The 141,916-nt window shown below is 36.1% G+C and overlaps 12 protein-coding genes, 2 long non-coding RNA genes and 2 other non-coding genes across 34 annotated transcripts in view; 7 read left to right on the forward strand and 9 right to left on the reverse strand.

The window, feature by feature from the left end:
• The first annotated feature begins 18,660 nt into the window (after positions 1-18,660).
• Positions 18,661-22,953, forward strand: LOC102617968 (beta-carotene isomerase D27, chloroplastic). The gene is made up of 7 exons (XM_015530714.3): positions 18,661-19,093; positions 19,220-19,359; positions 19,867-19,959; positions 21,296-21,357; positions 21,639-21,745; positions 22,548-22,640; positions 22,810-22,953. Exons 1-7 carry the CDS (start codon positions 18,832-18,834, stop codon positions 22,848-22,850), a joined length of 798 nt encoding a protein of 265 aa, XP_015386200.1. The 5' UTR covers positions 18,661-18,831; the 3' UTR covers positions 22,851-22,953.
• Positions 20,867-24,558, reverse strand: LOC107177216 (uncharacterized). Of its 3 annotated transcripts, XR_008053706.1 has the most exons (5): positions 24,382-24,557; positions 22,512-23,002; positions 22,050-22,121; positions 21,439-21,550; positions 20,867-21,288 (listed from the first exon to the last, which is right to left on the reverse strand). It is a non-coding gene; the product is annotated as an uncharacterized LOC107177216 (long non-coding RNA). The 3 variants fall into 3 exon arrangements; XR_001508368.3 differs by lacking the exon at positions 20,867-21,288 and having other exon boundaries at positions 21,339-21,550; positions 24,354-24,558; XR_003065205.2 differs by lacking the exon at positions 20,867-21,288 and having other exon boundaries at positions 21,339-21,550; positions 24,382-24,556.
• A 3,007-nt stretch (positions 24,559-27,565) lies between these two features.
• On the reverse strand, positions 27,566-31,622 carry LOC102612778 (protein LONGIFOLIA 1). Its single transcript, XM_006479556.4, has 4 exons — positions 31,151-31,622; positions 29,597-31,072; positions 29,306-29,492; positions 27,566-28,363 (listed from the first exon to the last, which is right to left on the reverse strand). Exons 1-4 carry the CDS (start codon positions 31,298-31,300, stop codon positions 27,783-27,785), a joined length of 2,394 nt encoding a protein of 797 aa, XP_006479619.2. The 5' UTR covers positions 31,301-31,622; the 3' UTR covers positions 27,566-27,782.
• A 14,311-nt stretch (positions 31,623-45,933) lies between these two features.
• On the forward strand, positions 45,934-48,853 carry LOC102613084 (uncharacterized). Of its 5 annotated transcripts, XM_025098736.2 has the most exons (4): positions 45,934-46,100; positions 46,741-47,162; positions 47,767-48,155; positions 48,318-48,853. In XM_025098736.2, exons 1-4 carry the CDS (start codon positions 46,043-46,045, stop codon positions 48,544-48,546), a joined length of 1,098 nt encoding a protein of 365 aa, XP_024954504.2. In that variant the 5' UTR covers positions 45,934-46,042; the 3' UTR covers positions 48,547-48,853. The 5 variants fall into 5 exon arrangements, with proteins under 5 accessions (XP_024954504.2, XP_006479620.2, XP_006479623.2 ...); XM_006479557.3 differs by having other exon boundaries at positions 45,935-46,100; positions 47,767-48,853; XM_006479560.4 differs by lacking the exon at positions 45,934-46,100 and adding an exon at positions 46,112-46,236 and having other exon boundaries at positions 47,767-48,853.
• A 336-nt stretch (positions 48,854-49,189) lies between these two features.
• LOC112498271 (guanine nucleotide-binding protein subunit gamma 1) lies at positions 49,190-52,354 on the reverse strand. The gene is made up of 4 exons (XM_025098738.2): positions 51,910-52,354; positions 50,051-50,103; positions 49,734-49,778; positions 49,190-49,641 (listed from the first exon to the last, which is right to left on the reverse strand). The coding sequence occupies exons 1-4, from the start codon at positions 52,048-52,050 to the stop codon at positions 49,557-49,559; spliced, it is 324 nt and encodes a 107-aa protein (XP_024954506.1). The 5' UTR covers positions 52,051-52,354; the 3' UTR covers positions 49,190-49,556.
• On the reverse strand, positions 52,321-55,841 carry LOC102619563 (ammonium transporter 2 member 5-like). Its single transcript, XM_052437485.1, has 3 exons — positions 54,613-55,841; positions 54,185-54,470; positions 52,321-53,935 (listed from the first exon to the last, which is right to left on the reverse strand). Exons 1-3 carry the CDS (start codon positions 55,213-55,215, stop codon positions 53,388-53,390), a joined length of 1,437 nt encoding a protein of 478 aa, XP_052293445.1. The 5' UTR covers positions 55,216-55,841; the 3' UTR covers positions 52,321-53,387.
• Positions 55,842-58,729: 2,888 nt separating this feature from the next.
• On the forward strand, positions 58,730-61,706 carry LOC102614553 (2-methyl-6-phytyl-1,4-hydroquinone methyltransferase, chloroplastic). Its single transcript, XM_006479563.3, has 3 exons — positions 58,730-59,574; positions 59,911-60,217; positions 61,418-61,706. Exons 1-3 carry the CDS (start codon positions 59,024-59,026, stop codon positions 61,571-61,573), a joined length of 1,014 nt encoding a protein of 337 aa, XP_006479626.1. The 5' UTR covers positions 58,730-59,023; the 3' UTR covers positions 61,574-61,706.
• Positions 61,707-62,463: 757 nt separating this feature from the next.
• Positions 62,464-68,252, reverse strand: LOC102614842 (peptidyl-prolyl cis-trans isomerase CYP63). Of its 4 annotated transcripts, none has more exons than XM_015530851.3 (14): positions 68,085-68,252; positions 67,324-67,451; positions 67,147-67,201; positions 66,118-66,206; positions 65,843-65,867; positions 65,684-65,722; positions 65,484-65,601; positions 65,167-65,321; positions 64,731-65,049; positions 64,539-64,606; positions 64,134-64,353; positions 63,667-64,026; positions 63,353-63,433; positions 62,464-63,109 (listed from the first exon to the last, which is right to left on the reverse strand). In XM_015530851.3, exons 2-14 carry the CDS (start codon positions 67,399-67,401, stop codon positions 62,761-62,763), a joined length of 1,956 nt encoding a protein of 651 aa, XP_015386337.2. In that variant the 5' UTR covers positions 67,402-67,451; positions 68,085-68,252; the 3' UTR covers positions 62,464-62,760. The 4 variants fall into 4 exon arrangements, with proteins under 4 accessions (XP_015386337.2, XP_015386335.2, XP_006479627.2 ...); XM_015530849.3 differs by having other exon boundaries at positions 64,710-65,049; XM_006479564.4 differs by having other exon boundaries at positions 63,667-64,002; positions 64,710-65,049; positions 68,085-68,251.
• Positions 68,253-72,158: 3,906 nt separating this feature from the next.
• On the forward strand, positions 72,159-73,512 carry LOC102615508 (calmodulin). Of its 3 annotated transcripts, none has more exons than XM_015530763.3 (4): positions 72,159-72,606; positions 72,785-72,915; positions 73,014-73,091; positions 73,241-73,512. In XM_015530763.3, the coding sequence occupies exons 1-4, from the start codon at positions 72,531-72,533 to the stop codon at positions 73,373-73,375; spliced, it is 420 nt and encodes a 139-aa protein (XP_015386249.1). In that variant the 5' UTR covers positions 72,159-72,530; the 3' UTR covers positions 73,376-73,512. The 3 variants fall into 3 exon arrangements, with proteins under 3 accessions (XP_015386249.1, XP_006479630.1, XP_015386250.1); XM_006479567.4 differs by having other exon boundaries at positions 72,194-72,606; positions 72,755-72,915; XM_015530764.3 differs by having other exon boundaries at positions 72,468-72,623; positions 72,755-72,915.
• Positions 73,513-76,975: 3,463 nt separating this feature from the next.
• Positions 76,976-78,748, forward strand: LOC102615815 (hypothetical protein). 6 transcript variants are annotated; one of them, XR_370843.4, is made up of 3 exons: positions 76,976-77,670; positions 78,130-78,201; positions 78,319-78,748. XR_370843.4 is itself a non-coding variant. In XM_006479569.4 (2 exons), the coding sequence occupies exon 1, from the start codon at positions 77,050-77,052 to the stop codon at positions 77,656-77,658; it is 609 nt and encodes a 202-aa protein (XP_006479632.2). In that variant the 5' UTR covers positions 76,976-77,049; the 3' UTR covers positions 77,659-77,670; positions 78,130-78,748. The 6 variants fall into 6 exon arrangements, 4 of the variants coding, with proteins under 4 accessions (XP_006479632.2, XP_006479631.2, XP_006479633.2 ...); XR_370842.4 differs by having other exon boundaries at positions 76,977-77,670; positions 78,077-78,201; XM_006479569.4 differs by having other exon boundaries at positions 78,130-78,748.
• Positions 78,749-91,317: 12,569 nt separating this feature from the next.
• Positions 91,318-95,194, forward strand: LOC102616894 (calcium-transporting ATPase 12, plasma membrane-type). Its single transcript, XM_006479572.4, has one exon. The coding sequence runs from the start codon at positions 91,590-91,592 to the stop codon at positions 94,722-94,724; it is 3,135 nt and encodes a 1,044-aa protein (XP_006479635.2). The 5' UTR covers positions 91,318-91,589; the 3' UTR covers positions 94,725-95,194.
• An 8,356-nt stretch (positions 95,195-103,550) lies between these two features.
• Positions 103,551-106,192, forward strand: LOC102617390 (uncharacterized). The gene is made up of 3 exons (XR_370844.4): positions 103,551-103,903; positions 103,998-104,139; positions 105,925-106,192. It is a non-coding gene; the product is annotated as an uncharacterized LOC102617390 (long non-coding RNA).
• A 6,446-nt stretch (positions 106,193-112,638) lies between these two features.
• Positions 112,639-112,725, reverse strand: MIR167D (microRNA MIR167d). The gene has a single exon (NR_161501.1). It is a non-coding gene; the product is annotated as a microRNA MIR167d (primary transcript).
• A 3,185-nt stretch (positions 112,726-115,910) lies between these two features.
• Positions 115,911-116,077, reverse strand: MIR167E (microRNA MIR167e). The gene has a single exon (NR_161502.1). It is a non-coding gene; the product is annotated as a microRNA MIR167e (primary transcript).
• A 4,565-nt stretch (positions 116,078-120,642) lies between these two features.
• Positions 120,643-124,968, reverse strand: LOC102617775 (pentatricopeptide repeat-containing protein At3g63370, chloroplastic). Its single transcript, XM_006479574.4, has one exon. It carries the CDS (start codon positions 124,253-124,255, stop codon positions 121,274-121,276), a length of 2,982 nt encoding a protein of 993 aa, XP_006479637.2. The 5' UTR covers positions 124,256-124,968; the 3' UTR covers positions 120,643-121,273.
• Positions 124,969-125,950: 982 nt separating this feature from the next.
• The window catches only part of LOC102618053 (protein SPIRRIG), a 19,704-nt gene continuing 3,738 nt past the window's right edge, over positions 125,951-141,916 (reverse strand). For 2 of the 3 annotated variants that reach the window (XM_006479575.4, XM_006479576.4), the window contains exons 6-19: positions 141,510-141,686; positions 140,130-140,321; positions 139,927-139,992; positions 138,566-138,680; positions 137,194-138,371; positions 136,235-136,937; positions 136,045-136,147; positions 134,823-135,937; positions 133,040-134,690; positions 129,863-132,916; positions 129,012-129,320; positions 128,514-128,820; positions 128,237-128,383; positions 125,951-127,692 (exon numbers count right to left, since the gene is read on the reverse strand). In XM_006479575.4, coding sequence (XP_006479638.2) covers positions 126,505-127,692; positions 128,237-128,383; positions 128,514-128,820; positions 129,012-129,320; positions 129,863-132,916; positions 133,040-134,690; positions 134,823-135,937; positions 136,045-136,147; positions 136,235-136,937; positions 137,194-138,371; positions 138,566-138,680; positions 139,927-139,992; positions 140,130-140,321; positions 141,510-141,686 — 10,305 coding nt within the window. In that variant the 3' untranslated portion in view covers positions 125,951-126,504. The remainder of the gene's footprint in view (positions 127,693-128,236; positions 128,384-128,513; positions 128,821-129,011; positions 129,321-129,862; positions 132,917-133,039; positions 134,691-134,822; positions 135,938-136,044; positions 136,148-136,234; positions 136,938-137,193; positions 138,372-138,565; positions 138,681-139,926; positions 139,993-140,129; positions 140,322-141,509; positions 141,687-141,916) is intronic. The other variant, XM_006479577.4, reaches the window with a different exon arrangement.

Below are 141,916 nucleotides of genomic sequence, written 5' to 3' on the forward strand. Positions count from 1 at the left end.
GCTCAACCAACCGGATGGCCTTTTCTCTTTTGTTGGGACAATCTTTGGCATAGTGGCCTTTTCTCTTGCAGATGAAACATCTGCTTGATTGCTTTCGTTTGAATTCTCTGGAGGAGGAAGATTTCTTTCTGAAGAACCGGTAGGGCTTTCGGGATCTGCGAGGTTTGGATGAAAATTCTGGAGTTTTGAATTTCCGAAAATGCCGTTTTTTCTTTGAACTGCAATCGCAATCCTTTTTCTTGTGGCATTTGATCTGCAAATAAGGCTTTTTGCAAGCACTGCGGAAAGGTTCTTTGTCTTTCAACAGTTCTTTGAAAAACTGTTTTTGCTCGCAAAGTTTGTCAAGACAGGTTTTGGCAAGCTGGAAGATTTTCCCTTGAATCCCAGTTAGGGTAAAGTACGTGGCGTTGTTATACCAGAACTACAACAGTTAAGACTGTTCTTAGGACCAGTAGTCCGCAAGCTCGGGTTTCCAGCCGATATACTTTCGCAAAACTTTTAAAACATTTTTCTCGGGTTATACAACCCAAAACAGACTTTCCTTTAGTCTAAAACAGGGTACCAAACCAGATAAGAAATGATCAAAAGTTTTCTGATGCACAGGATCCTTAGAAAAGGCAAGTGCAGAGCATACTTCCTTAGGTTTTCAAAATGAACAAATTTAATTCTTTATTCTTTTTCTTTCTTAGAGCTTCATTTGCAGAGAGAGAGAAGAGTTTTAGGGATTCATGTTGTAAGAAAAAACACGAGTTTATTTCTTTCAAACTTTTATATCTTACAAAGGAGGGGAGAACTCTTTATATAGGAGAATTCTCAGGGAAGATAGGACATGACCCCTATCTTGTTTTTCAAAAGCAAAAGTAAAGATACGACAACCTAGATCATGACTTCTTAAGTGATCATGACCGATAGCACACCTTTTGAGAAAGCCAAGCCCACCGATCAAGACTTTGACAAATGGACAAAAGCTAAAGCATGCGTACAAAGACTTTTACAAGTGGCAAAAGCCAAAGCGTAAGGCAAGCCAAGACAAAACCATAAAGTAAAACGTAATTATTACAACAAGACAAACTACTTTATTGAAAGCAACAAGACAAACAACTTTATGGAGAGCGGAGATTCATGTACTCGTCTTCGGATGAGCTTTCGGTCTCATCTGGGTCCGTATCACCAGAGTGAGGATGCTTTTGGAAGAAAGTTTTGGAGAGCTTTGGATGCTTACAGGAGGGACCACGGCATGGTGGATAAGGGCAATTATAGTCTCTGGGAGTACACTTCGGAGTATACTTAGGGGAAGTTTGGGTGGCTTTGTCAACTTGGGATGGTTGAGCTGGTCGTTTGGAAGATTGGGTTGAGGGTCCTGGTACGGAGGGGCCAGGTTCATCCATTGTTGGTTGGGGAAACTGGTGGAGGTGTTGGCTCAGAGGAAGAAAATCTTCCCATGGATCTTGTGAGTCTTGGTAAAGGAAGTCAGTGTAGTCTGGTCGTTCTTCTTTGATGATGATGCCAGTGGACTTAGGTTTAGATATAGCAGATGGAGTGGGTATCATGAGAAGGTCATGTTGTGGACCTAAGGAGGTGTGAGAGATATCTTTAAGTGGCGGAGGTTGGTGGTTTAATTGGCAAAGGTAATTGTGTAGGACGTCTTGTATGTCATTTTCAATCACAGCTATATGTGGTGCAGTGAACCATTCATATACCTGATCTTGAGTCCAAAAGAGATGGGTGTCTGGATGTTGGAAGTATGGCCTGTGAATAATAAAAACTGATGTGAACATATGTGCTTCAGGGGCAGGCATACGGTCAAGGTTGTAAATTTCGGACAGTTGTTGCAGTTTCTTTCTCCACCATGGGATGGGGGAGAACCATTCAAGTAGGGTCCAGGTAAGGGAGGTGGCGTTATCTGGATTAAGGAGGTGGTCCAGAGTGGGAGAAATGGGGAGGACTAACTTGGTTGCGTAAAGGACTGTTAGGCACCAGATGTACCATAACACGTCTTCAGTGGTGTCCCTGGCCGGATCAAGGGTTAAACCGGTAAGGAACAGATTTTCTGGGTGGAAAGTGGAAAAAGGAAAAGGGTCGGTGACAAGGTAGGCTTTCATGAAAAAGCGAAAGAGAGCTTTTCTAGCAAATTCTTGGATGGCGAAAACAGAAGAGAAGGTTTTGTTGAAGGGAAAAGTTTTCTTGGTGAGAGCTTCTGGGGGTAGTGAGGTAGCCATGGAGATAATTGGAAAATGGTAGGTGGTGGAAAACAGGGTGAGAGGGTCTTGTGGTTTAGAGAGTCTGGAGAGCATATCAGGGATGAGGTTCTGGGATCCCTTTATATGCTTGACTGAAAAGTCATATTTGGAAAACCAATCTTTTAATCTGAGTAACATTTTTTCGGGAACAGTTTTACCTTTGAAATGAAAGATATTGGGGAAGGCTGAGCTGTCCATTCGGATGAGAAAATGGTGTCCAATCAGATGATACTCAAACTTTTTGATGCCATTCTTGACCGCTAAGATTTCTTTAAACACGCTATGGTAGTGCTTCTGTGTTTCAGAAAAATGTCCACTAGCGTAAGCGATAAAGTGTTCCTTGTCATTGAGTTCTTCGAGGAGGATGGCACCCCATGATTCATCACTTGCGTCTGTCTGTAATATGCGCTTGCCATCAGTAATCAACTTTAAAGGAGGCGGATTTTGCGCAATCTGCTTGAGAGTAGTGACAGCACGTGTGTGGTCAGCATTCCATTCTGGGGGCTTCTTTTTCAATAAAGCCGAGAGATGATGAGTGTGATGGTCCACATGTGGGAGGAAATCACGGATGTAATTGATAATGCCGAGAAACTGTTGGATTTGCCTTTTGGAAAGTTGCTGATCTGGAAAGTGAAGCAATTCTTGGGCAATGTGCTTTCCTGGCTGGTAGTGTCCATCTTTAATGATCATACCAAGGAATTCAATATTATCTGTAGCAATAGTGCTTTTCTTGGCCGATAACATGATTCCATGACTTTGGATAATATCATAGAATTGGGACAATAGGTTGCGATGTTCTTCATGCGATCCTGAAAAAAGCAAAATATCGTCAATGTAAATCAATGCATGATGCAAAATGGGCTGGAAGATTTGGACCATGGATTTTTGGAAAATGGAGGGGGCAGTTTTGAGGCCAAAGGGTAGGACGGTCCATTGGAAATGGGCATTGGGAATACAAAAAGCGGTTTTGTAACGTTCGGAGGGTTCAATGCCTAGTTGCCAAAAACCAGATTTTAAATCAAATTTTGAAAAGATCCGGGCATTTTTGAGAAAAGTGAACATGCTTTGTCGGCGAGGTAAAGGGAATTTGTCATCTTGTAAAAACATGTTTAGTGGCTGGTAGTCAATGACTAGGCGTTTCTTTCCTCGGACAATTTCAGAATGCTTTTCAACATAAAAGGCTTGGCAAGCCCATTGGGAACTTGTGGGCTCGATTAAACCTTGGGCTAACAATTGTGAACATTCTTGTTGGGCTAGGAGTAAGTCAGAAGGACTCATTCCTGGATGGGTAGCTTTAGTTGGGTTAATGTCTTCATTGAGTTTGAAGGGTAACTTAATGAAGAAAGACTTATTTTTCCACAATGGATTTGGATGGGTAAACTCAGAATGGGACTCTGGACAGAAACTCAAAAGTTTGGTTGAAATATCCTGGTAAGACTGGGGAGTTTCAGACAAATTGTAGAGTTTCAGAATGTTTGTGAATGGTTTGAACATGGACTTGACTCGGATTCCAGTGGGAATGATTTGGAGGTGTTTGATTTGGTGAAGGATGTCAAATCCTAATAAGATATCCTTATTAGGAAGAGTGGAACCAATAACCTTGGTCCAAATGACACAATTTGGGAAGATTTGAATACCAATGGATTTTTTGGTAATCAAAGAGGTGGTGAAGAGTTTGCCATTGACAGCTTTAAAATGTTCTTCAGACTGGGTCCAATATTCTGGTGGAAGAATATGGGGGTTCAACATGCTTCGTTGGGCACCAGTATCTATAAGACCAATTGCTGGAATGGGCCTTTGGAATTTTGAGGGCAAGATTTGGAGTTTGATGGATGGGATAGGAACTGTAGTATCAAGGGAGAGTAACTGTTGGTGGAAAATCACTTGAGACTGGTCACTATCTGAGTCAGAGGAATTTTGTAGTGCGAACACTGTTTCATCGTTGGGTTCATCTTGTTCAGAGAAATAGAATTCTAATTCATCTTTGGCAGGAGAGTAGTCTGTAGTTGCTTGAAGATGCTCAACCAACCGGATGGCCTTTTCTCTTTTGTTGGGACAATCTTTGGCATAGTGGCCTTTTCTCTTGCAGATGAAACATCTGCTTGATTGTTTTCGTTTGAATTCTCTGGAGGAGGAAGATTTCTTTCTGAAGAACCGGTAGGGCTTTCGGGATCTGCGAGGTTTGGATGAAAATTCTGGAGTTTTGAATTTCCGAAAATGCCGTTTTTTCTTTGAACTGCAATCGCAATCCTTTTTCTTGTGGCATTTGATCTGCAAATAAGGCTTTTTGCAAGCACTGCGGAAAGGTTCTTTGTCTTTCAACAGTTCTTTGAAAAACTGTTTTTGCTCGCAAAGTTTGTCAAGACAGGTTTTGGCAAGCTGGAAGATTTTGCCAAGGGAGATGTTGTCTAGGGAAAGATTGGATGCTGTAAGTTGTCTCTGGATGTCAGGTTGGAGTTCTTCGGGGAGGGAAGCCAGAAAGACATGCTTTAATGTCGGCTCATTGAATCCATTAAGCTTATAGAACAGCAGGGACATTCGCTTATAATGGAAGTCAAGATCCTTAGCATTGAGGGAGCAGCATTTCATGTTGAGGTAGTCTCGTCTGGCAGCTTCAAAGACTGCAGAAGGGTCGCCAAGGAATTGATCATGAAGTACAGCAAGAGCACTTGAAACTTCTGGAAGGTCAACAAACTGTAACTGGCGATATTGTCCTAACGAATCAAACCAATCTCTTAGAGCACCCGTAAAACGAGTAGCAAATTCTCTAAGGACTGATTGAGTTGTTGCTCCTGTTCGTAGCATCTGCAGGTCAATCCAGGCAGACATTTCATTGAGTCGGTCACGCCATTTATGAGATGGAAGATCATCAAATGTGAACCATGGACCATTTGACGATTTTTGACTGGGTGGATTGGGCTGGGCTGGAGAAGGTTGGTTTGTGGCAGAAGATTCAGGCATTTCTTCTTCAACTTCGGAGGGAATATCAACATATGGTTCTGTATGAGAGGTTTGGCCTTGATCAGGTTGAGCCATCAGGATTTTGGTAATATCAGCATAGGACTTTTCAGAGTCACTGGTGGATGCTGAAGATTCTGAGTCGGTTTCGGTATGGCTATCTGACACAGCTAGATTTGAATCAGAAGTTTGATCGTCAGTAGATGAATGGCTGACTGCGTGAGCAGTAAATTGGTTCATGGGTTCTTTATCTTTTGATTGGGCAGGGACTGATAAAGGAGCTGGTGGTGATGTCGGTGTAAAAGTAGGAGATGGTTGGCCAGGGATGGTCAGAGAGGAAGGATGAAGAGGGGGAGGTCGAGGCTGTGGTCTAGGTTTGGGTTTAGGTTTAGGTGGCGGTGGCAAAGGATTGTCTCTGAAAAGAGTATGAGTCATGCCAAATAACTTGGAAGGGTCATATTGTTTAATAGGAGAGAGCATAGAGGCAAAAGGATGGTAAGTTGGACCGATAGAAGGAATAAGAGGTGAACTGGTGAAAAGGGTAGGTCTCTGTTTTTCAGATTCAATCTGAGCAAGTTCAGCCTTTAATCGCCTGATTTCCCTCTCTTTTTGGTCAAATTCAGGACCATTGTATCTATGGGCTAGCATGGCTCGTAACTCTGAATCGAGTTGGCCAATTCGGGAGTGAAGATTTTGGTGGATCTGCTGCATCTGTGCAGTGATGGAATCAACTTTTGTCTCAATCTGTTCAGTTCGCAAACTGATGTTCTCAACTTTTGAATTGAGATGCAACAAAGAATCATTTTGGGCCCTGGCATTTTGAGTGTGCCAGTTGAGGACTGATTCAAAAGGTTTAGGGGGCTCCAGGTGGCCAGTGGAGGTAATAGGTGAAGGGATAAAGGGGTTGGACACAACATTTCGTTGAGAATCTGTATGGGGTTCCAAAGGAGGAAAGGAAGAAGAGTAATCTGAAGAAGTAGAGGAAAACATCATACAAGCCAGTGGTTGGACGATAGGTGTTGGGTGTGAGAGTGGTGATGGAATCTCAGATTTGCAATGTTTGGCAATCCATGTGAGTTCTTTTCGGTAGATGGGTAATGGAGCCGGTGGAGGTGGAGGATCTGATGGTGGTTTAGGGTCACAGTGGTGACATGGGACAGGAGGTTTTTTCGTCTTGGGTTTCTTTTTCCTTGTGGTTGCGTAATCATCGTCTTCTTCCCAATCATCCCAGCAGGGACAATTTGGGTCACACATGCCGGAACCAGGGGCATCCCATAGGAAATGGCCATTGTGTTTGGCTGGATAAACAGGGTAGCCTTGAGAATTAAACCCTGTAATGGGCAAATCTTCCTGCGCTGTCTGAACAGCTGTGATCATTGAAGAATAGGTAAAGGAGAGCCTAGGAGGCTCTTGTGGAGCACTGGGAGGTGGTTTAAAAGTCATTCTGACTGTTCCATCTTGTCGTCTTTCAAACATGCTTTCAGAGGTCTGAATTGGAGCTGTATTGTTATGGAACTGTTCATAGTTGGAGATCCATTCAAGAGGCATAAGCTTGATGAGCTCATGACGGGGAATTTGTCGTGGAATCTGGATGATTGTCGGGATCTGGTCAGATTCTGCTAACACCATGAGGGTGTCAGAGTGGTGTTCTGGAGCGGGTAGATCTAAGGCATGATTTTGAAGCCTGTAGACGAGCTGGTGGTGTAAAGTGGCAATTTTGGCAGAAGAAATTTGTTCAGCACCTTGAATCTGAACCTGGACTTTCAAGGTTGTGGGCAAATTGGGGTCTTGGAGAGAAAGATTGAAATTGGGATAGAAAGTGAGTAAAACACTTCCTGCATGAAGGGTTGTGAGGACAGTACCGATAACAGCATCTTGGTACTGTTTAAACCGGGTATCAAGCATAGCAAGTCGAGCGGTAACCGGTAATCCTTTTCTCCCATGAAGGGTAAGGATTAATCTGATGCCTCCAAGATGAAGATGAGTATAACCTTCTCGTTTCCAGTTGGAGAGCAACTCGGAGGGAATCTCCAGAGTGACATATTGCTCAGCAGAGGTGGCTTGAAGAGCACATTGATCCAGGCGAGAAGACTGGATATATTCTTTAGGGTGAGGGCGTCTGGTAGAGATAAGGGTGCGGATACTGCGGGTAAAGGAGCTAGGTCGTTTGTACAACTGATAAGGGCTGAGGAGAGGGTAAGAAGATTCACTGATTTGGGCGGATTCAGGGATGTAGGAGTATTCTACAAGATTTTCAATTTTGTTAGTAGTATGAGAAGTGCAAGATTTCGGCAAAGAAAGAGTGGAAGAAAGAGTAACAGGAGGTGAAGATGAAGTGGATGCCATGAAGGAGAAGTTCTCTCTGCGCCTGAAGTTCTAAAGATCAAAATAGAAAAAGCCTTAAATTATACCATTTTGGTCAAGAAAACGTGAATTTAGAAAACATGAAATTTTCAAGGATGGGTATGGCTCTGCACTTGCCTTTTCTAAGGATCCTGTGCAGGAGAGTAGTCTGTAGTTGCTTGAAGATGCTCAACCAACCGGATGGCCTTTTCTCTTTTGTTGGGACAATCTTTGGCATAGTGGCCTTTTCTCTTGCAGATGAAACATCTGCTTGATTGCTTTCGTTTGAATTCTCTGGAGGAGGAAGATTTCTTTCTGAAGAACCGGTAGGGCTTTCGGGATCTGCGAGGTTTGGATGAAAATTCTGGAGTTTTGAATTTCCGAAAATGCCGTTTTTTCTTTGAACTGCAATCGCAATCCTTTTTCTTGTGGCATTTGATCTGCAAATAAGGCTTTTTGCAAGCACTGCGGAAAGGTTCTTTGTCTTTCAACAGTTCTTTGAAAAACTGTTTTTGCTCGCAAAGTTTGTCAAGACAGGTTTTGGCAAGCTGGAAGATTTTCCCTTGAATCCCAGTTAGGGTAAAGTACGTGGCGTTGTTATACCAGAACTACAACAGTTAAGACTGTTCTTAGGACCAGTAGTCCGCAAGCTCGGGTTTCCAGCCGATATACTTTCGCAAAACTTTTAAAACATTTTTCTCGGGTTATACAACCCAAAACAGACTTTCCTTTAGTCTAAAACAGGGTACCAAACCAGATAAGAAATGATCAAAAGTTTTCTGATGCACAGGATCCTTAGAAAAGGCAAGTGCAGAGCATACTTCCTTAGGTTTTCAAAATGAACAAATTTAATTCTTTATTCTTTTTCTTTCTTAGAGCTTCATTTGCAGAGAGAGAGAAGAGTTTTAGGGATTCATGTTGTAAGAAAAAACACGAGTTTATTTCTTTCAAACTTCTATATCTTACAAAGGAGGGGAGAACTCTTTATATAGGAGAATTCTCAGGGAAGATAGGACATGACCCCTATCTTGTTTTTCAAAAGCAAAAGTAAAGATACGACAACCTAGATCATGACTTCTTAAGTGATCATGACCGATAGCACACCTTTTGAGAAAGCCAAGCCCACCGATCAAGACTTTGACAAATGGACAAAAGCTAAAGCATGCGTACAAAGACTTTTACAAGTGGCAAAAGCCAAAGCGTAAGGCAAGCCAAGACAAAACCATAAAGTAAAACGTAATTATTACAACAAGACAAACTACTTTATTGAAAGCAACAAGACAAACAACTTTATGGAGAGCGGAGATTCATGTACTCGTCTTCGGATGAGCTTTCGGTCTCATCTGGGTCCGTATCACCAGAGTGAGGATGCTTTTGGAAGAAAGTTTTGGAGAGCTTTGGATGCTTACAGGAGGGACCACGGCATGGTGGATAAGGGCAATTATAGTCTCTGGGAGTACACTTCGGAGTATACTTAGGGGAAGTTTGGGTGGCTTTGTCAACTTGGGATGGTTGAGCTGGTCGTTTGGAAGATTGGGTTGAGGGTCCTGGTACGGAGGGGCCAGGTTCATCCATTGTTGGTTGGGGAAACTGGTGGAGGTGTTGGCTCAGAGGAAGAAAATCTTCCCATGGATCTTGTGAGTCTTGGTAAAGGAAGTCAGTGTAGTCTGGTCGTTCTTCTTTGATGATGATGCCAGTGGACTTAGGTTTAGATATAGCAGATGGAGTGGGTATCATGAGAAGGTCATGTTGTGGACCTAAGGAGGTGTGAGAGATATCTTTAAGTGGCGGAGGTTGGTGGTTTAATTGGCAAAGGTAATTGTGTAGGACGTCTTGTATGTCATTTTCAATCACAGCTATATGTGGTGCAGTGAACCATTCATATACCTGATCTTGAGTCCAAAAGAGATGGGTGTCTGGATGTTGGAAGTATGGCCTGTGAATAATAAAAACTGATGTGAACATATGTGCTTCAGGGGCAGGCATACGGTCAAGGTTGTAAATTTCGGACAGTTGTTGCAGTTTCTTTCTCCACCATGGGATGGGGGAGAACCATTCAAGTAGGGTCCAGGTAAGGGAGGTGGCGTTATCTGGATTAAGGAGGTGGTCCAGAGTGGGAGAAATGGGGAGGACTAACTTGGTTGCGTAAAGGACTGTTAGGCACCAGATGTACCATAACACGTCTTCAGTGGTGTCCCTGGCCGGATCAAGGGTTAAACCGGTAAGGAACAGATTTTCTGGGTGGAAAGTGGAAAAAGGAAAAGGGTCGGTGACAAGGTAGGCTTTCATGAAAAAGCGAAAGAGAGCTTTTCTAGCAAATTCTTGGATGGCGAAAACAGAAGAGAAGGTTTTGTTGAAGGGAAAAGTTTTCTTGGTGAGAGCTTCTGGGGGTAGTGAGGTAGCCATGGAGATAATTGGAAAATGGTAGGTGGTGGAAAACAGGGTGAGAAGGTCTTGTGGTTTAGAGAGTCTGGAGAGCATATCAGGGATGAGGTTCTGGGATCCCTTTATATGCTTGACTGAAAAGTCATATTTGGAAAACCAATCTTTTAATCTGAGTAACATTTTTTCGGGAACAGTTTTACCTTTGAAATGAAAGATATTGGGGAAGGCTGAGCTGTCCATTCGGATGAGAAAATGGTGTCCAATCAGATGATACTCAAACTTTTTGATGCCATTCTTGACCGCTAAGATTTCTTTAAACACGCTATGGTAGTGCTTCTGTGTTTCAGAAAAATGTCCACTAGCGTAAGCGATAAAGTGTTCCTTGTCATTGAGTTCTTCGAGGAGGATGGCACCCCATGATTCATCACTTGCGTCTGTCTGTAATATGCGCTTGCCATCAGTAATCAACTTTAAAGGAGGCGGATTTTGCGCAATCTGCTTGAGAGTAGTGACAGCACGTGTGTGGTCAGCATTCCATTCTGGGGGCTTCTTTTTCAATAAAGCCGAGAGATGATGAGTGTGATGGTCCACATGTGGGAGGAAATCACGGATGTAATTGATAATGCCGAGAAACTGTTGGATTTGCCTTTTGGAAAGTTGCTGATCTGGAAAGTGAAGCAATTCTTGGGCAATGTGCTTTCCTGGCTGGTAGTGTCCATCTTTAATGATCATACCAAGGAATTCAATATTATCTGTAGCAATAGTGCTTTTCTTGGCCGATAACATGATTCCATGACTTTGGATAATATCATAGAATTGGGACAATAGGTTGCGATGTTCTTCATGCGATCCTGAAAAAAGCAAAATATCGTCAATGTAAATCAATGCATGATGCAAAATGGGCTGGAAGATTTGGACCATGGATTTTTGGAAAATGGAGGGGGCAGTTTTGAGGCCAAAGGGTAGGACGGTCCATTGGAAATGGGCATTGGGAATACAAAAAGCGGTTTTGTAACGTTCGGAGGGTTCAATGCCTAGTTGCCAAAAACCAGATTTTAAATCAAATTTTGAAAAGATCCGGGCATTTTTGAGAAAAGTGAACATGCTTTGTCGGCGAGGTAAAGGGAATTTGTCATCTTGTAAAAACATGTTTAATGGCTGGTAGTCAATGACTAGGCGTTTCTTTCCTCGGACAATTTCAGAATGCTTTTCAACATAAAAGGCTTGGCAAGCCCATTGGGAACTTGTGGGCTCGATTAAACCTTGGGCTAACAATTGTGAACATTCTTGTTGGGCTAGGAGTAAGTCAGAAGGACTCATTCCTGGATGGGTAGCTTTAGTTGGGTTAATGTCTTCATTGAGTTTGAAGGGTAACTTAATGAAGAAAGACTTATTTTTCCACAATGGATTTGGATGGGTAAACTCAGAATGGGACTCTGGACAGAAACTCAAAAGTTTGGTTGAAATATCCTGGTAAGACTGGGGAGTTTCAGACAAATTGTAGAGTTTCAGAATGTTTGTGAATGGTTTGAACATGGACTTGACTCGGATTCCAGTGGGAATGATTTGGAGGTGTTTGATTTGGTGAAGGATGTCAAATCCTAATAAGATATCCTTATTAGGAAGAGTGGAACCAATAACCTTGGTCCAAATGACACAATTTGGGAAGATTTGAATACCAATGGATTTTTTGGTAATCAAAAAGGTGGTGAAGAGTTTGCCATTGACAGCTTTAAAATGTTCTTCAGACTGGGTCCAATATTCTGGTGGAAGAATATGGGGGTTCAACATGCTTCGTTGGGCACCAGTATCTATAAGACCAATTGCTGGAATGGGCCTTTGGAATTTTGAGGGCAAGATTTGGAGTTTGATGGATGGGATAGGAACTGTAGTATCAAGGGAGAGTAACTGTTGGTGGAAAATCACTTGAGACTGGTCACTATCTGAGTCAGAGGAATTTTGTAGTGCGAACACTGTTTCATCGTTGGGTTCATCTTGTTCAGAGAAATAGAATTCCAATTCATCTTTGGCAGGAGAGTAGTCTGTAGTTGCTTGAAGATGCTCAACCAACCGGATGGCCTTTTCTCTTTTGTTGGGACAATCTTTGGCATAGTGGCCTTTTCTCTTGCAGATGAAACATCTGCTTGATTGCTTTCGTTTGAATTCTCTGGAGGAGGAAGATTTCTTTCTGAAGAACCGGTAGGGCTTTCGGGATCTGCGAGGTTTGGATGAAAATTCTGGAGTTTTGAATTTCCGAAAATGCCGTTTTTTCTTTGAACTGCAATCGCAATCCTTTTTCTTGTGGCATTTGATCTGCAAATAAGGCTTTTTGCAAGCACTGCGGAAAGGTTCTTTGTCTTTCAACAGTTCTTTGAAAAACTGTTTTTGCTCGCAAAGTTTGTCAAGACAGGTTTTGGCAAGCTGGAAGATTTTGCCAAGGGAGATGTTGTCTAGGGAAAGATTGGATGCTGTAAGTTGTCTCTGGATGTCAGGTTGGAGTTCTTCGGGGAGGGAAGCCAGAAAGACATGCTTTAATGTCGGCTCATTGAATCCATTAAGCTTATAGAACAGCAGGGACATTCGCTTATAATGGAAGTCAAGATCCTTAGCATTGAGGGAGCAGCATTTCATGTTGAGGTAGTCTCGTCTGGCAGCTTCAAAGACTGCAGAAGGGTCGCCAAGGAATTGATCATGAAGTACAGCAAGAGCACTTGAAACTTCTGGAAGGTCAACAAACTGTAACTGGCGATATTGTCCTAACGAATCAAACCAATCTCTTAGAGCACCCGTAAAACGAGTAGCAAATTCTCTAAGGACTGATTGAGTTGTTGCTCCTGTTCGTAGCATCTGCAGGTCAATCCAGGCAGACATTTCATTGAGTCGGTCACGCCATTTATGAGATGGAAGATCATCAAATGTGAACCATGGACCATTTGACGATTTTTGACTGGGTGGATTGGGCTGGGCTGGAGAAGGTTGGTTTGTGGCAGAAGATTCAGGCATTTCTTCTTCAACTTCGGAGGGAATATCAACATATGGTTCTGTATGAGAGGTTTGGCCTTGATCAGGTTGAGCCATCAGGATTTTGGTAATATCAGCATAGGACTTTTCAGAGTCACTGGTGGATGCTGAAGATTCTGAGTCGGTTTCGGTATGGCTATCTGACACAGCTAGATTTGAATCAGAAGTTTGATCGTCAGTAGATGAATGGCTGACTGCGTGAGCAGTAAATTGGTTCATGGGTTCTTTATCTTTTGATTGGGCAGGGACTGATAAAGGAGCTGGTGGTGATGTCGGTGTAAAAGTAGGAGATGGTTGGCCAGGGATGGTCAGAGAGGAAGGATGAAGAGGGGGAGGTCGAGGCTGTGGTCTAGGTTTGGGTTTAGGTTTAGGTGGCGGTGGCAAAGGATTGTCTCTGAAAAGAGTATGAGTCATGCCAAATAACTTGGAAGGGTCATATTGTTTAATAGGAGAGAGCATAGAGGCAAAAGGATGGTAAGTTGGACCGATAGAAGGAATAAGAGGTGAACTGGTGAAAAGGGTAGGTCTCTGTTTTTCAGATTCAATCTGAGCAAGTTCAGCCTTTAATCGCCTGATTTCCCTCTCTTTTTGGTCAAATTCAGGACCATTGTATCTATGGGCTAGCATGGCTCGTAACTCTGAATCGAGTTGGCCAATTCGGGAGTGAAGATTTTGGTGGATCTGCTGCATCTGTGCAGTGATGGAATCAACTTTTGTCTCAATCTGTTCAGTTCGCAAACTGATGTTCTCAACTTTTGAATTGAGATGCAACAAAGAATCATTTTGGGCCCTGGCATTTTGAGTGTGCCAGTTGAGGACTGATTCAAAAGGTTTAGGGGGCTCCAGGTGGCCAGTGGAGGTAATAGGTGAAGGGATAAAGGGGTTGGACACAACATTTCGTTGAGAATCTGTATGGGGTTCCAAAGGAGGAAAGGAAGAAGAGTAATCTGAAGAAGTAGAGGAAAACATCATACAAGCCAGTGGTTGGACGATAGGTGTTGGGTGTGAGAGTGGTGATGGAATCTCAGATTTGCAATGTTTGGCAATCCATGTGAGTTCTTTTCGGTAGATGGGTAATGGAGCCGGTGGAGGTGGAGGATCTGATGGTGGTTTAGGGTCACAGTGGTGACATGGGACAGGAGGTTTTTTCGTCTTGGGTTTCTTTTTCCTTGTGGTTGCGTAATCATCGTCTTCTTCCCAATCATCCCAGCAGGGACAATTTGGGTCACACATGCCGGAACCAGGGGCATCCCATAGGAAATGGCCATTGTGTTTGGCTGGATAAACAGGGTAGCCTTGAGAATTAAACCCTGTAATGGGCAAATCTTCCTGCGCTGTCTGAACAGCTGTGATCATTGAAGAATAGGTAAAGGAGAGCCTAGGAGGCTCTTGTGGAGCACTGGGAGGTGGTTTAAAAGTCATTCTGACTGTTCCATCTTGTCGTCTTTCAAACATGCTTTCAGAGGTCTGAATTGGAGCTGTATTGTTATGGAACTGTTCATAGTTGGAGATCCATTCAAGAGGCATAAGCTTGATGAGCTCATGACGGGGAATTTGTCGTGGAATCTGGATGATTGTCGGGATCTGGTCAGATTCTGCTAACACCATGAGGGTGTCAGAGTGGTGTTCTGGAGCGGGTAGATCTAAGGCATGATTTTGAAGCCTGTAGACGAGCTGGTGGTGTAAAGTGGCAATTTTGGCAGAAGAAATTTGTTCAGCACCTTGAATCTGAACCTGGACTTTCAAGGTTGTGGGCAAATTGGGGTCTTGGAGAGAAAGATTGAAATTGGGATAGAAAGTGAGTAAAACACTTCCTGCATGAAGGGTTGTGAGGACAGTACCGATAACAGCATCTTGGTACTGTTTAAACCGGGTATCAAGCATAGCAAGTCGAGCGGTAACCGGTAATCCTTTTCTCCCATGAAGGGTAAGGATTAATCTGATGCCTCCAAGATGAAGATGAGTATAACCTTCTCGTTTCCAGTTGGAGAGCAACTCGGAGGGAATCTCCAGAGTGACATATTGCTCAGCAGAGGTGGCTTGAAGAGCACATTGATCCAGGCGAGAAGACTGGATATATTCTTTAGGGTGAGGGCGTCTGGTAGAGATAAGGGTGCGGATACTGCGGGTAAAGGAGCTAGGTCGTTTGTACAACTGATAAGGGCTGAGGAGAGGGTAAGAAGATTCACTGATTTGGGCGGATTCAGGGATGTAGGAGTATTCTACAAGATTTTCAATTTTGTTAGTAGTATGAGAAGTGCAAGATTTCGGCAAAGAAAGAGTGGAAGAAAGAGTAACAGGAGGTGAAGATGAAGTGGATGCCATGAAGGAGAAGTTCTCTCTGCGCCTGAAGTTCTAAAGATCAAAATAGAAAAAGCCTTAAATTATACCATTTTGGTCAAGAAAACGTGAATTTAGAAAACATGAAATTTTCAAGGATGGGTATGGCTCTGCACTTGCCTTTTCTAAGGATCCTGTGCAGGAGAGTAGTCTGTAGTTGCTTGAAGATGCTCAACCAACCGGATGGCCTTTTCTCTTTTGTTGGGACAATCTTTGGCATAGTGGCCTTTTCTCTTGCAGATGAAACATCTGCTTGATTGCTTTCGTTTGAATTCTCTGGAGGAGGAAGATTTCTTTCTGAAGAACCGGTAGGGCTTTCGGGATCTGCGAGGTTTGGATGAAAATTCTGGAGTTTTGAATTTCCGAAAATGCCGTTTTTTCTTTGAACTGCAATCGCAATCCTTTTTCTTGTGGCATTTGATCTGCAAATAAGGCTTTTTGCAAGCACTGCGGAAAGGTTCTTTGTCTTTCAACAGTTCTTTGAAAAACTGTTTTTGCTCGCAAAGTTTGTCAAGACAGGTTTTGGCAAGCTGGAAGATTTTCCCTTGAATCCCAGTTAGGGTAAAGTACGTGGCGTTGTTATACCAGAACTACAACAGTTAAGACTGTTCTTAGGACCAGTAGTCCGCAAGCTCGGGTTTCCAGCCGATATACTTTCGCAAAACTTTTAAAATATTTTTCTCGGGTTATACAACCCAAAACAGACTTTCCTTTAGTCTAAAACAGGGTACCAAACCAGATAAGAAATGATCAAAAGTTTTCTGATGCACAGGATCCTTAGAAAAGGCAAGTGCAGAGCATACTTCCTTAGGTTTTCAAAATGAACAAATTTAATTCTTTATTCTTTTTCTTTCTTAGAGCTTCATTTGCAGAGAGAGAGAAGAGTTTTAGGGATTCATGTTGTAAGAAAAAACACGAGTTTATTTCTTTCAAACTTTTATATCTTACAAAGGAGGGGAGAACTCTTTATATAGGAGAATTCTCAGGGAAGATAGGACATGACCCCTATCTTGTTTTTCAAAAGCAAAAGTAAAGATACGACAACCTAGATCATGACTTCTTAAGTGATCATGACCGATAGCACACCTTTTGAGAAAGCCAAGCCCACCGATCAAGACTTTGACAAATGGACAAAAGCTAAAGCATGCGTACAAAGACTTTTACAAGTGGCAAAAGCCAAAGCGTAAGGCAAGCCAAGACAAAACCATAAAGTAAAACGTAATTATTACAACAAGACAAACTACTTTATTGAAAGCAACAAGACAAACAACTTTATGGAGAGCGGAGATTCATGTACTCGTCTTCGGATGAGCTTTCGGTCTCATCTGGGTCCGTATCACCAGAGTGAGGATGCTTTTGGAAGAAAGTTTTGGAGAGCTTTGGATGCTTACAGGAGGGACCACGGCATGGTGGATAAGGGCAATTATAGTCTCTGGGAGTACACTTCGGAGTATACTTAGGGGAAGTTTGGGTGGCTTTGTCAACTTGGGATGGTTGAGCTGGTCGTTTGGAAGATTGGGTTGAGGGTCCTGGTACGGAGGGGCCAGGTTCATCCATTGTTGGTTGGGGAAACTGGTGGAGGTGTTGGCTCAGAGGAAGAAAATCTTCCCATGGATCTTGTGAGTCTTGGTAAAGGAAGTCAGTGTAGTCTGGTCGTTCTTCTTTGATGATGATGCCAGTGGACTTAGGTTTAGATATAGCAGATGGAGTGGGTATCATGAGAAGGTCATGTTGTGGACCTAAGGAGGTGTGAGAGATATCTTTAAGTGGCGGAGGTTGGTGGTTTAATTGGCAAAGGTAATTGTGCAGGACGTCTTGTATGTCATTTTCAATCACAGCTATATGTGGTGCAGTGAACCATTCATATACCTGATCTTGAGTCCAAAAGAGATGGGTGTCTGGATGTTGGAAGTATGGCCTGTGAATAATAAAAACTGATGTGAACATATGTGCTTCAGGGGCAGGCATACGGCCACATAACCTTTACAATTGATTCTAAGTTGCCTATATAAAAGCCAAGGAGGTAAGAAAAAAAAAGGACAAAAAATGAATAAAAAAGCTCTGCTCATCTCACTTTAGATTTTCTCTCTCTAAAAATTGAGTAAAAAGAAATGACTTAAGCGTCAGAGGGTTATCGCCGGCACGCCGGCCCTCTTCGATAATTATTTCTTTTTGCAGAGCAATTAATTATAAAGAGACACGTGATTTGAGATACTCACCTCGAGGAAAAAATAAGCCACACAACTCAATTTAAAAGAAAGTATGAGACACAAATCAATCACTGTATATTGAGCAAAAATTTGCATCAACAATAAGTACGCCCTTTATAATCACTTTTGATTAAAACCAAAATTATGCCAAGTAAATTCCAACAAAAATTAGTATACCAATTAGTTGAGTTGGTAATAGCTTTTAATCTGAAACAAAATGTCAGCAGTTTAAATCCTACATGTATAAATAAGTGAAGAATTTGATTTCATTAAATTAATGCATAACACATAAGATATTACATTAGCAAGCATCCAATTGAGTATTCGTAGCGAGTAAACATAACATTACTCTAACAACAGGTGTAAATATAAACTGTTCATTTCGGAAGCATTCCAAACCAGATCTGTTTGAAAAGAAAACGTTGCCAAACTTCGCCTTGAACTGAGAGCCCCAATTTGGCCGTAAGCGATAATAATAATAATAATAATAATAATAATAATAAAATGTATGGCCACTCTCTATAGTTGATCTTTAATGCGTGCTTGTGCGTGTATATAAATATATTGTATATATTTTTGTTGTGCCAAAATAGACTTCAATTAAATACAATTTCTGAAAATATTTTCGGACATCGGCATCTAAACCATTTCTGCATGACTCCCCCAAGGTTCCCTTGCATGAACTTTGTGTGACCAGCATAAGTTCCGTCTAGAATTACGATTTTACTACCATAATTTTTATATGAAAAATTGCGGTAATAAAATCGTAACTCTAGAGATAAAATAAGATATTAAAAATTTTAAGTTACAGCTCCAAAATGCGAACCTAATCGGCCTTTTGATTGCTAAAAGCCTAAAACTAAAAGATAAGACCACTGTTTTTATTTGATTGATTGAAATTTGAGTAGAGGAGAAAAACAAGGTGGATGTACAAGGAGACAGGTGGGGTTAATGAAAGAGTTTATTTGGGCCGAATGGGCAGCTGATATCACTCGACACCATTAAAGTAAAGTAAATAAATAAAATTAAACTAGAATAGCAACAAGCCAACAACAAGAGGTAGCTAATAGCCATACAAAAGTATCTTTCCAAGCGAAGGAGGAATGTTTTGTGCGGGTAAAAAGTCCAAACTTGACGAGTATCTCCGCCCTCAGCTTTCTATAAGATGCTCTTCGTGCACATTTTTAACTTATTAACTAATGTCACACATATACTCACATACCATTTCCAACTAGCTAGAACTATATATATATATATATATATATATATATATGTAGTTATATTGTAAATTTTTAATATCCTATTTTCTCTCTAAATTTCCTGCTCTCTCTGATATGGAAGCCAAACTACTTCCTCAAACTTACCGTACCCCCTTCATCAGCACGGTGCTGGTTCCGCGGAGGCACCGCGTCCGTATTATTAAGCCGGAAACAAGTTGTGTCGTTGCTGTGCTCGCGAGGCCAGCGGAGACGAGAAATGCGAAGCCAAAACAGTTGGAAAGAAAAGCTGAGGTTGTGCAGAAAACGGTTTATAATGATGGCTGGTTTGATCAAATTGCCATTAACCATTTGTCTCAAAGTGTCCAAGATGCTACAGGTTTATCTATCTATCTATCTATCTATCTATCATCAAATGATATTCATTGATTGTTTATGTTTGATTAATTAAAATTAAGATGTATTGATGACGGAAAAATTAAATGTATGAATCATATGTATGCAGGAATAAAAAACAACAAGGGTGGTTATGAGGGGATGGTGGAGGCAGCAAAGGCAGTTTTACGAAACTTCGATCAAGCCCAACAACGTGCAATTGTCATTCAAGCCCTTGAGAGAGCGTTTCCGAGGCCAATCCTCACCATGGCAAGTTCGTTTTCTTTCTTCTTGTTCCTGATGATCACTGAACATGCATGACACCACACCATCGATCGCAAGAAAACATAATAAAATCTTCATACATAATTTTAGAGTTGAAAGTTAATAATAATAATAGCAACAAAGCATCGTAATAACAATAATAATTCAGTAAATGAAACAACTGGCTTCTGAGCACGAACTGCGGTTGTTATTTTGTCGGCGTGCATGGGAAATGGGATCCGTTGCTGCACCGCACAAGGGTCTCTTCCAAATGATTGAGTTTGATCACTTTGGGAATACCCCTCACATGTCCTTTAATTTTAAAGTACTCCCTCAACATACGGGGAGACTCAAAACTTTGACCTTACCAATAAGGTAAAGACTTGTCCACCAACACAACCATCAAAGAGTTGTCGGTAATTTTTTTTTTCTTTTAAACTTTTTAATATTTTGATTTGTTATATTAAATTAATATTAATCGGATAGTATCGATGCTGTGGTGTCCAAGCCCAGGTACGAGCCGTGTTACCAGAATCTAAATTGGCAAGGGAATTTTTTGCCGTCTTCACCACAATATTTTTTGCTTGGCTGGTCGGACCGTGCGAGGTAAGATAGAGTAATACCACTGATGTGCATTCACATTGTCTTCTCAACTATAATGCTGCTTGGTTCAGAGTTGGTTTGGCCATCAATAGAATCGGACTCAAAATCTTTGATCGGCCCAAACTAAATTCATTTATCAAATTGTATACATTTGTGTGAATGTTGGTGTATATCAAATAATAAAAAGAAAAAGGGAAAAAAAAACCTTACATCAGTGGTATGCTATTAATAACCTTGCTCCCAACAAAATACATGCATTAAATAAAATAAATCTTTAACTTTAATTAAAATGATAAATTACTCTTTTAATATTGAATGTTATTATTATTTTTGTAGAGATTGATTTAGAAATATAAATGAGAAAAAATATATAAAAATTAAAGAATTATACTGGGGCGCGGCCAAGCTACGATGGTCAACACCTGGCCATATTATCAACTAAGCACAAAAGACATTTTGCTTTTGCATGCCAGGAGGTTTTGTGCCACTATTTGGTAGTGTGGTGTTGTTGTTTAAAAGCCATAGTGACTATGTAATGTAAATTCTAATATGCTTAATACATATGACTTTTAAAGTTCACAACTTTGACATGGTGGGTACAATATAAATTTTTCATCAAAAAGTGTGTAAAATCATCTTAACGTCTACACAATAATTGCTAGTATTTATCAATCACTTGCATAGATCTCTAAGAATTATTAGCTCCTCTAAAGATCCTCACCCCCCCCCCCCCCTCCAAAAACCAAAAAATAATAATAATAAAAAGAAGACAAAAATTATAAGACCTTCATCCTGGTCATTCCATATAGCTAATGTACATAAGGTTAATTTGTGCTAATATAATAGAACTTAGCACTAGGGTCAAGAAGTCGTTAAGAAATGCATAAATGAGAAAATAAAAATAAAAAGGCCAAAGTAACTGATAATATGATGGGGGGTAAGCCTTGCATCATTATTATTATTATTGTTTTGAATTAGTAAATTGTATTCAAGAATCAATAATAACCAACAATACATGGGTATAATCAGCGATAAATACAAGGTCACATAGGACTCGAATACACCGCCTAAAATCTAATCAGGACAACATCTAACAACAAAGAAAACGAAATAAATAACCGTTGACTACAAATTTCTAATAACCGAAAGAAAAACGACTTTACACGTAGGGCTCGAGTACATCATTAATGCTTTGGCTTGTGTGATTAGATTATGATGATTAGGTTTCGATCACTAAAATGTAATGCGTGTGTCACAAGCACACATGGTTTCAATTTGTTTCAGTGAATTTGTAATGTGGATCTTACAGGAAGTATTTTATCATCTTTCTTTCTGCAAGGTGAGGGAATCAGAGGTTAATGGCAAGACAGAAAAGAATGTAGTCCACATAAAAAAGTGCAGGTAAGTGCATCTATTTAAATTCAACAAGCATATTAACCCAATAATAATAATAATAATAATAAAGAGGACCCACAAAACCACCTCCATACACTTTTGTGCCTGAAACAATCTGGTCCAAAGATTTTTCTCCTCTGGACTTGAGTCTTCTACATTCCCATCATGACAACCATCATGATATTCATCATAATCATTCCTGAAAATCAAAATCATGATTAAAATTTTTGTCATTCTTAGATCATCCATGTAAGTTCATCGACATGTTTTCTTAAAATATTTTGCAGGTTTTTAGAGGAGAGTAATTGTGTAGGGATGTGCACCAATCTATGTAAGATGCCATCTCAAACCTTTATCAAGGACTCCCTGGGAATGCCAGTCAATATGGTCCCTAGTAAGTACACTTGTCAACTAACTAAGTATATAAGCATGGTCGAAAAATGAAACGAACTCTTTTGGAAATAAGGAACAAACATGCCCATATTCTCCATTTTTCTAAAGCAAGAAAGAAATTTGTTGGAACAGAATGTCCATTGATAAGAGAAGTTCTACTCTGCATGCACTATAAATATATCAAATAGGGAAAGTTGTCATTTGATCAAACACAATGTGTTTTCTCTTAAAGCACGTCTATTATTCAAACCCAAATTAGTGAACAGCTAAAGTGAATAGAATCATACTTCAAAGAGTACTGGTACCTGCACTAGAATGTGGAGGCTCTGTTCATCATGTCAATAAAGGGCCCATGTATAGCCACTTAGGGTGCACAACTGCAAGCAGACCTAATCTCAGATGAGAATCCTAGCATATGAGTTCAGACAAGAAGAATTGTATATTTGAATCCATAAAAGTAACACTGGAATTCCTGAGAATAAAGTATACTACATATCATATCATTAGTGCAATGTATTCCATCACGTTGTTGAAGTCATTGAATTCTTCTGTTTTCCATGAAGCCAATCATCTTTTAGAACCTTCCTCATGTAAAATACCATCACTAACATATTAATTCCTTTTATTAAAAGCATACAAGTTAAGTGATAGTTACATTCCCACGTGCCAATCATTTGTCAAGAAGTATGGAGCCACTAATCAATTTTTCTACTGTAATTGAACAAGAAGCTATGATAAACTCAATATGAAGATTATTTATCACTCACAGTTGATATAATTGCACTTTGCCTTCTGATGTGCAGATTTTGATGATATGAGCTGTGAGATGATATTTGGTCAAGAGCCTCTAGCATCATCTGATGATCCAGCATTCAAGCAACCATGCTACAAATTATGTAATTATTCAACTACATCTTAATATTTATCCCTTTATAACCACACTACAGCTACATGTTGGGTCACTTCACCTGAACGGCCGATAAGCCAGGGGTAGACTGAAACAGGCAGCTTATAACCTTCTGAGGGTATATCATCCTGACTTGCATTATTTTTGTAATTGTGCAGGTAAAGAAAGCCGAAGGCATACCCTGAAGTGCTCGACTTGATACAAAATACGGAAGTTGGACACTTTTGATTATTCAATCGTGACAAGTAATACTCATACATATGTCCTTCTGGTAGATGCGCAATACTCGTCATAGAACCGCGATCTGGAAATTCATAGAAGTGCTTTTCCATTTTCCTCAATATCAGGCATCTGTAAATGAGATTGAGACTCTGAATTTCAGGACAATCAGTTAAGAACATTACAATACATATTTTATTATTTTAAGGAAAAAGGAAAAGAAAACAAGAACCTGAGCCAGTAATGGGCAAAACAATAACTTATATTTAGGAAAAATAATTGTGATTCCCGGCTACAAAATTCAGTTTCCTTGAAGAATTTTTCAATGTGCATTAAAATTTAAAGACACTAAACAGGAAGTTGCAATAGATATTAACATAGGTTGCTTGTCTTCTCTTCAAAAATAGAAAAACTGACCATTATTTGAAAAATAGTTGAACAGTCTTTTTTTTTTATTTTTTGGCAAGAGAACTGCCCTTATTTTTCACATCTGATTTCAACTGTGAAGTTGGGATATAAAAATGATCTTCCTAGGTTTAAATAAAATTAATGATGTAAGCATAGTAATCATGGATGCACGTTCAGCTCAAACACGCATTCAAGGGAATATGGAATCAAATCAATCGTAATGTCAGCTAGTACGCTTGAGGTTCGACTACAACATATAAACATACAACGCACAACTGTATGATGATTACTTGGCATTGGGTTTATGTTAGTGACCTTGTTGCAAATTGAACAAGTCAATGAAACATAAACTAAGGGGTTACCAAAGGAGGCAATCATCCAAATGAAGAGAACCGTAGAAAATGAAAGAATCTGGTTACTGTATTAAAATGGATCGTTTAGTGATGAGTTCTTAAAGCATAGAGGCCGATACTCTAGAGGCTTCTTTGCCATATTTAATAAGTCGTACATACACTAATTGCAGACGCAAATGCTTAGAATCTTGACCGAGGCTTTAATGTAGGGTTTGAGGTGAGCAAGGTGGGCCAAGAATGTCCACCACCTATTGTTTTGAGTGCGGAAAAATCACTAAGCTATGATTTCTCATGCTGTCTTGTCTCATTAAGAGAGTGATCTGACCCACTTTCGCCCGTTAAAAAAATTATCTGAAAGTGGGTAACCCAGCAATCTTGATAATAACATTTTGAAGGCTTTTGGTTGTTCATATTGTGTGAGACAAACACAGCAAGTGGACGGACAAGGTGTATTTGGGGTTCATCCTAAGACAGCGTTTGGATCTCTACATCCACCAACATTATGACCAAACCAACAAGATGATCATTAATTCCAAAAAAAAAAAAAAAACTGATTAATAATTGAGAATTATTCCTGAAGAGATAGTCAAATTAAATCACAACTCAACTGATCACACATTTAAATAGAATATAAATAAATTAATTAATAATGCTTGATCCTGAAGTAGTCAAGTAGAGATAAATCATTGTCTTAATGGAGCAGAGAACATGTACAAACTCACAGAGAAAATAGTGGAAATATAGAGACACCTGATAATCAGCATTGCAGCTTCACAAGCTCCACGATTAACAAGCTGGCTTCTTCGGCTGAACTGAGAAACCGTGGTATTGAAATTTTACGAGCCCTGTATCCGTTCTTTGTTAAGATATTTTATTCTGTAGAGGGGAGTTCTGCTTCTGCAGGGCCGATCTCAAGTGACGAAAGTGGGACTTGGGGCAGTTTTATTATGTTAGCAGAAATGGGCTTTGGATTACATAAGGCCCAAAAGGCTCTGAACATATGCGAGCTGGCCGCAGCATTCTTAATCACATAGCGCTCTGAACCCTCAAAGGTTTCTCACCAGCCCCCATTGTTTCATTAACCCCATTTATTTTTTAAATTATCCTTATTAAAAGACAAAAATTTAACTAAAAAAAAAAATTAAAAACCCTAGTTACGCCTTCCACTACTATTGTCACCACCTCAAGCCACCCTTCTTTATCATTCATTCCAATTTCAACTGTTTTATTGTTAGCCTATTTTTATTATTTTTCATTTATTTCAATTAATTTATAATTTATTGATCCGCATACTGAAATTATTCTTTACCTCTTTTTATTTGATATTACTTTTAATTTTTTTATACTATCATAATAATCTCATTAAAATCAAATCAAACAAATGAGGGGTTTTGTGGTTTTGTTCTGCAGCTATTGTAGAATTTGCTATTAATGTCAAATCGGCGACTAAGGGCTTGCAGTGCAGTGGTGAATGTCAATATGTGATGGTGGAAGGTGGGCGGGGTTTTTGAAATTGCACTTATTTTTAATTATTTAACAGTAGCAATTACAAAAATAAGTGAAATTAATAAAAAAAGAATATGAATTGATAAGATAAATTCAGAGAATCAAATATTGGTACTATTCTTGATCTGGACTCACTCAGCTTGTAAACCATCTAAAAGGCCTTCAGGTGGGACAATAATAATTTCTTGATAACTGTCTGTCTGGGATTGCATTTAGCCATAAGCTTCTAACTTATTTAGGTACCCAATAATAATGTATCAAAAGAAGACAAAAACTACTCACTTCAAATATATTATGTATATATGTGTGTCATTAAAAAGAAAACAATAGGCATAGACTTCGGCCCCCAAACTACATGATCATGTTACTCGACCTGGTAGACAAATGTATGTACTTAAAACCCAATTGAATTTGAGCTCCAAACTATTACGTCGTGGCCAATAATGGAGTTGCTTTTGCCAAGGGGCAAGGACCCAGAGCCCAGAGAGAGGAGACAGCGACACAGATGGCATTGACAATCAAACGCGACAATGTTCGGAGAAGATTTAAATAAGTTCTCCATTTAAAATATGGCCATAGTTGATCAGTAACATCATGTTCCGCATATTCATGTCTTTTCAATAATATTTAGAGCACACGTACTACAGATGACATGAAATTATCAAATTATTTTCCAAGTGACATAGTTTAACGGCAGATTCGAACGATTTTGCTAATCTGAAAATGAGCAATTAAATGTTTTAAAAAGGTAAAAAACGCAACTCTTAATTGTCAGAAAAGTCCATAGCAATGGCCTGTGGCCATGCCAGTGCTCCATCTACATCTCTTGGTAGATGCTAAAATAAGCTTGTGCCCTTTTTGGGATGGAATTTAGATCTAGTGTTGAGCTGATTTTTGCTCAACTTTTCATAATCTTCTGTCATATGTATATGTATAATAATATACGGTTAAGATTCAATTAGTTATATATATTCTTATCCAATAAATATCAATTACATATTGTTTCAAAGGTTAGTAAAAAGTTCATCACAATATTGAATCTAAATCTTTTTGTATGACAGGAACCCCTTTTCTTTTTCTCTTCTTATTTAACAAATTCTTTTTTCAGCTTCCTTGCCTTTAAGAATTTCTAGTTTTCTACTGACGGAGGGAGCAAGCAAAGGAGTGGTCAAAAGGGGGCAGCATCACTCCTCACATTGTTAGGTGGCCATACCATATACATCAACTGTTGCCAGAGGGTGAACAATTAGGCCTGAAAAAAAAAAAAGTGGCAAATGGGACCAACCATGTGGGCATATGGGCCACAACTCGGAAGCCCAATGATACAAAAAAAAGCGATATTAAAGTGGTTTTTGTAGGCCCACTTCTGAAGAAGGAACTATGCTGAGGTTAGCTCTTATCTTTTCAGAAACACCAACAATAATTCAACCATTTTGTTCTTTTGAATCATGCATCCATCGCAAGGCATGACAAAAGCTTGCCATATAACATGATAAAAAGCTCAATAGGAAGAACCCACTGGCTTCATGCCAAATTATTGAGGAAGAAATGATAGTTCTTATTCATCATGCATTCAGATAATTTGTATATTAACCATCTGATCCACAAACCGCCTGGACCCAACTGGGTTTGATATGGAATCAACCCTCTACAATCAAATGGTCAAAAAATGTGCATAACATGATTGATGTTCAATAGAGACGAGCTTGTTAGAATCCTAGAGAAAAATCGAAATCACAGATAAAACGTAAAATTTCTCCAAAAGAAGAATCCTGGGCACATGGTCCGATACAGGACTCATGTTATACACTGGAGATTGAATCGACACTTGTACTGGTTGCCATAACTTCACTGATGGCATGTGCGAGTTCTGAAGGGCAGAATCATATTAAGCTCGAATGGATCGGTTAGTTTGATTTCATTTATATTTGTTAGGTGGTGAAGGAGTGATCCGAAGTTATGAACTACATTGTTTAGAGTCCTTTCAAACAGTTGCTTTTGGCGGAAAAGAAATAATAAAGGATGAATGGACCACCTTTGGCCCTCAGTTCTGACTATGAAAAAGCTTATCATTCTTAAATGAACATTCTGCTTATTTAACACGCCTTGAGACCCTGGCATCTAAAGGTCAATGACGAACTAAAATCACTTAATGATGACCAACCACCACAAGGTGGCAAGATTATTAATACCCTAATAGCTATAATTATCAACTCATAATTGCAGTTCAATGGAATAATTTACTTCACTTAGAGACGAAGCTAATGCACTTTCCCTTTGCTTGAACGCTAAAAACAATGTCAATTTTTGCATTCATTTTGAATATTAAATTGCTAAGCGTGGTTGCCAAATGCTTGAAAGCTCACGCACCCACTTGACAGCATTTCAATTCCGGACTCGAACTATATCGCACCTTTTTACAACTTCGAAAAGTAATCGTTTGATATGATGCCTGGATTTCAGGTTAATCAAATATCAAACATTTCCCAAATTTGTTAAACCGAAAAAAGGATGTCAAGCTTTAATTAATTTTTAAAAAAATAAAAAGAAAAGAAAGCTAATAAAACAAAAAGCAACGAGCCAATACCAAGCTAGTGAAATTAATTTAAAAGCTTCTAATTGGCCCTCAGCCCCTCACTTCCAGTTCAGAATATCAACTTCCTACGAGGCAGCGCCGCTACTGGATTACGTTTCCCGGAAAAGGCAGCGAGATCACGGATGGTTTCCCCGATCAAATCTTTAAATATGAGCCGTTCTATGTCAAGCACTGCCTCGGACATCTCAATCGGGCAATCCCCGTTAATGGCATCCCCCGCTAAGTCCTTTTTTAGCACACCACATATGACATTAAACAAGTCATCAGATGAGTCCCTCTCCCGGATTTTCTGAAATTCCAACCAAATTTGTTGCAGTGAAGCCTGCCCAGAATTGGAATTTGCATAAGAAACGACTTTCCATGGTGGCAATTGCCTCCTGCGAATCAGAATTTCATTGATAGTATCAAATATAAGCTTTCTCTGCAGTCTTGAGACCTTGGAGGTATCCTTTCCCTTGAGATATTGTTGCTTCTCTAGCAATAAAAACATATCTGAATCTTCCGGTAGGAAATTTGATGCCCGGAGAATATCCGAAATGTAGGTGAAATCAGAGTCATCATCCTCCGATTTTGATTCCACAGATGAAATCCCTAGGCTCCAGATATCATCTTCCAATTCGTTTTGCTGGTCTGTTATTTACACCAGGTAAAATGCACAAGAGTCAGATACGTAGCTGCTAACATAGCAAACAACAGTAGAAAATGTCAAAAGACTCAAAACCTATAGTAGAGCCCACACCATTGATCGAACGCCAAACAATTTTCATTCAATATGAGTAACATACTGACATAACAAAAGCTTAAAGATGCTGACAGTGACAAAGAAAGGAAATTGAAGATGCCTCTGATTGGTTACCAACGTGGGCCACTCCATAACAAAACCAAAGGCAGCAGCATAAAAATGCATAGCTATCGATGGCATCCCAATGGACACCTGTCAGTAAGGTTCAGCGAACATATTCCATTTCAAGATTCAACCAGGCTAAGCTAACCACTGGGATTTGATTTTACCCAGATCAGGTAATTTTGCAGAAAAAGAGGTTCCAGTCACTGCCCTTTTTTAAGTACCATCATCAATCACAGTTGTAGTTCACGCATTTAATTTTTCACTCCAAAATCCAGCTTCGTCGTTCTCGTCAATGAATCCGACGATCGGCATCAGTGGGTACCCTTGATAATCAATCCCACGTGATTGCTCGTGCCACATAAATAATTTAGATTTCCCACTACATCATACAGTCATGGTGTTCACTGTTACCTCTCTAAAACTTAGCTCAGCCTTTTTCTGTACCCGAACCAGGTAATCAACAATTTAATGTTAATTAAACAAATCGCACTACATTAAAACCTAATTAATTTCATTTTCTACCCAAAACCAGGAGAGAGAGGACAGGGACAAATATCTACTACTATTGAACGTACAGCATTGACTTAAACGGGCCTAGCAGTAGTAGCATACAATCAAAGACGTCACGATAGTCAAATGCAAATCCAGAAAGCCAAGCCATCAATGTCGAACTGTGCACAAATTAAACGGAATGGCAGGGAAAAAAAAATGAAAGAGTCTCGCACCTTTGAAATCAATGCTCCGTTTCATAACAGGAGAAGGAGACGACTCGTCCTTGTAAAACGATGAGTCAAGCACCGATACCGGACTCGGTTGCAACTCGCTCGCAGTTATTTCCGCTATACTGTGTAGCAGCTTATCACATCTCTCCAATAAGCTCCTCCCTTCCTTGTACTCCTCCACTTTTGATCTCTACATTACAATTTAGAAATTTAATTAATACTTGTTATTAAAACGGAAATAAAATAAACTTTTTTTTCTTTATTTTTTGGAAATACTATCAATTAGCAGCTTACCTCAGTATCAGTTTGAGAAGAGGTGCAGCTTATACTACATTCAGAAATCGTGGATACTTCATCCTCCGCTGGGGTGAGTAACTTATCGTCCTTGTGACAAATCTCAGCCATTGGTTTGGCCAATCTCGGAGAACGGTTTGTCGTCTGATCTGATCCAATCCTTTTCACTTTACTCCTTGGAGATACTCTGCTCTGCTCCATAACCGTGGACTCATTATTCACTTTCCTCTGCGTATCGATACTCAACGGTCTTCTCCTGCTTGGACTTCTAATGCTGGTCTCGCTTCTGGTCGGCGAAATCGAGTTTCGTCCTCGGATAGGACTGCTGTGGTTCCGTACATTCCGGTCAATCTCCGGTCTGTCACGTCTCGGGCTCACCCCTGGCGACATCTCACCGGAGAAATTCAAGCTCCAACGAGTTCCTGCCCTTCGAAAACTTGAAGGAGATGACGAGTCGTTGCCGGCTATTCCTTGCCGATTAATTGCCCCCGGCTTCATAACGACGATTGGAGATTCATCATAGGCGAAGTTTCTTAGACTTGAAGCCTGGCTTGAGGGTTTCTTCGGATGTAAAAGGCCTTTCAGTTGCAAAGCTTCAAGGATTTGCTTAAGAGTTTCGAGATCCTTAGAAGGCTCGTCGATTCCTCGCATTTTAAGCCTCTTCTCAATCTCTCCGTATATGGAAACGCTCTGTTTCGGCTCGGGAAAAAAATCGGCCGAGTCGAAGAAGCTCTTCTTTTGCAGTTGAACTATTCCTCTTTGGGGTGCTTTAGCTGACTCGCTTCTCACACTTCGTACATTGAGCTGCTTTGGATCTACACGTCGCCCATTCACCATTCGTTCTTCGGTACCTGCATTGTTTTGATTTTGCCTCGCATTCATCTGCGAATACGACGGCTGCGATTGTTTTAACTGAAAGTTAATCCCGTCGATGAAACGATACTGATCTTTGGAGACTCTAGACTCGGAAGCGGATCTTCGTAGCTCCGCTTTCTTAGCTGGTTCAGGATCCGAGTTAGGCAACGATTCAAGTCCCATGAGCCTCGCGATGACGCTCGTTGAACGTCGCTGCTTTTCTAACTCTTCTCCCGCTGATGCTTCTTCGGTGTTTTCACAACGGTTTGCCGATAAAATCGCGGCGTTAGTGCGGATCTCCCTGGGTTTGAGGCTTCCCTTGGCGTCAACAACGGCTCTGCTGTCTAGAGAAAGCCTGGGAGCTTCTTTGCAAAACTTCCACGACGATCTTGTACCTTCCTTGAATTCGAAAACCGGGAGAGGAGGCGCCACCTTGCTGTCAGTCTTCAACGAAGTTGCAGGCTCCTGCGCCGGAGACGGAGACGGAGACGGAGGCCGAAGCTCCGTCACTGGAGATTGCTTGAAGCGGTCCGGGGACGGTGTGGATTTCCCTTGCTGCTGCTCTCTCGAAATAGTAGAGGACTCAATACTCTTCTCCGATTCAAAGGTAGAATCAGCAGCCTGAATTTAGTTTCAAAACAGTGAAATAAGCAGCCAAACAGAGCACAAATACAGAAAAAGACATAATGATAAACTGACCAGAGAGGGAGGGAGGCGTTTGGTGGAGCTAAGGCGTTTGCCGGTGAGAATATGATGGCGGTCAAAGATCTGGAGGAAACCAGCCATGCAACCCATTTGCTTCTCAATCTGTTTCTCTAGATTCTGCTCATGTACTATTCCGGTCGTCATTTTCTCTTATTATTTCTCACTTTCAATCTTCTTTTTTTTTTAAAAAAGCACGCCTGCTCTCTTTTGTTGGCCTAAAAAAATCTCACTCTCTCACTTTCCGATCTCCATTTTTCACATTCCTCAGTTGCTCTGTTTGTATCTCTATAACTTCGCCTCTATCAACGTCTCCCGCTTTTCTGGTCTTTTAAAGGGTAGGCGAAGTTAAGGCTGAGGACAGAATGCGGGGCCAGACAAAAAGACAGGAACTGCCCTTTCCGTTTGATGAAATTTCAGAAAAGTCTTCCTCCAGAGTTTCGGCCCTATAGCTGTAAATGGCAATTGGGTCCTCCACCAAGGGTGGGCTTGAATTTGAGATTGCATATTTAGGGCCTTGTTTATAGTTGTAGAAAGAGCACAAATGCTCCGTGGGTAATGCTGTCCACGTGTCCGATTCCACTTCCTTAATGTTCGTAACTTTGAACGATGACCAACTTTGACCAATTTTTTTCCTAAACTAGCCCCGCCATCTTGCGCACTTAATAAAAAAAAATGGTTCATAATGATTGATGACACACTCGTCTGCATGCAGTGACGCTCAATACCATATGACTTTTCAGTCCCTTGACTGTTCTACAACAGCTTATTGGCTAAAACCAAAATACTCTGAACGATTCTTTGGCTATATTATAGAGTACTAATGTAATTCTCCATTTTCAATTATTCTTTTCTCTAAGAAAGAATCAATTGGTAACTTACGTGTATTTTAAGGCCATATGATTTTCCGATATGAAGCAGAGACCGTTCTCTGCTATCTCCATTTATGATCATCAGTTGCGGGTGCATATGAACCAATTTAAGGCCGCAATAAGGGGGAGAGAGGGGCGGGGGGGGGGGGGAGGGGGGGGAATAATAACACACATCACGAGCATAGTTGATAATTCTTGAGTGTAAATGTAATAATGTTAGAGAAAAATAAAATACATTACATTGCATTACTCCGTTTAAACGGTAGATATATCATTTATATGGTAAAGTGTAGCCCGTGACCGTGAGCATTGGTAAATTTACCCACCATGACTCATGAGTCGAGGCCACGCTTTTGTTTTGTTTTTGTCCATCTACGTCATCATTTTTTCTCAAATAGCGTGCGTGCGTTAGCGACAATTTAAAAGCCGAAGCCTTGCAGCCACGCCCACGCGGCATCCCACAAACTAAACTTGATTTTCACCTCCGCCACCGACTGACCAAAACTACCCGACGGAGGTTCGGGAATTGGAACTCAGCCACCGCCTTTCCACGGTTGGAACACGTGGCCTCAATCTAGAGTCACAGCTAGCTACCAGGTAATACCACAGAGGTACAGAGGTAGCTGACCATGACAAGTGACAACAGTTCTATATAATCAATGGGGTAAGCAGTGCGCCCCCTCACGGAGTATGCCACGTAAGCCACGAGAATGAGAGCAATTTAGTTTTTGCTATTCGCTTCACACGGAGGGCGCGTTTACTAGACATAATAAGAATACGGTGGACGATGAGATGAGCTGTAATAACACTAAATTAGATATAATATTTTGTGTAATTTAAGATAAATAATTATGTATTATATTTGGCATATTATTAGATTAGATAGGACTGATTAATAACTAATATATTTATTTTATGTTAAATTAATTATTATAGCAGAACTTATAATAATATTTTGCTCTTTGTTTTTATTTTTTTACTATTTTTAGTCTAACTCATTATCTACTGACTAAAAGAAAAAATGACAAACCATTCTCTTATCCAGACTAATAACATAAGATAAGATTTTAGCTTTAAAAATCTTATAAGCTAAAATCTTATAATAGGGATTCTATAAGATTTATGTATCAACTATTCACATGATTAATTGGTGGGATTTAGATTACTAATCTTAACTCTATTTTGGCTCCAAAGTCCAAACTCTAGATTAAGGAGTAGTTTGGCAATATTGTAATTTTTAAAATAATTATTAATAAGTATGTTGTAAAAATAATCAACAGTAAAGATAATTTATTAAATATTTAGTAAAATTTATAAGTTTTATAAGTAGTAGTATGTGTTTAGTAAATTTTATTATTAAACTATTGTAAGAATATAAATAATTGAATTAAATATCATGTTGAATAAAATTTATTATACATTTATAAACATGTATATAAAATATTTTTTATTGTGTATATGTAATAATTGATAAATGAACTAAATATCTTATTCATTATCATTTAATTTTTTATTTTGGTATCTCAATATAATTAATAATAATAATAATAATAATCTATTTAAAGTTAACCATTTTGTTACCTAATTAATAAAGATACTTTTGAATTTTTATAAGATATATAAGGATATATATATATATATATATATATATATATATATGGAATTGTAATGAGAATAAAACTGATTCTCAAAATTATAATTTGTTATCTCATATTTTAGATTTCTATAAATAATTAAAAAGTTACTTCTTTTTTATTTTTCAAAATCAACTATAGGATGAGATAATTTTATCAAAAGTAATTTCTAAAAATATTTATCAAATACTAAAATTAACTTTTAACTTTTAAAAATTATTTTTGAGCCTTTTAAAAGCAATTTCAAACCGACCCTAACACTACCTTCTCTTAAAATAATCCAATTCTAACATCTTTAATAACCACCAAACAGCCCCTTAAGGCGGCCTTTGTTGCTTTGCATAAAAAGATCGCATCCTCGCAATCCCATGGACCCATGCATGTGTACAAAAATGCAATGGCTAAAAGTTCGCCATTTATTTATTTATTTTTATTATTATCATTATTTCGAGGCTGCTAAATACTTATTTAATTTGCGTATACTTATATATTATAGGCCGATTGGAAAGCCAAAGAATTTTCGGATTACTTTTACTAATTAGATCATGCATGTGGTCCGGAACAAATGAAGAGGGCACTGTTTATCTTTTCATAATGTGCACGTATCTCTGAATCTCGTGAGCGTTGATTTGATATTATACAGGTTGTAAGCTTAGAAAAATCCACTCGTCACTATTCTCATAATCCTTTCAATCTACCAAACGACTGATTCACTTCTCCAATGCGGATCTCAAAAATCTGGCTTCCCCACTAAATTAATCTTAAAAGATTAGTTAAGGCGCTATTACACTGGTGATTTTTTCTTTTAATATATTGCATGACGATTTCCTAATATTTTGATATATAAGAAATATAAAGTGAATGGTTTTGATCTATGCATCGGCAATGGGCATAACTCAAAATCTGCTTCAATAAAAGAGAAAATCTATTTCAATGGCTATCCAAAATCTGAACAATGATCATCGTTTACCATCTTTGTCGCTAATTATTAATATATATATATATATATATATATATATATATAACTTCTAATGGTCCTATGAAAGAAACCCTAATTTACAATTTTAATTTTTCTCTCAAGTTGATAAACTAAAGGCTACCGGTTGGAAGCAATCCCTAGTCTTCTAAGGGATTGGGGACTGCGTCCAGATCAGGGACGGGGACGGGGACGGGGATCATGGTCCCGCCCCAAATCCGCACCATTACCTTGTCTAATCTTATAGAAATTAATTTAGTTTATTTCTCCTGCAGAGTAAATTTTACGTGGCTGTGTTCTTTTCATTTCTTTTCTTTTCCCTTGTTTGAAGATAATATTAATATCTCTGTTAAGCTATCTAATAAGATTATATACTTACGGTAACTTATCTTTTACGAAAAATTCTATATATTTTTTTTAATTTCGAACAAAGGTGTGACATATATCATCTATTTATACATATAAATTCCATTTTGTTATCAACAGTATCTTTCTAGGGGCTTATGCATTCAATATCTGTTTTGAATTTCATATATACCTGTGTCCTTTCTTAATTGGGATTTATTCCCCCGAGTAACGTTAAACTTACTGCATAAAAGATAATTTATTTATTTGTTCATTTATTTATTTATTTATTGTGAGAAATATAGAAGCTAAATTTTTAATAACATTGAAGACAGCTTTGCTTGTGGCTTCAACAATTCAATACACGGTTGATATGCTACACTAACATCACATTATACATACTCTTACTACATATTATATATATAGAGAGAAAAAGAAATATTTCAAATCAGAATCTTGATTTTGTGAAAACTCGCAAAAGTTATTAAACCATATTGTTTAATAGTGTAATGATCATAAAAACTATTAAACCATATAATTTAATAAATTTTTCATATTTTAATAAAGTCTAAGATTTTAAACCACTTCAATTTATCCATCCATCTATCTATATATATACACACACACACATACATGTATGTATGTATGAATGGATGCATGCATGTATTGGGCTTTTCAATTAAGTCCTACTCGAGGGTTTCTTAATTTAGAAAGAAGATTTGATTGTTTCTAAATTTTTATTAATTAATGTTTATCCTCAATATTTGTGAAGTTGTAACATGCAACTTGCTCCAGTGGGAAAGTAGAGGCAGAAGTTAATGTAACGAAAACTAGAGTTAATACGACCCAAATGCTGATCGACGCACTTGTATGCTTAATCATACTGAATTAAGCTCGAAATGCTAAGTTTACTCGCTCAGAAATTGAGGATCCAATAGCGATCAAATCTAGGCAGGCACTTTTGGTGCAAATTTTGGTAAGTGTTCGATACTAGTCTTCGATTACGCAAATTGAGTTGAGATCTTTAGAATGGTCACTTGATTTAAGCAACTTCACGGTCAAGTTGCCAAGAAGAGTCAATATCTTAAAGTAAGAGAAAATTAGGATATCTTAAATAAATATATATATATATATATTTGTCTAAGCGACCTCCCTAAGAATCACGTGGTCTTATGTTTCTTCTTTATTGGATTGGATCCTCAATTTTTTAAAAAAATATTTATGTTACAATTTCACAATCTATTAATATTAGCATATTTATTATGGCACAATTTAAGTTTCTACTTTCATAAATATTAGAGAACATCTATTTCACCCATAAGAAAAAAAAAATTATTTATACTCAATTTTTTTATTTAAGAAAAAAAAATTATAAGAATCCCTAAGATGGGACTGGAACTCGCGCTAGCACTTTAACGGGGACATTTTTCTTTTTTCAATTTACCTTCCAAATAACAAGAAGGTCCGCTTCTTAAGTTTGATAGTGTATTTATACATAGCCAAGGTCGATTATATATATATATATATATATATATATATTTTACTTTTTTTCGCTTATGGCCTCGGCTTTTTGGCTGCTCAATTTATAGATTTTATTCTATAAATTATTTAAGTTTATGGTTTCTACATTATAGCTCTCATTTAACCAAAATTCCAATTCCACGGTTCGCTGACGCTGAAGCATCATAGCATTTAAATGATGTCATGTTAGGGAGCCATTTATTTTTAAGCGTGAGTTCAAATATTGTCCGAGTGCGTCAGACTTGATACTATTATTATTTTTTTTTTCTTTTTGGGTTATAATAATGGCAGAAAGTGGATGTAGCTCTCTCGTTGAAAGAAACCGCTTTAAATTTGTGTCTGATTACTTGCTTTTTTTTTTCAAAGAAAAAATTTATTATTGCTGCTTTGCAGTAAGAATTAGGACGTTTAATCCCTATCAAGACTGAATTACTTGTGAATGTGACAACAAAGATTTGTCCCCGATCTTATATATATATATATATATATAAAGTATAAACCCCTGTTAACTGTAATTAAGAAATAGAGGAGAATATAAACTTAACTGAATCCTGAGGAATGGGATCGAAGAGCAGCTAGCAGAAGAATGCAATAGAAAATCAATTTCCTGGCTTCCAAACAGACCTCATGAACTATAATGATTGGTGGGGTTGCAATTCCAATCTTGAAACTGCGGGGTGAGCGTCAGGGTCAGTGGTCAGGCTGGCTGCCACCCATGTGATTTGTCTTCAGGACAGAAAAAACGAAACCTTTCTGGGTTGCATCATGTGAGCCTACATTTCTTTTGAGTACATGCCCAGCTAGCCACTTAACTATTCTATTATTATTCTTCATTTCATTTCCTATATGTATTACATATTTATAAATATAATGGACCTAACATCTCAGTCATTTGTCTTGTCGATGCTCTTATATTCGTGTTCACAATTATATTTCACACAAAGCATGCACCTTTTATCTCTCTCTCTTTTCATTTAACCCACATGCATCTCAGATCTCTGCAGGCACCATCCTTAACTTTTCATAAATACAATTTCATCCTCACCCTCGGCCTAGCCATCTGAATCTGACACTTATAAGTGTAAACATGCAGAAACCCAGTAGTAAATTATTAGAATCCAACTTTATAGTAAGCATCTAGGGAACTTAATAATATATTGTGGGCCACTCTCTCCTAAGGTTTCCATGTCCTGGTTGCATGAATTTGGTGAGTCCGCACATTTTTCAATCTGTAAATCCCATGTTCTATATATATCAACCGACCCTCGTCCTCTGCACACATTCCTTCATTTTCTATTGTGGTTCAAAAGCAGATTTCACATTCTCCCTATGCACTATAATAATAAAATAAAAGAAAAAAACAATAATTAGACTGTCGTTTTTAAAGCACCATCCTGATAAAAATATCACTAACTGCTCGCCTCTAAAGTTACTGCTCGACCCTTGAATGAAGATGTAGATTTTATTTTACATAGGGTTGATCAGATAGTGGCAGGTAGCTAGAGATGAATAGATAGGATGAATTAATAATATTCAAAGTTCCTGTCAGGGGGGAAAATGTGCAGATATAATTTTATGCAAAGTGCTTCCCATATGCTGAGAGAAAGCACTTCCCAAATAACTTATGTTAAAAAATAGTTGATTGGTCTAGATTAATATGGGAATGCTGAATCAATGATGAAGAAGGAGATGGGATTCTGATTCCCTCTCTCTAGGGCTTAGCGGTTGGACCACTCTCAACTTTGAAGACTACGCCCCCTCCACATGGCACTTCATATGATATATATTTTGTATTATATCATGTGAATTGCGAAGTGATCACCACCCCTTGCCTCTTGAACATAAATAATCCCTAAAGGCAGCTCCAAATTTTGCCGCTTCATTTTCATTCCAGATTCTTGTATTTATTATTATTATTACATCAGTTTTGCAAAAGAATGTAGAAGAAAATTGGCAGTAGAACTTCTCTCTTCACTCACTGCCAAGGTCAAGTCAAGTAGCATCCTTTAAGGAAATAAAGATAAAGATGCTTGAATGATGAGACTTCTGATGAAACTTACTTAGTCTTTAATTTTTTTTATTTTATCTTTTTGTTTCTATCTGTTTTTTACTACACTTACCAAACATTGAATGTGCAAATAATTTTTACCCTGATTTCAAACTTTTAGATTTACCCACTATCATATATACTTAATTTATTAAACATCTTATTATAGAATATTTTTTGTTATCCGTCATGTAGCGTTGGAGGCCAGCTATCTGTGGCTAATCCAATGTTCATCTCTCTTCTAGTGAATAATTTATTACTGTAAAATGGTAGGAGTCCTGTGTCCAGCTCTTATTGCTAGCTAATATTGGATGGAATAAGTGTCAGGATGAAGCTGAAACAAGAGTCAAAATTTCGCTATTATCTAAAAACAAGTGCATTTGCTAGCTGATCACTAACGTGCATTGCACACGACATTATTTTTACTTTTACTTTTAGGGAACACTGAAAAGACACCAAGAAATTTTCTAAGCAAATAACCCATGCACATGACTTGACATATTTGCATGCTTTTTCATGTTTTGTGTTAGATCTTGCCTCTTTTTTCTCCTAAATTCTTCATAAATAATCCAAAACCAGACATCTAAATCATGCAATTGTAGTTAAAGAGCGGCATCAAATTATTTTCTACGTTATGTTGCAACTAATACGTGGATCAATGTTTTTAACTTCACCCAAGTTTGGTCCCAAAGAGGGCAGAGCACTTGAACGACAACGGGTTTTGTCAGTTATGTTCTCATTTTTAGCCATGTGAGTGCGTATAATTGAAGGATTATCGTTCCCTTCCTAATTTAATTTTTCTTAAGTTTTTAAACATCTTGTACCACTTATACTTTAATGTTAGTATATAATTAGAATTTAATTACTTTTATTTTTTAATTTATTAATCACCAATTAATAAATTTTGCTTAAAAGAATATCAGACAATAAGAAAATTTAATTACATTATGAAATGAGGTTTAGTTTCACTTTGTATTTCTACTAGCACGAAGGGGTGGGTAGAGTTAAACCATGCCTAAAAAAGTACTAGTCTGGTTCGGTAGTTTTTCTTAAAAAAAATAAAATTAGATATTATGATTCTGTGTAAAACCGAATGGATTATATCGAAACCAAGCCAAAAAGAAATTTTCAAACCAATTATTTAAAATTCTTGAACTGAACTGAATAAAAAAATTTCAGTTTATTCCAAAATTGAACTGAACCAAACTGGAGCTCATAATAATTTAATTGAAACCGAAAAAACCGAATCGAATCAGAAAACTGAATAGAACTAGTCCAATTCAACAAGCACCTAGAAGTCGCGTGGCAATTTTTATTTAAAAAATTATTTTTTTGATTTTTTGGCTTGATTTTCAAATTTGAAATTTTAAACAGAAAATTGATTTGCTATGTTATCTACCATGGATCAAACAAAATATCTAAGGGTAAAATAGTAAAAAAATTTAAAAAATAAAATGTTGATACTTAACCTACAGGTGTTTTCAATTAATTTTGAAACTTGATGAGCGAAAATGATATATTGTAACAAGTTAAAAGTTAAAAGTTATATATATTTTGCTAAAATGAGGATGCCAATAATGAATAAAAAATATATATTCCAATGTACTAATAGATAAATACGGTTATCAATATACTGAAATATGTGTGGCATCAGATATCCTCATTAGAGAAGAACTCTGCATAGAGTGAGGATGTTACTAACATATACAAATCAATACACTAATAGAGAAAAAATACATATTATCTAATGTATTGAAATTTATTTTTTATTTTCATATATTTTAGTGGCATTCTCATTTTACAAAGTGAGAATGTTATCATTAGAGAAGAACTATAAGAGAGAGAGAGAGAAATTTTCTCCAATGCAGAGATCTCATTTTAACAAAATGAGGAGGCTATTAAGATATAAAAAATATAGATGTTAATGCACTGACATACAAAAATACATTCTCTGATGTATTTAAATATGTATTTTTTTTTTGTATTTTAGTAATTTCTTCACTTTATTAAAATAAAGATGTGTGTGCGTATAGAGGATAAAATGATTGCTTTTTTGAAATGATAGAGGGTTTTGCTTGTTTATCCGAATGAAATACCTCAAGCTAATACGAGAAATTATTCATTCTCTATATTCTTTCTTTTTTTTTTTCATGATGTTAGACCTTATCCTAATTTAAAGTATTTGTGATAGACGTGTATATATTGCACACAAATTGGAGAATTTATGTTACATTAATAAGTTTTATGTAATTGTTTTAATGTGGAAACTTTAAATTCTTATTTACATTGATAAAAATTAGGATTGAGTATTTTATATGCCATTTTTTTAATAATTTATAAATTTATAGTTTGAATTATATAGTTTAAATTTTATAATTTATATTTGTACTTTTGAAAAGAAAAAAAAAAGGAAAATCATTGGGTGCTGATATGAGTTTGGTAATTGCTCAAACTTGCAGTGGGCGCAATGCGGATTTAATAATTTTGTTATTTTGCGGCACCCGACCCGAGCATGGCCGTTGCCATCCCCACTAGTGATCTCATTAAGAAACTTTGGCGCGTTTGCAAGTAGATTCATTCTCTTTGGACATTACATTAGATTTTAGAGAATTGTTAATTGTCTGTATACTTTAATTTGTACGAGTAATTAATATAACCGGCCAAAGAAGAGGACAGCGTGAAAGTGATGGTAAAGGAACTAAACGATACGTTACTTAACGGCTGTTTTCCAAATAAAAAATAAAAAAATTTTAAAAAAAAATCTTAACGGTCTTTTTGGTTCCCCTATTACCCTATATATATATATATTGGAAAGAACGTAATTAAGTAAATTTTTTTTTTCCTCGGAAGAACATAATTAACTAGTTGCTTCTTTCGCTTTCCCCCTTTAATTTGCCTGGGAAGCGTAGCCGAACTGCCAAAAAGTAGTGGGCTTTTTCATCGAAGCATGCCCACTTCACGTGGCTTGCGAGTCGTGCCTCTCTCTTCTTCATCGAACAACCAAAGAATATGGTTAATTTGATTTTTTTTAATCGTAATAATAATGCATTAAGAACTCTGTGGCAAAGTTTTAATTCTTATGACAGTTACACTTTGTTGTGACCCCACACTAAGCTGTTTCTAAGGTTTTTCATAATTCAGTGATATACGTTTTCTTTTTCTGTTTTCTTTTAATTACTGCAATTATATGTTTATTAATATTTATATTAGATATTTATTGAAACCATTTAAATCAATTTTACTCTGACATAATTTAAATTTTTATCGTCACAAATATTAAAGTACATCTTCTCGACCATAAATCAATAAAAAAGATATCTACCTCTATTCAATTTAAAAAAATGAGAAAGAAAATGAGAGTCTCTTTACAACTCGAACTACATAGTGGCTTAATTGATATTATGTATGTTTTATTTTTCTTTTTTAAAAAAAAAAAAATTAGATTATCATGTGTATGTAAAGAGTGCCCCCGTTGTAGATTGACTATTAAAATGAAACAAAAACATGAGAAATTTTAATAAGTATTGTTGTGATCATAATTTATTTTACGGTGTTGTGATTAAAATCACTGCATCAACACTGTGATTGAACATAAATTATGTAAATGAGTATAAGATAAATTGTATAAATAAAATAAAACTTATAAATGAAAAATAAAATAAGTAAATAAATATAAGAGTAGTAAATTAGTGTATTATTGGTAAACTAAACAAAAGCCTACAAATAAAACGTAAAATTTATAAATCAACATTAATGCGCAATAAAACATAAATTATATAAATTAAGAATAAGACTAATAAATAAGAGGTGAAACAAGCAAATTAAAAAAGAGAAATTAATTGACATATTATTGGTTAAAATTTAAAAAATTACAAATATAATATAAAACTAGTAAATCAACACTGTGTCAAAATAAAATATAAAATTTGGAAATGAAATATAAGATGTGCAAAATGAAAGATAAAATAAGTAAATTAATATAAAATTGGTAAATAAATATATTAATGGTAAATAAATTAAAAACTTACAAACATAACATAAGACTAGTAAATCAACATTAAATGCAAAATAAAGCATAAATTTTGAAAATGAAACATAAGAGTGATTGAAAAAAAATTACATGTGTAAAATAAAAACTCATTATAATATTGATTACTTTATATATAAATTGATTTTATTTTTAAATTGAATAATAATAGTTTTGGAATTATGTAATACTAATGTTGTTTTATTAAGGATAAAACTTATTTTCGAAATCATATTTTAAAAAACTATTTTTTCAATATTTTTCAAAACTATTGTAAGATGAAGTGATTTTGGTTTTTGTATCATTCCACACCTACTCAACAACAACCCCAACTAAATACAAGCAAGGAACAAGTTTAAAGTTACATGAATGAAATATACACTAGACTAAAAAATTATACATAATTTTATCAATATATCAAATATTTTTCTAGTAAGATAAGAATATCCTTTTATTTTGATTTGACTTGATCCACATCAAGACAAATATTTTCACTTAATCAATTTGTGTAGAAAACAAATATTATGTAAAAAATGAAACAAAAAGTTTATAAATGTCCTATAATGAATATATAATTTATGGTTAAACTAATTTAATAAAACTTATTCTACTTGTTTTCAATAATTTGTTTTTTCAATTGATGAGTTTTATTGTTTAAATAAAATAAATAAATAAACTATTTTTTTACTAACTGGAAACTATGTTAATTGTGTTAATAATTTATAATTTTATATTAATTTATTTATCTCACCTTTCATTTATTAATCATAAGTATAATTTAAAAATTTTATATTATCATGACATTGACATTGATGTCATAACATTATAATATTTTGCTGTAATTGTATATGGCTTTCGTTTGGTACGATGAATAGAGAACAAATGGCCAAATAAATAAACCTAATTAAATTAATAAAAATGATTAAGTTTGGACACCCTTGACTCTATAGTTTCACTAGTGGAAGTAATAGCTGAATTTATAGGTTTCAAATATTTTAAATATTTTTGCCTGACTAGGAACTGGGACAATCTGAACCAAACTGAACCCAAAATTTGACTCCAGTTCTATTTAGTTTGAGTTGACTCTTAAACCTGAATGAGTTGCAAACTAAAACCTAATCGGTTTGGATTTCGGTTCGGGTATAATTTCAGTATTTACTGTTCACTTCTACGAAAGCTGACAGCACCCAGCCACCCACCAACTCAAATCCCTCAGCAGTAAGCTAACCGTCGTCATCCTCGTTAGTCTCCGTCATCATCTTCCAGCCGCGCGAACGAACGGCCCCCGTTGAGGTTTTTTTATGGCCGTCGTGTTCGTCATCAGTTCCTATCCATTCATCCTAAAGTTTTCAACTTTTTTCTTTTTGCTGTTCCATAATCCATCGGTGTTCGATGATCAGATTAAACTAAATACAGCATGCCCATTTCCTTATATTCTCAAAATTTTGTATCCTTTTTCGAGTATACTTCCCCAATGTTTTGGATTAGTTTATTTCGGATTTATTGTTGAACGCAAATGAATTGAATTCTCCAAGTTGTTATCTAAACCAAAACCGAGTTGAATTCTCCAACTCTGAATTAACTTTTTAATTGGCAACTCTCATTGTATTATTTTAACTCCAATTGGATCTAACGGTCCATATCCGCAACTTACTTTTTGGAGGAAAAGTTTTTGTGATCCCTCGGGGTAAAGTTTTTAGGCGCCTAATGACCAAATGACTGGTGACAATGGCATTTATTTTATCTATTACAAAAACTCTCACATAACTACTCCCCATTTTAAAATAATTATTACTTCTACCGAAGTTAAAACAACTCTTAATTATTTTTAAAATATGATGGATTGAATTATCTTAGTCTTGTTGATGTGTAAGCACTAACAAATCACAAGTGGTAGAGTGGTGAGGACCTTCTTATCTCGTTCTTGAGATACTAGAATTTAAATCTTTCCATATCGATTGTGAACGTTAATTTTCTTTCAAGTACCTAAAAGTACATACCCCCTTAGCAACAGAATGAACTCACGAAGAACAAAAGGTTGGGCTCGGGCATGCCAATGCTCTAATGCTTTCAGCCATTCATGGCCAGCTGGTTCATAACAAGATGATTGTAAAATCTTTGGGTCTTCATAGTGGGCCGTCTTCTTGATGGTACAACTGTTTTGGGCTGTTCGATGGCAGAACCCAAGCTGGTTTTGAAGACTGGCCATGGCAATGAGAATGCATTAGAAGTAGGCTTAATTAACATAGCCCATGGCCCCATCTGGATGAGAAGTTGTTGTGTTTGCCAACGAGTGAATCGGCAGATGCTGCCATATTTCCGATGCGTCCAAAATGAAGCAGAGATGCCACCAAAACAGTCAACACTAATAATTATTCCGAGACAATCCATTTATTTAGCCGAGATATGCAGCAGGCAAGCAACTCCACTTTTATATCGTGTCATAGTCATCCTACCAATAGGAAAAGTGCATCCTTTTGGTTTGGTAAATTAGTAAGTTATTATGTATCAAAAAGAAAAAAAAAACAGTAGATTATTACCCCTTTGAGCCGAAGCTTCGTTTGGACGTGGAGTTAATATCATTCTATCGACAATGCAGGAAAATCTCACTTACACATGTGATGTTACGTCAGATATTCAACACTCTAATAACATGTACATGTTCAAGTTGAAAAATAACCTCACAAGTTACTTGATACTCTAGCTACATTCTGAATAAATGATTACATACTTTGATTTTCTTTCCCCCATTTATTTATTTATTTTTAAATCAAAATCACACTTCTTTCACTATTTTTTTAAATGCTTTAGTGATCATTAATTTTTTGAAACTATTTTTTTTCCTCAACTTTACTCCCACAACCATAAAAAAAAAAAATTACTCTTTGTAATACTCATGATTTATTTATTTATTTATTTTAAGGGTTATATTATTTCAACTTAAATTTATATATTAAAAGATGTTTCCAATATTACTGGCTGATTCTTGAAATTGATAAGATGGACTTCGTATATCATCTTTAACATAAAAAAATAAAAATCTAATTAGTATTACTAACTAATATTATATTTTTTAAAAGTAGGAAATTTCTTAGTAAATTAATAATTTACTACTAAATTAATAAATTTTTTTATGTCGAACAAAGTTATTAATTTATCGGAGATTTAAATGTATATAATTTTTTTGTTTGAACCGCTTACAAATGGTCCCCAACAAGGAAGGTTTTGTTTAGTCCGAACAGGAAATACGGTTATTTACGTAAAAAGGAGTAGATGCGGATACGAAACTAACGGTCCATTACCATACCATTACAGAGACTAACCACGTGATGGTACGAAACTTGAAACCGGTTTAAGTTACTGTCACTTGTGCTAATCTTTTAGATAATTGTATATTAATATTATTTTAATTAAAACAAAAAATATCATTATACGCCATTCTGAGCGAAGCTGTGACCATGGAATGAATGATCATAACAAAGCTGTGTTCTGTCCTGTTCGTTAATATTTATCTCTCTTTTCCAGGTCTGTCCCACTTCTATTTTTCTCAATCACGTTTAATTTTTTTGTGATTTTATTACATAACGGTGTTTTCAAATTCAAATACACATATGGGTCACTTTAGTTTTAGCTCTTGTATTTACAATTTCTATCTTTTCTTGTAAGTATATTGATTTTTTTTTTTTTGCCCCCTCCCTTTCCTTTTCTGTGGCTTCAATTTATTTTTTCCAATATTTTATCTTAGCACGCGGCTGATAATATTTGACAAGAAAACTGGTGTCAAGGGATTTTGTGGGGCTTGATGTAGAGTGCTTTTGTTTTCTAAATTTTGTGTGTTTTGGTTTATTTTGTTGTTCTGCTAACGGTATGTATCACTGAAAATTATATATTTTTCTTATTTGTCATTTTTTATTGTTCATTCTGATCTTTGTTTATTCGTTTGTATTTGTGATTTCTCTGTTAATGGGTTTGTCACTTGCTGAGTTTTGAAGCTTGAAATCTTTCAAGTGCTTTGAGGTTTCAAAATTCTATATTTCAGTGTGGATGGGTTGGGTGGAGTGACTTGTGTAAATTCTACATACACTAATCAACAATCATAATTTATGATGATGTAGGTTTTTGAATCTTTTTCTAATTAGCTTTTATTTATTATCGGATTTTTCAGGTTTAAGATTTGAGTTTGGAATAATGAAGTTCAGAAAAGGGGATTCGGTTGAGGTACTGAGAAGAGTACATGATCCATGTGGCTCCTGGTTTCCTGGAACTATAGTTTCAGTAGATGGAAATGACTATGTCATTAGGTACAAATTTCTGTTGGACGATGAAGGAGAGCTAATCTTGGAGAAGGTTCCTGGTGTGGACATTAGGCCTCTGCCCCTGTGCGAGGCAGCAAACAGATGGAGGGTTGGTGATATAGCTGAGGTGTTTGATAATCAATGTTGGAGGGTTGGCAAGATTGCGAAGGTGCTGCAGAACAATGGTTATGTAGTTAGGTTGTCTGGGTCCATCCAGCTTAAAGAATTTCACGTAGCTAATATAAGAGTTCGGAAGTCTTGGCATAACAGTCAGTGGTCAGTGACTGGGAAGGTAAAGACATGTTGTCTCTCTTTATTTGACCTTGTGTGCAGTCTGGTATTACCAGTTGGTTGTAGTTATATTTACCTCTATTTCATTTAATTGTTTATTTATAATTCTTCTTTCAGTTTACCTTATGAACACGGCTGTGGTTTTCTTTTCATGTTTTCGCATCACTGCTTAATTAAAAGACTTGATTGTTGCCTAATTAAAAGACCTGATTTTTTGTTCTGACAAAAATCAAATGACATCGTACTTTTGTCTTGAGTTGTGGAAGAGGATCATTTGTATAATTGCACAGTGTTATTAATTTTTCTTTGATTTTTTGTTCTGACAAAAATCAAATGACATCTACCTTCTTGAGTTTGTGGAGGAGGATTATGTGTATAACTGCAGCATTACTAATCTCTTAGCAAGTTAAGAGTCATAAATGAAAACCAGAGTACTTTAATTATTATTCACAAAATCTTCAGTTTTGGTGGTAGTTTTTGGCAATTTAGGTTTATCGGGATTATGTCAATAGAACTACAGCGTTAGTTTTGTTTTCTTTATATAGTCATTCAAGCTGATTTCCAGAGCTTTTCAAGTTTCTGATGATGTATGCCTTTGCTTTCAGGTTGCTCAAGATAAACAGTTCACCACCAAAAACGATTCAAAATATTCTTTGGACTTGTTGTCAATAGCTCCATCACTAAAGATAGGCAAGGATTTGCCCCTAGGGGAGGATGGCCGCAATGATTCCAAAATGTATTTCCGAATGGGAACCATGAAAAGGTGCCATGCTGACTATTTTGAAAGAAACTCCAGGAACCTGGTTATTGCAGGAAGCCACAAGAAAAGAAATTCAAGTACTTGGGCGGGCGGATGCAATAGACCTCAAACAGGAACCCCTCCTCTCTTTAGACAGGTAGTTGATATTTCTTTCCCAAGGGTTCAATTGGATGAGAAATTCATTGGAGGATCCACTGATATGGAAACTAAAATGGCTAAAGCAACTACTGACAGGTTTCATATTTCTTCTACACCGCTTTTGTCTAATGAAAATAGCAATCAATGTTCTGTTGCTAGCTGTAGTTCGAATGATTTTGATGACCATCCTGCCGAAAATGTTCATGCATCAGTAGAAAATATATCTAGCAATTCTGATGCTGAGTCATCATTTCCTAGTTTGTCCGGCAAAAAACATGAATTCCCATCTTCTAGACACAAACTCGAGGTCGACATCCATGAATTAGAACTTCATGCATACGAGTCAACGGTGCAGGCACTGTATGCTTCAGGCCCGTTAAGTTGGGAGCAGGAGTCTCTCTTAACAAATCTCCGCCTCTCCCTTAACATATCAGATGAGGAACATCTACTCCAGTTGAGACACCTGTTGTCTGCTCAAGTTGCCTAGCCATTGTTTTCCTCTACATCCTCAGTCGTCATAGCTCAGGTACAATTGTCTTACAGGTGAACCGAATAGAAATATTAAAGTTTCTTTCTTGTAAATGTCCAGTGGCCGGAATAATTTCCTAATTTGTGTATTTCTAGATTAGATCAACTGTACAAAATAAAAGTTTCCTTTTCAGCATCGGTCTTATTTAGTGGTGTAATAGTTGATATCTTGAGCGACTCATTCCCTATTTCAAATTGCTCATGCTTTGATCCTTGTGCAAGTTAAACTGAATCAATAAAGCCGCAGACTAAGTTTCATTTCAAAACATTGTCATTTGGTGAAATATTCAGCTCAATAGTTTCTGCATGGAACCTTTAGTCATAGTTTTGTGAATGACAACACTAAAGCTTACTTCGCCAATGAAAATTGGCTTTGCATAGTGTTGCTTTCTCCTGACTTAGTGGTTCAAACAAAACAAAACGAAACACATTTAAATAATTTAATTTTATGTTCCTGTTTCAGGTGCTAAAATTGATTCAAAGATAAGTTGAAATTATGAGATAATTCAGAATATTTGCAAGAATTTAATAGTTCTTTGGCTTACTTTTTGCCAAGAAAGAGGAACATGGCCTATAGGGGCAATGGAATGGAAAATCCAGAATGACTTCAACTATGGTGCAGTTGCTATTATCAGTTGGAACTGTTTCAAAAGGTCAAAGAGGAAGACAATCACTCTACTGGAGTTCTAAAACACAATTTCATCAGGTAACCTCTCGGGCGGACCCTATACGAAGGAGCTGATAAATCAGCTTGATCTGTTAAGAATCTCAGGGTTTCTGCAGTGGATATACTTCATTTACAAAATTTATCTGATACACAAATTGGAGTAACCTAAAAATTCGGTATTGCAAAGGAGAAAGGACAGAAAATTCATTCAACAATTAGATGTAGCATGTTAACATGTTCAACGTGGAAGATATTTTGACCCGTTGTGGAACAAATAGCAACAAATGTTGGACTCCTTTAAGTCAGAGTATCATGCATCTGCATCCTCGTGCATCCTGGGGACCTTCAAACCATCGATCCCATATTGGATTTATGGGGCTGTTTGTTCTGTGATTGAAACAAGATTAACCAAAAAGCATCAGAGATATAATATCAACTTTAAGACTAACAAGGTAAGCATATACATTGTTTGAAATTACACTGAGAGAAGTGGATCAGGTCTGGCTTCCATAAACTTTAGCAATCTGAAAGAGAGCAACAAATGTGCAATTAGTCTGATCAATCTTTTTACCATATATTTTATGAGAGTCAATGCTCTGCTGTATACTATGCACAGTATGCTACCAGTATTAGTGGACAAAAAAAGGCGACGGCTGGGAGGCCCTTTGTTATGGGTTGCTGACAGTAAACCAAACAGAGGAATCCAAGTCTCCACTAAATCTAAAATAATTTAATGTTGGCTAAAAAGAACATTGTAATCTCCACTCACAGCATAGTTCAAAGAATGTATACTTACTCGTCACATATTGTTGAGACATTCTCAGTTTTATCAAGCTCTTCCAACTCTTCCTGTAAAGAAAATAATAAGATAATATCAACCGAGGACGCACTATAAATTGTAATATATATCCCAAGCCATCCAAAATTTTGAACTGATTTTAATTGAGAAGTACAGATGAAAATACTATAAAAGATAATACTTAGTAAATCTGTAAACAGTGTTGGAAAATGCCCTGAGCAACTAGGAAACTGATGCTAACATACATGATGTAATAACAGAATTTTTTTTTCTTTTTTGCTTTTTCCCTTTTACTAGAGTTGAAAGAAATTTCTAGAGCATGTGAACAAACAGCATATAAGCATAGATACCAATATGGTAATAATAGCAATCTCAGAGCGTCGCACGTTATGTTTACTGTAGGAGAATCGTAGGAATTTAGATAACTTTTCTATAATAATAGACAAAAAGTTTGAAATAGCCTATAATTATGCCAAAAATATAAAATTCTCAGTGTAACACCCAAGAATCTTGGTGGACAAGCCATAGTATTGAGAAGTCCTGTGTTATCAAGGAGGTAAATAAACCTAGGCCATCAATGATTCTGAACAAGAAATTGGGCTTGATCAAGCACTTTGTGGCGATGTTATTCCACACAGTGCACTCCAAGGAAAAGAAAGTTTACTTTAATTTGGACTATTCTGAAAGTTTAGCATAGTCAGTCAAGAATGCAATTATTTACTTCTTTGCAATATCTTCAAAGTCCACAAACTCATCCCAAATAATTTCTTCTGGATGAAAGAAATTTTGACATCCTACCTCTCGCAGCCATGACAGTAATGCTCTAATGCATTCTTATATAGAATTTTGATCACTATTTGTCACCAGCAATGCAACATCATCATGAAATTAACAGGTTCAAGCAAAATGGTTTCATGAAGAAAACAGTAGAAAATTGCATCAAACATCCCTAAGACAGATTAAAAAAGGAAAAAAAAAACTCACAAGCAAATGGTAACACAACACAGAAAAATCAGCTCGATAACAAGTCTAGAATCAGATTACTGTTTACTTTTACTTATAAGTACCAAAACCCAGAAATCAGATTATATCTTCTCTGCTCAGTACAGAAGCTCATCAAGCACTGAAAACCTTATGTGCCTGCCTTGGCTTAACTCACTAATACTATAAAAACCCAAATCATGGAATTAACCAGAAATCCTCATCTGATGCTATCAGCCAAACCAAGCCCACACAGTGTCCACAAATGTCAAATGCATAGATGCATTATGCCATGCTGACTGTTCTAAACTCAAACTCCAGCCGTGTCATACCACCAAATCGCCTCCCCCAAATAACTCTTAGGAGTTTAGCTGCCTCCTAAAGGTTAGAAACAAACAATACTGGACAAGGAATATGCTCATGAACATCAAGGATTTCAAAGCGTTTTTAGAACCAATCTGCTTCCTTTTCCGTCATTCTTATTACAATCCTCCACCATCCGCGTGATTTTTTTCCCCTTCTAAAAGGGAGGAAACATCAAAAGGAAAAGTTGTAATCTTGAATAGAGAAGTATAAAAAGTATTTTCCTTTATATTTTAGGAAAGAAAATAAATTCCAAAGCTTCGGAAAGACATCAACTTTAAACCAAAATATAGACTGAATATAGTACCAGGGACAGTTAAAAGTCTAAAAGAAAAAGCTTTGAACCTAAAAAGGCAATTTCTTTCTCCTCGAATCCCTAGTACACTACTCTAAAACCACCATTACGACTCCCGTTCTTCAGTGCTAAAAACAAGGCAAATTTTTTTTTTTTTTTTGGGGAAGAAATTAATAAGCACACAGAATAAAACAAGTATTAAAAAAAAAAAAAAAACCTCCAAGAATCTTGATTCTTGCTCGACACGTTTCAGTTCGGCGAGAATCCGATGCTTTCCAGTCGTATCGGTACCTCCCCCGGCTGCTGCTCTTGAACCTGCCATCTGCTCATCCCCCAACGACGCCGTTTCACCGTCCATTATTATGATTCAAAATTCAGAATTCAGATACGCCAAGAAGTGTTCTCATTCATTCGTTCAACGACGTTGCGGCTGCTGCTGCTGCTGCTGCATCGTATGGAAATGGATATGCAGATGCCCCTGCATTCAAAACGCAGATCTGACTCAATCCAAAAGCAAACAGTCCGTACTAGTTTGATTCTTTCTTCTGACAGCGTAATCCCCCAACCGGCCCTTGTTTCTCTGTACACACCAATCACTTTCCTCTCCAAAGCTGTTTTTCTTTTCTCCTTAAAATAAAAATCATATCAAAAAACCGATTTTTATTTTTATTTTTTCTCCTTTTTGTCGTTTTTAATACATGACAACGGTTTGAGGGAATATAATAAGGAATTAAAAAAAAAAAAAAACCGCAATTTGACTAGTCAAATTACATTACGGCGTTTGTATGTGGAAACGAAACTCATTTGCTGCTTTGCTTCCCGGGTACTAGCCAACAGATCTGGTAATTCGTCTTGTCGTATTATCTATCACACCAGATGGTGTTGTTCCCAATTAATTTTATTTTTTTTTCGTTTTTTTTAACGCACAAATCAATTATTGTTATTTTTTTTTAAGCATTACAACCTGGGTTTAAAATATAATTTGAACTCTGAGAATTTAGATTCACAATCATACAGCACAAAATTTCACCCAACAAATAACTTTTTAACTACTATACGCGGTTTGTTTTTCTATTTCTTTTAGGGGCAGCTTTGCTGTCTTGCATTATTCCGCTAAGTATTAAACTAACAAATAAATAAATAAAACAATTTGAGGACAAAAATTCAAAAGTGATCTTTTACAGCGGTGTCGACATGAGGCACGAATGTCTAAATCAACTATTTCTTTCCTTATCTCTTTTGTATTTTAAAAAAAAAAAAGTAAAAAAAAATTGTAGCTGCTATGATTTCTGAGTGGGGTGGCCACTAGGAACATCCTTTAAAAAAAATAATAATAATAATTGGCCAGCTAATGGGGTTTCTCCATTTTCGTTTGCAAAGTGACTTTCACTGTTGTCCTTTTCCTGTTTTGCCCATTGTTTTATTCTATGTAATTCCTCTGCAAATTTTACAATATATTTATAAATAAAACGTTGCTTGGAATTAACATAGAAAAGGCAGCCATCCCACACACAAACGTAATCTTGTGAGAAAAAGGAAAAAAAAGTCATGAGAAAAATCTAACAAAAGTGAAAACAGTTGAGATGTTATTGAAGTAAATGATCACGAGTACATCAAATATCATGTTATCAATCAAGCCCAATTAGAAAAAGAGGGGAACCGACAAAGCAAATGCGTGCAATATATTCTCCCATTCTAAGCCATTTCAAGCTCACCCTTTGAGACAGCTGGAGGGAAGTCTTCAGCACCATAAGCTGAATTAATCCTAGACTCGTACTTCTCCCCATCCCCCCACAATGCATAAGCTTCCTCTCCATGAATGGCGTCGTCTCCAGTTTGCAACTCTTCATCTGTCAATCTAAGCGGAACTACAATCCTTATCAACACGCATATGACACTGGTGGTGAAAATGTTGAGAGCAATGACAAACGAAATTCCTAGCAACTGAACTCCCATTTGCCTGAATCCTGCAGAGGCGCGGTTGCTCTGGAAGCCATAGGCAAGGCCAATGTAGTGTTCCCAGTCATCAACCAAGTAGAATATGCGATTAAGTTTTGGGTTCGCAAAGAATCCAGCAAGGATGCCGCCTAGGCTGCCGGCGACGGCGTGCGTGTGGAACACTGCCATGGTGTCATCAACTCGCTTTAGCATTGGGATTTTCTTGTGAAGAACCATCATTGTGTACCATGGAATGCTGCCAGACATCATTCCCATCAGTATCGCTGCCCACCCTTGCACCACTCCTGAATTTACGAGTCCCAAGTTATATTAATATTACTAATACTACACTAATTACTTTACTTATACAGTTTTTTTTTTTTTTTGTGCACTTTACTTATACAGTTGAAACTAAATAATTAATTAATTAATATCTCCATCTGACGTACGTATAACGATAAGAATTCTACTATATTTAACGAACCAAGGAGTAGATAGTTTATCCGAAATGAAATCATGTGATAGTATATTGGTGAAGTTTATTTTCCGGGTACCTGCAGCAGGGGTGATGCAGACCAAGCCAGTGATCATGCCCTGAGTGGCACCAATAACAGAGGGCTTTCCAAAGAAAAGAATGTCGAGAATAAGCCAAGTAAGCAGGCTGGTAGCTGTGCACACGTGGGTGTTAAGGACGGCTAGAGATGCATCTGTGCCGGCGTTGTAAGGGTCTCCACCGTTGAAGCCAGTCCATCCCATCCAAAGGAGACCTGCTCCTGCCAACATCAGCAAGATGTTGTTTGGAGGGAACCTCTCCCTGTCCTTGGTCGCCCTTGGTCCCACCTGCACATTAATCATTTTTTGAACTTTAGATTCAAAGTTGATCACTTCAGTTATATATACATATATACGTATTATGACTACGTACGGTAATGTATTATATTATATTTTTCAATTGGTAGGTATTTAGTTAGTTACCACTTACCCAGTAAGCTGCAGTGAAGCCAGCGACACCAGAGGATAAATGAATGACAAATCCTCCCGAATAATCAATAATGCCTAGCTTAGCTAGCCAGCCTTCCGGGCACCATATACTATATGCACCAATGGTGTAAGAAAAGGTCAACCACAGCGGCACAAATAGCATCCATGCATGAAAATTCATCCTGCCAAGCAATGCTCCCGCAATCAGGATCAAAGTAATAGCCGCAAACACAAACTGAAAGTAAACCATTGTTGCATTCGGCAAGTAGCCCGCGAAGGCTCGACTCAGGAGAAAATTCTCGTCCAAGGAGACATCGGGCCTTCCCCAGAAATGAATCATCTTTTTCCCAAACGACATCTGGTAGCCCCATCCGACCCAGCACACCAACACGGCCGCGAAGGCGTAGAGGGCCATGAAGGCCGAGTTCACGGCCCATTTCTTCTTGACGATGCTGCCGTAGAGGATGACAAGGCCCGGCACGCTTTGGAGGCCCACCAGCGTCGCCGCGGTGAGCTGCCATGCATTGTCGGCTTTGCTCATCCATTCCGGGCTTGCGTCGTCAGGCAGCAAGTTCTCCGGGAGGCCACTCACATTAAAACTCATATTCGGAATCGAGTTGGGCTTGTCTTTCGAGGATATTAAAATAACGATGATACTGCGCAGTGGAATGAATGGATGGCGTGCATTCCTTATTTATACATATTAAGAGTTTTTTTTTTGGATCTGCTGTAACATGCTTGGATTGTGTCACTTTCTTGTAAATTGGTTGTGTATAACGGACGACAAGACAGCTTTGTTCTGAAATTAATAATTTGCCCTTGGATTATACATGAGTTGATATCGTCATTCTCGGGACAACTGCGTCAACATATTGGAAGAGGGTGTCTGTTTCTTCATCAGCGGAGAATCCAACAGTTGCTTCTCCAGGCACTGGAAATTCCGCCCATAACTGGTTCGCACTTCTAATTAGACTTCTGATTGATACTTTCAAAGTGCTTGTGATCAATTGTGAGATTGTTGGCATATAAAGTTATAAAGGGGTAATTTGGCTTTACTCAGTGAGCTAAGCTATCCAGACCAGGAGGTCAATGTGTAAGCTGTAGTTAAATGAACGTAATTGGTGAATTCTGTTGCATGAAAGCGAAGACAAAATTGATGCAAGAATATGTGAAATCCTAGGCAAGCTGTGCTGAGATGGGAAGTGAAAATATTGTTATTATTATTATTTTAAAGCCGATATTAGGTTCCGCAAACTTACGTAATTAAGGTTTATTAATTATCAAATATGTTGACATAAACTTGTACAAGTTAAGTTTTTTTTTTTGGGTATAAGTTAATTTTGTATATACAGTACATAGGGAGTATCGCATAAATTGTCTTATAATTATTCCCGAGTATATACAATGCAATTTTTTTTTCTCCCTTATACATTATCAGTGGAAACCAATTCAGTAAAAAAATTCGACTTGTTGCTCCAAAATTCTTATGATTTTTTTTTTATTTGGTAAAAACGTCAAAGTTTAATTCGTGATATTTTTATTTCTCACGCTTTTGAAGAATAAATAGTTGATTCAATATTTTCAAAGGATCAAATCTAGTTATAATGCTAAAAAACACAAACAGATGAAATAAAATATGTGGTTACGACTGATTTTACATTGTAATTTTGATAAATTCATAATAATCCAAAATTTAAAAAATAATAAAAATCAAGATGTATAACTACTATAGTAAAAGATTTTAATTGCCTCTTATGCAAGCTATAACCTATTATATTACTACCGCTTATGCTCTTTGAGAAAGCCTTACATCCTCCCCCTCTGATTTACCTCGAGAAGAAGCTAATAGAGAGAGATTAATGAAGAAAAAGAGTACTTAAAATTTATGATTAACAAACTTTATATTTTCAATTTCTTAATACCATGAATTATTAAAAATATCATATTCTCTAAGTCGGAAGTTAATCTATTATTGGATTTTTTAATAACTTATTTCAAAAATATTGAATAATTTATTTATTTATAAAGGTTGGAGATTGATAAAACCTAACCTAATTCTTTTTTTTTTTTCTATGAAATTTAATCCTAATAAAAGCCTACTGATAATAATCCAAAACCTAATGTTAGAATCAACTCAATTTTGACAACTAGTGTCTGGTGGTATTATGGTCATGTTATGAATTGAGGTGTTACAACTTTTAAGGTTGGAAAAAACTTTAATTATGAAATATAAATTAATAATTTGTGGTGCATATAAATTTTAAATAATAATTTTGATAAAATTATTAAATATATAATAAAATTTTTATGATACAAGTAAAAAATTATATCAATATAACTTTCACAATACAACAGTTAGTATTTACTAAATATTTTAACACTGTAATTTTTAAGTTACAGCTATTCAATTTTAATTTCAAACGCACCCTATGCCATCAGAACTTCGAACAAATTGTCACCGAATTTGTGGTGCCTATGAGTCACAGGTTTAAAACTTAGAAAACTTTTTATCTAGTGGTGCCAACGATCAAAGCATCGGGACTAAAAAGATATTTCATGAAAATGACTGTGAATTAGACGAACTTCAACTAAAGTGGTGCCGACGGAACAAGCCATTAGCCACTCCGACCGAAAAATATTCAATCCAACTAAGTGCGGAGCGACGTCGTCAGGGTTAGTGCTTCTTTTAATCAATTTTACAGTGTTCAATAGGGGTGGGCAAAATACCCAACCCGACCCGATCCGACCTGACCCGACCCGAAAAAATTCGGGTTCGAATCGGTTCGGGTTGTTATTGAAACCCGAACGGGTGAAAAATTACAAACCCGATCGGGCTGTGATCGGGTCGGGTAAAACCCGATTCGATCTGAATATCCGATCGGGTCACACCAAAAAAAAAAAAAAACCTGACTAAATCTATAAACACATCACACATGCACACACCACACACCACACACAAGGGCGCACACAAAGTCTCAACTAAAAAACAATTAGCTAAAAAACAATTGACAAATAAAAAACAAAATCAAATTATAACCCACGCACACAACCATATCTCGCTACTTTCACAGCCCTCATCTTCACAGCCCTCTCATCTTCACAGCCCTCTCATCCTCACACTCATGACTTCACGTGCACAAACACATCCTCATCCTCACGCTCATGACTTTCACAGCCTGCAAACGCAGAGAAGAGAGCGGAGGAAGCACAGCCAGCGCATGTAGCCACCTAACCCGCGACCGGATCTACTGCTCCGCAACATCCGTAGCTACCAGATCTGCTGTTACCGGATATCTACCAAATCTGCTGTTGCCGGATATCTACCGGATCTGCTGCTACTAGATCCGATGCGCTGCTATCGGGTCAGATGCTGCTGGATCTGCTGTTGCAGCCTCCACCATCACCAGGATCTGCTGTTGCAGCCTCCACCATCACCAAGCTCCACCGCGAACTGGCAATCTGAATTCTTTTTTTTTTTTCTTGCTGTTTTGATGGTGTATAATACTATATTATATATTATCTGTTAATCGCTAAATATATGTATTGTTAAATGTTAATAATAAAATGAGGGAAATTCTTGTATGGAAAATTTTGGAGCTTAATTTATTAAGTCCGTGGAAGCTTAAATTATAAGTATGAATTGATTTTTTTTTAGTTTTGTTTTTAGTGAATAGATTAAGCACTAAAATTAAATATTTTACTTTGATCTGTGTAGTAGCTTCACTCGATCCGAATTAGCCCGAATTTAATCCGATTATTTGACCCGATCCGATCCGATCCAAATATGTTCGGATCGGGTTATAACTTCGGGTTAAGTTCGGATGAATTCTTTTCTAACCCGATCAACTCGAAAATCCGATCGGGTTGATCCGAACTCGACCCGAACCCAAAAATGTCCACCCCTGGTGTTCAATCATAATAATATGCATCCAAAAAAAAAATCATAATTTTTTTGGGCATAATAACCAAGAAATGATTATAAAATTAAAAAATAAAAATAAAAAAAGTGAAAAATAGGCCTCGCTGCTGGTGTATGTGATTGTAACCGTTCGAATTTATGGACCCCACAAGAGAACTAGTTATGGCTCACATAAATTGCCCTTTTGTCTGATTGGCGTGGGCGGGTCGTGAGGCCAAAACCAGTGTGTGTGGTTCACATGTTTCAGTTTCACTTCAGCACAACGCAAGCATTTTGTCTTTTCCTCACATCGTCTCACTTCAGTTGGCTGTCGAGCCCTAGTTCTAATTGCTCAGTTGCTCTCTCTCTGTATCAGCATAACAATTCAGAACCCTAAGATACAATTAAATTGCTTTTATTTTGTAAGTGGGCGTTCCTCAATTTGTTTCCAAGTTAGTGAAAAAAAAAAAAATCACAACTCTTTCTTTGCGGGATTTCTTAGTTTTGTCAATCCATGGCCTCTTCAATGCTCAATGGAGCTGAAACCTTCACGCTTATCAGAGGCATGACCCCAAAGGGGTCAAGTTTCCTGGCTTCAGATTTTCACGGGAAGCATATTCCCAAACTGAGTTTAATTGCCAAGCCAAGAACAGTACAGTCTATCAAGTGCAGTTTATCAGCAACCTCTAGGCCAGCCTCACAGCCGAGATTCATTCAACACAAAAAGGAGGCATTTTGGTTTTACAGATTTCTCTCAATTGTGTATGACCATGTGATAAACCCCGGTCATTGGACTGAGGACATGAGAGACGATGCACTAGAGCCCGCTGATCTCAGCAACAGGAACATGCTTGTGGTTGATGTTGGCGGCGGCACTGGCTTTACCACTCTTGGTATTGTTAAACATGTGGATGCCAAGAATGTTACAATTCTTGATCAGTCACCTCATCAGCTTGCTAAGGCTAAGCAAAAGGAGCCACTGAAAGAATGTAAGATTGTTGAGGGCGATGCCGAGGATTTACCATTTCCTACCGATTATGCTGATAGATATGTTTCTGCTGGGAGGTGCATATTTTTATATTTTGGCCTTTTTTTATTGTTTGGTGGTTGAAACCAGAGTCTTGATTGTTCATGATGGTTTTTTTGGCATTTGTGTTAATTTTTTCGATTCTTGAGCTACTTGCGCTTGCATATACTAAATATTTCAAGTTAACTCGTCGGTCATCTCTTCATTGTTTGGTATCTATTAGACTATTGGAATCAAATTAATGCCTACCCCTGTGAGTTTGAGATTCCCAAGGGTTTTACGTTTAAAATTTGCTTACTTTGATTTTGAGAGAGAAAAGGGGAGGGATTACATTCTTTGTAGTATATCTAACAAGGACTGTTGCGTCTTCTCAGTATTGAGTACTGGCCAGATCCACAACGTGGCATCAGGGAGGCATACAGAGTCTTGAAGCTCGGAGGAAAGGCCTGTATAATTGGTCCTGTGTATCCAACATTTTGGTTGTCTCGCTATTTTGCTGATGTTTGGATGCTGTTCCCAAAAGAGGAAGAATACATTGAGTGGTTCCAGAAGGCTGGATTCAAGGATGTCCAACTGAAAAGGATTGGACCAAAATGGTATCGTGGTGTTCGCCGGCATGGGTTGATCATGGGTTGTTCTGTGACAGGTGTTAAACCTGCATCAGGGGACTCACCATTGCAGGTAACTATTGTTTAATACTTGATGCATTCTTTGGCATTTGGTTAAACCTCTATCTTGTTGTTTTTTCTCCTTGTATGACTGCTTGACTACGTCAAAGAAATTTAACAACTTTATTATCTGCTATGCGAAAAAACCTCTGCAAGAACTTTAATGTTGATAACTTGCTTCCTATATGGTCAGTTAGTGATATTATCATAACCCTTAAGAATTTTTTTTTTAAATTCTTTTTCCCATGGCATTTGCAATGATTCTATTTGGATCAATGTGAATACATATTTATAAATTCATTTGAGATATACTTGAGTCACTAATGTAGATTCACTATTAGGATTTCTTGTCTGAAGAAACTAGAAGAAGAAAATAAGGGAAAAAAATGTCAACAATCTTGGCAATAGTAGTAGCTACAGTCTGTACAAAGTAGCTGATGATCACCATCTCTATAATATCTTGTGCATTCCAAAGTCTTTCATAGTTGGTGTAAATTCCTCAGTGTTTTGGTTCTTTGGTAGGGGAATCCTTTTTTCTTTTTTACTTTTTCCTGTTTTTGAACAATTGTTGGCTTAAAATCTTGCAACTCTCAAAGCAGCAAATAGAATTGGTCAGAAAATTCTACTGATTGGACTTCTTCCTTTAGAAAATTTAGGTTACTGGAGAGGCTGTGATATGTGCATTCAGGGATAAGTTCAGCATCATCATCATTATGTTGTTACACTTCCATGTCTATTATCACCTTTGGGATAACCTAGTTGGTTCAGCCCTTGCGGTGGAAGCAAGAGGTCAAGGGATTGATTTTCCCACACACCAAACTTGGTGGGAAAATTCTTTAATTAGTGTTTGTGCATGGGGTGGGGGTGGGGGTGGGATTCGGGTGTGTGAAGTGCCAAAAAGGAAAAAAGAAATCCATATCAATATTGAAATTTAGGACTAAAATCCTAACTTGAGCAAATATGGGCTGAAATTTACGTTAAAATCTTTTCTTTCTTTCTTAATCGGGACTGAACCCTTCTTTATGCGGCTGAATGGTGAAAAAAGGATTTACCTTCCTACTCAAAGTTGTCGGGAATAAACTCTATGCTACAGAAATATACTTGTAGAAGTGACCACTAAATTATTGATTCTGATGCGTGAGACTCTTGTTTGGACTCCTTATTACTAGTGTATATTTTTATACTATAAAAATCTTTTTCCTGTTCTTTGCAGCTTGGTCCGAAGGCAGAGGACTTATCCAAACCTGTAAATCCATTTGTACTCCTACTGCGTTTTGTATTAGGTGCCTTGGCTGCAACATACTTTGTACTGGTTCCTATATACATGTGGCTCAAAGATCAAATTGTACCCAAAGGTCAACCAATCTGAGGACAAATAAGAGCTGCTTGTGACACTTCTTATTTACAGATGTTTCTTTTGTTTCATGGTTAATAATTTCCTTCCACTTTGAATTTTTAATCCTTAAGAACAATAAAAATATAGCATGGAAGTTATTTTCAGATGTTTTTGGGCATGCATTAGCTTATCATCATAATTCACAAAATTGGCTTCTAGTTTTAATTTTCCAAGTTTCAGAAGTCACGGGCGTAGTAAACGGGTGCAAATGTTGTAACAGGTTACCATTTTAGCCTTTTTGTTCTGTCTCAAAGTTCGTGTTAGTTATCGTAGTTGGAGACTTATAACTTCAAAAGTATTATATAAATACTTGACCTGTGATTTAAAAGTCGAATTGATTTTTTTTTTCATATTTGTATGATGAAAAAATTTATAACATCTTTATTTTTTTTATTAAAATTATTATTTAATAGTCATTTTTGTCACTGTTAACTCATTTTTTAAAAAAAATTATTTTTACTGCACATTATTAACTTTTATCTTTATAGTTGTAATTTTTCTCTATGGAAAGAGTTTTTATTACACATTATTAACTTTTATCTCATGGTTATAATTTTTTCTCTACGCGAAAAGTTTAAAAGTTACAATGTTTCGATACTAAATAAGGCCTAAAATATTTAGTGAAAATTTTTAGTTGTTTCAAAATTAAGTTGATCTTGTGGTCGATTTTATTTTGCACTTGTATAATATTTTTATCATTTTAATGGTCACAATAGCATTGTCATTGAAAACGTGGACAATAAAAATCAGAACTTGTGAGATATCCATTGATTTTAGAATTAAAATATCCATTTGTTTATAACCAAAATAAGCACGGGATAGCAAGTTTAAACAACATTTCCTAAACTCATTTGAGTGACATCTTTATGGATTGGAAAGTTTATTTGAATTGAAGAAAATCTTGACCTAAAAGAAACATTCAATAAGACACATTACAAGAAAATATGGGAATCTCGACGGTCTAACATACCTTACATTGCAAAAGGAAAGCTCAAGCTTAATGCCGCATTCATAAGCTTTTCTCGTAATGCCTAAAAGATTCAAATTCAATGTCAAATAAGGTGCCAAGGCATATACTGTTTTCATAGAGGTTTTTATTGGAACCCAAGCTTGGTTCCCCGCTTCCATGATCAAGAAGGCAACCTGGTTCCAGTTCAGAACTAATCTCTATAGGAAACCAAACCCCTTTGCCCAGATGGGGAGCTTGATCTGGATCTACTCGGAGATGCAGAAGATGTTTTACCATGATTCTTTGGCGGTGAAGCCTCGGGAGATTTAGAATGAGAAGAATCAAGGCTCCTGGATCTGGACCTTGACCTGTATCTTCGTTTGGCAGGTGAGTGCTCTTCATCAATTTTAGGACCAAGGCGACATTTTAACCCCTCACTAATGGTAGGACGCTTATCTCTCGGACTAGAACTCCGGCTCTGGCTATCATCCCCGTAACGACCACGATATCCATCTGGACTGCGAGAAATGCTCCTACTTCGGCGGCTTCTTCGTTGGTATCTATTAAAAGAATGAGGCATACGTTAGTTCCTTCAGTAATGGCAGTGCATTTGCTTAGAAGACTAAATCACACAACTTAAAAAGTCTTTGAAGAAAAGAAATGATTATATCCTAGTGCAGCCTAAAACTTAAGAACTCTACAAAAAATAAATTTAATGATGAGGTGAATCTGCATGCACAAATTCTAACTTTCACACCCTATAAATCACAGACACAAGCACGGCAAAAGAAGGGAGAGAGAACCTGGGGGGACTCCGGCCTCTTGGTGGGCTTCTGTAATGTCTGCGTGGAGAGCGATCAGAATAACCTCTCTGACTCGAATACCTGTATAAAAAATCAAATAAAATTAAGATATATGACAAAAACCAGTCCTTAAAAAAAAGGATAAATTTGGAGACAACATTGGCTTTTTAAAATTTTTTAATAAATGAAAATCAAAAGTGTAATAATGGATAAAAATCAAAATAGAGAATGGACCAGTTGTCCACTAAGCAAGCAAAAAAGACTATACAAAAGTATAACCGCAGCTTAATTCAGTTATATAAAACTGTCATTACCTATTTTGGGTCCTTTCATGAATATTTCTTCCACCATATCGGTAGTATCTAGGAGGTGAACGCTCTGGAGTACGGTAACGACGTGCAAAAGAGTATCGTTCAGTGAAGCCACGTCCTTTTCTAACTCGTTTGGGAGTGCCATCTGGTGATGGGCTTCGAGACAAACCCCGACTACGGTTTGAAGCAGAAGGTTCAGAAACTCTGCGGGCAGGACTCTGGTCACCCAACTTCTTGGGAGGACTTCTTCCATCATTCCCCAGGATCCTTTTCGGACTCATGCTAGGGCTGCTCCTCGATCTGTTGCTTGACCTTCTTTTGGGGCTAGGAGTCAAGCTCCTGCCAGTAATGTAGCCATAAAAACTTTATCAACAGAATTAGATAAAAGTACTCAGGATTGCATGTGAAAAACAAATAACAATACAATGTCAAGACATTCAGAAAGAAAAGAAGAAATCAAAGAGAAAAACCTGGATTTGCTTGAATTGTCAGAATAGGGATGTTGATTGGCAGTTCTATTAGATTTTGCTTCAGTGCCATGCCCGTTGTTTTGAAGCTTATCATTCTTCAGCAATAATTCACCTTCTTCATGAGATGAATTGTCATCAGTTTTCTTCAAATCATGATTGCTTTGCTGTTCCATAACAGTTCGTTTTCCTGAGGGCGGGGTCAGGGATTTCTTTCCCACATCTGTAAGGTGAAAGTCAGAGCCGATAGCTTCAATCCAATTGTTATATTCAATTATCACTTGCACAATCATTACTCAAACACTCAGTACTCTACGTAAGTATATGGGAAAAAAACAGACTGCATTGGTAAGAAAACATAGAATGACGTGCCCAGATTTTGCGGCCCTTTAATACTTCTTGACTTACCAGTTCTTTCATCAGCAGAGCTACCACTACTACTCAAACTCTCAGAATCACTTGAACTCCTCGAACTCCTATAAACAAAGGCAATATCAACAAATATAAGCCCAATGAACAAAGGGGAAAAAAATAGGGGCAGAAAATAATATTTGAACTTGACCCAAATATAAACCAGACATTTTAGATCTGCGTCTCAACCGTTTATCACGCTGACTTCTCCTCTTTTCCCTATGCCCATCCTTCTTTTTCCTTCCACGCTCTCGCTTACCTCTTTTAACTGGTTTCCTTTTCCTACGCCTTCTATCACCAGAGGAACTTGATTCAGATGGTGAGGATTCAGAATCTGTATCTGAATCAGATTCTGAAGAATAAGAGTCAGAGCCGGATGAATCAGATGAAGGGTATCTCCTCTTCCTTTTCTGTCTTCTTTTCTTTGAAGACTTTTTGTGCCTTCTTACTGTTTCGCCATCAGAACTATCCTCTGAAGAAGAAACATGGCTTGCTTTTTTCTTTTTGACTGAAGAAAAACCATATTATGAATTTTATATACTGAGACCAGAAAGAATGTTATATACAATTACAATCAGTTCGATAAGGAAATCTGGACATCACTGCTGCAACTCATGCAGATTACCTTTCTCTTTGCCATCCTGAATTTTACTTTCAGAAAATTCACCACAATCTATAATTTTAACAGGTTGAGCAGGTTTACCGTCACCTGTTCCCACCTGCTCAATTTTCTTAACGATGTTCAATCCCTTTACAACCTTCCCAAAAACAACATGTTTCCTGCCAAACAATAAATAAATGAGAATCTGATAACTGACAATAGACAAAATCTCATCCTGATACAATTAGATGTTTTACAAGATAGTCAAAGAAAAACAGTTAAAAGCTTGAGGTACCATGCGGAAGAATGTAATATGTAAGAAAACATAAGAGGCATTTTACCCATCAAGATGGTGTTGCCGCCTGAAGGTTATAAAGAACTGAGATCCATTTGTGTTTGCACCACTATTTGCCATAGAGAGAATGCCAGGTCCATTATGATCCAGTTTAAAGTTCTCATCTGCAAAGAAAAAGTAGACCTTCTGATTAATCAAAAATATCCAGCATGCATGCACATTTATCTTTACATACAGAAAACCTACCAGTAAATTTCCCTCCATATATACTTTCTCCACCAGTGCCTGCAAACCAATTAAAGGTTGTTCCTTACAAGTCTGGGCATAAATATAGAAGTCAAATAGAGAATCTGCATTCAAGAAAGCAAGTTTATCCTTTAAAAATGCCAGAATAATAGCGCATACCATTTCCCTTGGAAAAGTCACCACCCTGAAGGGGAAAAAAAGGTTGGATAATTAGTACATGGTCAAACAAATGTACTGTAAAAGAAAAAAAAAAAAAAAGACTCATCCCTTACTCATTTCAACAATGTTATTCCACTCCAGAGTTATATCACCCATATTTTAAAAGTAAAGAGCACGACTGAAATTGCTAACTAAGAGAAAACTGTAACAGATAGCTCAAGCCAAAACTGTGAAGGGATGAGTATCATTACAAACATCCCTCGATAATAACATACCTGGATCATAAATCCCTTAATTATTCGATGAAACATAGTTCCTTTGTAGTGGAGAGGTTTGCCGGTTGACTTTCCAATGCCCTTCTCTCCTATGACGGATCAAATCACAAACCCATCAATGTTTACCACAATCTTGTACAACCAATCAACAGTGCTTTAACACACCAACTACTAGCAGAAGTAAGTTAATTCAATTGTATTTTACTAATCCAAGCAAATAGTTTCCCCACATCAATACAACAAAAAATAATATCACAAATATGAAAAAAGATTTGTTCACCAGAGTAAGAGATATGACAAATTGATGACAAACTTGATATCTTCACACCAAAACAATATAAGGACATCAAAAGATAGCAAATATTTCTGTTTTCCATTCTAGTCCACTTTAAAAATCATCATTTTACTAATTATCCACATCATTGAAGATGTATTTGGCCAATTATTAGGGAACAAGCTTTGAGAAACCAAACAAGTCTTCAGTAGGTGAGGAAAAAAAAAGGCATGTTTCACAAACAGATTCCATGCACATGAATAGCTTCATCTGAAGACATCTTTGGCATTGAGGTAATCAAATTTACAGATCATTTTTTTTTTTTTTTGGTTTTTTTTTTTTGGTTTTTTTTTTTGGGGGGGGGGGGGTGTGGTGTAGATGTGGCAGGCTTTGGAATCAGGGATTTTCTACAGTTGTGTGAGTCTTAGCATAGATGATAGTGAAATGCATAAAAAGTGCAGCCTCTGGTCTCATTTCAAGTAAAGCTTCATGATATAAGCAAAGACCAGCAGCAACTGTGCATATACTTCATTTTACTACAAAACAATCTAACAACCAACCAAATTGAGAACAAAGATGATGAAAATATGCATGCTCGTTGCAACCTGTCAACACCACATGGGAATTAGACAGCAGATGGACATTACTGAATCGCGCAACAGCATGAAATATATAGTAGAACTAATTATTTCATATAAAATCAACATTTACTGTACAGTGTCATTATAAAAAAAAATAAAATAAAAATGAATTACCAGTACAGAGTGCCCTAAAATTCTCTGCAGTCTTGGGAACAACATCAGCAAAAAGCTAATCATCCAAAAAAGAAAACAGATTATTAATATACATCCTAGTAGCAGACTGAAACCTGCTATTTCCTTCCAACGAAAGGCTGAAAAATAAAGTAAATAACATTTTGAACAATGAGTTACCTCAATAACAATTTTTTCCACAGGATCCCCATCAATTGATACATCTAAGAAAACAAGAGGGTTCTTTTTTTCACTCATGACTCTTCACTCCAAAATGCTGAAATGAAAAGTTAAAGTCTGCAAATATCCTGTCAAAGCATTATATAAATGAAATCTCGTTTAGGTTTATGCATAAGGTTGATCTGTTATGGAGTATGCACATTCATTGTATCCAGAGTGAGTGCAGAAACTTATCAGCGTAGATTGAATCATGCAAAATTGGACCTAACTAGCTAGTAGTTTCATTCAACTTGCGGCAGACCAGTTATATTAAGAATTTTATTCTCCTACTAACACATTTGGATTACCTACCACGAATGCAAAAAGGAGGTGCGGAACCTTAAGGCGTAAACAAAGCTCGAGGCATCAAAAGAAAGTATGTTTCAGTAAAGACCGATGCTTCAAACATTCAATAGTAATTTGTCCATTTCAGCGTCGAAACATGCACCTATAATCTTTAACTATTTTGACAGCATTTTCAACTGTCTAATTGTAACAGACTCCACAAAACCCTAAACCCTAATTTTCATTCAAGCTCTTTTTCCGTACAAGAAGCTTCAATCATAACAAATTCGTTCGAAATTTCACATATTCCAAAGGAAATGTCACAGTTTCCAAAGAACAGAAATGAATTGTAGAACTTGAAAGCTTAAATTCCGTAAAAGTTGAAAACAAGCGAGCTGCATAAGTAAAACGTAAACGAAGAAGAGTGCCGAGTTTACCTGCGACTTTGCCAAGATCCGACCGGTTTAACTCAGATTACAACTCGAGAATTAAAACGGCGCCGATAACCACTGGCGTATTGTTGAAGTGCTTTGCTTGCTTTTTGAGAGAGGCTTTACCTATTTGCTGCTTGCGAGCTGAGGAGGAATCTACTAAACTGCGCGACCACTGTTTTAGGGTAGACCTTCATGGTTGCTGGCTTTCTTTTATCCACGTGTCATTCGTATCTCTTGAGGGTATAGAGTTGCGTCGTCCTTACTCCTAAGAGCATCTCCAAAAGACTCTATAAATTTTACTTTTCAAATATTCATTTGTTTACCTATGTGACAAATAGATAAGTGAAAAAATATATTATTTTTTAAAAAACTCTTCAAATAGAAATGAGTTAATATTATTTTAATTAAATAATTATTTTTTTAAAAGAAAAATTAATAGTAATTAAAGTACATTTTTTTTTCTTCAACAAAAAGTAATAAAATATAAATTAAAGAGAGAGAATATCATTTCTTATTTGAAGAATTTTAATTGGAGTGTCTTTTGGAGCTTTAAATGTTAATGTAACTCTTCAAATAAGTAATAAAATCTTATTTGAAGAGTCCTAGAGCATCACCAAAAAAACTCTTCAAATAAGATTTTATTACTTATTTGAAAAGTCACATCAATATTTAGAACTTCAAAAGACACTTCAATTAAGATTCTTCAAATAAAAATTAATTCTCTCTCTTCAAATTTGAAGAGTTAATTTCTCACTCTTCAATTTATATTCGTTTTACTTTTCATTGAAGAAAGAGAGAGAAATGCTTTAATTACTATTGACTTTTCCTTTAAAAAACTAATTATATGATTAAAACAATATTAATTTATTTTTATTTGAAGAGTCTTTTGGAGAATATCATATTTTTTCACCATTCTATTTGCCACATAGGTAAGTAAATATGTATTTAAAAAATAAAATTTATATACGCTTTTGGAGATGCTCTAAGGTTCTCGTTTTCTTTAATTGCCATGATTACCACTCTGCAGTGGACCCCTTTTTTTTTGTGCATTGAAAAGAAAGCTAACGCGGATATTAAAAAATAAAAATGAGACCAAATACGCGTAGATCAACTGATTTAATTCGAGACTTATAAATATAATTGTGTTAAATATTTATTAGAAGAGTTTTACCGTCTTAATAATTTTATTCAGTTCAAATTTAGACCAATTTGAATCTGGATCAGTCGGGATCCGATGTGATTTTCGGATACTAAATTATTTAATATATTTCGCTCAAATTTTGATCAGTCGAAACCCAATGTAATATTCAGATATCAGAATATACAAAAAAAAGGGTATTTTTTTGGGAAGTGCTTACCGATGATGTAATTTTAGAAACCATTCAAGTGGAAAAAGTTATGACACATAAGTCGAATCTTTAACAACGCGCATTAACATATTCCGTATCGCAAAATGACAGTAATTATTTTCGAATAGGAATTTGGACATTTTCGTTTTATAATTTAAAGAAGAATGAAATATTTTATTCAAAAATATTGGTGAGAGTGAAGCGATACGATGTTTGTAAGAATAATTCTTCAAAATTGACGACGGGCCAATTTTAGTTATTTGATTCTTTAAAGCGTTAGAAAGTGGTAGATTTGAGTGTTGTTTGGATTTGAATTCGTTTTACGACGAGATCGATCGGTGGGTACCGCATTTGACCCGCACCAGCCGGTAGTGTTTTCCATTTCCATCATCTCGGGGTCAAATAGATTCGGCCGTAATTTCTTAGCGCAACTTGAGTGCTTGCATTCGTAAAATAAAGTACTAAACTTGAGCATCGCTACACATGCTGTATGTAGTTGGGTTATGTACTACATAATTTACATACAGCACATGAATTATGTACTACATAATTTGTAGTACATAATTCATCATTTATTAATAGGCTGTGTAAGATTTTTAAATTAATGATTAAAAAGAAATATAGTTATAACCTATGATACGTATATCATTTGTGCATCTCCATTATGTACATATAATAGTATTGATTTCTATAACCAAATAATAATTTCTTAACAAGTGAGATTATTTTATCAATCTTCTATCATTTTTTTTCCAATTAATACAATAACAAAGTTTCTACAAAGATCCAAAACTTAAATTGATAAATAGCCAAAGCTTATCTTACAAACAATGTAACAAACATCCAATAGATATAGATCATTGATTTTGATATTTCTTAAATCTAATGAATGAAAACAATTTTAACATGAAATGAGGTGTGGGTGTAATAGTAATTTATAAAAAAAATCATTTTTAATCACATATTTACTTATTTTTTTCAAATAAGTCCTCATTAATTTTTTATAACTAAATAAGTTTGTAGTTCATCTCTTCTACATCTATTTAAAAACTTTATAAAACTTTTGCTGTATTTTTATAAAAATTTAAATGATTATTATATTCATAAAGATTTACAACTTTTGAATAAATTTTAGCACCTTCATTTATAATTTCTTGTTTCTTTTAAGACATAGACTAAATTTTTCTTGTAACACACACACACACACACACACACATTCAATCTACTTTCCCATCCTAATACATACCATCAATGTTGTTACATAGATTTTGTAATCTAAATTTATTATTCTAAATTATGAGAGATATTACATATGATAAATATCTCATGAATCTAACGAACTATTAAAAACATGGAACAATCAATAAATTATCAAAACCTCTAATAATTTCATAAAACATAGAAACCAATAAGTTACCGCCTTCTAGTTATAGGCAAAGAGGATTTTTCTATGAAAGATTTCAACCCTTTGATCTAATCAATGATTCAGAAATGTGGAGAAATAATAAATTAAATTGAATGTCACAATATTTATTAAATAAATTAAGAAACACAAATGTATCTATAAATGATATAGAAGGTGTAAATAAAATATTATAAATTAATAATTTCAATGAAGAAAATAAAAATAAATTAAAAAGTTAAGAGATTAACTGAGTAAAGAATTTAATAAAGTTAAACAATTAATAAAAGACTTCAATATTGAAAATTATGATATATTAAAGTAAGAGATCATTAATGTAATTAATAAAAAACTTAATAGATATAAGATTAAACAAGTTAGAGATTAAATTAAATAAAATAGAAAAAATTATTGAGCAATTTAGTACTAAATTTACTATAAATATAAATAGAAAATTTTAAAAAAATTAAACTTCTAACAATACTATTGCCTGGCTGTAACTTGGGCTTTAAAGTAAAACTTAAAACCTTATTGATGTTTTTAATAATTATTATCTTTTCTAAGGATTTAAGAAATTTTAGCTGTAACGTACAACTAATGTAAGATAAACTTTACCTTCAAAATATATGGGATCGTTTGGTATGCCGGATTAGATTGGATTGGATTGGATCAGATTAGATAAGATAGGATTGGATTGGATAATACTGGATTATATATAATATTATGTTGTGTTTGGTATGCCATGAGATTAGCTAGTAAATAATAATGTCTTATATATTAATTTATTAAAATCATTGTAGATTTACTTTAAAATGACATGTAATATAATCTAACTTAAATCAATAATTATTGGTAAATTTATAAAAAAAATACAAAATCTTCCTTTATTTTTTTTTTAATATTTAACATGTTATAGTTTTTAATTCCATGAATAGTAGAGAACAAAGTTTTATCTTAGAAAATGTAATCCCAGGAGTCCCCTTGGGATGAAATTTTGCCACTATTGGGATTAAGTGGTGGACCCATTATTGTTACCCTACCTTTACTTTTTTTATACCAAACATGATATAAAGATTATTTTACACTAAAATTATCCAATCCCATGATATATAAATAAAACCAAACGGTCACTATGTGTGTACGTTGATCTCACTATTGTACCAAAAAAGACAAATGAAATTTACTTGTATGTAGTACGCTACCTTAATTATATATTATGGAACAAGCTAGCTATCACCCTCATTGCCTTTTTGACCCATTCTGATTCTTCTTTGAAATCGGATGAGTTTTATGAACATCTTGATCTTAGAAATTAGAAAATGAAAGCTCCCCAGAAAATTTCAGCCTTAGTTGACTAATAAAATGAAAGCTCCCCGGATTGGAGCAATATGAAAATTTCTTAATCCCATCGTTGACGTGAGACTATGTCCTCAAGAAAATTTCAGCCTTTTTGAATGGAAATTATTAATCCCTTCTCAAGCGTGTCTCTCTGACTGTTTCTTCAAGCCCCGCCCCAACGTCGATTCTTACATATATATATATTAACTAAGACTAATTCTTGCTCACCATTAATTAGCCTGCGCCAAACCAACCATCTTCATAGCTTAATTCCCCAGCTAACACCACTTTCTTTTCTCATCTTTCAGCAAAAGAAATAAAATTAGTTTTTGATCATTACTTTGTTATTCAAAACCAAACATGGCCGATGCATTAACAGAAGATCAAATTGCTGAGTTCCAGGAAGCCTTTTGCATGATTGACAAAGACTCCGACGGTGTGTTAATTCATTAGGTGTTGACAGTGTGCACACGTTCTATAGCTAATCATTTTGGTTTTTTTTTTTTAATAGTGCTGTGGCTTCATTTTATTAATTCGTTATCAATGGTGTTGTGTGTATTTATATTATATCATAATATATGTAGGTTTAATTACCATGAAAGACCTTGCAACAGTGATCCAATCAGCACAGGATGAACATCCTAGGAAAGAAGAAGTTCAAGAGATGATTAGTGAAGTTGATTTTGATGGAAATGGGTCCATCGATTTTTTAGAGTTTTTGACTATCATGGGAAGAAAGATGAAGGTTACAACATACGTATCTGTATATATGAATATCAAATTAAATTGATGCATATGTTTTGGTGCAAATTAACAAACATGAATTGTTATTTATTTTATCAGGAAAATGTTTCTGAAGAGCTAAAAGAAGCCTTTAAAGTATTTGACAGAGATCAAGATGGGTTCATATCAGCAGCTGAGGTAAATGTGCATATCAACCACTATACAGTACACGTATCATTTTTCCACTAATATGAAACCAATCTAGCTAGTAGTATTAATTTATTTGTGATGTGTAGTTTTACTTGATCAATTTCTCCCTGCACAATAACGATTTTGTGTGCATGCAGCTAAGGAATGTAATGATGAATTTGGGTGAAAGACTGAGCGATGAAGAAACTGAGCAAATGATCAGAGAAGCTGATTTAGATGGTGATGGTCTCGTCAGCTTCGAGGAATTTGCAAGAATGATGATGGCATTCTGATTATTGGTTGGGTCCTAATATTTCATATGCAGAATTCTTGTATTTGTGCAGATCTTTTAAAAATCCTATTCTCTGTTACGTCATACGTCTACGTTAATGTAAAGTTTATTCAATAAAATGCTGGTAGCATTTACTTATACATATATAAAACTGTAATATGTTGAGATGATTAAACTATTTAACAGAGCCAAAACAACATATAAAATTTGAATTAGGCTTTGATCACCTTTCTACCTCTTATATAAGGAAAAAAAATCATACAATTATAAATAGATAGTAAATTTTTGATATTTTAGAATGAAATTGTTATTATTAAGAAAAACAAAATGATGTACGGTAAAGCCTTTACAAAATAAATTGTTGGGACTAAGAAAAAAAATCATCTTAGTAAGGATATATATTTATTAATAAATAAATAATTTATTAATTTATCATCAGATTTAAGAAGAGTTTTTATGTTTTATATTTTATAGTATCATCTTAGTACGTATATCATTCATTTGACCAAGAAACATGAATTGTGTATATACAAAAAAGAGAAATTGTTAAATTTTAGAACATCTACATAAAAATTTATGTCAGTACATTGTACTTAGACATAAAATTGATGTACATATTTTTCAAATTTAACACCCTATATGATAAAGTATTTGATATTCTTAAAGTATGTATAATATAAACATGTAGAATATAAACTCTATAAATGCATCATTAGTTTTATTTTTAGTTTCAAATATTAGATATATATTTTGGAAAATAGTTGAATTGAGAAAACTTAAGTCATCAAGAAAAAAATCCTTAATATTATGAACTTTATATGTTCTTAAAAAATTATTATCTTATACATTTAGTAAAATTATTAGTTCAGTACATTAACCCAAGTCAAAATTGAAAGATTTTATTACTTAATCAAGATTATTAATTTATCGAATATTCGTTTATTAAGGTTTTACTATATATAAACAAATCAATTTTTACTTTCTCAAATAGTCTCCTAAATTGTCTCAAGATTTGACCATTTAATTGTACATCAGTTTCTTTAAATGACTACTTGAGTTCTAATCATGGACAAATAGGAATAAAACAATAAAAAGATGAGTCTATTAGTACTTTTAAAATAGACATTGAACGTTCTTATGGATATCTTAGTAAAATTTTATTAAAAATAAAATTCTTCAATGTATATTAAAATAAATTTATTATTAAGGACAATTTAGAAAAATAAATTAAAATACTTTTACCCGCAAACCACTAAATGTTTACATATCACATGTGAGTTTCAAATAAATATCAAATCTAATCTATCATTCAAAGAATATAAAAAGTATTTATTCATAGAAACGCAAATCGTTATTTTGAAAAGATTTTTTTTCATTATTTGAAAATATTTATTGATACCATTATTTTATTTCTTCATTCACAAATCTTCACGGGTAAACTGATTCTGATCCAGTCATCCCACCAACCCTTCTTAATTGAATAGGAATCGTTCGTTGATATTTAATATTTTTAAATCTTTAATGTAGTTGTTGAATATCTGATCTGTGCATGAGAGAAAATAATTAAGGGTTATTTCAGTACTTATAAGAGTGTGTAAAAGTAAAATTTTAAATTTTAAATTTATCAAATAAGTGAACAAAGTAAAAAAAATATTTCAAAATATATTTTTGAGTACAAATTTCCCGACTCATAATAAAATGGACAAGGATCACTTCTTAGTTTTTTTTTCCCTCTCTTAGTCTCTCCTAATAAAATAAGTGGTTATAAGTGAATTTTAAATTTTGATATTGACAATCAAACTGATTTGTTTTGTTTTATTTGCAATTAAGCCATTTTTTTTAATTAGATCTAAGAGACTATTAGAGATTAGGAAAGAAAAAGAGAATCATAATCCTAATAAAATCGAACTTCCCCTACCTTGAATTGAAATAAAAAAAATTGATAGTTATTTGTTTATGTCTCATCACTTTAGCGTTAAAATAAAGGTATAAAACTACAAGCTAAACTATGTTAGAATATCATTAAAAAAATAAATAAATAACATTTTACTACTTATTTAAAAAGGCACATCAACAAAAATAGTTCTAAAAGACTCTCCAAAAAAATTCTTTAAATGAGATAATATTGATCTTTTTACATCTTATTTGGAGCGTATTTTAAAGTTTTTAATTTAGTATTATATTATTTTTTATCTCATTATTTTTAAAGAAAGAAAAGTTTTATAATTGCTATCATTTTTGTGGTGGAATGAGTTTGATTAAAATCACATAACTTTTTTTTAGAGATGACTTTTTTTTTTTACTTTTATATTTGTCACATAGATAAATAAATAAATATTTAAAGAGTTAAATTAGAAAAAAAATTGTTATGCTTTTATATATATAAGGGTAATTTATCGTCAGCCTCTAATTGTTTCGACATTTAGCACCAGGCAGCCACATCTTTCGACCATGTGTACCACGCCCCCATTTCCGTCAAAAAATCAGTTAATTCTAACGGTTCAAGCTGCTATTAACCTAAAAGACCATACTACCGCTGTTTTAAATTGAATTGATATATAAGTACTAAAATACCCCTTACAACTTAAAAAATTAACATTAAGAAATAAAGATTTATTATAACGATATTTATTTTTATATTTTTTTACAATTAAATTGAAACGAATTTTTTTTTTAGTATCATAACAAAATTGTAAAAGGGGAAAACTTCAAAATGAGAGACAAAGCATGATTCCAAAAGGAAAGAAGAAAATCAAATACAGAATCATCATCAGATTACAAAAAAATTCCAATATTAAAGACACCTAATCTAATTATGCCAAACACTTGCAGTAAATTTCATTGTAAAAGTCTATTACAAAAGACCCAAACTAAGAAAATTTAACAAAAAGGAATCCAAAAATAAAAAATCCTAAAACGAAAGATTTCAAACCCTAAATCAAATTATAGAGGTGGCGGAGACGGCGACAGCTTCAAGTGGTGGCGTCGGTGGTTCCATGCAGTAGTTGAGGCGATGGTTTCAAGCGATGGCAGATCACGCAGCGCGCCATTTTGTTGTTGTCGATTCAAGCCGGTGGTTGATCACTCCGACAGACACCAGTAGTAAAAGACAGGAAGAAAAAAAAGGAGGAGAAAGAGAATAAGAAGAAAAAAGAAGAAGAAGAAGAAGAAGAAGAAGAAGAAAAAGGAAGAAGAAGAAGAACGAAGGAATACCGACGGGAAAAAGAAGAGGAAGGGAAAAAAAAGAAAAGAAAAACAAAACATAGAAAATAAAAAGAAACGAAGGATAAAAGAGTTCGTTCTTAAAAAATTATCATTTTATCTTTTTTTTTTGTTAAGTTAACGATAGATTGACGGAAATGGGGGCGTGATGCACATGGTCGAAAGATATGGGTGTGCCGTACTAAATGTCAAAATATTTTTGTGGTAGAATGAGTTTGATTAAAATAATATAACTTTTTTTTAGAGATGGACTTATTTTTTTTACTTTTATATTTATCACATAAATAAATAAATAAATAAACATTTAAAGAGTTAAATTAGAAAAAAAATTGTTATGCTTATATATATATATTATTATAAGTTGTTTATAATAACTTAACTACTACCACTAATCGAATCGTCTGATTGGTTGATGCCAGATGATGACAATTTGCTGCTAGTGCTGAATGGAAAATGGACAGTACGGGGACAAATTCTAACATGGAGGAATATTCAGCCGCATCGACGGTTATCAAATTCGATAAACCAATCCCATTACTACGGGGGCCCGTCCCACACGACGACCCATCGAGCGGCTCATATCTCCTCGCTTTCAGGAGCCACCAGTCGTGGGCTTCGGCGTACGAATCCTGCGAGTCCAAGGTACTCTCGCAGTGCGAACATGGCGCTAGGATCGGTTGCTCCGTCAATGCGTCCAAAAAGTGCAAGCCTCCTTGGTGGCGAAACCTAATTGGACAAAGACCCGCCGACTTCAAGGAGCGTGAGGACTGCGAAGTGCGTGAAATGGAAGCGTGTTTGATTGTCGCCAAGGACAAGTGCGCGGGCTTTGCGAAAGACAGATTGTTGAGGCCGTTTCAAGATGCGAGAATTGCGGGGAGAGTGGGGCCCAAGGAGGTCGAGAAGTTGGTTTGCTTGGCGTCGTTGCCTGAGACTGAGAGGAGTTTGTGGAGGGATTTGATTGGCTCGGAATGGCTGGGTGAGCGCGAATTTAGGGTTAGGACGAATTATAGGGCCGCTGACTTGCTTGGCTCTGATAACAATTACAAACGCTTCTTGGGTTAATGATCTGCAAAGGTATGATTATCTATCTGTTTAACTTAGTTTTTCATTATATGCAAGCATGTTCGTCAATATTGTCAGATTAGCGATAATAGAGCTTATTGAATTAGGGAATTATAGAATATCTTTATGTCCAACTGTTAAATCCTGAGTGACTGGCTATTGGTAGAATCTCCTTGTGATTGTCTGCTCTCTGCAAGTAACACAGTGACTTTTAATTCTGGGTAATGTTAGCATGTAAGTTGTTTCACGGGCATCTTAGTACTGCATATTAGTTTTATGCCGGTGTTTCTTTGCTGTTTTAATGTATACCCTTTCAAAGTGATTCTCTCATGTCTAGTTTTTCTCGGCAGCTCTTCCTTTGTTTTATTTTCAAACAATTAACTTTTTCTACTTTGTTTTATTATTATTTTTTTTTCAGTACTTAACTATGAGAGAAAACTAAGCTGCCCAGGAGCACACCTTGAATTGTAGGAATCTGATTTTTATGATGGTTCATACCACAATCATGAGTGAGAGTGACGCTGAAACTGCAGACTGCATTTGGTACTCTTTTTTGCGTTATTGACATCTATTTTGTTGCTATTTGGACATTACAGCTCTGAGCTCATGGTAATCTGTATATTTCTTTATTCATCAAAATGCATTGTGGGTAATTATCAGGTCATTATGCTAGCACCACAACAATCAGTCAAATCACCACAATCATAACTGCTTCCTCTATCTTCTCCCGTTGCAAATTTGCTCTCTATGTCCATTACAAGCACCTTTGCGAAGTGACTTGTGTTTTTTGGTTACAACAGCCATTAGACAACAGCCAATTGGCACTGGTTTTCTGAAAAGCTGGATGAGTGTTATTATCAGCACCCTGCACCACCAATATTTTCACACTGAAAATATTGTCCTGTTTTGGTTTGTTTTCATTTCTGTCTTCAAGAAATTTCTGCCCCTTGATCTAGGAATCACTTAGTAATTTCTGTTTCAATAACTAAATGTGTGATTATTGCTTCATTTTAATTAGTTAGTGTACTCTTGTAATATCCTTTCATTTCAATCATAACCATCATGCGAATTACAGCTGCATTTGTGCTAATGTTCCCCAAGCTAGCATTCTAGAACATTGTATTTGTATATATATAATAGGATTGATAGCCTGTTGCCATGATTTGGAGTTGGCATAACAATTTTAGGTAGTCAAATAATCCAATGGACAGGGGCTCTACTCGGCCATGAAGAGCCGGTTGGTGTTTTTGAAGGGCTTGGACAGTAGTTCCTATAAGAGTGGATCTTTTAACACCCCTCCAAAATGCTTATGACGCCCTTTTTCAATTTTATTTTCTAAAAATACTCAATTTAATTTATACAATACAAAATCACAAATTAAAAATCAATCATCTTGCCATAAAACTTCACACTATGAAGAGAATTTTTTAATATATAAAAGAGATGCAAATCCTAAAATCTTAAATTATTTTCTTATTACATAGTTTTTACCTCCATAGTACTAAATTATCACAAATTTCTAAATCTTTAAATAGTTTTTCAATTAAAATTTAAAATATAAATATATATTATGAAGTGAGGAGGGTGAAAAGGTTTCTAAAAAGATAACTTATTATTTAATTGAATTTTCATTCAAAATAAGATATGAATTCATTTGTCTTTGGTTGTTAGATAATTTTATTTAAAGGAGGCTTTGTGAGGAATTTTCCTTTTTTGGTAAGGGGTTTTATGAGGAATTTAAAAGTGTGTCAAAGAGACCTACTCTAGCAGATTTGTCCTTTCATAATTTTTTTTCTCAGAGCTATTGGCACCCTTCAAAAATCCTCTTAAAATCCCCACTTTTGTATGTACCCTTTTTTAAGCCTAAGATGCAAGACTTTTTTTTTTTTTTTTTTTTTTATTTACCAAATCTTGGCACATGCATCCAATGGAGGAAAAAAAAAAAAATGCAACAAGAGGTTGATTATCAGCAATTGAATCGCCAATTTTTGTTTATAATTTGTTGTATACCTGCATGAATTAATTGTAAGTATGGTAATGTACATCCTTATGCTTCCAGTCTCCTGTTTAAACACTGAACAAGAGAAAAATCTTAAAAAGAGAATATTCACTGTTCACCATCATACAAATTTCATTCGCTTTTCTGTTTCAAGATTTCTTTTTTTGTTTTGAACTCCCAATTTCACTAGAGTTTTTGTTTTAACCACCACTCCTACATTTCATAAGTGTAATAATCTATTTCTTTATCTTTGCCCCCACTTCTTTTCTTCTATAAATTCAAGCAGAGAGACTCCACTATTTCTGGAATTGAAGAAGGGTATTTAGGGAATTAACGTAGATTTTATTGGGAAAAAAAGCGATTTCTTTTAAAAGGGTGAGGCTATTTGAACCCATAATTTTACTAATTAAACTTGTTTTCTCAATAAATCCACCATTAAAATTTAGATATTAGATTTTTACTACATATACCCTATAAAAATCTAAAAAATAACCTCAACTAAAATATTATTCTTTTTATTTTTTTTACACCCATTATTAACTTCTCTATTTTTACTTGGTCAGTCTCTGTAGCCTCTCCAAAACAGGTAATTTCTTTTTCTAACTTCCTGTAGAGTTCAATTTCTTTTTAATTAATTGACAAGAGATTAAAGCCTAAACATGGGCCATCTTCTTAAAACCCATGACAAATTGAACTTTTTTTGTTTTCTCCCGCCCTTGTGGTTTTGTTTCATATATAATAATAATACTATCGGCTTTATCGAACGGATTTTAATATAAAATAACGTCTTCATAGTGTAGGGTAAGAACATGACATACAAGAAATCTAGCAGCTGTGCCTGTAATTGTTCTTTGCTTTGTTTCTTAATTACCAGAATTTGAAGTTTATGTAAAGAAGAAGAGAAGAAAAAAAAAAAAAAAAAAAGCAACGTCAAGTTCTTTCTTAAGTAAAACCTACAAAGAGAATTATAGTTCTTTGTTTTGGGAATTCTTCTATAAACTAGTTTACATTTTTTTTTATTTTTCATTAATGAATCCATAGGCATCAGAGAAAGAGTAGATATGGTTTATCGAAAAATGGGTATAATTAAATTACAGTTTTTATTTGTTTAAATTTTATTGTTCTTTATGTGATTTTATTTAAGGATAAATTAATAATTAAAAATTTTGTTGAGTGATGGGTACAAAGAGCAAATTAATGGGTTCAAATAGCTTCACCCCTTCTAAAATTATTTGAGGGGTACAGTGAGAAAAAGGGGTTTTAAGAGGATTACCGAGGGGTGCTAGTAGCACTTCTCTTTAGCGAGTGTTCGATTGAAAAAATTTGGGTTTTCGCTCTGGGGCGGAATTTGGCTTTGGTTCAGACCTAAGCACTTGTTAATTGGACTCGTCCAAAAGAGAAATTGGGCTTGGAGTGTAGCCGGCGTCGCCGGTCACTATGAATTTGAAGCTAATGGGCTACGCTGATATGATTGAGTAGCTGTCATCATGCGATGACAATATTTGACGCTTTTAGAAATTGATTTTCGCAAGCCACACAATTCCTCCAAAATATTAAATTCTTATCTTGGCTGCTTGGAACTTGGGCCCCTATTCTAGTAAAACTAAAGCAGTGTTTTCTGACTTGCAAATGAATTTATCTATTTTGACAAAACGTTATCATAGACGAATCATTTTCCTGTCAAAATTCTGGGATTCCAAGTCCAATTTGGGTTTTTTGAAATAAGATTTTATTACTAGTAGACCAATGTTATCTCCAAATCACCTCGCATCAAGCAGTTTACAGACAAGTTTTGCAAGTTGAGTGGTGTGAACTGTGAAGCAAACTATCTAAATGATATTGGTTCCTGGTCCAAAATGTTAAAGAGTCAGATTGTTTTTTTTTATAAGAAACTAGAAATTGTATTAGCGCAAAAGACTTGAAAACTCATAATGGACAAGCTGTCCGTTGACAAAACAGAAACTAGGACTGCTTGTTGCTCAATACAAAAGGCAATTTAAAATCGGATCGTCGACAGCGAAAGTTTGTTTAGCCGTCATTGTTGACATTCACAGAGAAAAACAACAGCCGCAGCAAGAACAACGACAACGGCACGCATTATTAGACAAACCATACCAAAGAAAAATCAAACAATAAAAACGTGGTGGGCAGAAGTGCAGGCCAGAGTTGAAATCTCACTTTGCGTCTGTCATCATTGGCTGTTGCCACGTTCGGTTCATTCTGGCCACTGTCTTGGTCAAAACAGACTCATTAAATTCTCACCAAGATTATTATTAACATCAGATTGCAGATGTCATGTATCTTTCCAAAGTAAACTCAGACACAGCCAGCTCAAGAGGAAACTGCGAGGAAGCTGCATTGACAGCAACTGAAAGAAAACTTTCATTTCCTTTTTTCCAAAGCACGGGCATGTCCGACAATAGATTAACATCAAAGCTGTGTCTGAGTCAACATTGCCCTTTCCGTCACATAAAGAAACCAAAAAACGGGGCTATGTCGACAACTGCCGAAAGGGCCCCAAAAAAAACATAAAAAAATGTACGTTTAATTACCTCACATTCCAGGAAATTGGCACAGTGTGGAAAAGAAGAAAAAAAAAAGAAGAAAAAGGTGGGACTGGAAATTACATTTAGTGTGCGTGCCACTTGTCACAAGCTTTTAACTATTGCGTCGTTGTTAATTGTTTTTCCCGGGAACTTAGTCTTAATTTAAGATGTGTGCTACACGACATTATGAAAAACTTTTACAAATTCTGAGCTTGACCCACTGACCATTTGGCCTTGAATATTGTGTAGTTAGATGAAACAACCGGCAGCTGCAAGTTGAAGTGTGTTACAATATTACACTTGTGCGGACGATTGGCAGTTTAAACTTCAAACCAAGACATTGGTGTCTTAATTTCGTGCATCTCGTGCAACTAAAAAGTAGCTTTTGTTGTTTGTTGTGCTTTATCACCTGAATCCTTTTTCTTTGGTTGAAACGCCAGCCAGCAAAGGAAACAGGGGAGGAATAGTGGATTTAGTTGAATTCTTTTATCTTTTGTAGTTGCGTTTTTCGTTTTAACAAGTTTAGTCCACTCACGTTTCTTGACGCCATAGTAAATGTAAAGACTCTATCACTAAGACAAAGACCCATTGATAGTTTAGGTTTTTAGATATTTATATTTAAATAGAAAAAAAAATGTAAAGACTCTATGACTGAGACAAGGACCCATTGATAGCTTAGATTTTTAAATATAAATATTTAAATAAAAAAATAAACTTTTGTGAATATTATATGAATAGGTAAACATTTGACCCATAAGTTAATATTATGTTAAAAAAATCTATTAAATATAATTATTTTTTAAATTATAAAACTTAATTCTTTTTTATTTTAATTTACAAAGACATAAATGTTAGATAATCATTTTAAGATATTTTTAATTTATAAAAATAAATAAGATATTAATTATATTTAGATATTAAAAAATAAAAAAATAAATAGACTATTCAAACATTTATATTATGATTTATCCATACTTCAAAAAAAAAATCAAATTCATTTAAATTTTGAGTAAAAAAATAAATGCGACATTAAATTGATGGTTGACGAACGTAAATATTTCTCAATGAAGGGAATATTCAAGTTAAAAATTGTATTGACGTAAACTTTAAGTTACCGGAATAAATTTTTTTTTTTTTTTTAAAAAAAGAAGAGTACTCTCTGTTTTGAAAGAATTGTACGAAGATGAATTGATTATCGTTCGTCCCTACTCGTTAGTACTTTGGTAAGAGCATGAATCACGCCAGAAAATGACAAAATCCGTACATTCAACGCAAAACATAAAATTGGCCAGGGATTCCTCCAAGTGTTACCGTACTCATATCAAACAAAAATATTAATAATTTTTTTGCTCCTGATTTGAGCCCATCGGTGAAGGCATGTCCGGCCAGGCGGCAATTCCGGAGGCTACATGATAAATCCAAACGTATATGGACAAAAGTAACATCGAACAAAATTTCTCGAGACAAATGATATTCATAAATTCATTTGCTTATTTGTCCGACTTCTTTTAAGAAATCCGATATAATATTGTTAAACTTGCTACAAAATAGTGATTGTAAGTTTTTTTTTTTTTTAAGTGCCATTTGAATACAGCAAATACATATGAATTGGTTGTATTCAACCGGGAAATTTCCCACCTCTGGATGTCAAACTTGCTGAATTCATCTTGTAAGATTAATATATATTATACTTCCACAAAGACAAAGCAACTGTCGAATCTAAATTAAGCCTAAACCTATTCAGATTCCAAATGGATGTTGTTCCAATTCTAGGACTTTCATCCTCACCGGCTAACTAGTAATTGTGTGAATGTTATATGTTGATGCGAGATTCTGGTTCTCCTCCTTCTACGACCAGGGTCTCTGCTCGATCAACTTTACCACGACCAGGATCTCTCCTCGTAAAGCTTCTTCTCCAGAAGTTCTTGCGCACACAGACATGTCAGAGTACGTCGGTTGTTTTCCCAGCGCAAACCCTCCGACGCTCAAGTCAGATATGAAGGTTCGGGGAACGCTTGCCACAAATCTTATGGCTGTTAGGTTGTTTTCTCTCTTCCTTATATTTCGACCCGATTCTGATCGTCGTTCCCGGATTCTCTGGTCCCACGCTCACTGTCTCCACTCCTCTACAGGTTCTTGTCTGCCCTTCTTGCTTTCCACTCGGGTGTTAAGGGATGTTATCTGCATTGCCTCCTTTGCTGCCGAGGAGTAGCAGCTTCTAGCGATTCTCTGGTCCCCTCGTACCACACCAACTACCCCGTTCACCCGGTACTTGAGAGCCAGATAATGGATGGACAATACCGCTTTGCTCATCCTTAGAAACGGCCGACCTAGGATCATCTGGTAAGGACCTTCTTCATCCACCACCACAAAGTCCAGTATCATTGTCCTTTCCGTCGGGGAGCTCCCAATCATGATAGGCAGCTCGACCACGCCCAGAGGGACTAGCTTTCCCCCTCCGAACCCCTTTAAGGAGGTATTGGTGTATTCCAACTTCCGGTCTGCTATTCCCATCTCCTCCAAAGTTGACTTAAATAGCACATCAACTGAGCTCCCTGTATCAATCAATATCCGGTCAAACTTCTTGCTAGCGACCGTAGCCTTGATGACCAAAGCATCCTCGTGGGGGTATAGAATCCATTCCTCGTCTTCATCTGTCCACATGATTGGCACTTGCCTGACCCTTGCTCGTTTGGCTACTGGGGTGTTGAAGAATACCTCTTTGCTGGTCATGGCGTATCTAGCATAATTCTTCCTCGACCTGTTGGAATATCCTTCCAATGTCGGGCCCCCAGCTATCACCCTTACTGCAGGCTGCTCGCGTTTCAAGCTCCTGTCACTCTGCTCCCCTTCACTTGTTGAGGCTACCATTGGGAAGGTCCCATCTATAAACTCGTCCAGATAGCGATTTCTCACCAAATCTTCAACCCGGGTCTTGAGATCTTTGCAATCTGCTGTGGTGTGGCCATGAGTGCCATGGAACTTACAATAGCGTCCCCTATCCTTCCTGTTGGGTAGCTTTGTTATTGGGGCAGGGGGGTACAGCAATCCTCGATCCTTTATGACCTCGTAAACCTCGTCCAGGGACCTCTTCAAGGAAGTATACCGTCCATAGTCCTGGTTTTGGTCGATCAGGTGCACTGCCCTTTCTCTATTTGCTCCATTCTGAGTTGGAGGCGGTGGCAGCACTTCTGGTCTGCTCCCTCTACTACCGTGGGAGTGTTGATGAAGACCACCATATGCCGAGTCATACCTTCTTCAAGGCTCCCTAGTTGGGGAACGAGGAGGTTGAGCCCTGCTGAGCTGGTACTGTGGTGGCCTCTGATGAGGCTGGTAAGCAGTTACCCGACCTCCTACTCCACTACCCGAGGTCTGGTGGTCTCTCCTCCTGATCGGCCCATTCCCTGGTAATGCTCTCTTCTCTTTCCTCCCCAACCCTTCTAACTGGTCTGTTTTAATCCGTGCGGCATTCTCCTCTTCAATCTCAATGTCTCTCTTAGCCTGCTCATATGCGGCCGCATAAGTCTGAATAACTGGGCTCCTTAAGTTGTACCACAGCCTTCCTATCTTCACCCCTTCTTTCAATCCCCTTAACGCCTGAGGGTGGTTGAAGGCTCCCAAGTCGAGGACAGCACGATGAAACCTCTTGATGAATTCCCGAAAGGTTTCTTACTCTCCCTGCTTCATGCTTTTCAGCTCCATCATGTCATCCTCTGGTGCCATTGCCCCACTAAACTGCTCTGCAAATTCCTGGCACATCTGCTCGAAGGTTTTGATGCTGCCCCGAGGAAGTTTCCTGTACCACTCTCGTGCACGTCCCTCAAGGGATAGTGGGAACACCCTGCACCTTTGGGATTGAGATAATCCTTGTACCCCAGTTATGTCGTTGAAGCGCTCTATGTCTACCAACGGATCAGTTCTTCCCGAATATCTAAGGTCTGGGAGGCGGAAATCTCTCGGAATAACTGCCCTCATGATCTCTGCTGCGAGCGGTGATTCTCCGTCCAGCATTATCCTCCAACCAGGAGCTCTGCTCCTTCCTTACATGTCGTCAATTATCTGCGCTAGTCTGCGCACCTCCTCCTCCAGCTGCACTGCACGACCAGGGTCACGTGCTGCAATTTGATCCCGCTCTTGCTCTACATCATGTAAATGTTGCCTCAGCACTGTTTCCTCTGCATTCGCCACCCCATCGTCCTCGTTAAAAATCTGTCTTGCCGGGGACTGCTCTTCCTCTCTATGGAATTCTCCCCGCAGGGCTATGTTACCTCTTTCACCACCAAGTCTCCCGGTGGTCTGACTTCTCCTCGTATTATCGGGACCTGGTGCCACTCCATCACCTCTCACCCTTTCTTCCTGGGTTACCCTTCGTTCGCTCCGCAGCTCATGCATGATGGTTGTCAAGGTCTCCATCTGCTTTTCCATCCGTTCCATCTGGTCGAACATGGCTTTTTCCCGTGCTTCACTGGCTATCTCCCTCAGCGTCACGGAATCGTTAAGCCTCATATCACCCCCTTGTGCACTACTTCCTCCTGTCTCCATTGCTTTTCAGCTACTTCCCTTCTCTTCTTACTATCAAAAGAAGCTTTTTGCTCAGGTCCCCACAGACAGCGCCAAAATGTTGATGCGAGATTCTGGTTCTCCTCGTTCTACGACCAGGGTCTCTGCTCGATCAACTTCACCACGACTAGGATCTCTCCTCGTAAAGCTTCTTCTCCAGAGGTTCCTGCGCACACAGACAGGTTAGAGTACGCCGGTTGTTTTCCCAGCGCAAACCCTCCGACGCTCAAGTCAGATATGAAGGTTCGGGGAACGCTTGCCACAAATCTTATAGCTGTTAGATTGTTTTCTCTCTTTTAAAATCAAAATTGCTAACCCTTTTACCTTCGTTGGCTACCTTTTTATAGGCTTCCTCTGAATCCCAGTTTTCCACAGTCTACGTCTGTTATCCTCCCACCTCTCGAACGTAGATTCCCCATTTCCGTAGTCGTGGGTGGTTGCGTGGCCTTCGTGCCTAGATTCTCGGGCTGGAGAGCATGCCTCGCCAACTGTCGTTGACCGGGTCTCCTCGAATCAACCCTTAGCAGGAATGGCTTTATGCTTCTTACAGGAGATTGGACTCGCGGCTGACGTGCTCGTGGATGAGCAGGGTATTTCTGCTCCTGCTCTCGAGGATACCAGGCTCTTACGGGACACACCGGTTCGCAGAACTCTGCCATCAGATATCTGCTCATCATGCCTGGTCTCGTCGACGTATTTCTCCCAAACATTATATAGAATTTTAATTACAATAGGTAGGCATATTGTTAATTCTTGGGCGAGATTTGCTCAAGTGTGGGAGAAAAAGTTCAGTGAAGAGGGCATGTGGCGAACCTAAAAAGTCATGAACATGGCTTTGTGAACACGTTAATGTTCCCGGATCTCTCTAACATACATTTAATGTATATTACTCCACTCACATGAACAGTGAGTACAGTTGGGACAAGTAGCCCAGTACCAGGAAAGTTCCCCATCCTGACCATTTCCCTTGGCCTGGAGAATAAAACAAATCCGATGTCGGGTGCATTTTATTTAGGTGGTGCTTTGTTAGGAGGAGAGAATGGAAGAGATTGAAGTAATTTAAATTCTCTTTTTATTTCTATTGTTTGGTTTGATAAAATATATAAGAACTTAATTTCTATTAGAATTTAATATCCATCATAATGTAGAATTTTGATTCCACACCAAGTAATGAAGAATTTAAATTCCTCTTATGTTGTAAACTAACGTCTTCAAAATTACCCTTCAACTTTTTAACTTATTTAATGCCATTAATAATAATTATTTATAATTTTATTTTATTGATTTAATATTATAAATAGACTTCTGCCGGAAAGTTGCTAGAACTCTGTTGGACTTCACCGGAAAGTCGCTGAACCTCTGTCAGACTTCATCGGAAAGTCGTCAAACCTCTGCCGAACTTCGCTGGACCTCCACCGGCCGCCATCAGATTGCCATTTTATTTTATATATATTATATCATTATTAATATAAATAATTTAATATTTAAAGTAAGAGATAAATTTGTCTAAATAAAAAAATTGTAATTTCTTTTCTTATCAAATTTTATATCAAACCAAACAATAAAATTTAATTTCACAACTCTTCTCCATTCCTTTTTTCTCCCTTCCTCTCCATTCTGCTATTTTCCTCTCCTGACTTTTCTTCAAACCAAACACCACATTACAGTATTTGGTAAACCATTTTTCTTTACACTTATAGGGTATCTTTGGGCTAATCACTTATAAATTAGATTTGATAATAATCAGTTTTTTTAATTAAATTCATAACATGTTTAGTTTACTTAGATGATGAAATAATTACTTTTCAATAAATTTAGCATACATGTTTGATAAATTGATTCGAAATGTATGGTATCTACAAACAATGACTATTTCGGTGAAAAGTTGAACCGAGCAAATGCACGTTACAACACTTGTGATATGGAGTTTTATACAATGATCTAAGCATTAAAATATTGGCGTTATTATCTAGTTTATAGAGACTTTATTTTATACATTGATCATATTGCGTTGAAACATTTCAATAGTTAAGATTAGTTTTCTCATCAACATGTTACTTCAACTACTTACTTTTGTAGTAAAACATACTTATGGTGAATCCAATAGGGTAGTAGATTGGTTAGTCGAAGATCGTCCTTGTTGACACGAATGCGTAATCAAGCCCTTGGATTTGACACATTTCGACAATTATATGCTACTAACCATTTTTTCACTTCTTTATTAGAAGATACTATTGTAGGGTTCTACTCAGATTATCATTTGCATGACGGATTACTTTACAAAGATAATCAATTATGTGTTCCTGAACAAGTTTGAGACTAAAGGTCTTTGCCGAACTATATAACGAAAGATATATAGGTTGTGACAAAACTCTGGCTCTAATAGCCAATACTTATTTTTAGTTTACTATGAGGTGTAATGTTTATCATTATGTCGAGACTTGTCGCATTTGTCAAGTTTCTAAAGGCATTGCAACAAATGCAAGATTATATTTGTCACTGCCAATTCTAACACAACCTTAGAAAGTTTCTAAAGGCATTGCAACAAATGCAAGATTATATTTGTCATTGCCAATTCTAACACAACCTTAGGCTGACATTAGTATTCACTTTGTTTTGATATTACCCCATACTCAGAGGGGTATGGATTTAATATTTGTTATTTTTCATAGATTCTTGAAAATAGCTTATTTCATTACATGCAAGAAGAATGTAGACGCCTTAATTGTTGCTTCCCTATTCTTCAAGGAAGTCTATAAATTGCATGGTTTATTGAGTTCTATGGTATCTAACTGAATTTCTAGTCATTTTAGAGGACATTATTAAAGTTAACTAACATCGTCTGAGTTTCGAAAGTGCTCTTCACCCTTAGATAGACGGTCAAATTAAAATTGTCAACTACTCTTTAGGAAACCATCTATGTAATCTAGTTGGCGATAACTTGGAAACATAAGATCAAAAGTTATACTAAATTGAGTTTACTTATAATCGTTATATTAAGTGTAATATTGATTTAAGTCCTCTTTAGGTGAATTATGGATATAATCCACGAGCACCTATTGACTTAGTCTCAGTTCTAGATTTAGTTTGTAAAAACAAGATAGAAGGCTTTATTAAGCAGCTTAAAAAATTTCATACAACTATAGAAGAGTCTATGAAAAACCACCGAAGGTTATATAAGTGAAGTAGATAAAAGGTGTCGAGCTTTAGAATTTTAGTGGGGGAAGTCATTTGGGCTGTCCTAACCAAAGATAGGTTTTCAATTAGAGAATACAATAAGCTTTCAGCCAGGAAAATTAGACCTTTAGAGATTATAAAGAAAATAAATCCTAACACATACATATTGAAGCTTTTTAGTCATACTCGCACTGCATATGTATTCAATGTCAAGTATCTTATTCGTTTTAGAGGTGATCATGATGAAGATATTGTTGATGACAATACAAATTCGAGGGTGAATTCTCTCTATCCTAGGGTGGTTATACAGATTAGCAATCCCCATCATATTTAACTTAGTTTCCTTACTATCTAAAGTTTATTATTCTTTTTCTTCGTAGTTCAGGACTATGCTTTTCTTTTTCTTCATGTTTAGGTGTTTAGATAATTATTAGTAGTATAAATAACATTCTCTTGTAGCCTTTAAAGGCATATTTAAATTCAATAATATTTTTATTTTGGTTTAGTTAATTTTAGTTATTTTGCAGAATCAATGAGTCTTATCTCTCCTAGATGCACAATATTATTTCAAATCAACGTGAATATAAACCGTTTTTTTAATTTAGTATTCCCTAGAATTAACGGAATATTAGAACATTAAATTTTCGCTGCGTCACGGCAGCTTGTGGTGCAAAACCACTTGATTCTGAGTTAGAGTTTTTTGATATATCAGATGGTGACCACCACTCACCTGCATTCACTTCCGTATGATGGTGGCATTGTAGTGGCCGTTCTATATTGGAGGGATGTGCATCACTTCCAATTCTATTTCACCAACAATCTCATCTTTGTTCTGTAGGGCAAACAATTTCGAATCTAAACGAATTGGTGGTTTCAAGTAAATAGTAACTCGTTGAAAGCCATTGATGTCACTAGAGGAAATTACCGACAATGGTAGATGCTATATTTTATTTTTCAGTTAAAAATTTTATATATAACTAAATTAACTTTTTTTTAATAGAGTATAATTGGAATATGATTTTGAGATGAGTATAATTTGGTACTATACATTACAAAATCAGATTCTAAAAAAATCTCAATTTCAAGCTCCCAATAACTTTCAAAATTTAATACAAAAATATATTATTTTGATAATAAGATTTTCAAGAAATCAATTTTGAAAAATTGGGTATTAGATTGTTAAATAATTATTTATTCGACAATATAAAATAATCCCAAAGATACTCTTATGTGTATTTATGTGTATTAGTAGATGTTGATTTTCTTTCATATGTTCAAAGATAAATCTAACCTGGCATAAGAAAAATATTCGAATTGCACTATCTTGAATCTAATCATGGAGGATTTCTTTGACAATAAATATTAGTATTTTACAGTGTAGATTCCACAGTACTAAAAATTGCTCAAAAGTCTACGGTAGCCCCAGTTGTACACGGTACCACTAGTTTTATTTATTTATTTATTTCTGTGTTTTTTAAAAGCCTTGGAATTGCTTGCTTTTACAATTTAAAGACTTTCTGAAATTCTGCGAACTATTCATTGTCGCCGCCTGATCTATATATTGAGAAGTAAGCTATCCATGTTAGAAAATTCTTCCCTTCGACTGGTTTAAGTATATAGTTTCCAACCAACTTCATCGAGAAGTAACCATGTCTGACACTAAAATCCCACGTTATAATTGCAGCACATTGCTCATTAACGTCACCACCAGCACCCTCACAAAAGCTCAGAAGCGATGGCGCCTTGCCTACTGGACAATCTATTCTTTCCGTGCTATGCTTTCTGTTCTACCCAAAGGCCGGCTTCTCTCAGCCGAAATCCTGACAAGTCATGATTACATTGCCCTTGATGTTGAGCCTGAGCCTAGCAGCTCTCATGATGAGGCAAATAAACTTGTTTCCAACTCCATTGATCCTGATATGGATGGAATAAGACTCGCCGAAATGGTGAAGAACAAAGACTCGCATACCCTCAGCCTTCTTGGAGGAGTTGAAGGCGTGGCCAACGCTCTTGGGACAAATCCTGAATACGGAATCAATGGCAATGATGAAGATGTCAGTAGGAGGTCTCAACTCTTTGGTGCTAACACTTATCATAAGCCACCTCCTAAAGGGCTTTTACATTTCGTGCTGGAAGCTTTCAAAGACACCACCATTCTAATCCTTCTCGTATGCGCTGCCCTGTCTCTTGGTTTTGGCATCAAAGAACATGGGGCAGAAGAAGGTTGGTATGAAGGCGGAAGTATCTTTGTAGCCGTCTTTCTGGTTATTGTTGTCTCTGCTTTTAGTAACTTCAGACAGGCAAGACAGTTTGACAAGCTATCAAAAATAAGTAACAACATCAAAGTTGAAGTTGTTAGAGAAGCCCGGCGCCTGCAGATATCCATATTTGACCTTGTAGTTGGAGATATTGTCTTCCTCAAAATTGGAGACCAAATTCCGGCTGATGGGTTGTTCTTGGACGGACATTCTTTGCAAGTTGATGAGTCAAGCATGACCGGAGAGAGTGACCATGTTGAAGTAGATTCAACGAATAATCCATTCTTGTTCTCCGGTTCAAAGGTGGCAGATGGGTATGCTCAAATGCTTGTGGTGTCCGTGGGGATGAATACTGCGTGGGGAGAAATGATGAGCTCAATATCAAGTGATTCCAATGAAAGAACTCCATTACAGGCTCGGCTTGACAAACTAACCTCTACTATTGGAAAAGTAGGCCTTGCAGTGGCTTTCCTAGTGCTTGTAGTTCTATTAGCTCGTTATTTCACGGGGAATACAAAAGGCGAAAATGGAATTAAGGAGTATAACGGTAGCAACACAGACATAGATGATGTTTTCAATGCTGTTGTAAGCATTGTCGCCGCTGCAGTCACCATTGTGGTGGTGGCAATCCCGGAAGGTTTACCATTGGCTGTCACTCTCACTCTTGCCTATTCCATGAAGAGAATGATGACTGATCAGGCAATGGTAAGGAAACTTCCCGCTTGTGAGACAATGGGTTCTGCAACAGTTATTTGTACAGACAAAACAGGCACCTTGACATTAAATCAGATGAAAGTGACCAAGTTTTGGCTTGGTCAAGAATCCATTGTACAAGAAACTTACTGTAAAATTGCCTCAAGTATTCGTGATTTGTTCCACCAAGGAGTCGGTTTGAACACAACTGGCAGCGTCAGCAAACTGAAACCTGGATCATCAGTAGCCGAATTTTCCGGTAGTCCAACCGAAAAAGCTGTTCTTTCTTGGGCAGTTCTAGAAATGGGTATGGAAATGGATAAAGTGAAGCAAAAATACTCCATTCTCCATGTTGAAACCTTCAACTCAGAGAAGAAAAGAAGTGGAGTTTTGATTAGGAGAAAAGCTGATAACACAACTCATATACACTGGAAAGGAGCTGCTGAGATAATTTTAGCAATGTGTTCTCATTATTATGAGAGCAATGGAGTGATCAAGTCCATGGATGGAAATGGCAGGAGCCAAATGGAAAATATAATACATGGAATGGCAGCCAGTAGCCTTAGATGCATTGCTTTTGCTTACAAACAAGTTTCGGAAGAAGAAACTGCATACAACAATGATGTAAAGGCCCGCCAAAGGCTCAAAGAAGAAGGATTGACCTTGCTGGGGATAGTTGGTATCAAAGATCCGTGTCGACCTGGGGTGCAGAAAGCTGTAGAAGCCTGCCAATCAGCAGGGGTAGAAATCAAAATGATCACAGGAGATAATGTTTTCACGGCAAAAGCTATAGCCACAGAATGTGGGATTCTAAGGTTGGATCAGCAAGTGGAAAAGGGGGAGGTGGTAGAAGGTGTAGAGTTCCGCAACTATACAGATGAGGAGAGAATTCAGAAGGTTGACAAGATCCGAGTGATGGCAAGATCTTCTCCATTCGACAAGCTTCTAATGGTCCAGTGCTTGAAAAAGAAAGGCCATGTTGTTGCAGTCACTGGAGATGGCACAAATGATGCTCCAGCCTTGAAAGAAGCTGATGTAGGACTTTCCATGGGCATTCAAGGAACTGAGGTTGCCAAGGAAAGCTCGGACATCGTCATATTGGATGATGACTTTACTTCAGTGGCCACCGTTCTAAGGTGGGGAAGATGTGTTTATACCAACATCCAAAAATTCATTCAGTTTCAACTAACAGTTAATGTTGCAGCCCTGGTGATCAACTTCATAGCGGCTGTTTCTGCTGGTGAAGTTCCTTTAACAGCAGTTCAATTGTTGTGGGTGAACCTCATCATGGACACACTTGGAGCTCTGGCTCTTGCTACAGACAGGCCAACTGATGAGCTAATGCAAAGGCCGCCCGTGGGTCGCACTGAACCCCTTATAACTAACATTATGTGGAGAAATCTTCTATCTCAGGCTCTATATCAGATAACAATCCTACTGATCTTACAATTTAAAGGTGAATCCATCTTCAACGTGAGTCCTGAAGTAAACGATACACTGATTTTCAACACTTTTGTTTTTTGCCAAGTTTTCAATGAATTCAATGCAAGGAAGTTGGAGAAGAGGAATGTATTCAAAGGCATTCACAAGAACAAATTGTTTCTTGGAATCATCGGGATAACTGTAGTTCTTCAAGTGGTGATGGTGGAGTTTTTAAAGAAGTTTGCTGACACAGAGAGGTTGAATTGGCAGCAATGGTTAGCTTGTATCGCAATGGCAGCCTTCACATGGCCAATTGGTTGGGCTGTGAAGTTTATACCTGTTACAGAGAAACCAATATTCAGTTACCTCAAGCGGTTAAGATTCCTGAAGGAAGATGCTTCTTTGTGGTAGATTGTTTGCTTAATCTTTGTGAAGTTTATACCTGTTACAGAGAAACCAATATTCAGTTACCTCAAGCGGTTAAGATTGATATTCACAAAGATTAAGCAAACAATCTACCACAAAGAAGCATCTTCCTTCAGGCTCGGAACAGCATGAGGTATATGGTGAGGTCCTGAACCGCCAAGGTCACACCTGGGAAGATTTATATCCCTGGGTGGCTCAGGATTGAGCGTATCTTTCTTTTTGTGAAATCAAAATAGAAACATAAGCTCTGCCCTGAGCCACTTGAGAATGCAACTCTTCTCATGTGTGCCATTATCAATTCAGAAACTGACCTGTGAGGCTCACAATTGAGAGTATCATACACTCCAAATGTACATCAATCTGATCAAATTATAAATACTCGTACAAGTATTTACTAATTCTATCATGTACCAATATGGTTATCTTTTTCAACTTAAAAGAGGGCAGTCCGACAATATTGGTGTTTCGAGTTGGCTTGGCTACAATTTAAGGATTTTTCTTCGCTGTTTGACATCGTAGCATCCATAAACCACATCTCCCAACCAAGATTGTTCATATTAACCTTTTCGAATTATTAGCATTGTTCTGATTTGTATAACTAATTGCAACGCAACCAATAATAAATTCAACAGAACAACCAAATGCAACCCATTTTTCTCAAAACTTTCGGAGCAAGTTTTCTTTAGTGTGTGTAGGTGCCGTATTCCAAAAGCCACCTAACCATGCCACGTGTCCATCTTATAAGATAATAAAAGATATTCCAGAGTGTTTGCGGCTGATTTTGGGTCAATGAATAAAAAATCACAAAACCAACCCAAGAACAATGAATTTATATTTTTGTCGGAGAGCGGGGTACCTCGCTTGCTCGGCACGTGCGGGCTGTTTAGGTTTTTTGTGGAGTGAAGGAAGATTGAGATGGTGGTGGATATGAAGGGGGTATGACTTCAGGTGCGGAGGGCTGGTGAAACTCGCCTTAAACTTGCGAAACAACCAAAAAAGAGATCAGAGGTGGAGCCGAGGGTGGCCGACGACCACACTCCGACGCTCAAGTCAGAGTTGGGTTATTTCAGGTTAGAGAGCTTGCAAGCTCTCGGTAATGGAGGTTTTGAGGTTGAAGAAACCCTAGTTTTTGGTGGTGTGTGTGTTAACTTACTTGATAAAAATTAAACCTGAGTATTTATATAGTGTACCTCGATCGCCATGCCACCTGGCGCTATTTTAGTGGCGTTCCCTGCTGTTATGTCAGGAATATTCTTATTTTCATACTTATGGCGGCTTAGGCGTTTTAAAAATATGCGTGGAGAGCAAGTTTGTGGCGTATGCATGTGCTGGGCGTAATTGAGTGGTCTCGCGTACCTCTGCAATTCCGTTGTAATTTTGCAGGTGTAGCAGGAAAAGCTGGTGGTCCCAACTGTCATAATATCAAACTTTTGGCAGATTCGCTGGCGTGACAGGCGGTTATCTCCTCTTTTGCAGCACGAGATTTCCTTGCTGATTCCTTATTTTTAACACGTATTAAACCGATATATTTAAGATCCAGGGCTAGGGCCGACATATCCCTTTACATTTTTACGAAGACTTTTTACATCTTTACATGGTGTACCCGAGGTACCCCTGGAGTGCCTAGGGTACCCGAGATACCCAAGGTAAGCTAATGTTTTGAATATCGACACGTGGCGCTTCATCATTGGCCTCATATTTCCTTCCCAAATACAGAGTAAATAACACCCAAGTTATTTCGGGGGAAAAACATTTAAGGTAAAAATTCTTCTAGAATTTATAAAAATGGCAAGAGGGGGGAATTAATTCCGCAATCCATTAGTCTAAGGAAATCACATCCAAATGTCATACAAATAAGGAAACATATAAGGCCGGAATAATTCCCTAGATCATATTCGCCTCTAAGTGTACATGCATGATGGGTGACACATGTCGTTAGATTGAAAGTTCAAAGCAAATTCCTAAATCCACATCATTCATCATCTATAAATATATACTCATCTCTATGAAAAAAAGGGGGTCTTTGACCTCTAAAAAGAACATTGTTCATATCTAGAGAGAGAAATTTATCTTCTCCATTTTTCCTCTTTCTTTAATTTTAATTAAAAACTAACTTGGGCATCGGAGTGTCTTTTGCAGGTTTTTACCCCTCCGGATTCGAGGTTAAGGATCGTGACAAGTTCTCCACAAGTTACAAATACGTGTGAAGGTAAAAAAGTCCTAGTCACCTTCAGTGTGCTTTTGAAATGCAACAAACCAAGATACTAGAAATATTTCTAAAAGATAGTTTAATACAGTTAAGATATAATTATACTCTCTCTATATATTTATTATAATTTAGAGCTTATAATAGCGTATATTGTGTAACACATCAATTCTACTAACAAGGCACTATAGTGGAATTGAAGGCACTATAATGTATATTGTGTAATAGCGTATATTGTGTAACACATCAATTCTACTAACAATGCACTATAGTGGAATTGAAGTGAAACTGTATTTCATCAATCTCATTTGTAAACCCACCAAAATAACATCCAATGATAAATGTTCCAAAACCTCCAAAAGAAAATAAATTCTAAAATAACATATCCTCAGATAAAAATCATCTCAAAGGAAAGTAAATTATTCTTGGATTATCAACATAACATTAATCCCAAAAGTAACTGAGCTCTTATTCTGTTGGTTTAAAAATATTTTACATCGGAAATATTTGGATTGCAATTCTCATACAATATAAAAAATTACCATAATCCAGATATCGTACATTTTCTTTTTTGTTGAAATAATTTAGGCTCGCAGATCATGATCCGTCACCATCACTCTTGTTAGATCACGATCCGTCACCACCAATCTTGTTAGATCACGATCCGTTACCAATGATCTTCCAAGTTATGACTCAAGTTTGATATGCACTTGACGCGTGGGCCCCTTTTTCACCACTAAAAGCAAGTAGTAAAAGAAAAATTCCTCTCAAAATTAGAAAGAAAAACTCTTTTTCTCTGATCTGGATATTGTGGCTCCTCTGTCTTTTTTGTGGAGAAAAAAATTCTATTTATATCTCTATTTAGTATAAACCATAGGCTCCATATTAATTTTTTTTATATTTTTAATTCTATTAAATCAAATTTGATTTAAATTAAAAAATAAAACCAAAAGTGTTAATGTTATAAAGGCCCACCTTGTAAAATAATACAAGGCCTCTTACATACAAGCACATTAAATAAAGTCTCCTACTAAATAATATATTTAAACTTTTAACTCAAGTAGACATAATAAAGACTAAACATAAAAATCAACATAATTTTCAGAGATTATTGGAATAGACAGAAAAATCACATAATCAGACATGCTGCTGAAAATCGAAATTTTCTAGCACTACTATTCTAATTTCAAAAATTCACAACAAATTAATTACTTGAAATCTCTTTGCACAAAATTTATCAGTGAATGCCTTAGAATGTTTAGTTTAATTCTATGGTAACTTTCGTGGAAAAAATTGAATCAAAGACAAAGAGAAAATAGTATTCAAATCACAACACTCATGTCTCATATTGCTTAACTAATCATTCATGATAAAAAGAACAATACATGCATTCGTCATCAAACACATAATATTACAAAATATGTACTAAAGAAAGATAATTACCTCAAAAGTTATTTAAAACGTGCATAAAAGAAAACCTTAGAATTCTTTACTTTTATACGATTATTAGGTTAAAGAGTTTTAATCGTAGAGAGAAAGAAAGAGTTTGAGTTTTGTAAATATACATTTTTAAAAAAATAAATAAATAAAAGAATTATGATTTATCTCAAATAATACTAATTCAAATAATTTAACACAAGCAACGATAAACAACTAAACAAATAAGCATAATCAAACAAACAAGGAACGATTGTTACATATTAAAACGAGTATGAATCAAGAAACCCAGCCAAAAAGGAAAAACATGCGACTTTGAGTGAATATAATTAGTGATGGGCAATACTTACGTGGACAATTAATTACAGGCAAGAGGCAATTGTTATTCATGTCTTATGATCATAGCCTCAGTTTATTCACCAAAAAATCACATGACGATGATTGGCAAAAAGACGATCAACAAATGCAAGTGAACTGAAGAAGAGAAGAGGATCGTGAATCAGTAGCTGTTATGGTTTTGCAAACAAAATTGCTCAAAGAAATCACAAGATCGAAGTAAAGAATAAGAAAGAATCAACAAGATCAAAGAACAAAACTAAAAATACAATGAATAAGCTTCATTGTTTGAAGGAAAAACAACATGCCTTTTATTACTGAAACTTACTACCCATCAATCAACCTTTATAGAAGAGATTACAAGCTTTTAAAGAAAATAAGAACCACTAAATTTGGTTAAGAAACGAATGAGAAAGAACCCAAAAAACTGGGTGCTGTGCAATAACCTTTCTTAATATTACTAGAAATTTTCCAAAAACACACTTCACAACCTTAACGACATTACTTACGTTAGTAAAATTATTTGCACACTTACTCTTAGATTGTAGTTAATCAGCACTCTGACCCATGAATTCTCTCTAGTTTGCACTTAGGTCCCATAAAGAGAATTCATTTATTCACAGTCTCCACTTTACTGATATGATATAGTTTGACATTCAACCACAAAAGCTGCTAAAAAAAAAAAATCAAGCACACAATTATCACAATAATTGCACAAAGTAATTAACAAGTACCGACTATTAACTCTTATCAAATCAACTTAAAACTTGAACTTAGTAGCAGAGATGACCTTGGTAAGCACATCAGCTTGGTTAACATCATTATGTATTTTGGATACTACCAAAACACCTTTAGCTACCTCATCTCTTATTAAATAAAGTTTAACATCAATGTTCTTAGTCTTCTAATGATAAATCTGATTTTTAATGAGATGAATGACACTTTGATTATCACAAAAATTGTAACTGTCTTTTGTTCTAACTAAAGTTTATTTAAGATCCCATTAAACCATTTTGCTTCTTTTATAGCTTCAATAGTAACAACAAACTCAACTTCTGTAGATGACAAAGTGATAGTAGGCTATGAGCTTGCTTTCCAGCTGATCAGACAACCATTCACCAAGATTAGATAACTTGATATTGACTTTTTGCCATTCAAATCCCTAGCAAAGTCAGAATCAATATATCCCACAATTATCTCATCATCCTGCTTTGCTTTACCATATATTAAAGCATGATTTGAGCTGCCTTTAAGGCATCTCATGATCTCTTAATTGCATCTCAGTGTTCCTTACCATGATCACTCATAAACCTACTGATAGCACTAATAACATAAGAAATGTCAGCCCTTGTACAAATTATAGCATATATAAGGCTTCCAACTTCTTGTGCATATAGTACTTTATCCACCAAGAACCTATATTGTCTTGTTGAAAGTGCTTGTAACTTGGAGAGTTTGAATTGCGGACCCAAATAAGTCAAAACAGGCTTTGTATCTAGCATGTCAAACTTGTTAAGAACTTTTTTAATGCATCTCTTTTGGCTGACAAACAAGGTATTTTTGCTTTTATTTTTGATAATGTCCACCCTAAGTATCATTTTTGCACAACCAAGGTCCTTCATTTCAAATTCTCCACTCAGAAGCCTCTTAAGCTTCTCACTCTCCACTTTTATTTTTCTGGCAATCAGCATATCATTAATATATAGCAGAAGATAAATTGCTCTACCTAAATTTAAGCCACCAAAATAGACACAACTGTCATAATTGCTTTTGAAATAGTCATTTGAGTTTGTGAACTCATCAAACCTCTTATAACATTGCCTAGGAGATTGTTTAAAGCCAGAGAGAGATTTGTTCAACAAACAAACATGATCTTCCTTCCCTTTTACTTCAAACCCCAAATGTAAAAATCTCTTCTTCTATATTCCCATGTAGAAAATCAATTTTTACATCTATTTGGTCTAGCTCTAAATCAATCAAAGCCACCATAGACAACAATATCCTTATAGAGTTGTGTTTCACTATAGAGGAGAAAACTTCATTGAAGTTCACTTTTGTCTCTGTGTAAATCCCGTAGCAATTAGTCTTGCTTTGATTTTTGAAGCCTCTGCATCTAAAATCCCTTCTTTTCTTTTAAAAATCCACTTACAACTCACTAGTGTCTTATTCCCTGGATTTGGAATAAGAGTCTAGGTTGATTTCTCATTAAGGAATCCATTTTTTCAGACATGGCCTTTATCTAATTGCTACTATCATTGTATTTAATTGTTTCTGAGTAGTTCCTAAGCTCTTCAACTACAATATCTTCTACATTGATGAGTGCACATGCAATCATCCTAACATATGCATATTTGGCAGGTCTTTTAATCTGATTTTGTCCTTTGCTAGTTGGTAATTTTGTAAATCAATTTCAGATGCTCTTAGTTCATCCACTTCAGACCTTTCTTGAAAGCCTTTTATGACATCCTTATCTTGGACTTCATTATCACTGCTACTAGATGACTTTACCTCGATTTTAGAATCTTTCACAATTGTGATTTCCTTTATTAACTCATTAGTATAGGGACTCATATCAAAGACAGCAGTATCTTTATCATTGATTATTACTTCCTCATAAAATGTCACATCTCTATTAATAATACATTTGTGAGTAATCTTATACCAGACTTTGTACCCTTTAACCCCTTCATGATATCCTACAAACACCCTTTTAGAGCCTTTATATTAAGCTTCCCTTGCTTCACATTAACATATATTAGACAATAAAAAATTCTCAAATATTTGTAGTTTGTAGGGAAATCATCCCAAATTTCTTCTAGTGTCTTTAAATTTAAGGCTGCAGAAAGACTCATATTCACCAAGTAACCAGTTGAATTAGAAACTTCTTCCTAAAAGCTTCTTGGTAATTTGGAGTTAACTAGTACACATCTTGTCTTATTAATGAGAGTCTTATTCATTCTCTCAACTAAGTCATTTAGCAGACACCTTACATTTTTGTGCATGATAATTCCACACATTTAGCTATAATCATCAAACTCTTTATTATGAAATTCAAGCCCATTATCAGTCTTTAAAACCTTCACCTGTAAACCAATATAATTCTCAACAATAGCTTTCCATATTTTAAACTTCTGAAGAGGTTGATCATTTGTTTTAACTATATACAACTATATGTTTCTTGAGTTGTCGTATGTTAAAGTCATGAATTACTTTCCACTACTTAATGATGGAACTTGAGCAAGCCCCCATAGATCAGAATGCATATATTCCAATTACATTCTTGGCCTTATGCAATCCCTTCTCAAATTTTACTCTGTGAGCCTTTCCAAAGATGTAATTTTCACAAAAATCCAGCTCTTTAATTTTATCACCATACACGTACATTAGCCCCTGCTTGCTCAATTCTTGCATGCCCTTAGTATTTATGTGGCCAAGTCTTAGATGCCACAACTTAGCTTTGTCAACATTAGGTTCAATATGCAGAGTAGATAACATAGTCACAAATAAGCCTTCCAGCGCATAGAGCCCATTTTTCTTGACACTTTTCATCACTACATCAGTGTTTTTCATTATCTTTAAACTACTGTGGTATGATTTAAAGAAATACCTCGAGCTATCTAGCATGCCTAAAAAAATTAGATTCTCTTTTAGTCCAGACATATGCCTTACATACTCTAGAGTCTTCGTTGTTCTATCATACATTTTGATTTTCACAGTACCAATACTAATAATTCATAAGCATTGTGGTTACTAATCAATACTCTACCACCATCAGTAGGCTCAAATTCATGAAAAGACTCTTATCAGGACTCATTTGGAAAGAACACCAAGAGTCAATAACTTACTAAGCTTTAATCTCTCCATTTGATGCAACTAGTAGATTGGCATTGTGATAGAACAACCCTTACCTAAATGTGAAGGCTTTATTCATGAAAAAGGCTTTTGAATCTTTTTTTTTTTTTTAGCACAAGTAAACCTTCACATCTTCTAACGTAAGGGTTGTTCTATCATATAACATGGTGTCAACAAAGCCCTTATGAGACTTTGGTAGTGAGCTCAATAAAAAAAAAAAAAAAAAAGCCTTGTCTTCACCACCAATCTTGATATTTTCAACCCTTTCAGGATCAAGAATGATATTGTTGAAAACATCAATATGATCTTGCATTGAGATACCTTCTTTCATGGAAAATGTATACAACCTCTTCTTTAAGAATAACCTATGAGCCAATGACTTCTTTAAGCATAAAGCCTCCACTTTATTCCAGATACTAAGGCTGTTGTTTCCCTTAAAATCTCCCAAGATTGCATCATTAAGATTCAAAATCAATATGTTGTGTGCTCTGTTAAGAATCTACCTTTTCTTTTCATTAGGTTTAGAACTTGTTGCACTATCTAAATCTTCTTCTTTTTCTTCTAGGGCTGACTTAAGCCCTTGATGAATCAGCAATGTCCTCATCTTCAATTTCCAGAGAGAGTAATCACCAATAATAATGAACTTCTCAATGTCTAATTTAGAAAGAGACATATTTCACTAGGGTAAATCTAGGTTCTGACACTAATTGTTATGGTTTTCCAAAAAAAAATTGCTCAAAGAGATCACAAGATTAAAGTAAAGAACATAGAAAGAATCAATCATATCAAAGAAGAAACTAAAAACACAATGAACAAGTTTCATTGTTTAAAGTAGAAACAACATGCTTTTTATTATTCAAAGCGATTATAAATCAATCACCCTTACTGAAGAGATTACAAACTTTCAAAGAAAACAAGAATTATTGAATTTGGTTGAGAAACAACTCAAAAAACTAGGCGCTATCCAATAGCCCTGAAATTTTCTAGAAACACACTTAGCAACCTTAGCGACGCTAGCCACGTCAGCAAAATTATTTGCACAATGACCCCTAAACTATAGTCAATCAGCACTCTGATCCACGAACTCTCTCTCGTTTGCACTGAGGTCCCAAAAACAAAATTCATTTCTTCACAGCAGCGTATCCCGATAAACTAAGGCTATGTTCAGTTGGCAGGAGAGAAGCCTGGAAAGGAAAGAATCTCAGTTTCCTAAGAAGTTTCCTCTAGTCGGTTTGCAACAATTTACTGTTGAAACCAAATTCTGTGATTTGAGGAATTGACTTTCCTCTTTGATTAGCAAGGATGACGAGGGAGGGAATCTCATTTAAATAGAGTGAGTTTCCATTTTACCCTTAAATATTAATTTCGTATTTCAATCTTTAACCAAATTAAATGAAATATGACCCTAATTCGCATTTCGTGTTCAGCATCTCTCTTATCTGAACTATCGGCAGCTATCACCGGCGAAATGCAGCTATTGGGACGGCGTTTGAATCTTATTACCTTTCGCCGATGAGCTCCAAGCCAATGACAAAGACCTTCATTGCTATAGGCGACGACATTTGAATCGTATGAGCTTTCTCATCCCTTTCATCCATTTTAATTTTGTTTCTTTGGTTATTTTGATGGTATTGCTGACTTGAAGAGGGCTACTGAGTCTTTTGTTGCTTGAATTTGGATTAGTTTTTGTTATTTCAGACGTGGGATTTTGTGTCGCTGTTGTAGATTTTGTTGTTTTATGTTGTTTATGGATGATTAAGTTTTATTTCGTAGCTTACTGTTCAGAGTTGACAAAACGTAAATAGCAGCCCATTTATAATTTGAATATGATCTCTTGTTCTGTTGCTTTTTAATTAATGGTCAATTGTGCAAGTTAATTTTCATGGAAGGTTGTTATTGATCATCAACTTAATCTTCAATTTTCATGTTTAACTAGATGCCGTGATTATGATGATTAGTTTAACTGGGAATGTCCTTTTCAATTTGCAACCATGACAAGGAGATGGGGTTCAGGACGAAGGGTAATAATCTCTGCTACCTTTCTGGGGAAGTTTACGTGTGTGTATATATAGAATCATGGACGGTTTTAGGAGTACAAGTGTCCAGCTTTTTAATTTTCTTTTTCTTTTAGCTTTTATTCCATTGCCTACTTTTGTTTTCTATCAGTTACAACATTTTCTTTTACTAGTTTATCAACAGATGGGGATTATTTCATGAATAATTGCTAAAAGTTGAACTACCAATACCCCATAGAAATGTCCAATATGTTAACGTAGCCAGCCACTGCCTGGTTCCTTTTTATCTTTCTATTGCTTTATGCCTCTTGGGCTTAATATTTCTAAAATTATTGGCCTAAAAGTAATTAAACCCTGTTAGTCGCTGTTTTCACTTATTACACTCAGCATAATACCCACATTGAAAGTAATTCTAGGCCTAGGAAGAGGATATAAATCATTTTCAGCCCAGCAAGGCCCCATTACTTGAGACTTTTTGGAAAACATTAGGACTATCCTTTGATTGAAAAATGAAGTATTATTGACCAATTGATTGAAAAAGAAATGAATATATTTGTATATATTAATTCAATTTGATTATCTGGTGAAATGCCAGTGAAACAGCAGCTAGGCTAAGGCTAGCAATGGACATGCAAATATGCTGTTTCCAAATAAACACCTTTGTGCTGCTGCTTGAGTTGAAATTAGCGTAGTCAGCAGTGAATATATTGCTCTATTGGATTCAAATGGTGCATTAATTTGAAAGAAAAAGTGAGAAAATTAATGGTGAGTGATAAATGCCAACGTTGTATGTTCACGGACTGAGAGTTGGATAATAATACTTGGTGCATTTAAGTAATTAAAATTTAGAGACATTGTATGATCATCCACTGAGAACTGGATAATAATTGCAACATGGCTAGCAATTTTTGTCAAAGTCCTTGATTCAATATTCTGTAAACAAAAGCTAGCTGGCTTGTATAAATTGTCTAAATTTGTATCTAGTTTCACCTTTGAAAAACTTGGTCTTTCACTTCTAATATTAGTGATGGCTTAATAGATATTAATTTGGAAATTTTGATTGATTTTAGAAGGCTGTGAGGTTTGATTTGTTAAAAGAGACAGCTGAAAATTAGTGATGACTTAATAGATATTTCAACGTAAACACTGTTAAAAGATTTATTTTTATTTTTTTCTTTTGGTTGTGGAATTATTTGTTGATATAACTAAACAGTCTTTTCTTTTTGTTTTATTGGTTACAATAATGAATGACTTGTGCTTAACTGTGTTTGCTAATATCAGTAGTGATTCTTTATATATATATCTGTATATCTACATAAGACATGCTCTGTTTCCTCAGCTGCATCCCAACTGCAGTTTGAATTTAATTCAGCTGGTGGAGATGATGGAACCATAAGGTATAATCGAGCCACGTCAATGCATGCAGCCAGAGATCGTTGATCACATTCATCCTAAGCTTTCAGATTACAATGACTTGGCTAGAAGAAAGAAGATAGCAGTATTTTTTATTCATTTCTTCCCACAATTGATATTCATGATGAATTTCCTGTGTGTCATCATGTTAATTATGTTTATCCTTTTTTTATATTAAAAAAATTATGTTTTTATTTAAGTTTTTATTATTTCATTTTCTGAGCTGTGGATACAATAATATTCATGTCGTAAATCATGGCAAGAGCACTTCCAATAAAAAGCACTAAAAGTACTATAAACCATCATAACATGTTACGTAATTCGATCATTGAGAATGAAACATAAAAATTATTGATTTTTAAATTGTTAAATATATTTGTACTTTTTAAATTATATTCAATAATAAATATTAAAAATTTAACACAAAGGGTAAAAAATTGTCCAAGTAAAAAAGGCTTAATTCCTTTTTTCTATGATTTTCATGTCAAATCAAACAACAGAAATTGAATTCCTTACTCTTCTTTTTTTCCTACTCTCCTCTTTTTTCTTCTTTTCTACTCTCCCCTTCTTTCTTCCAACTAAATATAGCGTAAAGGCTCAGTGTATTTCTAATTGTTTTAATTTAAAAATAAAAGTGTTTATTCCGAATTAATGTTTATTTAAAATTGAAAATCCTAATTTCCAAAAAAGAAAAACACTAAAAGTTCGTTTTGTATTAGCTGCTCCTATAGTTAATTTTTATTTGAGGAAAACTATTCGGATTTAATTTTACTATGGACTTTTGAGCAAATTATGGAATATGGGGTACTTCCACGCCTCATTCTTGAGGTCTGGAGTTTAAGTATTCTTGTGGGCAGCCATTGATTATTCACATTAATTTTCCTATAGAAATTTGAGAATTTACCCAGTACACTAAATTTAGTGCATAGTTACATTAATTTCAGTAGGTTCTTGTAGATTTATAATAGTAAATATTAGTCAATTGTAATGTTATTCACAAGGGCGAAAAAAGTAAATTTCAAATTAATGTAAAACAATAAATGGTTTTTCAATTTTTAGATATAACTTTTTAAACTTTTTTTTTGGGGGGAGGGGGGAGTACTAGTTAATTTTACTAACAAAACTTTAAACAGTTGAGTAGAAATATCATAGGATTATCATTGGGCAATACTTCACAAAAAAGTATATTCTTAAGACTAGATTTTGTGACGCATATTGTCTTTTCTAGTGATTGTAGTTTCAAAACGATAATTTATTGAATACGGAACATTACTTTTTGTTTTTAATTTTTTTGGGTGGGGCTATATGCACCTTTAAATTTTCTCTGAACACTCATATTTTTATAAATTTTTTACTACAAAAATACCTATAATATAAATTACTATTAAGGATACTTTATTATGAGCGTATATAGTATTATTAATCTGAACATGCATTTAGACACCGAAATCAATGGTTGATTTTCTTACCGTTTTAAACTTTAATTTCTTCCAAGTACCTTAAACAAAAGTTTATAGAGAAAACTCAATATGTCTTAAGAATTTAATGTTGATGAGATGTGAGATCCTTTTGATTTTCTATTTTACAACACAAAAAATCTTTAATGATCAAAGATATATATGACAATCATCAACCCTCTTCCTTGTTCTTCCCCCTTGCTGATTTTCTCTATTTTGAATGAATGAATAGTTCATGATGTTGCCCTCTTTGTCATAAGTGGTTTATAAGCACATGGCTTCAATGGTTAGGTAGTTAAATTGTACTTTTTATTTGCAAGACATAGCTTCAACTCAAACTTTCAATGTTAATTCAGAATACTTAATGGATTATACTAATGATTTATCAAATATGAGGCGAGTTTCATTTTCCAATTTAGTATTGAGTAAATATTTTACAATTTGTTACCCTAATTAGACTTTGATTGCAAAATAGAATCTGAATACTATCGTCATTGGAAACTTCAAACTTTGCTTACCTTCTGGTTTTAGGTTGGTACTTTATTAACTTATTATAGAGGAAAATTTTCTGCTGATACAAAATGTGAATAATGCAACGTGCATTTATTCTTTGCCAAATCTATCAATCATGAGGTGACATCCTATCCCACCTCTAGCAGTCAATTGGTAAAGATTTCATAGTTTTTGTGCCAAAGGATGGGAGACAATATGCATTCCTCATGCAACATTTCAAGGAAATAATTGGTGGCAAAGTAGCTATGAAAGAAATAATAATAGATGTTGACGGCAATTCTCAATAAATTTCTTGATTTATTTTTGCTTGGAAGATTAATTATTTTTTGTATGACTCTAATTACTTCTTTTTCAGTTATATTATGATGATATTAAACAAGTTTATATTGTTTAATTGATTTATTTATTTGGTTTATAATATTTATTTCTCACGATATTTTTATAGGTAAAATATTTTGATGAGTTTTGTTAGTTGCTCCTATTTTGTTATTTATCATTCTTTGTTTATTGGTGAAATTTATTATAGAACCGAATAATTAAATTTTAATAATAAAAGAGTGTTTAGAGAAATTTTTTGAGTGTGTAGAGAGTAAATAAAGATAATTAATTTAAAGAAAATTAAGTGAGGATATTTTTGACATTTTAAAGGGTGTACAAAGTATAATTCATTTTTTAAAATTAATAAATGAGTGTGTATGATAATAAAATGTTCAAAATAACTTTTAGAGTGCATATAGACCCACCCAATTTTTTCCCAGGTCGAGTAACACAATGTTTCCTCAAATGCACATACTTTCTTGTTCATATTAACTACAAAAATACATAGAAATATCCAAGATTTTTATCTTTAATCCAAAAAACCATTGAGTTTCCCAAGGTTGACCCAAACAACCCAAAATTAGCCCCTATGTAAAAAAAAAAAAAAAAAAAAAAAGCTTGAAATAACAGTAGAAGGGGGAAGTATTGCTACTTGTACTTTCGTTTTCATATTAACTACAAAAATACATAGAAATATCCAAAGATTTTTATCTTTAATCTAAAAAACCATTGAGTTTCCTAAAGTTGACCCAAACAACCCAAAATTAGCCCCTACGTTAAAAGGCAAAAAGAAAAGGATCGATGGTTACAAGTTGAAGTTGACAGCCTCTATATTGCTCAGCTGCTCACTACTCCTACGGTAACAGCTAATGAATTTTCTCAATTGATTAGGTCCGTTAAAGATCTTATTAATCGTGATTGGCACATTAGTATTAATCATGTTTATAGGGAGGCTAATTAGCAAACTATGCTCTATAATGTTCCCAAACCCTCCTCTGGCATCATCGATTATTTTCAACATGACATATATGAGGTAGCTTACTCCTGTTTTGTTTTACCCTAACTCCTTTTTAGAACCCCTTTGTATAAAAAAAGAAAAAAGAAAAAAATATTGAAATAACAGTAGAAGGGGCAAGTATTGCTACTTGCAAGATTCAAAACTGCTTATTATTTGCCAAATATTAATTGATATTTAAAACCCAAACGATATACGTTGATTTTGTTATATAGTAGCACAAATCCTGAACATTTGAGTAAAACCTACTCCATCCGGTGAGGAGCCCGTGAAGGCTCGAACCAGGCATAGTAATAAACTATTCATCCAATCTCTTTTTTTTTTTTGGACAAAACTTTAACTTGTCATTCTATTTCTACTACTAATTGTTATTGGTGGATATCCTCATTTAAAATATTGTTACCAACCATCATCCTAGATGCCTACACATGTCACAAGGGAACCTAAGCGTGAAAATATAAAAAAAAAGAAAAATAAAAGCATAGAAAAGGGAGGGAAATCAGCCATAAGTAGCAAGGTATCAGACCCTCGCCCAGAAATCTCTTGATGGCTGATGAGGGAAGCTGAATTCTCGAGAAAAATAGTTGGGAGAATCGAATCAGTTGTCCTTTTCTATTTGATATAATACGGTATAGCTTACAAAACTATAATAAGAGTGGATTCTCTTGCCCGACTTAGCTTTCAAACAAGAAGAGCTGTCGAATTCCAATTTCATGTAAATAGAATCAAGCATAATTATTTCTTCAAAATAGTATCTATAACCAGATTCCAAAAGCCTAAAAAAAAAGAAAAATTGGGATGTGATTTTATGTATTCAGCCGAATTGACATGTGATACTATGACGAGCCACGTATTTAGCCATACTTGTTTTAATTACTTTTAAATCAGATCAATAGGACAAAGAATTACCCATTATTCGGGTGATAAAATCTCCTCTTTCTAAACATGTGTGCATAGCATAACATTGCGAGGGAGATTTGCTTCTAATGATTTGAAAATAAATCAAGCCCAAACATTTGGGAAGCACTACCAATGTGAAAAATCAATACAATAAGATTATGCTTAGATTATTCAAAATACCAAAAGATACGTCATGTAACCTATTCATTCAAGTAAAGAAAATTTGGCCGACAACCTCTTGGTTACGTATTTTGTGTTTGTAAAAATTGTTTGATATCTAGATTATATTTTCCCAAAAGTTTAGTGTTTGTAAAATTCCCTCTTGAATTCAACTAATCATTTCTTCTAAGTAATTATTTTACTTTATAAAATAAATATTTTTTATATGTTTTTTGCTATTGCATAGATATGACACCATTTATGACAATACGTTTAAAATTCAGTGGAGACAAATCTACTGTAAGAAAATAAAATTTTAAAAAATAAATAAAACATGGAAGATTTTGGGTATAATATCATGACGAATAAAAGATTAGAGAGGACAGAGAAATGAAAAGATGAAGGAAGGCGTTAGAAAATGAGTTGGGAAAGGAAAAAGGTAAGAGAAAGCAGGCTAATTTAGTTTAATAATGGTAATTTTATGTATTGAATTGGGTTTATAAAGTAAAAAAACTTTAATTTAAAAATTTCATACTATGCTTATTTAATAAATGAGTTTTGTAAGCATTTTGATGGATTCAAATAATCTCATCCTTATTATTATTTGTCTTTGAATTTTTTTGAGAAAGTCTAAATAAGCTTTGTTCTATAATTTTTTGTCAAACGAATACACAATAAGGCCTATGCCATGACATTGCATCAAACAACTTATATGTGTTATTGTTTAATGCGCATTATGTGCTCAATTAGAAATATCGAGAGCTTTTTATTCTAACACTTGCTATTGTTCTTCATTTTCACTACCAAAGTCATAACAATTACACCACCAATACAACAAATTGATTTGATGCTAAAAAAGACGCACTCTCATGATGTTTAGCACTTGATTGCATGATTAAATTCAATGGAGATATGAGAGTATAAAAATTTATTGAATTAATGGAGTGGTTTTGGGGGAAAAATTTAGAACATGTTCTTTTTAGTGCATTTTTATCAACAAAATGAGTTTTTGACTATTAAAACAACAGAACAAGATGAATTAAAAGGTCGAAAGAATTAAAATAAAAAATAAGAAATTTTTTGATAATTCTCAAACTAATTTTCGAAGGGGAGGTCTCATCGAAATTCTTTATTAAATTTTTTTAAAAATATATTCTCAATATACAGTCATTTTCAACGGGATTGCTCTCGAAAATCCCAATTAAAATATGCGTTATCTTCAAAATCTCTTTGTTTTATAACATCCTTAAAGAGTAATGAAAGAGGAGTCATATAATTATGTAACATTAAGCTAAAAGTTTCTAATTTTTAGAGTTCAATCTTTGTAGAAACTTAATTATTTCCTTTAACGTGTACATGGGCACCTTCCTAATTGGTGTGAATAAACTAGAGACTTTATTAATCAAAATGAAAAATAAACCTAAACGGTTTAGCATTTATAAGAATCAAAGTTTGAAGTGCTTTTTCACTTTTTCCTTTCTCTTTTTTCACTGGTTTAAATATTCATATATGATTCCGTGAGTAAATTATTCATCGTCAAGACCGATATAACTCAAATTAAATATAAAACTGTGAGATCATAGCTAATAATTTTTTTTGGGTAAATTAACTAAAGAAAAAAGAAAGAAAGAGAGGGCGGGGGAAAAAAAAAAAAAAGACAATGTAAAGGCTCTGTGCATGAGGGATAAGATGGGATCTTTAAAAGCACCAACCAGGTTTAAGCGGGAGAAATTCTGTCACTAGAAACCCTAACAGTGATATCTTTACCCTGTTAAGATTAAAGATTCCCCAGCATAGTTCGATATTAAAAAGCGAATAAGGATATGCCAGTTGTTTCTTAACTTATATTATTTGTCCATAAACATTGCAAAGCTCAAGACTCCAATTAATATTTAACAAATTTAAAAAGAGATGGGTCTTTCTTTAACTATGTATGCTAGCTCATTTGGACCAACTACAATTTGCAGTCATGCACTAGAATGGACAAGTAAAATAACCTATTGAAATTAATTTTTTAAAAAAAAAAACAACTTGTGATCTCAAGTTGAAGAGTTATCACCAAAACCCTTTAAAAAAAAAGCAAGAAACTTAAAAGAACAGATTGCATCATCATGAGAAAGAAATATAAAAATAAGCACATATTATACAACAGTAAATACTTGGCACCCAGGCGGGGAAATTAATAAAAGGGAAAAAAAATAACAAAACACTTACTCATGGATAGTGGGATAATGAGGCAGCAAAGAAAAATGACGAGGAGGTGATGAATTCGTGATCCGATCAACAGGTGAAGCTACCACATGATCCGATCTATCCTTGACAGTGAAGGAAGTTTAGATCATGCTGGCAGCTTCAACTGCTGCTGGTTCACGATATGATGCTACTATAGATATATAAATATGCTCAGAGCTCAAGCTCATCCTCATCCTCATCCCCAGAGACCAAGCTGAAAAAAAAGAAACAGAGATTTATTTGCTGTATTATATATGCTTGAGAAGAGGAAAGGAAGTGGCCGGATATAAATAGAGGCAATAAGGTTAGTTATGTTTGGTGATTTGGTTAATACACACAGGAACAGAACTGAAAAAGTATTTTGTAATTAAGTATGAGAATATTAAATAATTATGCGAAGCAAACACATGGCAGTGGTCCAAAGCAACAGACAAATTGAATATTATCATGGCCACGCCACTCCATGCAGACAAAGTGTATATATATATATATATATATATATATGCTTATAGTAACTAATTAACTTAATTAAAGAAGTTTAAAAAATTTTTACATTGATGATCCTTCTTCTATCAACTACAGAGAATAGGTGGATCTCAGTTAATAGCTTGCCCAATAAATTTTAAATCTCTCTCTCCATCTATCTGTAAAAGTGTAAACATGATCTATGAACCCAAAAAAAAAAAGAATGCTGATGAACAAACGTAATTTAAGGGGAACATTTTCATTATTTCTTAGCTGTAGCAACAGGGAAATTTTAGTATTTCATGCATTACCTAACTACTATGTCAAGTTACATGCATGATTTGTATATGTGTAAATATTCTTTATTCGTTTTATTATTAAGTATTTGGTAAAGATATATATTTCATTTATTTACTCTATCCATAGGCTTGGCATCTAATTGGTGTCAGCTACTTGTTAAAAGTTTATCCCTTTAATTACTAGGACTTAAATGGATTAAGTAACATTTGGGAGTCCCAAGGAGTAAAGTAAAATATCTAATATTAATTGGTACTCCGATAAAGCCTTTAACTTGCTCTGATATTGACATTATGTTTCTTTCAATTTGGTCTGTTCCCTTTGGTAGGTTTGGGGCATGGAACCAATAGATGCATGCAGAGTCATCCCGTTTCAAAGGTATCAAAAAGTGGAAAGCATAAATATTCTAAAGAAAAAGTTCCTACCTCTTTGGCTTTGGATTTGGGGTTTTGATTTAAAAAATGATTAACTACTTCATAATGCAATTAAGTAATAGAATATCCTTAAACTAATATATAGATAAATTGCGTTTGCATCTCATAATAGTTATTTGCTGATGGCTTCGAAATGCAAATGGAGCTGATTAGTTCATTTGTTAGATAGCCATTGACTCCCAAAACTTTTAAGAGGTCATTGGATGCACAGCACCTTTCATGGGCTCCATTTGATTATACGTTTCCTTTTGCTTTGCTGAATTGCTTGTTATCCACCATACTACGTAATCCTCTAATAATGAACTAATTAAAAACTTATATTATGTTACTCTTTTGGCTCTAGTTATCTTAGATATAATGTAAGAAACAGTCATATGATGAAAATCTAATGATTGTAAAAATAATATAAATTTATTATCTTATATTCCCACGCTTTTATATTTTCATCAAACGACTATAAAAAAATCATGTTTCTTACATTATATAACAAACTCCTACTCTTTTAACGTAGTCGTAACTAAATCAATTTTATGACAGGACATTGATGATGACCGATAGATTATTACAGCAAATACAAATTTAATATTTAAGCTATGGTTAGGAGTTACTTTAAAATAAAACACAAACCAAAACCATACATATAAAATAATAAATAATAAAAATTCCATTATAACTTTAATTATATAATTATAAAAGAGTGTTCTTACTTTAAAACTGTTCCAACATACCCTAATATTTATCTATATAATCGACACCGCCATCGTCATCATCAGTGCCCTACACTCTACAACTGATTTTAACTTAGCTGAATCCTTTTTTCAAAGATTCTTTTACGAATTCCAACGAAGGAAAAGGAAAGTGATTGGATGATATGATTCCCAAGGTTAGATAATCAAGAGTAATTGCATCGTAATTTCTTGATGGTTACATAAACTTTTAACTGAAACATAGGCCGGTTTCATATGACATAGGCACATTTTTAAAGAAGGTAAAAGCTAGTTGGATCTTGCAATTTGAAAGGTTGGGTGGGTATTGAATAATTGTCGAAATGTTAGCACTTTGCTAAAACAAAAAGTGATTATGTTATGTTGAAGTTTAGATAAAAATTTTCAGTTTAATTTTAATGGAAGAATAAATAATCTGTTCTCCATTACATACTATTCCTAGACGTCCATATATATCAATAAAATCATTTATACATGGCACGATTTTGTCGGACAGAGTGTGTGAAGGAATTAGCTGTATATAGGCTTTTGCAACAAATAATGCTTTTACTTTTGGTCCTCCAAAATGTGCAGATATAACCGAGAGAAAGAGTTAATTAAACTAGGGTCTAGTTCCAATAGTAAAAAACCGGAATTCTTACGATGAATTTATACTAATATCACATCCGTTACCATACACACAAATGTATGTCAAAATTAAATGAATTCCTTCCAGCTAGGGATTTATTTATAGTTGTTGTGGTAGGGCCTTGAACAGGAAAAAAGGACAAGATGAGAGAGACAAAAGCCAACGCAAAAACTATTTTCTGTTAGTACAACACAGTGCCAGAGAAGCAAAGCTGGAGAAGCCTTTTTGTTATTTGGCTAATCAAAAGTAGGATCATTTTCCCCACCAAGTTAAAAGAGAGATCAAATTTTCTTCATTTGCCGACGCAGGTCATATGCTTAGATACAATTGTTAATGGGCAAATAAATGTTTACACAACAGTCAGAACACGTGTACTCCATTTATGCTTAATTTGTTGCATTGCATTGCATTTGCATATCATAAATACTGATACACTTTTACTGCATGCTTCACGCGCGCGCGCGCTCATCTTTTTTGTCTTTAACTAACTAATAAAGTGGAGAAGGCTAAAGCAAACTAGCTGATGACGGTGTTTACCCAGATATTAATAGGTAATCTTTGAAAAGAAAAGAAAGAACAAAATATACATAAACTGGGTAACAGAAGAAGGAACAAAAGGAGAAAAGAAAAAGTAACAAGCAGGAACGCATGCGTGATACTTATTTTAAGATAAAGAAAAAAAAAAAAAACAACCACAACAAAGTAAAGAATATACTTACAGAGATGTGATCACCTTTATTTCGCTTTTGAATGGAAGGGGGATGATAACTTGAATTAAATGGGTCCGCAAGTAGGAAGGAGTGAGGCTGTCAGAGCATGACCTAGCTAGGGTTAGTATCGTACTTGCTTCTTTATTTATTACTTTCACTAACCAAATGCGCTAGATAGATCATGCTGGCAGCTTCACTTTTTCCCCTTGTAGACTGCTTGTGTGCAAAAGAACTAGTCAACTCATCATCAACTCACTCACTGTGACTGTGTTTGCTTAAATAATTACAGTGACCATGTATGTATTACAAGCTAAGAAAACAGCAAGATTATTGATCAGTACAGCACTCATGATGAGGAAGATGAATCTAGACTCACAGCAAAAGAACGAAAGAAGTATCTTTTGATGCCAATAACTTTTCACCAAAAAATAAATAAATGAAATAAGAAATTAATGAGGATACATGGAAATCCATCATAGAATCGGGAACGTGTATGCTACAGGAAACGATAAGAAACTTTTTTTTTTTTGAAAAGGATAAGAAACTAGTTAGATCAATCATTGAAACATGAAATTATTCAAAAACTAATTGCAAAAAAAAAAAATGGAAGCACTACACATATCTCAAGCAAAATGAATTTGTATGTAATGATCATATATTGGAGTTTAGCTAGGTTATGATTTCTCGGTTTTTAGGTTCATGATGCACAGAAGGATGTGAAAACCGAAAAGAAAAAGGAAAAAGAAAAGGATAAAAGATGGTGAGGAAAGAGAGTAAAGAAGCCACCGATCTAAAAATATAAAGAGAAAGATTGGGCAATTTGTATTAGGGTTTTCAGAATCAAAGTTGTGTGAGATAAAGCAAACATGTAAGAATCTAATGCTTAAGCTGAAAGAAAGCAAAACTTACATGAAAAAGAGGAAAAATAAAGAATTACACTTTGAAAAACAAACACAAAAAAAATTAAAAAATTTTATTTATGAAATCAGGAAGGAACCCTAAAAAAAAACTTAGATGACGGAGGGTTACAACTCGCAACAACCAGCCTATCGGATTATATTTATAAGGGGATTTTGATGAGATGATGAAGAAGGATCATAAAGACTCACGTAACCTACTTCGCTAGACAGTCATGTTCACATGGACAGGACAACTAAGCAAGAGAGAGAGAGAGAGAGAGAGAGAGAGAGAGAGAGAGGCTATGGACACAGACGTATCATAACATAGCAAGGCAGAAGTGTTAGGGGTCACACAGCACAGGTGGTACAGATATAGGCCGCGGCATCAAAGGGTGGGCGGTGGGGAAGCGGGCTCTGAGTCTGAAGTCTGAAGTATCTGCAAGCTGCACCCCGCCCACCTCCACTGTAGTATGTGTAGACTATGCTGTATCGGATCACAGCTAGGGTGAGTAAGGCCGTAGGGGTAGGGGACGTTCTCATATGATATCACTGTTCCTCACTGCTCACTGCAATTATTTGGCTCCAAATGAATAAGCATTTAGAAGTTCAATGCATTTTTGGACTGTTATTTGTGCTTGTTATGCCATATATCATGAAGTCGTGTCATATAATATAAAGTTAGTCAGTAATTTTGCATCTCTCTCTCCTTTTGTTGTTCAAATTCAGTAGTAGTTATCAATTCATGTTACTGGTGATTTTAAATGCGACTTCCCATCCATCGAGAAGGACTAAAACCAAGCGAACTAATTAATTAAAGTAAAACAGTCAAAATCATGGTGATGGGTGGTTACATTTGAGTAAAAGCAACAATAGGTCATCCCTAAAAAAAAAAGAAAATTCAAAAAAGAAAAGAAAAGAAAAGGAAAGGAAAGTCATCAGCTAATAAGGTAACAGCTTACTGCTTGACACACGCAGATTAATGGTGCGATCGAGATGGCCGGCCCGGGCTCTGCTCTGTATATAGTAATTGCCTATAACTTACAGCTGTGACGCTTAAATTGTAGAAATATTTATGCATCTAAAAGAGGACAAAACATGACCGATCAAAACTTAAAAAGTTGATATTGAGATGATCAGACAAGAGTACTAAAGAAGATAGAGAGCTTATAGCTAGCTAGGTTACGTGTTATCAATGCAACGGTTTCTCTAGTTGTAATTTCCTTTTTTCCTTTTGACCTAGCTGGGCAATGGCACCAGCCAACCACGGAATGATTCGTTTTGAAGACTTGTTTTCTTGATTTCTTCTACTGGCAAATGGCAATACAAGTGCACACTGCTGAAATGTTAGAATTTTTTAGGGTTTCGCTTTTCCTCTTGGGAATCGATGTAATGTATAAACTCTTTCCACATTTTGGCATAACAAATTTTTATATGTAGAATTATAGATCACGGAAGTCACAAACTTGAATATTTTGAAGAGTGTTTTTTCTTTTTTTAAATATTCAATTTAGTTAAAGAAAACTTTTGTATTAATATTGTATTGTACTTTTGAATCTCCTTGATGATCTCTTTCTTAACTGAAGAGAGAGCGGGGTAGAAAAAGAAAAAAGAAAGAGAGAACAGGTAATATATACGAGTGTATGTATCCTTAATTAGTAGATAGTAGATAGTAACGGGGTGATAGAGGCATAAAGTTGAGGGTCGCTGGGCAGGCAGTAGGCAGGGCATTGCCTGTAACGGCTCATGAGTATCCTCCAGATGAGATAGTGGGGATGGACTATTCGATGGAGCTTTATTGATTAATTATTAGAATAAAACTGTATCCCCTTTGTTTTATTGTTCGACTATCTCTTGTCGTCTCTACGCCCTTTTCACAGTCGGCTTTTTTCTTTTTCCTTGCATGCATATAATAAATGTTTGTTGTATCAGTATCAGAAGAATTCAGAACTTATTAAGGAGTAGGCCTATGAGTGTCGTAATAACTAGTAGACTCTAGCTAGCTAGCTGGTGGTCCAATGCCAACGGTTTCTTCGTTTTCTCTTGATATGCTAAACATTTCATTACGTTTATTACTTTTGAGAAAGGCATGAGGTTATAGCTAGCTAGTTTGGGTTACTCATCTGAAATGAAATAATTAAATGAAGACAAGCGATTTCAGGATCTTGGTTTCACGTGTCTGGGGATTGTCAACTTTGACTTGGCATTGGCGTCTGACAGAGGACCCAATCACCCAAAACCAAACCCCTATTAAGTTAATTTGATGGAAAATGCTACTTACCCGAGTTAGATCCCATGTCAAATCTCGAAACGGCAGCATAGGCTATCGTTTCGTCCGTTATTTTTTTTTTGTTTTGATTATTTTTTAAACGACACTGTTTTTGCTTCTATTCTTTTTACTATGTTATGATTTCTTCTTTCTCTTCGTTTAACTTAACCCAGCTTCCTTTTCAAAAAAAAAAAAAAACTTAACCCAGCTTCATTTTAAAAAAAAAAAAAAAACTTAACCCAGCTTTTTTCTCTTTGTTTAACTTAATTCAGCTGCACACCCCTTGCTTCTTCCTGTTCGTTCTCTTCATCACACCGTTTCTACTTTTATTTTTTCTTTGTTCTGATTTGCTGGGAACGAAGAGAAGAGAAACAATAATATACCTTAACTGAAAATTGGTGCCCCTGGTTTCTTCAGTTTGAAGCACAATGTAGATTGATGTGTATAAATTATTAAACTTATGCATGCTTATGGGTTGTGTTTATATGAATCATATCTCGCATCATGATTATTTCATTGCCATTAATTTCTTCCTTTGAACTTAGAGATTGTCCTCGAAAATTTGTGCTCATATGTTTTTAGGTCTTGATCTATTTCAACAACAAAGAGACTCTACAGCTATATATGTTGATGTGCAGGAAAGTATAAAGTTGCGTGTTTGACCTGAGAATTTAAAAATTTCCTTACTAGTGCAAAATATGTCCTTTAACTTGAATAAAATACCACCATCCTGACCAAATGAGACTAGATTAATGAATAATAGACTAGGGATTGCGAATGGCTGCCAAATCTTAATTAAGTTATCAAGGGTTGTGACTTTGGGTAGATTGGAATCTGATGCTGAGGAGAAATTTTGGAGCTCCCATAAGAAAAGTGTTGGGGAAGAGGACATTGAGTCAGTCTCAGACAACAACAAGCCTGCTTTATGTGAGAGAGAGACGGGAGCATCAGAAAATGGGTTTGGAGTTGGATACAACAATGGGGACTGGCTAAGCTTAAGACGAGGAGTGAGGAGACTATGCATGCATCCTGTCTTTCAGTTCGATGAAGGAAAATGGAACGAGGCAAACGAAAGGGCAGCTGGGTTCTGAAGGATTTGCAGTTGGATTTACAAATGAACGTGACTGTCGGTCGACGAAGAGAACGAAGAGGAAGAAGCAATGGGTCTGTAGTTGGGTTAAATGAATAGAAGCAAGAAATCAGAACAAAGAAAAAAAATTGAAGCAGAACGGTGTCGTTTCAAAACGAATCAAAACAAAAAAAATAAGAGTCGAAAACGACGACCTATACTGCCGTTTCAAGGTTTGACCCGGGACAAATAGCAAAACTCTAATTTGATTTTAATATCCCATTTCCCAAGCCATCATCCTCTTTCTCTCCCAAGACATGTACTGTTCTTTATGAATTATATAGATGATGCTATTTCTTGGGTTAACTGATGCATACATATCATATTATATATGCTTGCTAGTATGCTTTCGTTACATAATTTGCATCCAAATTACTCAAAGCAGCTATTTGTAACACATCAACAATCTCTATATCGGCTTCAATGGAACTTCATTTTCCATACCATTGCATTTGCATATAGCATTTAAAAAATTGACGGACCACCTAAAACCTAGTGCCAGCAGGTCCGGGCATTCACTTTTCTTATAACTGAGAAGAAATGGGATTGAGGAAATAAATATTTACAATCTTCTTCAATTTTTTATTTTCAGTGTAGATGCATCATGTAACATACAGCAATTAACATTGATAAATAAAATCAATTATACATCTGTTACAACAAAATGAGTACCAGTGAAGTTTCATCAACATCTGTGGCGGCCCTTTACCCAACCAATTTCCAACTAATTAATAGCTGCTGGAATGGAAAACAGATTCTTCGATAGCTTTCCTGCAACCTCATGCTGGGACTAGAGTAATAATAGTATTGAATTAGATTCCCACGTAGAAATTAAAGCACCAGAAACCCACAATAAAGGTTTTTTTTCGGGGGACTGATTAGATCCAACTAAGCTTTTGCTAATCATAAGCCACATCCTCGTGGAATCAATTCTTTTTTTCTCGGATGCCGTTTGTATAATTTGCCAGCTCCAACTTTCAAAATTGGGTTCATAAAGTAATTAAGATGAGAGGATTGAATTGAATGGTAGCTTCAGTGGGGAAATCTATTGTGTTATGGCTTTTCAGTGCGATTCATATGAACACAAGAAATCTTTTATGATTCAATCATTCAACTTAATTGTATTAGTTACCAATAATCTCCACAGGAACAGACCCCAGCCTCAAAATGATGAAATCTATTAGCATCCCTCACGACTAGTTCCCGTCCAAAGAGCCTGGAAACTAGCTTGCAGAAAGAATGGCAGTCAACACAAACACGAAGGTTTTTTGTAATGCGAATAAGAGATCCCTCTGTAGACTTGAGCACTCCATACGCAATGGCTAGCCTTTCACTATGGCCATATAGCATCTGAACCTTCTCTTCTTCCTCCACATTGTGCAAAACAAATTGGGTTTGAGCCACATAGCCTCCTTCCCTCTCCAATTTCTCAGTAATTTCGGCCAATTTTTTGTATATCTCATCGGACTCAGAATGAGACTTGTCTCTTGCAATGAAAGAATGAATCTTATTTCCAATCTCAATCCAGCTACTTCCGGGTGTTTTCTTCAATCCACTTCCCCTCATTCTCATTCTCACTTGTTCAACATCTTTCCACTTTCTACTGGCCGCAAAGACATTGGATATAAGTACATAATTTCCTGGATTGCCTGGATCCAATTCTAATAGTTTCTTCGCTACAATTTCTCCTAGTTCTTTATTAGAATGAACCCGACATGCCCCAAGAAGAGCACACCAAACTTCAGCAGTGGGTTCAATCTGCATACTTCTCACAAATTGGTATGCTTCTTCCAGGCGATTTGCACGGCCAAGAAGATCAACAAGGCAGGCATAATGTTCTGGCCATGGATCTAATTGATAGTCACATCTCATAATTTCAAGAAACTTTTTACCTTCATTGATCAATCCAGAATGGCTGCATGCATAAAGAAGAGCCAAAAAGGTTATATGATCAGGAGCAAAACTTTCAGCCTCCATCTTGTAGAACAAATCAATGGCAACTTTGCCGCGGCCATGCAGTCCATTTGCATTGATCATACTTGTCCACAGGATTAGATCTTTAGTTTGGACACAATTGAATACCTTATTTGCAATGTCTAGAGCTCCACACCGAGCATACATATCCACTAGAGAGCTTGCAACAGATCCCTCTAAATTGAAGCCCTTCCGGATGATAAAACCATTTAGTTCTTTTCCTTTCTTCAAAATAGATAAACTAGAAGCAGCAGAGAGTGCAATCACTAGTGTTATAGAATCTGATTCGACATTAGCTTCATTCATTAAGTAGAAAAGTTCCAGAGCTTCATTGGCAAGCCCATTGTGGACATAAGATGATATCATGCTGGTCCAAGACACAACATCTTTAGATTCAATGGACTCGAACACATTTCTTGAATAATCAATGTTTCCGCACTTCCCATATACATCAACAATCGCGTTCAGTATCACAAGATCGGATAAACCTTTTCTTATGATGTAGCCATGTATTTCTTTCGTCTGAGACATGCATTTCAATCCACTGCAAGCCATTAAGACACTTCCTATAATCATTACATCTGCATCCAACCCTTCTAATTGAACTGTCCTGAACAATTCTAATGCCTTTAGATGACAATTGTTCTGAGCATAACCGGCTATAATAGTTGTCCAAGAAATGAAATCCTGTGCAGTCATCTGATAAAAAACACGGCCCATGTAGTTCACACAGCAACATTTTGCATACATATCCATAAGTGTATTTCCAATCTGCAAATCAGAAACAAATCCTTGTTTTATTGCATAAGCATGCAATTCCTTTCCATTCAATAAATTACCCAATCGGCCAGATGCTGAAACAGCGTTTACTGTACAAACTTGGTCAGGTTTTTGACCAGCACCTTGTAACTCACGGAAGAACTGCATAGCTTTACAATACAGATCATTTTGGACAAAACCAGTAAGCATGGAGTTCCAAGACACACTATCCTTGTTCTCCAATTGATACAGCACCCCTGCTGCCTCGGTCATTTTACCACATCTAGCGTACATAGCAATTAAAGCATTTGCAACATAAACCTGAAGGTTCTGGCCTGATTTGACAGTGGCAGCATGAATCTCCATACCCAGTGTTTCAAATGAAGAATCCTCACAGGCTTGAAGTGCTGCAACAAATGTATAAGCATTTGTAACAAGACCAACCCTTTGCATTTCTCTAAAAAGCCCTAATGCCTCTAAGCACTGCCCACTTGCAGAATATGCTGAAATTATAGAATTCCATAAGACGACATCCTCTTTTTCACCCATTCTGTCGAATAATTGCCTTGCTTTACGAAAATCGTAGCACTTTGCATACATAGCAACCAGTGAGTTGACGATAAAATCAGTAGAATCATAGCCACATTTAAGGACCAAACCGTGAATTTTAGCTCCACAATCAAGATCTTTAAGCATAGCACAAGCTTTAATAACACACGGAAAAGTAAAAGCATCAACAGAAATGCCCAAAACCCGCATTCGACTATAAGTTTCAAGAACTCTTAAAGGTTCCCCATTCGAGACATAAGCGCCCAACATAGCATTCCAAGTAAATACTGTTCTTTGAGAAACTTTATCAAACAGTTGCTCGGCATCCAACACAGAACCGCACTTGCCGTACATGAACAAAAGCTTAGTTTCCAAAAATGATGATTCATACAAATCGAAAGATTTAATCAAATGGGCATGAACTTGTTTGCCTTGTGAGAGAGCTTTCTTGGTTGCACAGAGATCAAGCACAAGTGCATAAGCTTCATCCGGGCGTATAGTAAATACATTATGGTTAGTGAAGAGGTTACTTAAGGATCTAAATGCATCTTTGAGATTGCCTTGCTTGCAGAACTCTCTTAGACAAGGCGTGTTAATGGGCTTTTGAGGAAATTTGGGGGCTTTAAGAGATGGGGTTACATGTGCTTTGCCTACGACAGGGTAATGTGTTAAAGCTGAGCCTGAAGAGGGACTGAAGCAACAACGTGAAATAGAGGTCGCCATTACGGAAGAATACGTGCATGGGAAGCGAAGGCGGTGACGAGTACAAGAGCTTATGCAAATGGAATGGACTGGTACTATCAGTATCAGGTTTCCCGTGGCAGACATATCATGACAAAATCATTCATCAGTTCTCATTTCTCCAATACCATACACGTTCATGCGTTCAGTTAAAATTCTTTGTTTGCAAGATCTAATTGATATTTGAAAAGAATTAATCATTGAGTAATTACGGTTGGTAGTATAAATAGAATGCAGGAAAAATTACTACACACTTCAACTTAAATATAAGTTGGAAACACTGCCACTCTAACTCAAATAAACTATGATATCTACTTCATTCAAAGAAAAAGACATTACACTTTAATCTTTAACACTAACAATATAAGTTATTTTATATTGTTAAAAAATTCAAATGTGTTATGACGATATTGTCTGATTTATGTAATTTTGACTTAGAAACAGAAAACTATACTTGAAAGTTTGATGAAACTTATGTTGATGCCGAAAAACGACCTCAACAGCTGAATTTGTTTCTTTAGGGGAATTACAGTACGAATCCAAGCTCAAACGCCAATATGACCACAATTTTCTGTACCTGTCAACCAGAAAACACAGTTAGGATACGCCGGTGGGGTTCCGGCGCAGACCCTCCGATGCTTAAGTTAGAAATTTTGTATAAAGAGATGAAAATGAGAGGGAAGAATTGTGAATGGGTTCAAAAGAAAGGAATTTTCCGATCTAAGAACTCAAAATCTGGTAAGTTCTGTTAAGGCTCTTAGATAGGTCACTTCTAGAGTTTTTGGTTGATTTTTTCTAACCTTTTCACCTGATGCGCTCTTCAGTTTAAATAGACTTTTCGTCGTGTACGGTTACCTCCTTAACTTCAGCCCGCTTTCTTCAGCAGTTGCAAGTGGTTGTCAGTTGGAGGTGGTTTAAATAGATCGTGGCACACAACTTCCCTATAAATTAGGCCATGTTCTCTTAACTAGCAATTTTCTATGTCAAACTAATTCTCAGGTCGGACAAGAGAATTTCAAGGTCGGATTACTTCATTTTCAGATCAGACAGATGAATTTCTCAGTTGCTCATATAGCGTTGAGGTTGTATTCTTAAACTAGATCATTCACATAGATCTTAGGTCGTACTTGTAAACCAGGTCGTCAACATAGGCTTCAGGTTGTACTTATGAGGCCAGCTCAACAACAATAAGTTCTGAGTAGATTAAGATCGACTATATTTTGAGATACTACTAGAAAAATCCAACCCAAACACCAGTCCCCTAGTTTTCAATACCAGAAAGTCATTACTGGTGTTGGAAACTAATAGAAAAATTTTCTCAAAACCCAACAACTTATATCATATATAATCAACGAGTGAATGCATTGCCATCGATAAATAAAATTAATATATAATTCCTGATGCAATAAATAAAGAATAAAATGATATGATCTTATTATGGAATAAAACTTTAAAAGAAAATTCAATATATAAATAGCTTATGTTTATACCAACATTTTAAATAAAAATACAAAAGTTAACTTATTAAAACAATATCACAGTACTTCACTTTATATATTTTTCAAAATATTGCAGAAATTTCCAAAATTTTGTTAGCCTTTACATGTTTCTATTTCAGTCCCACAAGAAAATAGCTCAAACACATACCATCTCATCTAAAATTTTAATAAAGCAAAAATTATTGCCCACTTACTTTTAATTGGGTTTAAAAGAAGAAACTCAGGAAGCAGTTTTTGGAAGAATATCTGGCAAAGACAGCCGCGCTTGCACAAACAAAGGCAATTTCACAAAAATGGGCATTGTCTGCCCAACTACACTATGCAAAAAGAATTTTAGCCAAGCTTGTTCGTACATGACAGATCATTTCTCCTAATGCTGACTCATGTCATATATTTCCGCTATACAACTTAATCACACACTGTTAGTAACTTGTCTATTTACATCTAAAGAGCAAGGTTGGGGGAAAAAAAAAAGACTGATTTCTTCATGCAAAATTAGAAACATCTCCCATCAATCACCCAGAATACAACAAAATATGACCCCCAACAATTCTCAACCAGAAGTTCCAAGCCAGGGGTCATGCACACTGAGGTATGTCTCATGCTTGTCAGAATTTCATCATTTATCAGAATCGTTGCTGAGTTACAATTTCTCAACCTTGTCCTATTAATCCCAGGCCAGCCCAGTTGTCCTGGATTTCCTTTCCCATGTTCCAAGTACAATACATTCACATTTGATCCTTCCCCCGATGCACCAGGACTCAACCAATATTAGGTTTTGGTAGTCAATAGCTGTCCCAAGAGCTGAAATTATTCCAGAATACCTTTTCGTTGCCATTACCCCTGATTGATCGAAGCTCTCAAACTCTCATCTGGCAGTGTCCAAGACACCAAATGCCCGCCAGAATCCCCACTCAGTAACTGCTTAAGGTCACTTGTGAGGTGAAGGGCAGTAACTGGATGCTTGTGAAACTTCAGTACCTTGTGAAGGACCAGCCTGTACTCAGGTGCGTTATCACCCAAATTTAAGCCCCCTGTAATGTTGCTGCTGCTTGATTTGCTTTGGGTGATGACAGTCTCTTGCTCAGTGCAGTGAACCATTTTCCAAACTTTGACTGCCCCACTCTGATGACCTGTCACATACCAGTTCATTTCTAGCCAGTCAGAAAATGTACAGCTGGTCACCGAGAGAATAGAATCAGATGGCAGTTGAGATGTGCTAATAACAGCAAGGCAATCTCCATTGATGCTCCAAATTGCAAGCAAAATTCCAGCAGCTGTTGCAATTTCCCCAGTCAAATTATTCACATAAATTGCTGAAACTGGCGCAGGGAACTCAGGAAGCTGCCTAACAAAACCCAAGGAGCTAAGATCCCAGATAATTACAGTGCGGTCATCTGATCCACTTGCAATAAGCATGTAAGGCTGACTAACATGAAGACACGTGACTGTGGCAGTGTGAGCACAAAGTGCCTTCTCCAATTGCAATCGTCTTGACAAACGAGGTCCAACCTTGCTGATTCTCCAAACACAAACTAACCCATCATCAGCACCAGTCACCACAATCTGACCATCATGACTAACACCAGCACAATGAATCTGGTGTCCCCCATGAAGATTCTCATGAGTAGAGAGTAGCCTATCTTGATCATAGCTGATAAATCTCAAGCTACGATCTGGAAAACCCCATGCAACATATTTGGCATATGTTCTAGGTTTAAGCAATGTATTTGCCCCTGCCACAAGAACTTTCTCATGGAATGTAACAATCTGGGTTATGGAAGATGAACTCTTACGTATTTCATGGGGAACAAGATGGACGGAATGCTTGAGAGGATGAAGAGGAAGCTTTCTGTCAATCCGCCTTTTCACATGCGGTTTAAGGAAAAGTTGCTTGGGTGTTTGCCCAAAATGATTTATCTGTGCTAGGATGGAGGCCTTCATTGCGGGATCTGTAACTGAATCTATGTCCACGCTGCCCTCATATGTGTAGTGATAGAAAACATTTACAGCTTCTTCAGCTGCCTGTCAATTTAACAACAGAATAATCTAATTATAAACAGAATAAAAGGAGAACTTAAGTTCAAAGTGTAGCAATAATTATAGAAGCATTGCATATGGTCTGAGCAGAGAATTCAATCTCACATGCTATTGAAGAACACAACTTTCTAAGCAAAACATATAATCAGCATGCATGAAATTGTTTTCCAATTCTTGGCGACAATTTCTCATAGTTGCATATCGAACACAGGGAATAATAGCAATCATTAAACAGTTTGGGGTTGCTAGATGCAGTTAAAGAGTTGGACGCATAATTTTCTTTTTCTATTATTTCTCAACAATCCAATGAAATATCTGGTAGAAACTGAGAGGTCTTCCACAAGGAAAGATAATACTGGCTTTAAAAGAATATATTGCAGACCTCTCATGAACTCCAATACTTTCAAAAAAGCAATATTAGTAATTGATTTTTAAAACAAAAGAATTGAAGGATAGGTCAGAATATACTTATTAACAATTGGACTTTTCACTAAATAGAGATGATGACCATAAAGAATCTGTAACCCACCTTCCCTCTCTGTTTATATCCAAAGATAAGGTCTATCCAATGATGCAGATTTTCTGAAACATAATTGCATTCCAGTGCTTCCCTATGCTTCCTAATGAACTCTCTAGCACTGCCTTTGGCCCAAGGAGGTAAGATGACATCACCAACCTAAAAAAATCCGACAAAACATAATTACATTATTGTACATTCTGTATGATACATATACAACAAATTCTGTGGTAAATCATCAAAGGAACTGAAATTAGTCAAAAAGTGAAAAATTGTAATCTCAACAAACCTTCTCCCCTGATTGTTTCTCTCCCAAGTCAAAGTTGAATCTATTTTCCAAAAACTCAGGCATGTAGAAGAATTCTGGAATCAGTTCCTTCACATCAGATGTGTTGCCTTTTCCAGATGCACTTAACCAAGTATCTCCAACACTATTAAAAAGGCGATCAGCATGATCAAACTGACCACCCTGAAGCTTCTGATTCTCAGCACTGAATGGTGGCAAACGAAGAAGATAAAAGAGGACAATTCCAGCACTAGAATAATGAGAACCATAATGGAATTTTGGGACCTCTGGATCTTCCCAACTCTCATATCTAAAATAAAATATTAAAAAATCATATTAAAAAAAAAAGAGAGGGGTGGCAATGTTGCATAAATACAAAATTACATAAATACAAAATTAAATCAAAATGTGCTACACTAGATACCATAATAAGGAATTTGTCAATAATCGTTAAAACCATATCGTCTGTATAATACACAAGAAGTAACCATGATGGCTGACCTTTTCTTAAACTCATCTTCTCCCTCAGGTGTCTGACAACCCATTGGTTTGTCAAGTTTACGAAATGTTTTGGAATTTGACAGGTCAAGAATTTCACTTTCATAATCTGCAAGAACCCAAGGAAAGACTGGATACTGGGTGAGGTCACTGTATCCACGTCCCGCTAAGGTGTTGAGATGCATAAGGTACTGGAAATTGCTAATTTCTCCATTTTGCCACCTTTTGGAGAAGGATTTAGCCATTATTTTAAAAAGACGGGTTCCCTCATTGCTTTCCTGCTTAGTTGAACCTGAAATGGTAGTGTCCAGCCTGCAAGCAAGAACCATGAAGTAAATAATCTAACATACCCAAAGAATATAAAAGGAAATGCAACTGAACAAGTTAGCAGTGGAGCATAAGTTTGCCAAAAATAACATAAAAGAAGATTATTACTGTAAAATCATATAACAAGCAGCAATTTTTTTGTTTCAAAAATAATAATAACAGCAATAATCTTCAAAAAAACAATAACAAAAATAACATGATAGCAGCCCCCCACACCAAAAGGAGAAAAAGGAAAGGCATGACATAAAGATGATGCATTCAAGATAATGCAATCACGTTATAAAACTAGAGTTATGCAATTAGGCAGAAAAGAATTGAATCAATGCACGTACATCATTTTTGCAAAATGCACATGACATTTTCCAAAATATACCAGTTTGTGTCCAGAGGCATACCAATGGAAAGATCAAAAATTGAACAGAGAAAATGGACTCAAGATCATATCAATAGTATCAAATAAAAGAGCTATCATAAAAGAAAAAAATAAAGGGTAATCATAAATAGGCAACAAGAAGAAGACTTCATACATGCTGTTCCTCGGAAGATTCATGGCAACCAGATTTTTGAACACTTCTTCTCTCTCTTTTTTGTGGAAAACTAGCAGATCATTACACCCATCCATGCTAAATATTTCAACAGCAACAGGACGCAGCTGGTAATCACGCTTCAAAATCTCATGAACACTATCAAGCTTCCACATATGCCACGGGTGAGGTAAATTACCACTATTGCAAACTTTTTCCTTCCCCCAGGCACCACCACCGTAAGCCCAAGCCCTTCCCCCAACCAATGACTTTGATGTACTCCTCCAAGATGAAGTTGACTTGGACTGGAAATCCATACTGCCAGTAACATCCTTTTTCACACCTAAAGCCTGGTCAATAACAGAAAGTTCATCTTCGAATTCCTTCTCACAAATACGCCCAGAATCGTCAATATAGAAGTTCTCAATTACATATAAACAAAGCTCCCCTATCAGAAATATACCATCATGTTTATCAAGACCTACAACCCTTTCACAGTTGTACCTGAATCGTATTTTTTCAAGAGGTTCCAGGTATGGTCTTATTAGATATTCACCATTATCAAGCAGTTCCTTCTCTGATTTATCATCTGTACCCTGAATTTCATCAACTTTTACAGACGAAGATTGCCTTGGAGATCCTATGTCAGATTTTTCTTGTACACTCTCTGTTATTGGAATAGACGCTGAACTTGACTTGCCACCAAAATCAAGGGCCGAGTGAAGGCTTGCTTCATTTATACTGCTACCTCGGTCATCATTCCAGCCATTCCTAACAGAAGATACATCTTTGACATCATCTAATTCTTTCAAAAATGATTCATCATACAGCTCTTCATCAGCAGACTCCTGCTTGGCACTGTCAGTCAAATTGTGGAAGAATGACTCAGAATCAGAGTCAGATGCATTGGGTGCACCTTGACTTCTTGCTTTTGTTGGCTCTGCTTCTACTAAATCCAAATTCCCGTCAAGAACATTTTGGATGCTATCAATTTTCAATTTGCATCGTTCAAGCTTTTTGCGCATCCTGTATGGACCTTCAATAGGACAAAGCTGCCACACAAGATTTTCCATCTCAGCAGGTCTACGCATTGGAAATATTCCACGCTCATGTACAAGCTGTTGGAGATGCGTTTGCCATGCACTTTCAGCATGAAGAACCCACCCATACTTATCTTGACGGACAACTCTTAGCTCAGTAGACATTTCATCACGAACTAATTCAAGTGCATATCTACGCTCATTTACCTGTTCCAAGTGTCTCAAATCTAATTTTGAAATTTCTTTGGATCTCCTTCCCATTTCCCTCCTACGACGCCCCTCCAAGCCTTTTATCCTTACTCCAGGAAATTTTGCTGAGCCAGCAATATACTGTACCCACATAATGGCAGCACACTGTTCCAACACTTTATTGACCATCTGTTCAGAGTTCTGAAGCCACTCAAGGAAAGAAGATAAACTATCAGTCAACAATTTGTCAAAACCACCATGTAGTACATCCAGGTGTTGTCCTTGATTTGGTTTTGAGAAAAGCAAGTCTTCCACTGCAGCCCTGCGATGAACCAGCAAGTACTTGACTAAATCGATTGCCACATTCTGCACATTTCGCCTTTGATCACGGAGAAGGGATATTAAATTTACACAAAGACAGCAATTTAGATCAGTATCAAGATTGCTAGGACAGAATATAATTCGTCTGTGAGCAACCAATAACTGCAGAACTGCATAAATATCAACTCCTGAATCTTCTTGTGAAGAGCCTGAGGATACTTTCCTTTTAGGTTCAATAAGCAAGCCCAAGCTTGAGAGCAGATCCTCTTCTCCAATGGCGGCCAAGAATGAAGGAAGGAAGCAATACAGTATCATTCTATTTGTATTTTTTAAAATAGAATGTATGTAGGCATCAAGTTGCTTGATTCCTCTCGCAATAGATAAGAGACCCTTTCCTCCAGGAGATGCATCTTCAATTCGCCCATCTTTGTTTGCCAATTGTAACATTGATAATAAGAACTCTAATGTTTTTAGTACAGCAGCCGGTTGAGGAAAAGCACCCATATACACACGATCCACTATCATCCAACAGAATGCATCTAAATTTGAGGACCATCGGCTTTTATCTAGCTTTTTCTCATCTTCCTCATCATCACGTAACAGACGCCTTTCAAGAAAGTTCATCAGTCTACTAAGGCACAAACCCTGGAAAACCAACACAGATTCAGCATCAATACACGAAGGAACCATCTCCAGTATGCTCTCTACAACCTGTGCAGCTTTCATCTGCTCAGTCATAAAACCAGAAAGAACTTCCGCCATAAAATCTAAAACAGCAGTTGCTCCAGCAGAACAAGGACCACCACCATAGCCAGAATCATCCATTTCAAGGAGAATTTTTGGTCTAACTGCAAAAAATGTATTTGCAGCAGATGCTCCTTCAGAACTAGACTTCAAGTCTGAAGATGAATCCAATTCACCAGCAGATGCAGAAGACTCCATGGAAGGAGTGGCGACCAAGGGAGTTTTATACTCATTTTGATTTGAATTTAGCCAAGACGACAAAGCAACAACTGGAGATGAAACAGCTGAAAGTGGAATTCTAGGATTAGATTTCTCAGATAAAATGGGAGAATCTAGCAATGTAAAAGATGAGGAACTCCGGGAATCAGTTGGTCGATCCATAACACCTTTAGTATTGCGGAAGCTGATATCATTGGTGCTTGAGGACACAGAGACCTGGTCAACCTGGTCACTGTCTAAGAGATGAACAGCTTGGGTTTCTTCTTGCAGTGATTTATTTGATTCTTCCTGGGGCATATCTGCTTTCATCTCTGCTTTATCATCACCAGTATAATTTGAGGCTACAGGCGTATCATCAGAACTTGTACTTACCTGCCCTGTGGGGAAGCTTCCAACACTAATAGAGGTTTTCACAGACTGCTCCTGCTCTTGAGGCAAGCTAGAGAATGTATTTTGAGAGCTACTAGTATCATCACAATCATTCATATTCTTTTCTTCCGTCTTAGCAGAGAGAGCTTTAGCCATTTTCACTGCATAGCCAGCCCTACAAGATGCAGAATTCAAAATCATGTAAAAATTAGGCCACATTGTTTATAAAATTCTAGGGGGAAAAAGGAAAAACACGTTTTGAATATGAAGCACAAATAGTAGGTTTCTCAACACAAACCTAATGCAAGAAAAATAAAGGTCAACACAGCTTTCAAGAATTTCTGGCCGCCTGCAGACAGTAGAGAAAGGGGGGCACATCTTTGCCAGGTCAACCATGAATCGTAGGACAGAGGTTGCAGCAGCAGGAGCTGAAGCCTCCCCACCCATTAAACGCGCTGCATATGTCTTGTGCATCAGAGCTTCACCCTGAAGCTCCCCAGCCATATCTGTGTTTTCCTCTACAAGCTCTGCTACAAGGCCAGCACCAACCTGAGAAAGATTTCCAGTTTGGTGGGCAAGCATTGACTGAATGCTCAACCTATCAAAAGTGGATTTTGCCATAGCGATCACAGATTCTAACAGCTCTACAAACTTTAACTCCACATAACTTCCATCACTTGGCATCAGAGCATGAAAGTCCAGCATGCGAACTTCAGGTAGTCTTGGATAAACAGGCTTGCCATATAACAGACAGAACAATATATAATATATGTCCGGGGAATCATAGAAACTAGGAAGTACCCGCACCAAACATTGATAACCTCCACTTGTGCGAAACCTAAGGGTAAATGTGGGGGAAGAAGCAAGAGACACACCAAGCAGTGTCATGATCCATCTCATGCTTGTAGGATGAACAGCTTCCTCAAGAAAATATGTTATCAATTTGGATGAGACAATCTTATGCCACTGCTCCAGCAACTCTTCCGATTTTATGGTTACTTGAAGATCAATAAGCATCTCCAACAGCATATTTCTAACGATAACATGTTTCCCCATGGACTCTCGCATTATCTGACGTTGTGGCTTCAGTTCAGGTGGATCAAATGTCATTATCACAAATCTAACCACATGTTCAAGTTCAGAGACCAGAAAACCATCTTCTAAGATGACCCCTAGCAGTACAACCAATTTCTCTAAAACAGGGACCTCGACATCACCCCGCTGCAGAGTCACTAGTAGGTGTTGAACAAGGTTAATTCGGCGAAGAACTGTAAGGTTATGATTCCTGTACCAGTGCATGGACACTAGGTGCTCAAGAAATCCCAGCAGTGCAATTTGAATGGAAACTGGGGCAGTAACCCACAATGTCCAGTCCAACAAGACATGCTCAACCATATCTGCATTTGACAGAACGATGCAATTAGATGTTTCAACTGGCATATCAGCATTTTCAAGCTCAGAAATATGACTAAATGAATCCTTTGGAGCAGAAAAGTCGTCCATATCTCCATGAGATCCAACAGAAGAAATTTCATCACGAAATTTTGACAAATTAAGATCCTCAAAGCTAGTTTCTGGAGTACTTGTGGCAGGTGACAAAGCGCTCCGAGTAACTTGCAGCTTCTTAGGTTCAGAAAATGAAGCTTCACATGCAGCAATTTGGAAAAAGATCTCAAGAGATTGCATGTCAAATAATGACATTCTACGACGCAAAAAGAGAGAGAGCAAATGGTAACCCCTGCATGTTTGCATGTCTCTCACATTCTGAGGGCTTTGATGAAGTGCACAAGCAAGCAATGTCAAGGCCATGTGAAGCATATCCCTGGTTTCAGCAGCCTCAACAAGAGCAAGGACAACAGGCATCCCACCAACTGGACGAATTATATCACCAATCGAGCATAACCTACATATATAGATGTCACCTTGAAGGCGTCCAAAACGTGGTATACCTGGGGGGGGGGGGGGGGGGGGAAGAAACAGACAAATATGAGAGGAGAAAACAAATTAAAAACAATTTTTGCAAGAATCAGACTCAGCTACTTTGCACAAACTTTAAAAGTCTCAAGAAAACAGATGCACACCCCCTATAGGAGAAGCAGCGGCTGACATAGGATCAACTAGATTGAGCATGGAAAATGTCCCAGAGGTTCTAATTGCCTCTGTACATGTTCCATCAAATGCGAATATCAGTTTCTTCCCGGAGAGCTGCAGAGAGAGGTTTCCTAGTCTCTCCAAATCCCAAACAATCCCACTACCATCTGACTTAGCATCCCCCTGCTTGCTAGCACTTTCAAGCTTCTGTGTGTTAGAAGCCAAACTCAATTCAGCATCTAATGCATCTAGGATAGCCATACTACCACCACCACAAGCATGGTTAGGAACAAAACGGAGAAGATCAGAGTCTTGGAAAAGTCCTCTGTAACCTCGACCAAGAATGTACATGAAACAAATACAACCAGACATGAGAACCTCCTCGAAAAGATAGCAAGAGCGGAGTTTCCATGTCAAGTCACCAACTCTTGCACAAATAGCTTGAGTCCCAATTGTTACTTGCAAAGGTTTCCCAAAAGGAGAAGGAGAATATCCTAGTTTCCCTGTGTGTCTAAGTTTTCCATTGAGATACACATAAGCAACACTAGCTTGGAAAAGACCGGCCAGAGCATTCGGTTTACTATGAACAACGGCAAGGTGATGCCACCTGCCTTCTTCCAGATCTAATCCTGAAAATGACAAAGAGCAAGAGTTGCTGGTTGAAAGGGTTAAAACACCATCCTCTTGTAGAAAAAGTTCTGCATAGTACGTGCTTTCGTTACTCGCTGCACCAACAGAAAATAACCGGAGCATTTGCCGCTCAGATTGCTGCCCACTGGAGCCACCTTTTCTCTTAGAGTTCCCAACTCTGGAAGGTTCCATTTCTTTTGCTTGTGATTTCAACAAATTTCGGAACTGAAACCAACAAACAAAGGAATAACCAGCTGCAGGAGGCCAAGATCTTTCCCCTAGAGAAACCTGAATAGAAGCATGCCCAATCTTGCTCATGTCCATCTCTACAAATGGTGCTAGAGAAACATCTTCTGAGGCCATATCTTCCATGAGTATTAATCTCTCCATCATTTCCACAATAAGATGGCCTGAATTCATCTGTCTCATTTGCACAATGTACCTAATAAGCAATCGAAGTTCTGATGCAGACAACCTATCAACAAAATTACAATTTCATTTTCAAATAAAATAGAAGTTAAAGAAAAATGATTAAATGGATAAAGAAGATTCTTTAATCTCTGGAATGGCACAAATTCCTACCTATATGCCCCAAGAACTTCCACAATCTTGAAAGCATAAGAAAGTAGCGGAGATGACCCAAAGAGAAAGGGGTGAATTGTCTCCAGTAGAAGTTCCACACAACCTAAATAGATCAGCAAAAGTAACTCATAAGGAAGCTAGTCAACAATTTAGAAAAGCACATAAAAGCTCAAGGAAATCAATTTCATACCTACAGAGGTGAGGTTTTCCTGATTGAAAGGGCCAGCACGAGCTAGCTTATCAATGAGGTTAAGAACTTCCAACTGCACCTTTGGGGTAAAAAGCAACAGTGACTGTATTAGAACTTTGACAGCCCCAGGATTGTACACTCGTTCCTTATCAGGATTAAATGAACCAGATGGTGTGTTTAACAGAAAACAAGATGACTCGGTTTCAGTCACATCAGATGATGATACATTGATCTCCGATGTCAAGAAAGGCGGAAGAACAATCTCAAGAGCAAGCTCCACCAATAACTGTATGACTTGCTTTTCGCACTCAACACATAACAAGCCAGATTCAGATAGAAGATCATAAAAAGTATGGGATGATATAATAGCATGTAACCTCATCCTATTAACAGTGTTACCAGAGACTCCAGCCGTCATCAGGCGCGATAAATAAGTTAACTCCTTCATGTAAACAACTAAAGAAGCTTCATTTGTCTCTTCCATATCACCTTGGAAACTGTGAAGCATGGTCAGCAGAAGAGAAAAACCAGTAAATTCACCAAAAACCCTTTGAGCTGAATTATTAATTCCCAATATGCGCCATAATGCGCCCATCGTGTCGCATTTTGCATCACTTTGAAGCCTGTACTGATGGCCCAAAACACTTGTAACCATTCCACTTTTTAGAATTTCAACAAGTGCACCTAATTCATCTGGATGAGCCTGGTAAAAGAAACAATAAAACAGTGCATGAGACAGACACCGAAAATAGACAATAGAAAAAGTATCTGTAATTACAAACGCGTCACAGCATGCATAAATGCAATTATTCTCCATATCAAACAAAGTTAATGGTTGAGGTTGCATACTACTAAAAAATCAAATACATATAAAATATTACTAAGAGCAAAGACAAAATTCTTTGAGCTGAGATCAATTCAAATTAAAACTTAAAAGGAAAATGTGATTAACAACATACCTGCGTGACATCTTCAGAGATCAAACATGATATTATTCTGAGGACACCAGGACGATGGATATCAGAAACCAAAAAGGGAAGAACAGTGGCCACGCCGTTGGCAGATCGAAATGATGCCTGACTAGCCTCAGCTTTCTTCACCAAAGAGACCAAGCAATCCCAAGCAACAGCAATTGTATCCTCAACTTCAAAAATGGGAAACTTTGCAGAACCAGATTCTAAAAGCTTGGGTGAAGAAATAATAACATCCTTACTATCCAAGTGTTTCTTAAAGCTGCTTGAGCTGGATTTGCTCTCCAACTGAGTAGGGTTACCACTATGTTGTTCTGGACCCGAAAGAAACTTATGCTGCTTCAAATCGTCAAGCAGAACTTCCAGCACACCAACTTCCCGCAGGACTTTCTTGTACTGTTGGTCAAAGGATAAGAGTTTTACAAAGAAAACAAGTATGGTCTGCTTTAACTCGGATGTTATTGGTTGCTGTAGCAAGCAACAAAGAGACAGCAGTTCTTGCTCGGGAACACAATTCACAACAGTCACAGCATATTCAAGAATTTTCAAGATTATCTCTTGCAACGATGAAGGAAAACCGGCCATATTTAGGATAAAAAGTGGAACCGTTCGTAATTGCTGACATAACTTATAATTTTCAATATGGCTAGAGAATATTTTGAACATTCTATTTAACACCTCTGCCTGAAGTTCTCTGCTATCTGCCTTGAGAAGAATATCTTGCAACATTTGGATTGCTTCAAGGTCCTTCACTTTATTGTTGCCCTGATCCCAATTTTCATCACCAAACTGATCGGCAGATGGTGTTCGACTTCTGCTATGGCCACTTGGCTTGGTGTTAGAAGATTTAGATCCCTTGGCTCCATAAGATCCTGTATGTTCCGGTGGACCAGTTTGAGCTAGATTTACAAGAACATCGAGCAACCTAGACAGCGCGGGAGAAAGATGTTGTGGTGAAGGGTCCATTCCCATGGAATCCTGTCTCCCTATAAAATGTAACGCACGAGAACCATCTGAAACATAATCTTTTCCAGAAGGAGACTTGGAATAAATAGATTCAATGGCCTGATTCTGTGGCACAGAGGAGAGGACTAAAGCAAACTGAACAAGAAAATGATAACCGTGGGCATTATGTATATCCTCTCTGAGCCTGACACCACCAGCCTCTACAAGCCAAATTTGTATAAAATCAGAAATAACACAAAACAACAAACAATTTAAAACTGTAAGAAAACAAAATTCCATAACTTTTATTTAAGAAGAAAAAGCTTCTTATAATGAGGAACTAACAATGAGAACTTCTCTTAAATCACTCATTTTTTTTAAACTACACAACAAGGAAAAAGTATGAGCCGGTTACCAGGTCTATATGACAATTCCACACATTCAAGTAACAAGTCTACAATGCCAATGGTGTAGGCGGGATCACCACAATCTGGATTAAAATCTTTAACAGCCATTAAAAGAACTTTTATCTGCATGTGGGAACAGCATTCGCCAGGTGAGACATTTTGCAGGACAATGAATGGATTGTAAACCAGGTCAATAAATGTCCTCGAGAAACTTAATCAACAAAAGAAATGGACAGAGACTACAATTAAAATTGAGGAAAAAATGTAATAATTCTTTAACACAATCAGCAAAGGATGTTCACATTTCAAGTAAAATATATGCTATAGGGCATGAAAAGTGTGCTTCATTAGTGACTCAAACGCTGAAGCAAGACCTCAGGACATTAGCCTACTGGCTGCACCTCAAGGAATTTATCTTGTGCTTGCCTTGAAGTTAGAGGCAACCCTTAAAGCCGTTCACGTACAGTAGCTTAAACCTTTCACTAACTGAGGAATATAAATAGCTACCGTTAAAAATGTTGTATCACAACATGGACAGCAATTGTATGCAGAACAGCAATGGCCATGCAGTTTGTTGCTCTTTTCAGGATGAAGTATATGCAGGGTATGTTTATGCTTATGTTAATTGCTTCATTAAGGTCAAATGGCGATTCAGATGCACAAATACTTTCCTTTCAATTAATTACAAGATGATTAGAATATCAGACGGTTATGATGTAACGTGTTTGATTTGCTTAAACTGTTATGGACCAAATAAATACATTCTACTATCATTTTCCTCAATACATCACATCTATTGCCCTCACATTCTTCATCATATTAGTTTTAAACATTATCCATAATGTTGCCATACAAATCTCCAAAAAAAAAAAAAGTACAATATAACTTGAAGAGACGTCTTATTAAAGCAACAGTCTACAATTTCATGAGTGATTCAGGGCATAAAGGACCAAAATACTTGGTCTACCAAACAATAAATGGAACTACAAAACCTACAAAACTATACAATACAGAACTGGCAAGATAACTACTCTAGATTACTGCTTATAATAATTACTTCATTTCCAAGAATTTTCCTATGTTATAAGTCCTAACAAAATTGTCTTCTCAGACTGTTTTCCTGAATCTACAAAAGACATTTCAGGGTAAAAACAAACTTTATCCAAAGTACGAACCCAAATGCACAGGAACTCAAATTAATCATCACAATAGCCGGTTCAGGTCTTAGGAATCATTTTTGCAGGGTCTACGAAACACCACAAAGTTACATGACTCTTGATTGCACATACTGGCAGTCTCCTATAGTAGTTTCACTTGAGTAAACCAAGGATCATCAGAGATTCTTCTGATAATTTAAGTAGTGCCATACCAGATGATGTTTGCGAATATATCTCGCTGTGCTTCCATTGTCATTGACCAAAAGAAGACCCAGTATCTGGAGAAAACAACCAGAAAGGAACAAAAGCTCAACTATCAGGCGCCAAAGCTTATTTGCATGTTATTATGTGGGCCATAAAGAATAAAGCATTTCACTGCAAAAAATATATAGCAGATACAAGCATGCTATATCACCTGCATGGCATGTCTGTGAAGCTGTATGGTGTGCAGTGGAACAAGACCTTCCTTGTAACGAGTGAAGACAGTCAAAGAACCATTAGCAACCATCTGAAACAGTAACTGAAGTGAATCATCCTCAATCAAACTCTGTGCGGCTAAAGGATGGCTTGACAATGCTTTCATAATATGGACAACACTGCCCTCTACCTGCATAAATAGAGATGTAAATAAATTTAACCCAAAGGTATGGTTTTAATTAGTTGTAATCTTAACTGCTGAATGATTACAAACATTCGCATCGGGCAGTCTCTTTAAGTTCAAGAATGGAAGCAACGTCCATCCTTGTGCTAAAAGAATTAACCCTATAGGAACTCACATAGGGATTGTTCAGTAAGATGCCAAAAAATAAGGCTTTGTGGCAGTAACACAACATAACTCTTTTAACCAAAGAATTACTTTATTCCAGCCACTTCATAAGTCAGAAAAACAATATTTCTTATTAAAAATAAAGCTCAACAACATTATCATTGTCAAAGAACATTGAAAGATCTCTTGCTGCATGTCAATACAAACTACACTTTATCAGCAACCTAGATGTAAATTTTGAGCATAAATAGCAGGTTAAGCAAGTGTTTCTAGTTATGAAACCTTTTGGGTAACAGAAGTCAGGCAGTAGCACTTTCCAAGCTTTCTCTGAACATATAATACTTTCTATGTCCTTATGATCAACAATGATGTTATTATATCATCAACTTACTAGAAGAAACATATGCTACCACATGACAATAAATACCATTAACCTGAACCAAAGTTCAGGGTAGACCAGTCCTATGATTTTAATAAAATATATGTCTGCATATTGTTGAATTCAGGAATACGTAATACCAAGAGCTATTCAATCAAGGAGCACCATTTGACACTCCAATGCTTTAAAATAAAGAGATTGGAGTAAGATCATTAATGTGCCATAATTTAACATCATCATGAGAGACAACGCATTTTTTTATTCAGGCACCAAAACTTCTGCCACCCTCACTCATAAAAGTATAGAGAGATGCAACAGCTAGAGCACCCTATTCCTAGGAATAAGAGACCCTCCCTTCAGTATCATTGCAGGTCTAATAGACAAAACCACAGATGCTTTACAAGTTGCTTTAAACAAATGATGAAAGAATATCTTTGAAGATATCCCATTCGCGACAAGAGTACTTGAATAGACAAGATTCATATTTTCAAGTAGGCTTGCAAGCACAAAAAAAAGTCATATATACTGGAAAATAACAACAACGAATCCACTTAAAATATTATTCTGAGTAAGAACTACACTTCTCTACATTGCATAAAATTGTTTGGGGCACATGAAACTAATTAGAAGGGTCATGCAACTAACAGTACCTCAAGCCGCTGGACTTGCCCGACGTCACCAACAATGTTTCTCTCAGCTAGCAATGAGTCTTCAAAATTAGCACCATGTTGTTTTTGATCAGCTTCGTAAGGACCCAGAAGGGCATTGAGAATATGTATGAGACAACACAATATCCCAGAATCAAGAAGAGATTGTTTATCAATTGGCTGCAAATGATAATAATAATCAGAAAACCGTAGCTTTTAAATGATTAAAAAATCAAACAAATTACATGACTGCTCAGTCATGTGCATATCTATCTGCAGTTTTTATATTCGGTAGTCAAATTCTCCCATTGAACCTGCTATAACTTCATTGGCAAGATAATTCCATTGTTACTAAATTTTGCATCACTTAAAGCAAACACAATTCCATCACCATGAAACAATTTCATGAA

The sequence above is a fragment of the Citrus sinensis genome, chromosome 3, assembly GCF_022201045.2.
Source record: "Citrus sinensis cultivar Valencia sweet orange chromosome 3, DVS_A1.0, whole genome shotgun sequence".
In the NCBI taxonomy this organism is placed as follows: domain Eukaryota; kingdom Viridiplantae; phylum Streptophyta; class Magnoliopsida; order Sapindales; family Rutaceae; genus Citrus; species Citrus sinensis.

Bases quoted from the DNA above. Each gene is read 5' to 3' on its own strand.
- LOC102619563 (XM_052437485.1), bottom strand. From the start codon at position 55,215: ATGAGTTTTAATGTGAGTGGCCTCCCGGAGAACTTGCTGCCTGACGAC. The intron at 54,471-54,612 runs GTAAGTGGTAAC...ATTAATGTGCAG, and splicing joins GCTTCACTGCAGCTTACTGG to GTGGGACCAAGGGCGACCAA. The intron at 53,936-54,184 runs GTACCCGGAAAA...TCGTAAATTCAG, and splicing joins CTGCATCACCCCTGCTGCAG to GAGTGGTGCAAGGGTGGGCA.
- LOC102613084 (XM_006479557.3), top strand. From the start codon at position 46,043: ATGATCATAACAAAGCTGTGTTCTGTCCTGTTCGTTAATATTTATCTC. The intron at 46,101-46,740 runs GTCTGTCCCACT...CGGATTTTTCAG, and splicing joins TATTTATCTCTCTTTTCCAG to GTTTAAGATTTGAGTTTGGA. The intron at 47,163-47,766 runs GTAAAGACATGT...CTTTGCTTTCAG, and splicing joins AGTGGTCAGTGACTGGGAAG to GTTGCTCAAGATAAACAGTT.
- LOC102617775 (XM_006479574.4), bottom strand. From the start codon at position 124,255: ATGTCTGCCACGGGAAACCTGATACTGATAGTACCAGTCCATTCCATT.
- LOC102616894 (XM_006479572.4), top strand. From the start codon at position 91,590: ATGTCTGACACTAAAATCCCACGTTATAATTGCAGCACATTGCTCATT.
- LOC112498271 (XM_025098738.2), bottom strand. From the start codon at position 52,050: ATGGACGGTGAAACGGCGTCGTTGGGGGATGAGCAGATGGCAGGTTCA. The intron at 49,779-50,050 runs GTAAGTATACAT...GCTCTCTTTCAG, and splicing joins GTCTCAACAATATGTGACGA to ATTGCTAAAGTTTATGGAAG. The intron at 49,642-49,733 runs GTAATTTCAAAC...TTTCAATCACAG, and splicing joins CCTGATCCACTTCTCTCAGT to AACAAACAGCCCCATAAATC.
- LOC102615815 (XM_006479569.4), top strand. From the start codon at position 77,050: ATGGACAGTACGGGGACAAATTCTAACATGGAGGAATATTCAGCCGCA.
- LOC102617968 (XM_015530714.3), top strand. From the start codon at position 18,832: ATGGAAGCCAAACTACTTCCTCAAACTTACCGTACCCCCTTCATCAGC. The intron at 19,094-19,219 runs GTTTATCTATCT...ATATGTATGCAG, and splicing joins AAGTGTCCAAGATGCTACAG to GAATAAAAAACAACAAGGGT. The intron at 21,746-22,547 runs GTAAGTACACTT...TCTGATGTGCAG, and splicing joins GCCAGTCAATATGGTCCCTA to ATTTTGATGATATGAGCTGT.
- LOC102614842 (XM_015530849.3), bottom strand. From the start codon at position 67,401: ATGAGTGAAAAAAAGAACCCTCTTGTTTTCTTAGATGTATCAATTGAT. The intron at 65,868-66,117 runs GTATGTTATTAT...TTTCCCCTTCAG, and splicing joins TTAAGGGATTTATGATCCAG to GGTGGTGACTTTTCCAAGGG. The intron at 63,110-63,352 runs GTTCTCTCTCCC...TTCTTTTAATAG, and splicing joins AGAGGCCGGAGTCCCCCCAG to ATACCAACGAAGAAGCCGCC.
- LOC102614553 (XM_006479563.3), top strand. From the start codon at position 59,024: ATGGCCTCTTCAATGCTCAATGGAGCTGAAACCTTCACGCTTATCAGA. The intron at 59,575-59,910 runs GTGCATATTTTT...GCGTCTTCTCAG, and splicing joins AGATATGTTTCTGCTGGGAG to TATTGAGTACTGGCCAGATC. The intron at 60,218-61,417 runs GTAACTATTGTT...TGTTCTTTGCAG, and splicing joins CAGGGGACTCACCATTGCAG to CTTGGTCCGAAGGCAGAGGA.
- LOC102615508 (XM_006479567.4), top strand. From the start codon at position 72,531: ATGGCCGATGCATTAACAGAAGATCAAATTGCTGAGTTCCAGGAAGCC. The intron at 72,607-72,754 runs GTGTGTTAATTC...TAATATATGTAG, and splicing joins GATTGACAAAGACTCCGACG to GTTTAATTACCATGAAAGAC. The intron at 72,916-73,013 runs GTTACAACATAC...TTATTTTATCAG, and splicing joins TCATGGGAAGAAAGATGAAG to GAAAATGTTTCTGAAGAGCT.
- LOC102612778 (XM_006479556.4), bottom strand. From the start codon at position 31,300: ATGACGACCGGAATAGTACATGAGCAGAATCTAGAGAAACAGATTGAG. The intron at 31,073-31,150 runs GTCAGTTTATCA...AACTAAATTCAG, and splicing joins AACGCCTCCCTCCCTCTCTG to GCTGCTGATTCTACCTTTGA. The intron at 28,364-29,305 runs GTGCGAGACTCT...TGTAAATAACAG, and splicing joins ACGGAGCATTGATTTCAAAG to ACCAGCAAAACGAATTGGAA.